This window comes from Takifugu flavidus, chromosome 11 (assembly GCF_003711565.1).
Source record: "Takifugu flavidus isolate HTHZ2018 chromosome 11, ASM371156v2, whole genome shotgun sequence".
Lineage (NCBI taxonomy): Eukaryota > Metazoa > Chordata > Actinopteri > Tetraodontiformes > Tetraodontidae > Takifugu > Takifugu flavidus.
Genome location: NC_079530.1, coordinates 5,347,280 through 5,469,175, shown reverse-complemented (window position 1 = coordinate 5,469,175; position 121,896 = coordinate 5,347,280). Strand labels below are relative to the sequence as shown.

The following is a 121,896-nucleotide window of genomic DNA, read 5'->3' as shown; positions in this document are numbered from 1 at the left end:
CATATTTGTCCAATAACTGCCTGGCCTGTTGCAGCTGTTGGGGCAGAGGCAGAATGAGTCATGTGTTATCCATTTAAGTCCAATTTCTCCCATGCAAATTCCTGACATGTGTGACTCTATGGAGCCTTGGGTTGAAATTGTATTTTTGAAACAAAGACACAATCAAGGCCAGAGCTGCGCGACCCCCCCCCCCCCCCCCCCAGCCACCTGCTTCATCCATGACCCATGGACGGGTCGAATTTATGAGGCGCTTCTGTAATCTCCGATATGAAATTAAGCGAAGGAGTAAATGCTCATCTCCTCAAAAAATGTCTTTTTTAAGTATGACTGCATCCAGTGAATTGTGGTAGTTACGTGAAAATATTTGTCATCCCTAAAAATAAACTGAAACACAGGCGCAGAAAGATGGCGGCTAAGTTTAATAACGCCTCCTCGCTCCCTCCCTCTCTCCACTGCGCTCTCCTTGTTGAATAATGCGCCTGCCTTTGTTGTGCATCCACATAAATGGCAGATTGACTAATAAATGTGTGACTTTCAGGCTTCCAATACTGGAAGTCGTGGTGTTAAGCGCCCCCTGCTGGGATTTAACAGACATGACATATAATGGGGCCAACTGTATTTTACAGGAGATTAACTTTCAATAAAACCCAGTTTAGAAGCCAGTCGTGTAGATGTTTTAATATTCTGCTCTCCCTATCTTTAACATGGTCTTTTTAATGGGTTTAATACACTGTTGTGTAGCCTAAATAAAATTAAACCTACATTTCTAGCCTGCTGCAGGATCTTTACAAGCATTCAGAACAGCAGTTTGAGACATTTTCTTTTTAAATCACCCTGTGATGAGTCGACACCGGCATTTCAAACACAGATGTGGCAGATTACAGCTTCATTCTAATGCTTATTTTACACTCTTCATGTTTTCCTCTTAGCACTGAACTGTTCCATCATCAGCACCTTCATCATTATTACTGGACCTTGAACACACACCCATCTGAGGGTCAGATAAAGAAGATGGTCATGCCGTCTGAGTCAGCAGAGGTCTGTTTCTCTCCCTCGGTGTGTGACTGACTCTTGGGATTATTAAATTACTGCAGGCAAAATAAGATATAAATTTGGTTGGTCTTTTAGAACTTGTGAAAAGAGAAAAAAAACACAAATTGTGGCTGTTGCTTTTTTAAATGAACCAACAATCCTTCCTAGTGTAAAACAGTTTATTTTCCTTAATGCAGCCAGACATCCTGTCTCTTTCTAAGATTTTTATGCTGACTGGTACTATTGTGATATCATGTGATGTAATCCGGAGGATAAAGATGGAATTGGAACAAAGGCAGGAAAATGCTGTCTTCTCTCCAAGGTTACGGGACTTTCCTACTGTTTCCTCTATCCTGTGCTAGCTGGCCAAATTGGTCCTGAATAAAAATCCTGTCAGCAGGCAGCCAAGTGGGGTGAAATGAGGGGCGTCTGTGTGTCTTAGTGTGTGAGCGTACGTGCGTGGCAGATTTGCCTGACATGTAATTCTCCTCCATGCTGAGATAATGTGTGCTTAGACCTCATGTTTGCCGTTCGATGTCAGGAAACCTCTGAACCACTGATGATTGTGACTCTGCTGTTAAGCATAAAAGAATATTTGATTGTGCTCCTGACAGCAAACATCGTATTTGTTTCAACGGCCTGTTAAATATAAACCTTATCCATCATTCTCAGGACACAATGACTGACTCCATGAAGTGCTGGAATACATCCATGCGGGCGAAAGCCAAGATGAATAATGTTATCTTATCTCCCCGATCTACTGAAAAAACAAAATAAAGATTTTATTTTTGCTCAAACAGAACGCAATAACAGGTTAATAATAGCTAGCCATGCCATAGAAAAAAAAGAAAAGGGCCCCTTCCTTTAACCAAGCTACTGGCCTAAACACAAATACATACAAATATTCAAGATTGGGATTAATATGATTTATAAATTACCCTCTAACACAAAGTCGTTATCCATGCCAAGTTGACTATTCTAGATGGATTTTAGGGTTAGGGTTGAGTGACTATAATTTTGTGTTTCACTGTGTGGATTTGTTATGCTGTATGCATAACGATTTTTGTAGTTTCATTTAATACAGAAACATGAATGAAGTCACACTTTCTGTAATAGAACAGTAAAAACTTCTCTGTTGTAATAACCAGCTGGGGTGATGCTGCCCCCTGCTGTCCAGACAGGGTAGTGATCTTTCATTGCTAATAGCTTAGTAGTGTGTGTGTGTGTGTGTGTTTGTGTGTGTGTGTGTGTGTGTGTGTGTGTGTGTGTGTGTGTGTGTGTGTGTGTGTGTCGGCACCGTTGTCATCGTTGATCCCTGCCAGGTAAACCCGACAGACATGGCTTTGGGGTGGAGCTTAAAGTTTGGGGACTGAGTTGGAACAAAGTCAGCCTGTTTTCATCCTGCAGGCTGCAGACAGAGGGATCCTCTTCAGACATGCAGCAGTCCAGGGTGACCGATCTGTTCAAGTTGATCCGAGCGATCATCGTCAGAGCTCTGTTCATCCTGGTGGCTCTAACCGGCGTATGGAGGGTGACATGGGTGAAGAAAGACCTCACTTACTGGTTCCTGACATTACTCCTGCTGCCGCTCGTCCTCGAAATGATAATAACGCTGAGGAACCGCAAAGGGAAAGATTACAAATGGTAACTAACTTTCATGCATTCGTCAGAAATGTGTGATTATTGTGTGTGGTGATATATATTAAATCAGAGTCCTGGGCTACTAACAACAGCACTGAGAGGTTTGTGGTTAAGCTTTGGTCATCTTCCAAACATTCCCTCCATCTCTTTGCTTTGGTTTCATCCAGATTCAGCAATAACCCGCAGAGACAGGAGACTTCTTCATATTTCACTGAAATTCATCACAGACTTTCTTGCATGTGTTCATTTCTTGGTCGGGTTACATGATATGACCAAATAATTATTGAGCTTGGAAATATTGCTGTTTTCCTCTTTTTTTGAGACATTAGTGTTAAGGTGGAGTTGGTTGTGTTGCAGGTTTTCCCCTGCTATCTTTCTCTTCATGGTCAGTATCATTCCCTCCATATGGGTTCTGGAGCTCCACCAGCAGAACAAAGACAGCGAACCGCTGGTATCAACATGAGTGACATGATTAATTCAAGGTCTTTTAAAGCTATAAAACTTTCCAAATAACCTTGATTAACAAAAAAAATGAACCTGTTGTAGTGCAAAAGGCTGGATTCCTTGGAAAACATCCGCCTGCTGGTTGATCAGAACATCACAGCGACCAACCAGACGTATCCCGACTACCTGAAAGTAAGAATGCCAGGTTCTTCTTTCTTTAGCACTAATGAAAGCAGCCAGAAACCTGAGCCAACCCCCACCTCCACCAGCCTTGTCGGCCCAACGAGACAAACTTGAAGTACTCGACAGGCCTTAGTGTGAATCCTCTCTCATTTTCATTTAAATTGACTCATCTTTTATTTCGGGTTCACCATCAGCCATTCTGAAGCTCCAGGAAGTCACTCAGCTGCTCGCACACTGTGGTTGGGACCCTGATGTCAACCAGGGGCCTTAAGCTCCTGTGAATATCTCCTAAAATGCTGAACGTCTCCTTATTTTATCCTCAGATAACTAACAGATATTATTGTGTCTGCTCAGGTTCCTTCAGGTTCACCAGTTTCCAAAAACCTGCATCCTCAGTGTGACTTCCTTGGTGTGTTTCATCCTCCTCCATCAAAAATCAACCGATAAAAGATAAAAGATTTAAAAGATTTAGAAAATTTGGTTTCAATGTTTCCTGCTAGAACTCAGCAGAAAGAGCAGGAAGATTCGGATTGCGTGTATTGGGCCGATGCACAGACAGAATTTATGGAATTATCAAGAAAGAAAAGTGTCTGACGTCTGTTATTGTCGATATCAGCAGCTACAATATCATGAGTAGGGTGGTTGGGATAATTTACACAACCTAAACAGATTCTGGCAACCGAGCCGAGTCTTAAACTACACGCAGCCAGTTTCTGCTGATCAAACTCATGCTGGGAATAGTTGGCAGTGGGAAAAGACACAAATCTATACTCAGCAAAATAGCATGATACCAAAATCTGGACAAGATTTAGACCCAAAATGACTGTAAAAACAGAGAAATAGGTGTCTCTTCTTCTCTTCCCAGATTGTAAACAAGATGTTAACATCTGTCTGTTCCAACGACTGGATCCTCGCTCTTCATCAGATCCTCCTCATTCTGCTGATTGTGGGAAAGTGGCTTCTTCCCCTGGGAGGCGGAGTCACACGGGACGAGCTCTCGCAGCTTCTGCTCATTTTCGTGGGCACCGCGGCAGATATCCTGGAATTTACCAGCGAGACGCTGTCGGACATCAAGTGGAGGTTTTGCGGTTGTCCGTCCTGTTCGAACATAAATCTGAAACATTTCTTCTAAAACCAATTTTTATTTTCCATGCCCTGCCCAGGGAGAGTAGTCCTCAGCTGGTTCACATCATCCTGGCTGTATGGACTTGGAGCATGCTTCAATTCCCGCTGCATCTGGCCGGTCAGTGTGCTGAACTCAGATCTGTTCTGCTCATGAAGCCTTTGCAGCTGCGTCCAAACTGTCTTTAAAACAAGTTCAGACAAATACTTCAGCTTTTTTTTTCTTCTTCAAATTCCAAGGCAGAGGAAGGAATTTTATCAGCAATGGGTCATTGTCCCTCTTGTCAGATCTGAGCTTGTGTAGAAGGACGGGAAGGGTGTAGTTTGGGAGGAAATCCAGCCACACATGTGCTTCACATCAATATCGTGCAGCTAATGAGTGCGTCAGTCATCCGTTTGGCTGTTAAGAATAAAGCTTGTAAGGCTTAACTTGGGGCTTACTGAAGCTTCAGAAAGTAAATTAAATCTAAGAGTGCAACTCTAAAAGAACACTATGGGATGAAGAAGGAACTTTTAAAAGAAGTCATTGCTTACTGTCTGAGATTATAAATGCTGTGTTCTGCTGAGTGTGTTCAGTTTGCGATTTCTCACCATATCAAAGGTTGTGGCTTCTATCCGATACGAGGCAGAGGGCCAACTGGGCCTTTTTAAAAACAGAAGCCACCCAGCAGCCACATTTTCTCACCATTACTGGTGACCTGTGAAATTAATTTAATGCACAGATGCTGTTTTCCTTAGTACGAATCAAAGAAATGTTAGTTACAGGTTTCCTGCACTGCCTTGACTGATATTTTACATTTGTCCTCATTTTTTTCCCAGTGGTGAACTCTAAGCCTGGGAGGGAAGCTGAGGAGGGGCTGCAGGATGAATCCCTATGGCATAAACACAGCACGGACATATGGAGCATTGTGGAGGTCCTGTTTATTCAGGACGGGCCTTTCCTGGTGGTCAGACTCACTGTCATGACCTACTACGAAGTCTTCCACCAGATGCTGGTTTTCTTTGCAATCAAGAACTTCCTGGTGATCATACTGAACCTGTACAGGTTGTTTGTTTTATGCCAGGACTTCAGACTCTCCAGAGGCAGGACTGTCCATAGCGGTGCTGATCTATGAGTCCGACGGGTCGACTGGAGTGAAAAACAGTTATCAGGGAGCAAAATGGAGCCACTGCAAAACCGAATTATTTTATTCCCACTATATTGTCTTTAGCAATGGCGAATAATTAATTCTTATAGGAGAAGAAAACTGAAGATGAAAGCCGTTAAGTTTATGTCCCACACTTCACTGAGCTTCAACCTCCCTCCTCACCTCATTTCATTCATTGATTCATTTCATTCTCACTGGTGATTTAGCTCAAAGTTGAAACATAATTCAGTTCTGACATGGCCCAAACCTGCTGAGCAAAGACAGAAAATCACACACGTTTGCAAAAAAAAAAGCTGTTCAAATATTTGCATCTGCAGGAACCGAAGGCCTGCTGCTGCTGTGGTGGATGGAGGGGCGGGGAGGACAGGAAGATACGGATTATATAAATAAGGCAGAGGTTGGGCATGCGTGAACACGAGAGGAAGTCAGAGGCAGTATTTTATCTGTTATAGTCAAAAGCACTAAAGCTAAACTACAAACACTAGACAAGTGAGCTGACGTCTGAATGGGAAACAAACCTGGAAGCAAAAAGCTAGAATGCTCCTCAAAAGTTTTAAGGAGCAGCAGATTTGACATGAGACCCCGCTGGTGGCAAAACAGAAGTGAGAGTGGGTTACGCACAGTTATTCGGCTCAGTTTGTTGCACTCTTTGGAACTGCAGAATAATAACCTTCCCTGGAATATGTGAGGCCTTATGTTGTATGTTCTTTTTTTTTACACCTTAAATTCATGTGTTATCACCCTACACCCCCATACAGTTTACATCAAAGCTGAACATCTTAATTTTCCAGTTTACTGTGTAGTTATCACGCAATTGAGACCTGTTGTGATATCAGCTCAATTAAACTGTTACAATAAAAATAAAGGTGTAGTCTGACTGTGTCGAGCTTTCTGCCTTAAATGCAAGGAAACATGTTTCATCTGCTATTTCTGCCACATGCGGAATGGTGATGCCTGTTCCTCCGTGGTTGATGTCTGCTGTTGCTTCTCTTATTTTCTGTTCTTCCTGCAGCAACAGTCCAGCTGCCTCCACTAAAGCACTCGGCCAGGTCATCCAACCGCTAAATTTGACTGTGAAGACTTTAAACTTCACTGTGAATCCAAGCAGCCGTAAAACAGTTAATGGATTAAAAACATTCCTCAAACTCCCACATTTACTCGGTTTAATGAGTTTTCAGACCACAAAGTGATTTTCTGGTGACATCATCTGAGAATAAATCAGTGACAGACTACTGGCTCCATGCTGGTTTTGCTCAATGTGTTGCGTCAGATTTGTATTTTGTTCAGATACAGAATTTACAGCTGTGAACGTGTGCGAGAACCTCATTGTTTAAACACAGCAGAAGTTGTTTCACAACCTTCTTCTTCAGAAAAGTAATTTTGAGCTACGCCACACCACCTTATAATGTCTCAAAACTCACATGACAAGCTCCAACAAGCAGTACCATGGTTTTAGAGATAAACAATACCAAGTGATGACTGTTTTTTCTTTTTGGGTCATTGTTCACCTTCAAATGTAGACCGGCAAAAAACTTTATTAGAAAATAATAATAAATAAATAAACTGAAAACAGATCGTATACAGGTTGTAATAAATAACATAAGTACATCATTTTTTAGGATTTTCTCCACCTGTGACAAAGACCTATGTTAGAACCTGAGCTATAACATCCACACATAAAAAATGATTATCAACGGTGTAATGACTTTGTATTGATTTTCCTACACCGCCATCTTGTGGCCAAAGTCGGTACTGCGTCTCTAAAATTCCAGAGCTGAGTTAGAATCCTTCCTCTCTCAGAAAATATTCCACACCAACCTGTTGTAGTCCCAAACCACCCTGAAATGACCTGACTGACCCTAGAGACCACTCGGGAGAGCCGGAACGGCTGTGCGTACTCCCTGCTCCGCAGTTGCAGGTCGTGGGTGAAATGTGACACGGGGAGGGCTGGGCTTGACTCCGCTGGAACAGTCACAGAAGCCCTGCCCTTCAAGTCAAGAAACAGGTTCCATTACTCACTTCGGTGGGAATTTCTTTACAATCTGTTACCCAAAAGCACCACACCCGCGGATACTGCCTTTGCGCCAAGACGCAGAAGACGAACACACCCGTGTGCACCGCACCGCGCGTCCCTGCACTCCCTCCGCCGTGTCCCGGTCCACAAACTCCGGTCGTCGGTCATGTTTCGCTGCGGGATAGCCTACCCCCGCTGCAGGTGGATCCTGCCCCTGCTGCTGCTCTTCGCCATTATTTTTGACATAATCGCCATCGCCGCCACCTCCGGATGGGTCGAGGACGAGGACGCGAAGACCCACTACGCCAATATGTGGGACGAGTACCGAGGCAGGGACGGTGCGTGGGAGCAGTCGTCCCTCATGCAGTATGGTAAGTCTGCCAAACAGGAGCCCCACAAGGGCCAAAGCGGTTCACACACTCGCTGCTCGGCTGGGTGAAAAATTCTACATTCGACTCGACCTTTAGAGGAGCCCTTGGTGGCAGGAAGGAGGCCTGCAGCTCTGCACGGCTGAACTTTGCTCCTCACGGCCTCATTCTGCGTGTCCGACCAGGGAAAACAGGGGGCGGGCTCCCCTTCCCTCAGATGTTCTGGCTCGGGTGGAAGGTGTTTAATGTCCTTCCCCATTAGATCAATATTTGGAGCAAAGAGAGACTCAGAACTGTAACCTGTACGTTCAGGGTTTTTTTTTAAACTTAATTACCATGCGCAGCAGGTAATTAATTTGGTCTTTTTAAGACCAGGTAAAGTAGATCTGAGTCCCGTGGCAGATTCAGGAGCTTTGAGCAGAAGTAGAATTTAAAATCGTGGTTATTTATAGTAAGTTATTTATACAGATAAAACGACTTAAACAGATAAAACCTCTTATTAAACAGACACACCTGAAGAACTGATACCAGATGAAAACGCAACACACACACACACACACACACTCTCTCTCTCTGTGTCTCTCTCTCTCTCACCAACAATGGCAGAATTGTTGCTGCTATCAGACTTTCTGGACTTTGCCAAGCGTTACCGTGGTAACGCTGCTGTTGTCTGGACTTCCTCAATGTTGCCTTTGCTCTCAGCAGGACGTCTTTATTCTGCTTGCTTTTATTTTGGGGAGCCTGAATAGCTTGGAGAATATTCTCGAAGTAATGGCTGAACTGGCGTGACTTATGCGCGCCGTTGTTTCCAGGAATTGGTCTCTGAACTACAGGAGTGCCCCTTAAAAAAGACTGCTCAAATTAGGTTTGAACGCTCTGTTCATTTATTTATGCACTCATGTTTGAATTGAGTCCAACCACAAAAGAGCTGCAGCAATCTTACAAAATTGATATAAATGTACGTTCTGGTTTCTCCATTAACTTAAACAATTGTTTTATTATACTACTGACTCATTTCCTGTTTTTACTGCTGAAATGCCCCCACAGTTGTAGAGCCAAAGCTTTTCCTCTCTGTCAGGCTTGTATTTAAACAATAACACGCTGCCGAGAGCTGCTGGGGAAAAGTCTCTGGACGGTCTTTGCCAGTCGGGTGTCAGGCTGAGCCTGCTGCCTGCGTGAAGCCTTTCTTCAGAGGACCTTGATGAGTATCCTCCCTGGCGGGAAGGCGGGCGGGTCTGAGTGCAGAATAACACATTCGTCATTGGAGTTTTGGGCCGGGAGGTGGAAGCAGCAGAGTCGTTTAGGTCTGTGCATGTTGCCACATACCTACAGGGTTTTATAATAAACCTTAAAGCCCGACACTCCCTGTAGCTCATTATAATACCTCAGCTCCATCATCTCCATTCATAGATCACATTTGACGCTTCAGGAACGTAAAAGAGACCAAAAATATATTCTAGCGGATAAAAAGTCTGGTAAATTGCTGCAGGTGTGTGTGGAATACAGAGTTCATTTAGGTTAGCGGGTAAAACTGGTTTCACTCTTTAAGGTGTGACTCTTGGGCGAGGTTATTTCCTCTAATTAACCTGCCTCTCCTTTCTTCTGCAGCCTGGGCCAAAGCCGTCGCCGCTCTGATGATCATCGGCCTCCTCGTCCTCATCGTCGCCTTCATCATCTCCTGCGTGGCGCTCTGCTGCTCGCTCAACATCCCCCTCCTGCCCTTCGTGGGGGTGCTGTTGATCGTTGTCGGTGAGATGACCCCACGAACAAAAATTCTTGTCCTTGGAGAACGCGCGTGTGATTGCCTTGTGGAATTTCCTGTCCTGATGTGAGAGAGGACATATTACAGCATGTGTAGAGTTATTTAGGTCAATTCCTGTCAGTTAAGGGTGATAGAAGTGGTTCTTCTGGCTCAACTGAAGCTTCAGGGGAAAAAAAACCCTCCTGGTTTTTGAGCTCTACACCTGTAGACCTGCATTCTGAAGACAAAACCTGAGGTCAGAGGTGACTTTTCGGAGAAACAATGAAATGAGAAAATGAATGTTAATTTATTCATTTTCCAGCTTTATTGAAGAGCTTAGCTTCAGCATTTTAAAGCAATTAGCCAATAGAGTTGTTTAAAACAGAATAAGGATGTACTGTTTACAAAAGTTCAATTAAATTATGAACTGTCTCAGTCTAAAAGTCGAGAAACAAATTAAGCATGATGGTAAAGACTGTTTCATAAAACACACAGAGGATAAATATGGAAACATCCTGTTTTGGGCAAGTGTGCATTCTCTTGTTAGAATGAGTGGGAGTCAAAGTCTCTGAGGTCAGGAAGAGAAGCAACACAAGGCGTAAACGCAGTTTTCCAGTGGAAATCACAAAGCGTTTAAGTCAGAACGACGGATATTAAAACACTTGCGTGAACTCCAAGAGAGCTGCCAAATAGGTCGATAACTTCAGGTGCAAAAGGGAAAATGACTAAACGTGAACAAAAGTGAAAAGTTGGGTCGCTGGTGGGGGGAAGGGCGAAGAATTTGGTGTGATATTGCCATGGGAACGCCTTGTTTAGTCTGATTATCTGCCTGACTCACCCTCAGAGCATGAGAACATGCTGAGCCATGTGCACACAAACAAAGCCTTTCTATGACAGGTGAGACAGTCACACAGAGGTTTGACGTGAGAGACAAGCTCCCCGGGGCCCTGAGGGTGCCACAGCACCACTGTTGCCCCAGAAACAACCAGGCTTCCCCCCTAATCTGATCCAGGTCTCTCTTTCTGGCCGTCTAGTCCCTCACCGAGTATAGTGTTCTCTTTTGTTCTTCTCATAATGTGTATAATTTTAGTCAAATTGCACGAATGTTAAAATGTCGTAACGACGAGTGGTTACCATGGTAACACACCTAACAGGCATCAGTTGACGCTACGTCCGAACTTTCCGTTTCTCTGGTAAAATCCACCTGGCGGGGTTGTTCTCTGGAGGCTCCATCAGCAGTACGACCTTGTTGCTCTTCTCTCCGCAGTGGTCCTTCAGGTCATCGCCCTCATCATCTACCCCGTCAAGTTCAACGAGCTGATCTTCGAGGGCAACTATTACTACACCTGGGCGTACGGCTTCGGCTGGGGTGCCACCATCCTCTGCATCGGCTGCGCCATCCTCTTCTGCTGCCTGCCGCGCTACGAGGACGAGCTGACCGGCCTGGCCAAGACCAAATACATCTACTCCTCGGCCTAAAGGCCGAACCTGGACACACGCCCCATCGTGGTGTTTCCTCTCTCCCACCAGTCAGATCTGCAGAAAAGTTCAATTTCCTTCATCCTCCACCAACTGGTTCTGGAGCGGGAAGGAGACTCCATGTTTATTAATGCACAAACCTCTTTTTTTTGGTCAGTAACATTACGTTTTAAAGGTATTCTTCCACCCAAGTGCACTTAACCGAGTTAATTGCTGATATTTGAGCTGTTCTAAAATCTTGTCTGAGGAGCAAATCAGAGGAAAACAAAGCAGAGGATGGCAGAAGGTCTTCAGTCTTCACCTGTTGCCACTTTCTGAAGGTGTGGACCCAGAGCATGAATGTAAACTATTGAGTTAAAGAGTTGTATTGTTTTTATTAAACTTCAAGTTACAAATTTCAGATTTATTCCACTGGGGGTGTAAGGGTGGGGGTGTGCTTTTCGTATTGAACACTACAATATTTCCATGTTTGATTTTTGCAGTAGTTGCTCTATGATTAAGTCCAGTCTTGCATTTTACATTTTAACTTCCCTCTTTTCTAATAGCGCTGAATGCTACAGATATGCAAACTGGGAAAATGCAGCATTCATAGATAGATATGTTCTGCATTTCATGGGTTTTTTTGCATCTAAAGTAAGCACATTCCAAAAGTTCCAAGATTTGTGTAAAGGTTTAAAGGGTGTGTAAAGGGTTTTTTTTATCTGAAAAATCCTCCATCTGGACACTCAAGAGTAATAAAGCTTTTGAGGCTTTGATGCTAGTCTGGCTAGCTTTCTGCTAAACTTATTTGCACGCTATCCCGGCACCCCTTGTGTAGAACTTGTGCCTTAGCGTCTTCGCTGTGTTGTGGAGTGTTTCATCAGTGCGGTTTGATAGGCTGGCATATAATCAGCCTGTGTTGAAACATGAGTTAAAGTCAAGCCCAAACACAACTGCTGCGAGTTCAAAGATCATCTGACAATATGGGACTAAGCTGCACCACATACAGTAGGTCTGGTTAGTGTGAATCCACATCCTGCTGTAGCCTCAACTGATTCTGTGTTAGTCGGTGTATTCTTATGCAATAAAGAGTTAAATTTTCAAAGCCTGTTTCTTGAACTGCAGGAATTCGTTCTCACACTGGGACCAGTCAAATCATGATCCAGCCTGCCTCTGGACACAACACAAACATGCCAAAGTGCAGTTACACACAGGGCAGGGTGAGATTACAACAACCGAGCTGGTGAATCAGGAATTATGACCAACACACCTAGGAGCCCAACCCAGGATGGGCCTTTAGACTCTGCTCGGCATTTTTTTGACAGTTTCTTTTAGTCTTGTGGAAAGAGAGTGATGACGGAATGACATGAAAGTGAAGGAGAGGTGCAGCGACGATGGACAGGGCTGAGTGTTTGGCTATTTATACAGGCACGTTTTAGCATTTCACTAATAACAGTTATTTTGAAGAAAATAAATGTTTCAATAGAATTTAAAATATAAATCTGTCAATAGAGAAAAATATTTTAAATGTCAAATTTTCAGAATAGACATAAATGTTAGTGACGTGAATGTTTACCTGACAGTTTGTTGTTTTTTTTAACTTTTGCATCACAAATATGCTTAATGAGGTCATGTCTGTGTAAATTCTCAGTCATCCAGGTCATTGTATCCAAGGTAGTTTTCTCTGTCAACTGGACTGGGTTTCTTCTCTTGAAGACGTTTCGCCTTCTATCCAGAAGGCTTCTTCAGTTCTGAAATCGCTGGGGAGAGAGCTTGAAAATATAGCCCCTGTGGACCATTAGGATGCTAATGATCTGGGTGGTCACCTGAGAGTCGTTAGCAGGGTCGTTGGTCGGGTCGTTCACCTAGTTTCTGTTGAGGTGTCTCCCCTTTGTCTGCTGGATCACATGGTGATGAGTCACTGGGTCTCCTGGAATGGTGTGAATGTTTGTTTTGCTGTTGGAAGGAGTGGAGGACTGTGTTGTGCCATTCTTCTGTGGAGAGGTTGTTTGGTTTCCCCAATGTACAGTTCCTTGCATTTCTCCTGGCACTGTACAGCATACACAACATTACTTTGTTTGGGTCTTGGTGTCTTGTCCTTTGGGTGTACCAGCCTCTGTCTGAGAGTGTTGCTGGGTTTGAAATGAACCGGTATGTCGTGTTTCTGGAGGATCCTCCTAAACTTCTCCGAGACTCCGGACAGGTAGGGGATGGAAACGCTGCGGCGTTTGTTTCTCTCCTCCTCTCCTTTGCTGGGGTCTGGCTTTCTTTTAATGAGGTCACCACAACTGCAGTTCACACTAGTGACCTCTAGAGGTCATTGCCGATCAGCAAATCAGGGCCTGTGCGCCTCCCACGTGGTTTACTCTGCAGGTGAAGGTCAGATATGTGACAGGGAATTTAGAGGAATGCGAAGAAGGCTTTTGTCAAGCAGATTTGTTGGGGGTGGGTTTCACTCTGCCTCTGAGGTGGTTTCCACGCAATAAAGAAGTTCTAGAAGAGAACTGCGTAGGTCTTTTGGGAGTTTCGCGCCAGTGCTCTCACACCTCATACCAGCAGGGCCATGATGGAACAGTAGAGGTTCAGAAGTCACTGTGAGGGAATGGCCACCCTGTCAGAACACAAGGGCCAAATGACTGTGGAGGACATACGGAGTCATGTCTTACCATAAATTCTAGGCAGGAAATAGTATATTAGCACAGCCCCTGATTGTCCCATTTTAGCTGCACTGTTGCTTTTTTTGCAGTGGGTTTGGATCAGTGATGCTTATTTAAGAGCTTGAGAATGTATGTGTCTAAGATTATTGAGTCATTTTGTTTCAGGGACCGTCCTTTTTGAATTTAAGCTGATTTTCTGGTCATATTTATATGATTGGTAGAGAAAATGATGAGAGAGCATGGCAAAGTCTCAACAACCTCAATGAATCCACTGAGTGAGTCACGACCGGAGAATCCTCCTGAATTCAGGTGCCAAGCGTTAAAATGAATAATGTTTGAAATGAACCACATTTAAAGTAAACTAACGATACACAAACACGTGCAATATATGTGATCTAAACATGAAATATATGATTCTGCAAACCAGCAGCTGTAGCTGTTTTATATGGCTAAAAACAACAGCTTTGATAACATTGCATAAATGAACATTTGATCATATTGACCCCGATGGACAAAAAGAGTGGCTCTCTGTCTTTTGGGGTTTTCCGTGTTATCTTTGGTCTAAATCGCTTCTGCAAATGGCCAAAATTGATCTTCCCATACTGTGACTCAGCCAACATGTGACCCAATAATAATAAACATGTAAAACCTCCAGACGGTTAGATCACCAACATTACGAAGGCAGAGTGGAGGACCTGGAATGCTGACAAAAACTTGATCTACAGCCCAAAATACACGCTATTGATAATGATAATCAAATATCAAAGTTCAATCAACATATTGGTTTTCCAAAGTGTCGTCTGTTGCTTTAGTTTGGGTGAAACATCAAGATTCACAGGTGAAACTGGTGTTGAGGTTCCACTTCCCTATTATTTCTGCTCACTCTGTGAATGAACATAAGACCACAGAACATCATGACAGGGGGGTATTTTGTCTGTTGCACATCTGTGTTGTAGGAAAGAATGACTGTAACAAAGGGCACTGCCACAATGACAAGATTTCCATCATGCTGCAAATGTCAGAAACAGATGCAGGCAGACAGTCAGTATCCAGACCAGGATAGTTCTTTATTATCCCCAGAGGGGAGTTGTTGCCAGCGCTTTTCCTTTGTTTTCCCGGCTCCTATGCTCCGGCTGGACTCCTGCATGATGACTATTTATTTCTAAGCAAATAGAGAATGACGCGACCTGTCTGTCTTCCTCCGTGACGTTTCTTTGTGCACAGTAGGAGGGATGTGCTGCTCTTCATCGACTCAGACAGATGGTGGGTCCCTCTAGCGGTGGAAATCAGAACTGCCGAGAGAGAGAGAGAGAGAGAGAGGAAAATGGGTGGACGGAAAGTCCCCGTGTGGAAATTCCCTCGCTTGTGCTTTTTGTTTTTTTTAAAGAAACTATCTCTTGTGGACGTGTGCGTACTCTTTTGAAATCTTTCGCAGACAGGCTCCTAAAGAGATCTGGTGCTGGAGGAAAGAGAAGGTTGAATGGCGCCGAGGACTGCTGCGGTGAAGCTAAGTGAAGTGGCTCAGAGAGGACTAGCCTGAGCATCCGGGAGGGCTTTGTTTTTACCCCGACACATTACACAGGTAAGCCGCCCTCCTGACGCCCTGTGCGGACAACATTTCTCACCCGGGGAGGCGAAAGGCCACATTCGGGCCTCGAGAAGCGTGCGGTCGTGTTTCTGGGGACATGGAGGAAGCTTGGAGCCTGCTCACGACAGTGGCTTTGACAGCCATTGTTTACAAAGACGTCACCCCGAAGCGGATAACGGAGCGTTTAAAGCAAAATGTCGCGTCGGCGGCGCGACGCTGTAGCGGCAGCGGCTGCTAATGACGCGATTCAAGGCTACATTGTTTGATAGGTAGTTGTCATCGGAATTACGTAAGCCTTTAACGTAAGCAAAGTCTCCTGTTATTGTGTTAGCGTGTGTGTGAGTGCGCGCGCGTGTGTATGCGCGTGTGTAGCCAGCCAGCCTAGACCGCAGGATCCACCGCTGTGCAGCTGTTTGTCAGTCCAAAGTCTGCAAGTGGTGCCGTCACACCAAACAGCCGGGAACGATCGGTGTGAAGGTGCTCGCACACCCGGGTGTCTGCTGGCCACTGCCGCCTGTCAGGAACTAGCCGCTTAGCATGGCCTAGCCGGCTGTTGCACCTGCTGCAGCAATAAAATGACTAAAAAGCCGCAAACTCTGTCCGCTTCCACGGGTAGGCAGCTTAAAGTTGGCTGAAGTTAAAATAGCGAAAAGTCCAACGATTTTTTTAAACGTCCTGATAACTTGGAAATGTGGCAAGTTTTAATAGAAAGTTTCCATCAAATTTCCAATCTAGTCTTTTGCAATCCTTTAACCGGAAAATAGAAGCTGTATTGTCTCTCTGCTTTGGTTAGTCAGAATCCCTGATAAAAAAAAAAAAAAAGAGCCCCAGTCTTCACCGTGGTGACCTGTGCTTTGGGTAATTTCCCACTGAAACTGTAAACCAGTCCAGTCAAGTCCTAGATGATGATGGCGGAGGCTGTCTAAGTTTCCTACCAGTTTGCAATTATTGTCAACCTTATTACGTAATTACATGCAATAACATATGACCCCATTTCTCCCCACAGTCTCCACATTGTTCCATCACCAACAGTTGGTGCTTCCTCCTCCTCCTTCTCCTCCTCCTCATTCCTCTTCCTGCCCTCCTTCCAAACACCTGGCCACCCATCCGCCATGTCGCAGGGTCAGAACTTCCTGCCCAAATTCCTGTTTGTCTCCAACCTTCTGAAGGCCGTGAAGATCCGGCAACGTGTGCCCAACGATGTGGTGAAGCCGGCCAACGGCAGCGGCCTGATACACCACCTGCGGGGGATGCACCGGTACACGCTGGAGATGATCGCCATGAACCACTTCCCGCAGGCCTTCCGGGAGGTGGTGCAGGCGGCTATCCTGGACAGAGCCATGCAGGCCACGTTGGAGCAGGAGAAGAAGCTAAACTGGTGCCGGGAGGTGAAGAAAATGGTGCCTCTGCGTACAAATGGTGAGACTGTGCTGGTATTTTCAGGTTTGGAATGATTTAAAAGAGGTTCTGATGTGCTCCTGCAGGCACGACTTCTTTTTTTTTTTAGCTGTGTCAAACTGCACCTTAGTTCTAAACCAGTGCAAATCTGCACTGTCTCCATTGTTTTTAAACCGAATATTATCAAATGTAGGCGAGCCTTGCAGAAGCGATGAGAACCACTTCTATCTCGATTTCAGGAAGTGACCTCCGTGGGACAAGGCCGGGGAACTATTCTGCTGTAGTTTCATTTTCGCAATCAGCCGCGGCGTGCCGTTACTGCCTGAGTTATTTGACATGTAGATTCTGAGATGTCATTACTCACAGGTGGGATTACTGTAAGGCCCAATGGCTTTGCTGTTCAGTCCGTTACAATGTCAGCTTTCCTGTTATGAGAAGATTGTAAGATGAGACCTGCTACCTCTTACGGGAATTTCTCTGCTGTCATCTTGTCCGTGCTATTTACTCTTGCTGGTGTTTCAGACCCCACTCTTTCCATATTAGGGTTTGTCCCAGTGGTATTGCGTAGGTGTGCCCAGTCACTCAGGATGACTTTAAGTTCAACACCACACCCTGATGAAGCCTGATGAAGCCTGAGGTCCAAAGAAATGCTCCAGAATTAACTGCGAATCTTTATACATAAACAAGTCTTTTAAACCAGTTTTATAACCGAAACATTTGCTTCTTCTTTTTGACTTGGGAAGCTGACGGTTATATGTGTGGAATTGCTTATGAACCTCATCCTAATTTTAGTGTTTACTGGAAGCTTACAGAACTCTGGTTGCGTTCTGTGTGTGTCTTTATTGTTTCATGTCAGTACTGAAACCTGTGGCTGGTTATGTATTTTGTATGACTCCTGCTGGAAGGACATGAGAGGTATTTCCTGTGCTATGAGGGTGACGTCACAGAGACAGAATTGATAGCGTCTACATCCAAAGGACCCAGACGTGACTTTGAGCAGAGGATGGCGACACACACACGTGCACATGCACACTCACACACGCGCGCGCGCATACGCACACAGTGGGCTAGCCGACTGCTGCTGAGTCACTGGAGCTCAGCAGACAGAGAGACGGAACGTGAGGAAGCAAAAGTCCGTCAGCGAGGGTCCAGTGACATTAAACAAATTGTAGCAATAACATCTTTTATTGATTGACCACTAAACCAGCCAACCCTGACAGAAGCTGTGTATGACATCATCTTCCCTCTGACTGAGGTCACTGACGTTTGGGTTTTTACTGGATGTTCACCCAGTGAAAAGTCTCGTCTGCCCCTTTAATGTCTGGGACGAACGAGGGTGGATGATGTAGGACAAAACCTCTGAATTTCAGTGGAAACCACAACATTGGTGCCTAGTGTTGCCTGGACAGGATTAACTTTGATCCCACGCTATGGTGTTTTCAGGAAGTGCCCCAGCTCGCCACGCAGGAAGTGCCTATATCTAGACGGATGGACTCAGTAGATTGTCTTTCAGGCCAGTTCAGGGTCAGCAGGCTGGGCGCATGTGTGCAGAAGTGGAACTTATTGTTTGTTCCTCCTCTTGGCGAGCGTGTTCTGCCGCTTATGTGTTTGTTCAGACGCACGTGCAACAACTGCCAGCTGCTTTGAAAGTGATTTTCTTTCTCTTCCCAATTACAGTTGAGTCAAAATAATCCCGCATTACATTTTGCAGCTGTTTTAGAAATCCGATCACGTTTGTCCTCCAGCACTAAGCTGGTTTATTTCAGCGAGCGGCCGTAGTTTTAAGATTTTGGATTACGGCACAGGACACATTGCAACAGAAGTTGATGGTTTACCTGCTCAGTAAACATTGGAGGACAGGTGGCAAAGGTAGACTGAATCTAAATGGTCCATAAAAGACTCATTGCTTCCAGTGGTGAGAATGATAACATTCTGTCCTTTCCAGGCCACGCCCCTGTGGAAAGTCCAAGACCATTTGAAGAGCATTGATGAGTTAGGATCATAGGAGGGGAATACACACACACACGCACACTCACACACACTCAAAGGAAGAAGTAAGCTCAGGGAAATTCCTGCCTTGAGTGTGGCAACAGTGTGTTTCATCGCCGTTTACACTGACAAATACGTGCTCTCCTCTTTCACAATAAGAAAAAGACCCAGTATTGCCAGAGGAGACAAAATCAAATTCCAAATCATCTTGAGCAGTTATTGAAATTCTTGGAATGACAGGCAATTATCTGCAATTTTCCCCAGCCAGATCTACATTAAAAGTCTCTGATAAGTGCTCCAGTTATCCTGGGGGGTATTTATCTCAGGACAGTTGGCGAGATTCGAGCTGATCCGTGTGCATTCTTTCCAACACGTGAGGATCATGTAATAATCCAGACAGCAGATAGTGTGACAGCGACCTGATGGCCTGGAAATCCCCAACCTTTATTTTGCTCTTGTTCGCTCTCTACTGAATTTGCAGTGTGAGTGTGGATCCTGTGGTTGTGTAACTTTTGAGCCTGTAGTTTTAATCCCATCTTCTTTTCTTTTTGTGCCTCCAGGAGATGGGAACTGTTTGCTTCATGCCACCTCTCAATACATGCTGGGCGTTCAGGACACGGACCTCGTGCTTCGGAAAACCCTTCACGGTGTTTTGAAAGAGACTGACACCGGCGTCTTCAGAGCCCGCTTCCAGGCCGAGCTGATCCAGTCTCAGGAGTTCACCCAGACCGGACTGCGCTACACTACCATGGTATCCAGATTACACTTGGTCCACTGCAGAAATGTGTCCTACAGCTTTGTCCTGTGTCTTTTGACCGTCAATGTGATTGTTAGCATACTAAATTTTTGTTTATATCCTGATTTATTTTCCCGGTGTGCATATGCGGTTGTCCCAGAACTGGGAAGAGGAGTGGGACAAGATCGTAAAGATGGCCTCTCCAGTTTCCAGCAGCAATGGCCTCCAGTTTGACTCTCTGGAGGACATTCACATCTTCATCCTCTCCAACATTCTTCGCAGACCCATCATTGTCATTGCAGGTATTCTATGCATCAAACACTAAACCCGTGTTGTCTAAATGTGTCTGAGTGGATTTATCTGCTTTGCTAAATGAATTAAATGCAGCAGGAATGAGTAGAAACTGCAACATTTGAGTGTTTGAATTGGAGAATTTAAACTCATTAATCGTGATTAAACTATATTCCTCCTTAAGCTAAGTTTTCTTATTTTAATTCGGAAATTTCTTTTTGACCGTCCTTCAGACCAGGTTGTCAGGAGTATGAAATCTGGCTCCTCCATCTCTCCTCTGAATGTGGGCGGGATTTATCTGCCACTCCACTGGCCGCCCACAGAATGCTACAAATACCCGATAGTGCTCGGCTATGACTCCCAGCACTTCGCACCCCTCATCACTGTCAAAGACAGCGGTCCAGGTATGAGTTGTAAAACCCTTTTTCTAGTTTTGATTAGCCACACTATCCTCTATTCTCACAGTTCCCAGTTTTCTGAAACATCAACTGTGACAGAAATATAATCCCAAAGTCAAATCTCTGTCACACCTGCCCGTGAAACCAGATTTTATTGGATGTGAGAACTACTGAATTTTATTCCAGAGATACGAGCGGTGCCACTGATCAACCCGGGACGAGGGGGCTTCGAGGAGCTCAAAGTTCACTTCCTCATGGAGAAGGAGCAGCAGCAGAAAGAGAGGCTTCTCAGCGACTATCTGATCCTGATTGAAATCCCCGTCATCGGCCTGGGCTACGACACAATACAGATCATCAATGCCGCTCGGTAACAGCAGATTCCTGAGCTTTTCCAAAGGGAAATGTTTTTACCCAGATGCGGACTTGGATTAAGAACTATCTTTTATGTTTTTGTTCCAAGGCTAGATGAGGGAAACCTGCCCGAGGACATGAACCTGATGGAGGACTACCTGCAGCTCGTCAACCACGAGTTCCAGCGCTGGCAGGAGGACAAGGAGCAGGCGTGGGCGGCCCAGCCGCAGCGCCCGCCACCCTTCTCCGTCTCCCAGCTCTCTCTCATCGAGATACGCTGCGCCACGCCCCGTTGCACCTTTTACGTTTCCGTGGATACTCAGCCTCATTGCCACGAATGCTTCGAGAAGCGTCAGGCCACTACAGGCGGAGGAACGCGAGTGGAAGGGGTGGTGCAGACCAGGGGAGGAGGTGTACAAGGTGGGGTTGGTGTGATCGGGGGGTCAGAGACTGAGGTGACTTCACGGGTAGTCCGAAGCAGCAGCCCCACTTCATCCGGAAGAGGGGTGGTGCTGTCCAGTCCACGCTCGGCCCCACCCACCGCTCCCAGCCTTAGCTTATACAGCGAAACACATGCCATGAAGTGCAAGACACCCGGCTGCCTCTTCACCCTTAGCGTGGAACACGATGGACTTTGTGAGCGCTGTTTCAACTCCAGGCAGAATCACGCACCCCCTGGAGCTGGAACAACTGCTACGGGACTCCCGGGTCCCAATGGGGGCCCGATCGCACCCCATCCGGGCCAGGGCTCTGGCTGGACCCAATGGGGTGGTCGTGAACCAGAAACGGAGCGTTGCAGCATGTGCCGACAGGAGGCGTTTAGAATATTTAATGGTTTGTGTCCCCCCTGCATGCAGAGACAGCAGGCCCCAGAAAGGGGGGAGCCAGAGCAGAACAACCACAGGACTGAGCCATCATCTTCAGCTTGGTCCCAGGCCAGGGACACCGAGCGGCCATGCCTCACCCTAACGCCGGGGCACACCTCGGCATGGCAAACACCTTTGGCCCGCCCCTGTAAAAGATCTGGCTGCCAGTTCTTTGGAACACCTGAGAAATTGGGTTTCTGCACTATTTGCTACGTAGACTATCAGACGAACCACCGTAAGTCTGCTGGAACGCTTCGGCCTTATTTACTATATATTGGTGGCTTGAAAGCGGTTGGGTTTCTTTACACCGTCTTCTGACCCAGTGGCAGACTGTTCACGCTGGCCTTTGTATGTTCCAGACCTGACTCCTCCCCCTGCACCAATCCAGAACCGCCACGGTTTGGAGGCAGGCTTCCAGAATGCCTCACGATGTCGTGGTCCTGGCTGTGGTGCCATTGGCAAGGCGATGTTGGAGGGCTACTGTGACAAGTGCTATGTCAAAGAGCAAAGTGCGAGGCTTAACCAGGTGGCACATCGCTCGACACACTCCCCTCCTCTGGTCGTGGTAGGTCGTCCTATTCACCTATTTAGCTTCTATTTGAGAAAGTTCTCAGTTTTGTTTTGTTTTTCTAGCTATACTTTGCTGCTCAGGCAGTCACCAACGTGCTAACATGTCTCTTTTTTGTCTTCTTTCCACCTGTTCCTGTGCACTCGAAGCGTGACCGAGCAGTCAAACCCAGATCTTCGCAGCAATCCCAGACGCAGAACCAGACCCAGTGCTGGCGGAGCGGCTGCAGTAACGTGTCCCCAGGTTGCACAGACCTCTGTCCGGAGTGTCACACGCGTGGCCAGGGCAGGGAGGTGGGCAGGCGGGCGCAGGCGCCCAAGGAAAAGTCCAAGCAGCGGTGCCGGACGCAGGGCTGCGACCACTATGCCAACCAAGAGAAACAGGGCTACTGCAACGAGTGCGACCACTTCAAACAGATTTATCGCGGCTGACCACACGCAAGACAACACGGAGGAAACAACGTTAGAGCCGTCACCCAGCTGCGGGCGCCACATGCCAGTCAATGCACCTCTGAGACTAACTGACCAACTAACTTTCTAGTTAGTGACTAACTAGTAACCTTATGGCCTGAATCAAACCCCCCATGTAGAATGTGAAGACGGAGTGTGTGTATGTGGGGGGTTAGGGTGGGGTGTGAGAATGTGTGCGTGGGTGTTTGTGTGTGTGTGTGTGTGTGTGTTCACAGTAGACATGGCCTCCAGAATACCTCTTTGTGCAATTATTATCACCTGATGCGCTCGTGCGCACATTGAGAGGTTTGGCTCCATGTCAGAGCGCTGACGAGCTCTTGTGTACAATATGTATTTAGAGGTACGTGGTGAAACGTGCCGGACAAAATGATTGTATGTCGACATAACAAGAAGCATCTGACATTGCTTTCTAGACCACAGCCAAGGATTTTTACCCGTGTCTGTCTGACTGTCTGTCTTAACCAATCTGCGTATCTGTCTGCCTGTCTGTCCAGCATTCGCTCCGGGAGGTGAGGTGTGTTGGGAAAACCCAGTGAGAGGTTTTGTGGAAGTACAAAGCAGAAGTGAGACAGCCCTTCCAAAGCAAGCAGAGTGCTGGATATGCGATAACCTGCATTCCTTCACTGGTTAATGTAGTTCTCTAAAACACTTATACGTGTTCCTGAAATAGACCAGAACCATCGCATCAACATCCTAAAATGATTAATGATTTGCACCCCCCCCCCCCCATCGTTTAGTGACTATTTTTATGCTTTTTGAAATCCTTACTGAAATCCTTACTGACTTACAGATATGGGCAGTGCAGGACAGACGGGGCGGGCCCCTGCTGGTTTGGGTGCTACATGTATAGAAACACAAGCCTCTCCATTGTAGCCGACATGCTGGCAGCATCAGCGGACAGAAAGCAGAGAAGACAGTTCTCTTTCTATTCCTCCTGTCCTTCCTCTTATCTCCCTCCTTCTACTCCAAAACAGATCAGTTGCCTTGGACATTTCTTTGCTGTTTACTGACCACTTAAGCACCTAAAAACATAACGCACGTACACATGCACGTAGAAATGCAGTTGCCGGTTTTCTAGTTCTGTCAGAAGCGGTTTTAGAGCGAACAAACACCAAATGAACTTTGGAGACTGCCAGCAATTGTTAATTTTCCTTTATTAGTTGACATATAGATAGAGTTTCATGTCAAAATTAAAAATTTCCCAGAACCCAAAGATGTACAGTGGCCACATGTGGCACTAAAAAGTAAACAAAAACAGCAAGAAAATGAGCTTTTGATTAGTCGCAGTTCCAATCAAGCGGAAGAAGCGTCCCACACATGCAGTCCTCACAAGTGCGTGCGTGCAAACACAGTTCTGTGAGGATTTGAGCACCCTGTCCAGGTCAGCTTTGCTCCACCATCCTGGGATGTGCCAGATCTCCACAGAGCGCTCCCTTTGCCTTCTTTGGTTAACCTTGTTTATCTGAATGTCTTTTGTGCTGCTGCCGCTGCTGCTGTGGCAGCGGTGCAGTTTTGGGGCTGATCCTTCTGAGTTTTGCCTTTAAGTAAAATCTTATGGACCAGAGGGGCCTGATCGCTGATCCAGGATCTGCGCTCCCACCTATGATATGCTTTTTGTGAATATGGATCTGGGTCCTTATTGTAGGACCCTCCAAACCAATGCCTCATCTTCAACACACACACACACACAATGCACACTGTCTGTGCACCTGGGATACACAAAACTGACATTCCTTTTGTTGTTTTGAAAGTTTTGAAATGTATTTTGATATATTTCGTTTCATTTCTGCCAAAAGAAATACATTGTGCCATCAATCAGCAGTTGCTGTTACCTCCTTAAAAGTGGCCAGCCTGAATCATCAGAACCAGACTGGACCGCCGCAGATGTCGCTGTGAAACCACAAACACGAGCCTCTGAAACCCCAGTAGGTTTGCTTGATGTGAGCAGATGTCCATCTGTGGCTCCAGTTAGAAAAGCCTAGACAGAACAGCTCCTGGTCTGCCTTTTTCATCCTACTGTTTCTAAAGCCGTCAGGCCGCCCCACGTGTTAACAGCCTGTGCGTAGATCTTTGTGTGCTTTAACCACCTCTAGACAAACCTTAATCAATTCAAGGCCAATTAGCAGTTGCCTCACCAGGGCCCTCTTTGAAGTGTCTGGGGGCGCTGAGTTTGACTGGGAGGAGATCACCTAAGTTGCACGAATGGTCTGAGCTGCTGAGGCATTTAGGAATGGTACTCCGACCTGTTAAGGGACATTCCAACAGTAGGAAGAGCAACTGCCGAAGAGCAGAAGGTGTAACAAACATGCAAACTGTGTGGAAGTGTCTCTGTGTGACCTTTTCGACAGTAGAATATTGTACAAAGAAAAAAAAAGCCTGGTTTTCTTTGTTAAGTATTTATTCATATCAAGATATCTGTATTGTGTGATTCAATAATAATTTATATGTCGTCCTGAAATTAACTATTTTTATTAAGAAATCTTAAAACAGTCTAATGTGGTTTTTCTTTCCTGTTTATTTTTTGTTGCCACAAATTCCCACTTCACATAACTGGGTAACCTCATTGCTTTTTTGCAGTTTGTCCTGAGCCTACAGTATATTAGCAAATTAACACCTTCATGAGTGGGAAACTCACAGCCAGGAGGAGTAGATCCTGCAGTGGGAGGGGGAGTTCAGGGTAAGGGGAATGGCAATAACAAAAAGGGGCTGTAATATTTTTACAGTTGAAAACAGATGACATTTAACCAGCATGGGGCTGCAGAGTTCACAACCCCACAGACCACAGTCACCTCAGTCGGCTGCGGTTTCCTGGAAATACCCCAGCGCCCAACACTCCCTGATTAAAATGTTCTGATGACCTCATCCAAAAAGTATTTTTGTCACTACAGGGGAATTAGTAAATTATGCAGAGCCAAAATAACAGTCCCCAAGTCCATTAAAATCTTTAACGACGCTGCCAGTGTGGGAGGCGACACAGCGACGTCTGGTGGCAAGAAACAGTACAACGCAACAAAAATGTTTGACCATCATCTGAACACAAAAATAATGTTATTTTCTTTAGAGTAGTAACTAAAAGCCAAAAGATGTAAGTATGTATGAGACATCTTGAAAAGCTGAAAAATGAGTTCAAAATTGTTTATAGGCCACACAAACAGAAACTGCAGAAACATTGTGTTTGAGCTGTTGGTAACTGCAAATTTGGATGCAATTTGCATGAGTGGAGCGGCTAAACTGAGCTGTCTCTAAAAATAAACATCAATATCAGGCATGTTCAGCAGGAAGCTGGTGTGCAGCAGAAAAAGTTGCATCCATGCTCTGACATCTTTAACATGGCAGAAGCGTCCTTCCACGTGCAAATATGTCTTTTGGAAACTTCTCTGAGATTGTGAGCGTTGCTGTGAGATTAAAACTATCCTCTTCTTACTGGCATACGTTTTTATTTTCACAACTCGCCTACTGGACAGTGGCACGTCAAGTCTTAACATCCGCCTCGAATAATGGATTTCAGTGTTTTGGACTCTGTGTTCATATACATACCATCATTACAAGAACTATAAAGCCAAAGAACTATATGGATAATTTCACAAACAAATAGCAAAAGATTAACTGCCACGCCAAAAGATGCCGTCTGATATAAAGTTTAACGCAGTAAAATAAATAAATAAATTGTTTTTCCAGTTCACCAGTCTGACCACTAGATGTCAGACGCGAGTTCCCGTGAGTGGGAGCAATGGCTTTTTTGAGGAAAAGACACATTTAAACATATGACTAAAGGTAAACGCTGTAGGAATGTATCATAGTCTACTTTTAAATGAAAAGAAATATACTTTTTTTGATTGTGAGTTTGACAATGACTGAATCACAGTGATTTCATTTTATTCATCTACTCTGTGACATTATCTGTAGCTACAAGAGGTTTCAGTCACATCTAGGAGTTCTATGTTCTGAGCCCCTCCACCTTGTCCAACATCCAGGGATCAAAAAGATTAGGCATGTGATTATGCAGTGATCAAAGTGATCACAGTGCAGTGAGATTTGATCCAATGCAACCCTATATTTCAACTATGTGACATGATTTTGCAACCACACAACAGGTTATCTTTAAAAAAGATCCCCACAAATCTGAATTCAACCACGAGTTTGCCCTTTGACCTCCCAAAAATGTCCCCACTTTGCTAGTAGAATGAGTATTTTAATCGATATGCAGCAAGTAGCACACACATGATCAGGCATGAATGAGGGCTGATGGGCCACAGCCAGGGGCACACTTACACAATTTCTGTGAAGTTGTCTGCTTATTTAATTATTCTGTACTGATTTCAGCACCATTTGTTTATTGTTTTGCTATGATCTTCACTCTAACTATTTTGACGGTTTAAGTGGCGCATTGATGTTGCTGTTTTAGGTTTAGTAAAAAATAGTTGCATCCATGCTCTGACATTTTTAACATGGCAGAAACATCCTTCCACACGCAATATAATATGTTGTAGCTGCTCCCAAAGCTTTTCTCCTGATCGGAATTAAACCAAGCTAGAACTAATGTTTGATGATGTTTTATCTTCAAACACCATGAAAACCTGAAATGAAATATCACAATTTAACATCATTATATCTTCCCTACAAATGAGTATTTTGGCCAATATCTCTTTCTTGTCACAGTTGGCAAACTTAAATTACAAGCAAGAATAATGTGCACAAAAAATGTACCACTCATACTGTGTGGGCCTTCTGACTGAATTATTAGGAGCTGCTTTTCCACTCACACATCTTCGCCCTGAGCACCGCAGCTATGAAAGACACCTTTTCCCAGCATTAATTCCATGACTACATCTGTCTATTCAATGCTGCCAACTGATATGACCAGTAGGAGGGTCATTATTACCCCAACTTAAAATACACCTGAAGAACTTACAATTTACATTTTTAACTCATTATATCTGAAATAACATTAAAAAAATGTATGGAACAAGAAATTGGCACATTTTTTAGTGACAGAAACTTCTCTGAGCTTGTCAGCGTTGCTGTAGGATTAAAACTATCCTCTTCATACTAACATGAATTTTTAGTATGGACTTCGATCACAACTCATCTGCTGGACAGTGGCAGAGAGAACACGTCAAGACTCAGCGTTTTGGACTCTGTGTTCATATACAGAACTCCATTACAAGCACTAAATAGCCAAATCCAAAAAACTACATGGATACTAACAGATAATTTCACAAACAAAAATCAAGAGAATTTAACGCAGGCATTGATAAATTGTTTTACAGTTCATCGATTTGACCACTAGGGGTCAGACGTAAGTTCCCGTGAACGGGACCAATGACTTATTTGAGGAATACACATTTACAATGACTAAAGGTAAACGCTGCAGTAATCATCATAGTCTAATTTAAAATGAAAATAAATATTCTGTTTGTTGGAGTTGTGAGAGTTTCAGCACAATGCCATCAATTTTAAATAAGTCAAAATAATTTGGTATCACCTCAGGCTTATATTGACTGAAGAAAGTGTGTGATGTGTTTTTATGACTTCAGCTGAATGAGTATTACAGCTAACAGGTGCTGAGCAGAGCCCCCCACATGGTAAAAGGAACTGGTTTTACTCTCTTACTATGTATCTTTGAAATATGTATTTGTGCTATGAAATAACGATGGTGCACTTCTGCACACATCAAACTGCAAATGTTTATTCCTTAGAGTATTGATATACATCCATCTTAAGTTCAATCAGTTCATGTTCTAAAGAAACAGAGATGATTGGAAACCTAATAAGAAAATATGGAAAGGAAAGAATAAAAATTAGACATCTTGTCAAATAAGTTGGAAAGACATTGTGGTTACAACACATCAGCCCACCTATTACTATAGATTACTATAGATGACAGAGAGATGGAAAGAGCCAAACAAGTACATTTCCATCAGTGCAATGATTACTATAGGTGCTTTACATTAATTTGGCCACTGCAGCCTAGCTGATGGTTGGTTAGTTTGAGCACACCATATCTGACAATGCTCTTTAGTAACCAAATAATTTTCCTCTTCTACTTAACCTTTGCTTCATATTGTAATCACTGTTACTCAGTTTGTACATAAGAAGGCTTGTTTTGGAAGATTTGCTCACCTCCTCTTCCCACTGTCTTTCCATCTCTGTGGGACAGGAAGTGGAAAGACTGGGCTCAGAGCTGGTTGGCTGCAGGCAGCAGCTGGAGGCGGTCCAAAAGGACGTGAGCCAATGGCAGGCCAAAGCCATGAGCCTAGCAGAACAGCTGGCAAGTGCCCAGCACCAACTGCACCTCACCAGGTAGTAGCTAATCCTATTATACATGCCACCACAGTCCCCCACACACACAAACACACTCTCACATACATACACACATTGCTCCCCTCTGCCCAGCTTCTGCCCAGCTCAGTCCAGTCCAGTTCAGACCAGTACACCAACTGTACCACACCAGGTAACAGCTAATCCTATTACACAAACCACACACATAAACACACATGCACGCTGCTGTGGTCCTGGTACCAACTGGACCTCACCGGGTCACCTTTAATCCTGTTATGCATGCCACAACATAATGCAGCTCACAGCCTCATGCATACATATATAGAAACACACGGCCCAGCCACAGTTCCAGCACAGCCAAAATAGTGCCCAAGACACACACACACACACACACACACACACTCAGTCATTTGACAGCTTGGCCATGGGGCCACCTACCATGGCCTGGCCCTGAACCCCTCCTCACGCTGACTTGCCTTTAATCACTCTCTTTCTCTTTTTCTGCATTTTTATTTCCGTTTTTTAATTTGTCGTTCCTTCTGGTAATTTTTTCCCCACCATCTCTACATGAAATCATGTCATCATTTTATTCCCTATTTCATTTCCTTCCCCTCTGTATATCCTTTTCTTCCCTTACTGGTATTCCTTCGCATTTTCTTCTCCGATCGCTGCTGGTTCCCACCACGCCTGCCCCGGCTGCAGCCGTGCCAGCTGCCCGAGGCACTCTCTCACCCCTGCTGCCCACAGTCGCGGTGTCTGGGATGGGCACAGATGTGGCGGCGGCAGCCTGCGGTGGCAAAGCTGCAAGAGGCAAATTTGTTTAATATATGTGTATTTGTGTTAACTGCAGCTGCTGGTTTATCACTTGTTTAAACATGTGAATATGAAGCGGTGAGTGGATGATGTAATGTATAAATATATAGAACTGCATACATATTAATATAAACAATTACTTTGACCTGTACGCATGAAGCCACTGGCCAGAACCATTTTACTGCTGGGTGTGTAAGCATGATGGATTTCATAGTTTTATCAGTGCAGCCACGCATGCTAGTTGTTTGACAGCTGTTGACTTGGCCGGACACATAGCTCTTCAAATTAAGATTTAAGCCATTAGTAGTAAAATTCACTTCTGATGCTGATTTAATGATATCTCTTCCCCTCACTAGTACAAGAAAGGAAAACTCCCATCCAGAATAAGTAAGATAGATTCAGTCACAGTTATTAATTATTAAAAATGAATAAACAATGTGCTCATGTCAAGATGAAATATTCACAACTCAATGGCTGCTTTTACTTACAGAAAATACCTATATAAAATTTCTTAAGACAATAACCTTGACCAAGGTGAGAGCAGCACTTTTTTTGAGAACAATAACGCAAACATTTACAAAGGGACTTCAATGAAATTTTGTGGAAATATTGATCCTGGGACAATGAGCAGATGGTTACATTTTGTTGATGATCAAGTCACAATATGTGGGGAGATGACCTACTTGAGATCTCGAGACATTTTATTTCTAGTTCGGTATAATCTTTTGGCATCTGTGTTTGTATTTAAAGTCATAATTTGTGTTATAGTTTTGAGGTTTAACAGAACCCGAGAGCAGGCCAGGACACGGTGGTAAGAGGGTCAAAGGGTTTTATTTACAGGGGGGGACAACACGAGGAAGACAAAGGCAGTCCTCCAGGACTGCAGAGAGAATTCAGGAACAGAGGCAGACCTCCAGGACTGCAGAGAACTCCAAACCAGAAGCAGTCGTCCAGGACTGCAGAGAGAACTCGGAACCAGAGGCAAACCCACCACACTCTGGCAATGAAAACCAAACCAACACATGACAAGAGAAACTGAACCAACACTCTGGCACTGATAGGCAGACGCACCCACCTCAAGTAGGCGGCCGGATGTAAAGTGCGCCTGCCTGCAGTGCCAGCTGCCGCCAATTGAACTCAATACCGCCCCCTGCAGGACAAAGCAGGCACAACCCTGAACCCCCACAATTTGATTTTTTTTAAAGTTGCTTATCATGCATGGATCAGATACAGATGAATGCACCCACTCACCACTACCTGCCATTCACTTTTGAGTTCACTTTTGATAATGTTCCAAACTAAAATAAAGCTGGAGCAGTCATCAGTATCCCCTCATCCTCCCTGCCCTCAGCTCTTTCCCTCTCTGGATTTCTGGGTTCATGGAGATGTGGATGCTCATTCATGGTGCCTTCTGAGTGAAGCTCTTTGTAGCTGTAGAGGCCGGGTTTGTTTAACTGCTTTTTTCATTTGAACAGAAAGAGTGTGAGAGTCACAGGCTGGAAGGCGTTTGTATGACCAGCCTGGAAAACAGCTCTTTGATTCTCCCTTTGCAACTTGCCGGCTCCTTTCTTTCATTCTGTTCTCCTCCCATGGCCCAAATGATCACAGTGCGGTTTCAAAAACAGGGACATGAGGCACACCGACAGCCTCTGTTTGATTTCTGATAGCCTCTCCTTCCTTCTGATTAACACGTACTTACCCATGGCACACACACACAGTGTTTATACAACTGCATGCCTGCAAACACACAGATACATTAGTCGTCTCCACATGCCTGTACACACAGGCACAGCATACACACATGCACAGATGCGTGCGCGCATTCCGGGGGTCCCACGGCGGCTGGTGCGCTGCGCTGTGCTCCAGGATTGGATCATCAGCCAGCTGTGAGTCAAACAGCCCGGGATCTGTCCTAATCCCCGCCACTCTGTTCTCACACACGCACACTTGACAGCTCCTCTGCATGTGTGTGTGTGTGCGTGTGTATCCTTCATGTGTGTCAGTCGGTGTTGCTAATGTTACGTGTTGATACCTTTGGGCTACACCTGTGGGTGCAGTTTGATATGTGTGTCTCAGTGTGACAGCGGCGTTTTTGTGTCTTCGTGCTTGTGTGTTTGTCTGGTCGGCGGCCATTTTGTTGGATAGCAGATGGCACTATGGTTGGCAGGGGAGGGGCTGCTTAGCACAACTGGACAGTATGCTTAGCACAATCAGACAGTTACAGATAGGGCAGCTGGGAGGGCTGTTGCCCAGCCATGTGCATGCGTTTGTTTGTGTGTATGTGTGTACTGTGATGTTGACAGCGGTGGGCCCATTGGCACGGTGACGAGACCTTGCCACCTTCTTCCTCCCTCCTCTCTGCTGGAGTGCCCTCTCTGACATCCTGCCTTCTCACCTCTTTCACTTACACACTTACTGTCTCTCTTGCTCCCTGTGACACTTGGTAATCGCTCTTTTATCCTTCACACACATACTTTTTTATTTTGCCACTCCGTTTGCTGTCTCCCATGGATCTGTTGTTTTAAATTAACTACTTATCTTGTAGTAATTTAGCTGAAATGACTGCTAATGAAACAGAGGTGCATTCATTTAAACTAAACCTATGAGCTACATTTTATTTTGCCTCTATTTCTGATGGATGTCACTATAAACTCTTTGAGTTCTTTGTCCCTTTGTACAGAGATGAAGACACTGGGTTACGTCCCACCTTCCTGCCGAAAAATCTGGTCAGAATCTTAAATAATGAGTTGCACATTATCACAGTATGCTTTCTCCTATATTTGCTGTAAACATAGAACCTGGAGCAGCAGTGCAGAAGATATTTAGACTCTACTTTATAAATCTTCTTGTTACCATCACATCTGCCTTTATCTGCATCTGATTGGCCAGATATAACGACCGCCAAGGCAGCACAGGCAGTAGGGTAATGTGTAATATTTGTTATGTTAAATGTGCATGTTAATATTGTGAAAATGATAGATTTGTTAACTATTTACAAATAATTGCTTCAGTAGAAACAATGGTAGAGCTACTGTGTTTGCTTAAAATGTGGCCAGTAAAAGAAAAAATTGCTCATATGAGGTACCGGGATCATGAGACCTGTAATCTCTCCATCACGGTGCTGTGAACGGATAAAATAGACAGATCGCTGATGAGAGACCTCAGGCAAGATGGAGGCAAATCTGTCAGCTACAACTGTTGTCACCTCAGCCAAGTGTGCCCTGGGAAACTGGCCTACATACAAACACTACTGCTGGAGGACAGGCTATGCACGGCGGAGCACCAGCCACTACCATACTAGTTCTTTACATACCATGCATATATAAATTTACCATTCATTTTACTGAATTGTTTTGGAATTTTTTTTAAGTGCCAGAAATATTCTGGAAAACAAAAAGGGAAGGATTTGCAGCTTCGCATCGGTTTTAATTTTAGCGCACAGATTTTTTTTGTCATGTTTGGCAAGCAAGTGTGGGTGTGCGTGTGTGTATTAGTGTGTGATCATCTGGTCAACTTTGTGGCTTCACATCTCCCTGCTGTGAGCGTGGCACCATCAGTGCCTACTGCCCAGTAGGCACAGCTTTTATCCAACATGACAGAACCTCCCTCTGCTCTTGCTTCTCCATCCTTTCTCTTTTACCTCTGTCATCCTCTTTTACCCCTTTCTTTTAATCATTTCATCCCCTTCATTTCTATTCTTTATGTTGCTCTTTGCTCTCTTTCTTTCTTGCCTTCAGTCCCTCTGTTTCACTCTGTCATCCGTTGTGGCTGCTGCACTGCCAACATCCCCTGGTAGGTAGGAGGTTATTGCCCCATCAGCAGATTGTGCTGGGAGATGATCACAAAGATGGGAACTAAACTTACTGCGGGAGAAGGAGAAGAACAGCTGAGTGCAGATATTTGTGAAAATAACACAAAAAGAGTTGATGGGGGAGGACGGTAACAGATGACTTTACAGGGTTTCTCTAAAGAGACGGCACTTGCTTCTTCTGATAGTTGTCCCCCGATCTGATAAACAGGTAGAAGCCACGTAGGTGTTTGAATGACTTCAGGTTCATCTCAGGTGTGAACTGAATTCTAGCGCAGATTAATTATTCTACTCACACCATGAGACGACACTGCATATGATATAAACTAGAGTTTGCACACATGTACAAGTTATGCTGCCTTTTAGAATATAAAATCCTTACTTATAATCTCGATCTGTGTCATTACAATAGTAATTTATGTCACATCAAGCTAGAAATAAATAATTTCCTGCCTCATCTGAAATGGATCCAACCCCCAGCCCTGCCACATATGGTATACTTAGCTATGTCTGCAGGGTTGAGGTTTGACACCCGTGTTGAAGCCTGGGATTCTGGATTGGGTCAGAATGGGGATGTGTTGTACGGATGCCATGTGGTTATTATTAAAAAATAGCAGTTGTCTGTGCAGCCAGTTTTCTCAGCGTTAAAGCAGTGGGTGCCATCGTATCTGCTTTGTGGGTGGATAGAGATGACGGGGGTCTCTCAGCTGCTAATTACTTCAATGTGGACAACATCATTTTAATTTCTGTAAAGGAATGGATGCCATTGATGCAAAATTTGATTTTGTGTGGATTGTTTTCATTTGCAGGTGCATGCAGTCCCTTCCTCCATCTATAGGAGGATGAATGCAGCTGTACAGTGTGGATGTTAGAATATGATAAACACCATCAGTATGCTTGACAGTAATGTAGCAGGTAAAACATTTAAACATGAATAGTTCACCATTGACCTTGGTGGCAGTCAGGGGGCTTCAGCACTCCTTGAAAAAGAAAAGAGGCTTGGGCCACCCACTGTAAACAAAGTTGACTCGCTGACAGATGGATTGAATGACGGAGAGGCTAACTGAGCCAGGAACGGCCCTGGCAGCGTCGCGCTGAGAGAGAGAGAGAGAGAGAGAGAGAGGGAGGGGAGGAGAGAGAAAGAGAAAGAGAGATGAAGGTGGGGGGGTTGGGAGAAGAGGTGGCCAACAGGAGAGGAGGTGTGAACAGTTGCAGGGCTGCTGAAGGAAGAACCAGCAGATGGAGAGAGACACAGCCAGTTTAGATACAGGAAAAGAGGGTGGGAGGGAAAACAGGAGGGAGGAGTGACGGGTGGAAACAGCAGAAAAAGAATCAGAGATTAGAAGGTTGTGGATGCTTAGATGACAAAAAGTAAGATGGGCTGGGCGTGGAACTAGCGACTTCTGCAGTGTCGGCTGCTGATTTCATGAAGGAGAGATGAAGGGATGAATAGAGGGGTCTCACATCAAAAGAGAATTGTGCCTCAAAAATGTGTTAAAGTACATTAAATTGAGGTGTGTGTGTGTTGTCTGAATCAGTTGATAATTGAGATGTTTTGTAGATGCAGCGCCATCGACTGGTGCTGTGGAAAAATGTTCAATATTTCTTGTCCTTCCGTTCTTTACCAGCATCGTCGGTGTTTTAGATTCTACTTTTGTTGATGTGATGAACATCACAGGGTTGTAAAGTCGAGTACTCGATTTTTCCATTGTTTTGTTACCTTTCCCTGTTTATTTAGTGATTGCTTGTCTGTTCTGATGCATGATGTGACAAGTTTTTATTTGTGCAAATATCTTGATGATGTTATTTTATTGAGAGAGGGAATAGTCTCCTTTTTACTCCTTCCAAACAACAGTCACTGGTGTCTGGTGTTGGTAAAGATCTCTAATTCTTCCAAATCCTCCAATTTGTGCTGGTTCTCTGATAAACCGCAGCATTTGGTGGTTCTGGCGTGGGATGTTGTCTGCACCGTAGGGTGCTGCAAAGTCTTTGCTTGATCAGGCCCTGGCACCCCACATGTAATGGGCAACAGCTTGAATAGTGCCCACTTAGGCAGGCAGTGCAGACTGGACCCACTCATCTTCTGCTGCTCCAGCCAGCCAGCCAGCCAGCCACTGCTGTTGCCACCTCCCACTTACCCAGCAGCCACTGTACCTGGCTGCAGCCCCACAGCCATTCCAGCCCTACCTTAGGCCCCTGGCCCATGCAGTCATACTTATCAAGCTGTCCTGGAGTGTGTCAGGCCAGGCATAGACAAAGAGGCCCAAATATCTGCTTGCTGAACATTTATTCTGTTGCCTCCTCGGCCCCAACAACAGTTCCTGCCACAGGCAACAACCCAGAGCCCAATGGCCAATCCACCGGAAGGCAGATTTTTGCCCAATGTCTTGCTCCAGCCCACATATTCAGCCTCTGTTCTCACTTTCAGCCCTCCAGAAACATCTTTTTGCAGTTTTTTTCCTCCATCAGGAGCCTTCTTGATTTGGAGATGTTTCTTAGCTGCTTTTCCATTCTAGAGGGATCTGCCTGTCCCTGCTTAAAGCCTTTCCCCACAAAAGTTCTCCTGTTCTGCTCTTTTGTTAAGACTTTGTTTCACCTTTGTTATGTTGTACTTTTTGGGAAAAATGTTGGATTTTAGGTCAGCAAGACTAAAGGCAGTAAAGATGCCAATTTTTTCTTTTTAGAAGTCATTTTCTGTTGACTGCTATTCTTCTTTTTACTGCTACTCTATTGCTGACTCCTGGAACTTTTTGGCGGCCTGTCTGATGCTAATTGGTGAGTAAACAGGTCTGGTGTGAGCCCCCCCCAACTGCACACAAATACATACACACAGAGGCATACACAAATACACGCGGCCCCCTGGAACCTCTTGCAGGACCAAATGGCTGGCAACGCCTGCCCGCCATCTCCCGCTGAGCCCTGGTGTGCGCTTTGGTGGCTCAGGCTGCTGTTCAAGCCCAGCGGGGGTTCATTCACTCACACATACACACACGCTCACACACATGGATAAAGACGCACAGTCTCCTTGTGTCCCCTGCACACCCGCCACCCGCTTTCACACCCCAGACAGCAGGACAGCAGGAGAACACACACACACACACACACACGAAGGAACAGACAGACGCGGTCACTTTAGAGATGCAGGCCAAACGCTGTAGGGGAGAAAAGTTTTCACTTAAACTGGAGAATTCTCTCTTCATTAGCGCCTTTGGACTTCAGGAAGAGTTCTGTTTATTTGTTCCTTTTCTTTTTTCCTTCTCGCCTTTGTAGTTTTTCTTTCCTTTCCTTCTTTGTCTCTTCCTCTGTTGTTTGGGTACAGTTAGACTTAACTGAGTCAGAAAGTTTTGGCTCAGACGCAACTGCACCAATGCAGCATTTCCAGCGCTCAGGGAGACGCTCCTTAGTCCAGATCTTACCTGTGCAATTTCAATATGCCGATGAATGGAAGCTGAATTTTAAAGTGGTTTTTACCAAACACATTGTTGTGGTTTGCAGTAGTGTTAAGCTGTTATTTATAGTTGAACCTTTGTTAGGTGCAGGCTCTTAAATAAAGTGACAATGTGTTATCCACTGTTGTAGACAGCTGCAGCATCAGTCAGAGGTTATAAACTGATTGGTGCTTCACTCTTCCACTTCCTGCCACTTGTTTTTCTGCACATAAACTGTTAATTGTGATGTAATTTATGTGATCAAACTTCTCACTGAATCCACTAACTTTTTGAGTCCCTTGTACAGTGTTTATTGTGGAAACTGACAGTAATGTGTTGTCCCAGGAGTCTTTGTATGTCTCATTTAACTAATATAGATCAAGCACGTTTTTCATAGCTACCCAGCACCGTCCAGCTCCGTCCTCTCGCTGTGCCACCTCGCTACCCACTAACACAGCATGGTAAACAGGGTGGACATGAAACACAAATCATTTGTGCTGGAGTGACCTCAGACAAGTATGAAAGAGCACCGAAGAGGCCTTTAGATGAGGAGGAGAGAGGAAGAGAGCAGAGGGAAGGTGATGGGAGCAGAGCACAGAGACCCTGCACTGAGCTTCTGTCTGTCTGCACAGCAGAGCTGCTGCTGCTAGCACATCTGTTGCACCATCTGGATCACCCTTCACGTCCACACCATCGCCCCGTTTATACCCAGTCCCCCTCCCATCTCCTGTCTTCTTATTTACCTGTGGTTCCCTTTAACAACCCAGGAGCCTGCTGGTACGCAGAACAAAGATTGAGTGTATAGAGAGAGGAATAGATAGAGGGAGGGAAGCGGGGAGGGGGGGCGAACAAAGGGTTTGTTTCTGGCACATGTCGGCAGCACACATGTTGTCTAAAGAGAGCTGACATCAGAGCACAGCAGGAAGCTGTGGATGGGGAGAGGATGGAGGGGTGGTTGTTCTTTAGTAGCTCGCATCACTTCCTCTCTCTTGCATCCCAACAGACGAGCTGGATAATTAGCTTTCTTGCTCTCCAAATCCTGCCTCTCTGTCCGTCCGTTTCTCCTTCCATCCATCCATCCCCTTCTCTCTTCCTTTCTGCTCCGTCCCACCTTTTTTTCATGCTTCTTTTTTGAGTTAATGTGTACAGAACAGCCTCTAGATGATATCAGATATTTGCGCCCCCCTCCCTTTTGTGCTTCTTCTCTCCATCGCTCCCTCCCTTGTTTTTTTCTCTGTTTGGTTCCAGTGCCAGTTCTGCTGTGTTTCAGTGTCCCATGGTTCTTTTTGGCCTACACATGGCCAGACGCATTCAAAGCCTGTTCAGTTAATTAGCATTCTTCATGCAACTTTTCCAGAACTGACCAAACTTTGTTGACTGTATGTGTGTGTGTGCATGCACGAGTGTGTGCATGCACGAGTGTGTGCATTTGATGTGGTTTTCTGCTCTGTAGTGTCCACGTGTCCTTGGCATCACATAAAACTGCGATCTGGAGGCTGTATTGTGTTTAGTAAAAAAGTGAAGTCACTTTAGTGAAACTGCGTACAGACAGAAGAGTCAGAACTAAACAATATTACTATTGGCCCTGCAAGGCGACATCTGATGCATGTCTGCACCTGCTCCAGTCATGCTGACATTTTTGCAAGAACCAGATAAACTGAGAGAAATAGTAAAAGTGGAGAGTCTGATTTTGCTAACCACAGGAAGATCTTTCAGCCTGGCTCTTCCTTATCCTTTTCCTGTAATTTTCATTCTACTGAAAGACAAAAAAAAGTGTGAGCTACTTTTCAAAGACTGTGAGTCCTTGGTGTTTTTGGTTTCTGCCGACTGTGACAGAATTCAGGAGCAGGTGGATCATTCCCTCCATCCAAGCGACAGCTATTGTTATTTTGAAAGAGCAGACATATGTTGGAGAGTGGAACGTGGATCAATTCAAAGGAATGATGAAAGCCCAGTGTTGGATTGTTCAGAAAGAGGCCCCCATGAATGGATGAAAACGTGGCAGAAAGGGTGGAAAAGGAGAAAGAAAGTACTTTCAAATGAATCCCATCTCCTCTTCTGTGTTTTTTCTGCCTTATTTCAAACTTTAGATTTTCCCTCTGTGTATCTTTTTGCTCTGTCTGTTGTGTCAACTGTTCTGTGTATTTCCACCAAAGCAATTTTGGGAATACAGTGATCCCTCGTTTATCGCGGGAGTTGCGTTCCAAAAATAACACGCGAAAAGTGAAATCCGTGAAGTAGTCAGCTTTATTTTTTTATTTTATTTTACAATGCAGTACTGAACTATAGAATGAAACCAAAAATCAAAACCTGTTTTAAAGCCCAAAATTTGTTTAAAACAATAATTTTAATCTAGTAATACAAGGTTGGAAACATTGTCACTCGCGTATTTCCCAGTCCCAGCTGTGCCTCTTCGTCCTGACTCCGCTCCGCTGGAGCGTCTGTTTCTACTGAAGGCGCAGGAGTCTTTCTCCGAGAGAAGAACATTGTTATGGGTAGTTGTTGGCGCTCTTTCTTTTTCTGAGCAAGAGATTTTTATAAACGGATATGCCACCTTCGATTATATTTGAGAACTGCAATGAACGACTCGCAAAAAAAATCTGTGAAGCAGCGAAGCCGTGAAAGATGAAACGCGATATAGCGAGGGATCACTGTATAGTCAAAGAGGCAAAGGGATCTGGCGGCTGCTGCTGCAGGGTTTGTTACAGTAGTTTTTAATTGTCGTCTGGAACGTAGGTGATTTCTGTGAAATGTGAGACTGTTTGGATGATCTGCTCTTGGAAAGGTACTGTATGTCTATAGTATATGCCATTAATGAAGAACAATGGCATAGAGTTCTCAATATGTGTGTTTTTCCTCCGAGCATATTAGGAAATCCTGGGTTACTGGGTTTAATTAAACACCTATATGCCATTAGCAAAGTGATCGCTCAAATACAATAGAATCATGTTTCATCCACATCAACAAATGCTAACGAGGTATTTTTAGCACATTTGACTATATAGCTAAACAAATTGTTTCACTTATGCTGTTAAAGTAGTCTTTCATTTGATTACTGGTTCTTACGGTGCAGCCAGCATCGCTGGAAACATCCTGACTGTGTATAAATGCATCCATCATTGCTAACAGGAACTAATGCCTTGATCGATTGCAGCTACAGAGGCAGAAAGTCTGCTGGCCAACCAGAATTCCCTGATCAGGAAGCTGAAGAAGGCGTGCTGCACATTATTTTCCAAACTGGAAGAGCTGACAGGAAAGAGCAGGTCAGCGTCGAGTTTTCTCCTTTTCATTCCGCTGTCTCCTGAAGATTTGTGGGCACACAGAAAGTTTTTCTTTTGCAATATCTGAGTTGTTTATTCCATCAGTTCAGAAAGCGTCATCCACCCAAGCTGTTGGGACAGATCACGTCAACACTCTGCATACTGCCTCCCAGTCTGACCTGTTTTCTTGTTAACCTGATGCTACAGTAGTCACAGCAGGCCTGCACAGCTCTCCATCTGGGGTGTGTGTGTGTGTGTGTGTGACAGAGAGAGGGACCCTGGGTCCAGTGTCCTGTCAGCTGTTGGAGCTGTGCTGCACATTAGTCACATGACAGCCCCCAATCTGGTCTTGCCAGACTGCATTGGCTTCACCAACCACAGGAGATGTACACAGTGTACTCACACCACAGTAGCCATTGTTTCAACAAAAAACATACAAAAAACAGCACATTGTTGATTATCCAAAGGATTTCCCACTGTCACAAAGCCTCATACCTTTGTGTATGGATGCATGATTGTGTGTGAGGTAGCTCAATAACATGGCGACGTTGGTCTGTTCTCCACCTCAGGCAGTTGAGCTCCTGGAGTCAAAGCCCATTGTAGCGGTTAAAGTCCTGCTGGACGGCTTCAGTCAGGCTGTGAGACAGTTGCAGCCAGATCAGCAAAAACGCTGTGGACGGAGTGTTGTGAGACAAAGCTTCTCAACGGAACCATGCCGCTTGTTGATCAGCAGGGCAGAGAGTAGTTTCGCTCACGTGTTACTTTTCCTTAACTTTTCTGTGAGTTTCCTGTCTGGAGTCTCCTGTCAGTTACAGCAACAGAAATTAGACGGTATTGGTAATAAAGGACTTACTGGGATGTTTTGGGCCTCTGCGTTATGGTTGAGTTTAACTGTGGACAGTATTGAAAGTTTAATTGACCTTGTAATATGATGTTGACTGAACTTGGCACGAAATTCAGCTTAAGATTTTGTTCTTCACCAGCTAAACTGGTTTGTGTGTTAAACAGGAGTAAGCTGCAGCAGCTGCACCTGGAGAAGCAGCACCTGGAGGAGACGGTTAAGAGTCTGAGAGCTCGCTGCTCTGACATGGAGGACCAGTGCGTCCAGCATGGTCTTTTGCAGCAGCGCATGAAGGCCAGGTATGTACATGATTCACCCAATAGCACTGTTTGTTTGCGTGTTAGCAAACGAACTCGAAATGTTATGAAGAGATTTGAATCAAATCTTACTGTTATGTAACAGACACACGCATGCACTATGGGTATAAGTCCTAATATGTAGGGAAATGAGCTGTTTGGCGGAGGTTTGTGCTGTCAAGAGTGCTTTTTTATGTTATTGCACAAAGGTGAATATTTAAAAGATTATTAGGAATACCAATCCTTGTTTTGCGGGGGCAAAGTTCAAATGTTCTCATATCAGCAAAGCTTTGTTTGGTTGTCTTCTTGACCATACTTCCCCTCCCAAGAACCAGACAGAAGGTCAGAGGTTTAAACTGCAGGCTCTATTTCATCACTAAGATCTGTGTAGGAGAAAATAAAGTTGGCAAATAAACATTCTGTGCTATTAGCTGAATCTTTGATTTTCAAATGTTTCTGCTTTTATTAGTCATTGTTGATGTTGGGCTGAATGTGGGTGAATGTTCCACTCAGAAGAAGGTTGAGACCAGGGTCTCCAAGAGACTCAGCTTAAGATATTGCTCGATGTAATGGAAATATTGAATTATACACCCTATATTTGGCTTAAACTCCTTTGTGTGTGTGTGTGTGTGTGTGTGAGAGAGAGAGAGAGAGAGAGAGATGCGGGGGTCTCACCAAGTGTGGAGCCCAGTTGGAGTGCGTCTCTGCAGGGGGCCTGGCATACAGCCTGGTTCTTCACATGCAGGCGAGTGTGTATGTGGGTGTTGTGTCCCCAAACTGCAGGATTTATACCCCAGTGCCACCCACCTCCCCCCCGCCCCACAGCAACCAGGCTTCCTCTCACACGCACTGGCTCACCTTTTCCTCCCGCTCGCTCCTCACTACTACATATTGTCTCCCACCCACTGTCGTTAACCTGCCGACAGCCAGACGATGCCAAAAAGAACCAAGTTTAGTGAGTCACAGCTGTGTGTCTGACTTTTTGTGCGTTTTATAGAAAGAAAAACAATCCCAAGTTATGGAAGAGTGTGAAGTATGAATATTCTGTATGTTTGTGGGCATATGTTACGCAGGAATTTGTGGACGTGTGTGTGTGTGTGTGTGGGGGATTCTATTGCATGTTCTCAGGAGGTTTAGTAGAGCAGGAATCTGGCTGCCAAAAGTGGATTGGCTGGGAAGTTGGCACCTACAGTAACTTCTCTCTTCTCCCAACTGCACCATGATAATCACTCTTGGCATTTATTGAGTTTTATTTTCTGCTTTGACTAACTGGGTTGATGAATCCTCCTGATATTTTAGAAGTCTCTGGAGTTCAGTCGTACAGGAGGTCATGTTTGGAGCGCCCGACGAGCCGTTTGACCACATTTCCCACTTTAGCAGAAGGCAAAGATCATTTTGTAAAAGCATGTTTGTATTAATGTTGATGCATGAAGACATAAATGCTGCCATGAATGCTTCTTTAAGAGGTTTGGAGACACACAATATCTGTGTCCATACGTAGCATATAAGTGAGTTGGTTCCTGCAGGGCCTAAAGACTTGGTAGGACCCCTGCGGTGTCGCGCGGAGTTTAAGGTGTACGTGTTAACAAGCTGGTGCAAGTGGTTCCTCTATCCAGCGCCCCGTCCCTCCCCACAGTCTCTCCATCGGCGTGCAATCTGTGCTGCGAAGAGCGGCAACAGCGCACCACGCACAAAACATTTGGAAAATCAGCTTGATTTATTTTTACACGGGCGAGCTGAATGCCAAACTACACAGGGGTTTTTAGCACACAATGTTTTTCTCCACCATTAATTTTTTATTTCAGGTTTTTTCCTGGAAATTAAAGGATGGAACAGAGCGGAGAGGTGCTGGAGCGAGTTTATCTATTAATGATGATTATTATATGTGTTCAGAACATTTTAGCTTCAGGGTTACACATTTCATTTAATGCAAACATTTATCCTACACAAATTCTCCATATTTTTGTGAATTATTTTTTTTCTATGTTGACAATTAATCCAGTAACACTCATTAAAAACAGTAACATTTTTGCCATAATACCTAATGCAGATTTCCTAATCTAAATCTAGTTTGATAGCTGTGAAAATCAATGAATTAATTCTCATAATGATGAACCTTGTGGACACTTGTGACATTTCATTTTGGTTACCGTGACCATTCTCTGCAGGGTTTATGTTTCTCTTTACTTTTCTGCGATAGATTTTTCATTTTATTGAAGTTGCTGTGAAGCTGCTTTTTTTTTTTATTGTTGGATTTTATGTCATATTTTCTCTGGGATCATGAAAAAGACATCTATATTTATCTCTTGTTTATTGGTAAAGGGAAGAAATCCCACCAGAAGTCAGATCTGTTCGTTTGAGGATGCGTGCTGTGAAGGAAATACAGAAAGTTTGTGTTTATTCTTCAGAACTGCAGTTTGAAGCTTTTTCTCAGTCATCTCCATTTCATTCAACCTTTCTGCCCCGTCCACCCTCCTTCTCCTCCTTTACTTGCTTTATCCTTCCTAACTCCTCTCCTCTTTTACTCCTCCTCCTCCCCTCTACAATCTGCACAGAACACCACGCAACCTTTTCTCACCTCACAGCTGTTCGCAGGCTGTTTCACCAATTATCACTATGCATCTATACACTGAGGTCACACACACACACAGCATAACACCACCGCTTGCTTAACCACACATCGTGACAGCAGAGCGTTTGTCAGCGGCGTGTGTGTATGTGAGCACACAGTTGACTGCGTAACCCTTTAAGCGGAGCAGCAACATATACGCAGATGTGCCTGCAGATCCACAGGCGTCAGCGGGCCATATGGCCCCCATGAAGAAAGATGGTGCGTGCTTCTGGAGAACAGGGACAGAATGGAGCGAAGGATTGAGAGGTGGAGGGCCATGTGTGGTATGAGCTGTGCAAGCAGTTGTTGAAGTATGTGCGCCTGTGGACGTGTGTGTGTGTGTGTGCGCACGTTTGCACCAGAGGCTCCAGGAGATTGGTTAATGGAACAAATGGTCGCGGCGGGCTGGGGAAGAATGAACAGGCTTGCTGCTACCGCGGGCGTACAGCGAGCCGCGGGCGAGGGCTGTTTCATCTGGGCTCCTGCCACACACACACACACACACACGCCCTCTGTTAAACCCTTCTCTGTCCTCCCCCCTACTCTGAAACACACAGTGTGCTGCCATGCCCCCGAAGCAAAAGGACGCAACGCACAAAACTTTTCATTTGCAAATTAAGTTGGCAGAGTCTGTGCAGGAGGGCGGCAGCTTTAATTTGTCTCATCTCTTGTGTCTGTGTGTGTTTTGCTCTGTATATGTGTTTGTGTGTGTGTGTGAGTGTGTGTTTGTGTGTGTGATTTGCAAGGAAATGAGGAAGAAGACATAAAAAGAAAGCCGAGTGTGTGACAGCATTTACTCGCCGTAGCAGCTCTCTTTATTCACCCTTTATTAGATGCATTTATTTTTGTCTTCATGCCATTTTCCAGTTAAACACAGTTTCCTTCCAAGGAAAAAAAACAACATTTGTATTAAGTAAATAAATTAATCTCATTCCTATTTTACACTTCACAGCATGTCACGGACAGAGAAACTTTAGTCCACATTAAATTCTTTTCATTTCTCTGTCACGTCTGTCCGTCTTCTTCTGTTGTCACCTCCTGGTGGCGCTGTCATCATCCACCCTTCGCCTTCCTCTTCCTCTCTTCTTCATCCTCTCTATCTTGAATTTGCCCAGCTGGCTTCTGTAGCTGGGAGCGACTGCGGGGCGGCCCGCTGTAGGAGCATTGTCAAACGGTGGCTTTACAACTCCGTCACACACACACACGCGCGCGCGCGCACGTGCAAACGCACACACAGGCGCACAGATTTGCAGCTCAGATGTCAGGCTGTAGCCAGAGGCTTGCAAGCTGGAGCGTTAAATGTGCAAAGCGTCACATCTAAAGCCCCAGTCAGTGATACTCACTAACGCTACTTCATAAAAGTGCAACGAGGAATCGAGCGCACGAACACCTGCCCCTTCCTCAGAACGCGTTAAAAGTAGAAAACGCGCGCAGGATACACACAGGACGTAAAGAATCAAGGCAGCCCCACAGCTAACCAACAGTCAGACTCTGAACGGCTGCCTGCAGCGGCGCTCAATCCTCTGTTAACGCGGCGATGCAGCGAAACGTCTGTTAGAAGTTTAATTCTCTAACTTTCATTTAAAGTTGAAGATTCTCTCGAGCAACACTGCTGCTGTCGCTGCTCGCTGGTTAAAAAATAACCTTTAACACCTTTTATGTTAATGTAGTTATTTATGAGCCCCTCCAGACAGCACAAACCTAAATTTAAATACAAAATGACTTCAAAAAGAGATGATCCAAATTAAATATGAATATCATTTTTTATAACTTAAAATCAGACACAGGCACCCCTGTAACTGCCTCTCAGTGCATTTAAAAAAGGCGCTGAAATTAGGCTTGAATAAATGTGCACGTACATTTTACAACAGTGGTGAGATCGGTGAATTTATGAAAAACATTAAAATTATCTTAAACGCCTTATTCTCCTGTGCATCACTTAAACAATTAAAACATTTAAAATAGCTGTAATGCATGAAGTCAAATATCTCTTGTATATATTATTGTTTAATTGAGGGGAAAAAGTGAAAACATGGAAGGTTCCTGTCAGTCAAATGTTGGACTTGGCAGGTAACAAATTAAATAAATACGGCGAACGAAAATGGATGTCAAACGGAACACATGTCGACCTCGTCCCGATCAAAACACACAGCGTCACCGTGGACGGTCCCATGTCAAATGTGCACATTAGCAAGAGCAACAACTGGCATGGCAGGTTGGTGGAGGGAGTGAGGCGCCGCCCGCAGGCACACGCTTTCAGGAGTGCAGTGGTGAGCCGGCCAAGACTTAGCTCAGCACTGGGGTGTGAGGGTGGCAATGGTGGGCCCCGGATTGGGCGAAATATGGTTGTGTGTGTGTGTGTGTGCGTGTGGGGCAGCTGTACCCTTTGCGCCCCTGGCAGTGTTGCTGTAACCAGGCAAGCCAAGGCCGTCTGCCTGCATTCTTCACCCCCGAGGCCCCCTGCCTGCGACACACAGGCACAGACACACGCAGATAGTCAGATTATCTATTTAATGAACTTTTTAAGGTATAAATGACTTTCTTTTTTTGTCTCGAAGGCAATGTTGCCTTCAAAACTACAGTTTCTGATCAGGTTGCCTTCTTGATGTTCCCAACAGGGAATAATTAACTTCCATTAAAATAATCCATCTTATTTTTGTCTGGTAGACAGTGACAATGGCAGACACGTTTGCTTGGGCATCTTCACAAAAGCCTTCTGCCTTTTCTTTTTCCGTCCCTCTGATATGATGTTAGCGCTTCCCCCTTGGACTGAGCCTTTAGGAAAGTCGCTCCCACCTGTAAATAAATATGCAAACACAGAAAAACATTCACACTCTAGCTTTGGGCTACAACCCATGTAAACCACAGAGAGGGAAGTGTTTGTGTGTTGTAATTAATCTCCTTTCTAGCGGCAGTTGATGCCGAGTGGCGGTTGGAGGTGCAGAGTTTGTTATCAGGGCTGTCGGGGGAAATTACTGCCTCCCAGTAAAACTTGCTTCAGAGCAAAATACCTGTTTTCTGCTGTACAGCAACTAATCTGGAGGTTCTTTTCAGGTGTTCTGGGATGTTTAAGGGTGTTAAAATATGAATATTTCAGCAGACGCATCTGGTGCAGTTGGGCATCATATCCAGCAGGGGGCGACCTTTCATCAGCTCGGCAGATTGGCCCGCTTTCTTTGAACCCCCCCCCCCCCCCCCCCCCAAACACCCCAGCGTCCTCATGAGTGAAGCACAGAGGTGACGGCTGCTGATTCTAGTCTCTCTCGTTCTTCACCCACCACCAAACTCACTCGTTCATGTTTCCTCATCCGTCCATGAATGCGTCCCAGCTTACGTCTCAGGCCAAAGTGAAGCGTGTGTGTGTGTGTGTGTGTGTGTGTGTGTGATTGTCAGTGTGGGGTAGTGCAAGGGCACTAAGCTGTATTAAGCCCTAATTAATGAGTGTGCCCATTGATGGGGGCCAGTTATTGGATTTAGCTGCTGGAAGTAGCACTGTCTTAATCACACACACACAGTTGAAGCAAGAGCTGTATGTAGAGACAGATCATTTGTGTTTAGAAGGCCAGAGGTGGCTGATCGTGTGTGTCTCTCTGTCAGAGTTGCAGCCTTATTTGCTACATCACATCTCTCTTCAGCTTCTAACCTGCAGCTGCTTCGACGTCGCAGGCCACGACCCGACCATCTGACTCCCTGGCAGCCTGTGCCACTCGCCGACCGCCATGTAACACTCCCTCATGCTTCGGGCTCCTGTAATTCAGCCCAGTTCCACAGTTGTTTTGTACACTTTAATAGGGTGTTCTACGCTTTAAAGAGTTTAAAAATCTTCTTAGAAGTCTCACAAATACTCCATCACTTTGGAAATGTCATGTCTGTGTCTGTAGAGACTTTAAGAAGCTGATCGATGGTAGATTGATGGTAAAGGTGGTGGAACTCTTCTGAGAGGAACCTGGAGGACGAAAGCCTGCAGTGGAGGACAGGACAGAGAGGACAGTAATGAGGGAGAGCAGATTGGGAGGGAGTGTTGAGATGTTCTCCTCCTCCGTCTGTTAGACACACAGGCGGCACTATCACTGCCAACATGACCAGCAGGGCAGGGGCATCTGTCCCCCCCCCAAGCTACCCCTCTCTATCTCCTTCACCTCCCCAAGAGTCACAGCTCTCTTCATCCCCCTTTTCTTTATCAGTCGCTCTGACTGTTTTCTGAACCTGTCGGAACGGCGACGGAAGCGTTTCACATCAGGCTCAGGATTTTAAAGCATTGTTGCTTTTTTATCTCACACTTCAGAAGCGACGCCTCCTTTTGACGGGTGGGAACATTAGCTTCTCTAAGATATGAACCGCTGTTGACCCGCTTTGATTGGAAAGTGACACTTGTTCAAAGCTACGAACGCTGTTGAAAGGGAAGAAGTTTGTTAAGTTGACAGCAACTTGTGTGTTACATGTGGCCCAGATTCACCCTGAACTCAGAGGTTCAGCAGAAATTGTACTTTCTGTCTAAGTTTTTAAGTATTTTTCAAAAGATTCCGGGAACTGACCTGATCATGAGTCCATCCTGCTGTCTTCACACCAGCGTTGATGGCTGGATCAGTGGCGACAGACCGTGTGGTTCTGGTTCTTCCAATATTTACAACATTTGGTTGTGTTAAACCCCCTCACACACTCTTGGTCAACACTCATCTGTGTGTGTTCTGCAGACTGCAGCAGTTGGACCATCACTGTCGGAGCAGCGCCCAGCAGGTGTGTGAGCTGCTGGCCAAACAGAGCCAGCTGATGCAGGAGAGGAAGATGCTTTCCGAGGAGCTGAGGAACCAACACACGGAGGTACCTCGCAGGTCCAGAGCTGCAGCAGCACATCTGACAGATCACAGAAATGATCTGTTCTTGTCTTTCTGTCCCTGTAGGTTCCAAACGTAGCCCACACTCTGTCCTCGTGAGCCACTTCCTCCTCAATGCAGTCTTGGAGTTTTCTGTTGCGCTCCACAGCTCCAACTCAGGGTGACTTTGTGTTTACATAATAGATTTTTACATTAGACTCTTTTGGATCAACTACAATGTTTTTCTGTATTCATGTAAATGACAAAAAATATATAAATTTGTATAAAAAATGATAGATCAAACACTGGAAGATGATGAAATCTTGTCTTCTTTCTTTAACTTTCAAACTGCAAAATGTTGAAAACTAATTAAGAATTGCATTTGAAAACTCCTTGACCCCAGAATTTAAAGGGCTCAAATGGTCCCCCTCCAGAACCAGCCTCACTGTTGCCCTCTGGTGGCTGACTGCAGAAGCCAATCAGCCCCTCCTCTCGTGTTACCCGTTACAACTGAGAACCAGATGAACCGACCGTTTCGTGAGTAGGGGCAGTGAAAGGAAAGACAGCTACACGTTTGCAGCAGATTGACGGTGCTTTATTGAAGCTGTTTGTAAGAAGGAAAATAATGTGCATCCCTATCATATACATTTCATGTGTAAAAATACTAAGGATGTACAGTGTAAAAAACAGCCTCATGTTGATGGTAATTTGTTGTTTTCACATCCTTGTGGCCTCAGTGGCCAGCAGCACCACTTCCTCACTGCACAAGGGACAGAAAAGAATGGCCGTTGGAACAATCTGCCCAGTTTAACGGGAGAGAAAACGGGGAACGTGGCTCCGCTCTGCAAACAGTTTTCTACAAATGTCGCGTCACTGTAAAGCTGCAGTAGATGGACGTTAAACTTAAACCACACATGGTAACAGTTGTACATATTAGCCACTTGTTTTTTCTTTTTTTGTTTGCTGTTTGTGAATAAATGCATCTCATGCTTGTTCATGTTACTGCTCATGAGGACAGTAGATGAGCGCCGGGGAGGGGAGAGGAGGAGGAATGAGCGCGGCATTTTAGCAGCACCGCCGTCCCCTCAACAAGGAGGCCAGATCAGTGCAGAGCAGGTCTGTGAACACGGCGCCGCCCTGCCATAGACTTACACGTGGCTTCAGCTGAGGCCACAAGTAAAGCTGTGAGGAGGTTTTTGAGCCTTTTTCTGGTGGAAACACTCAGGTGAGGTTACAGCCACACGTCAACTGATTCAGAGGAGAAACCAAACAGATCAGGATCAATGAGCTCCGTTTAGAGGAGTTTAAAGAATTTCCGACCTTCAGCATCAGCCTCTTGTGAAGAGTTTTAGTGGGAAAAAAAGCAAAACTCTTTAAAGCTCTCCAGGGGAAGGAACCGGCCACTTCAGTGGAATTGACTGAGTTTTTCCCCAAACTGCTTTAGGCTCTGACTAATTTTCTGAAAACCTCCAAAAGGGTGACCCACAGCCTCCTCTGCAGTGGCTGACTGGGCTCTGGTGAGTGGGACACCATCGAGGCCTGGCCAACTCCAAACATCAGAGCAGCGTAAAGCTTGTATGTAGAAGAGGAGATGTACTTTAAAAAAAAATCTTCAGTTTAGTCAAAGCATACAGAAGCTTAAAAAAACCCTCAACGTTGCTTCCAAGCAGGCTGAGTCAGATTCCTCAGAATCATAAAAAGTGATGGACGCGGAGGTGCCAAAGCTTCAAAGTAGGATTTTATGAACTCTTGGTTTCTGATGATTTTGGCGGTAAGCATGTACAACCCGAACCCCTCAGTCACTTGCAAACCTTGGTCAAATCAAAGCTGAAATCTTTCCAGAGACTTGCAGAGTTTGTTTTTTTGCCTGCGGATGGTGCCAGCTGGGAGCGACCGGACCGTTTTGGCCGTGCCAGACAGGCTCCGTCGATCACAGAGGCGTATTTTTCATGAGAGTTCTGAGTGCCGCTGACACGGGACTGGTTGTGCGGACAGAGGAGCGCCACAGCATGCAGGCCAGTGCCATTTGGTTTTTTTCAATTTCTGCCCTAAAGCGCCTTTGCTAGCTAATAGCAAATTAATGAATGTGCAAGAGTAACGCATATGGAGCAGCAGGAAAACAGGTAAAATGTGGAATATAAGAGATATCTTTTCTTTTTTTAAAAAAAAGAGGCATTTATTCTTCCAACAAAGACTGAAAACTTAAACTGCAAAGTGAAACACACACCCTCTTAGTGCTAAAAATAAAATAAAAGAAGGGACATCAAATAAATTAAATTTTTAAAAAAAATTCAAGTTATCAATCTGTGATAATAATTAAAAACATTCAAATAAATATACTGGAATAGAGTTCTCTATGTACATCCCCTTAAACTGTCCCCCAGTTACTGAAGGTGACGACCGTGGACATTTCACTTAAACGCTGTCGCTAATCTCAAACAATTTTGGACACGATTTGTGCTAAACCATAAGGCTAGCGGCATTTAAAGACAAAACTGAACGTTGGGATGTGACCAAACAAAAGATGAGAAGCGCCAAACGACAGCAGGCAGACCAGGGATCGCCCTAATTGAACTGACCTGAATCCAAACAACTGACCGACCTTACAGACTCTTCCAGTCACCTCCCATCAACGCCAGGAAGCACACTTCAACCTTTTCCAGACGCTTTCTGCTCCACTTCCACATCACCCCTGAACTCTAAGGTCTTCCATCATTCGTCCCGTCACCTCTTGGCTGTCGCATTATGGTCACAAATCAACAACACGCAACAAAACACACAAAAAGATCATTCTAATAAAGAACGAAGCAGGAAAGCTTTCTGCTCTCCCTCCTACATTCTTCAGCCATTTCTTAAGATGCTTTTCCCTCTCAAGAAAATCATATATATCCTAGAATAATGTAATAGAAAAAGTTAAATAGAAACCTGATGAGTAGAACAATAAATAAAACATGTATATTATAACCATAGCTGTGTTTGGTGTAAACCAACTACTTTTTTTGCGTACCTCCTTGTAGATCTCTCATAAGAAAATCAGCTGTGACTAATGTATAATAAATATTTCACCGCTCATCCTTCTCGTCACAATGCCTTCCTGTCTAATACGGTGAATTCTGCTGCAGGTTCCTTTTCCTGCATGAGGTACAGCCGTGTGGTTCTGGACAATGTGTGTTAAAGCTCTTCATCATCAACATAAAGTACCATCGGTTTCATTTTTTTCCCTTTTAGGGGCGCAAGAGAATTAAACTCAGCAGGAGTTTGGAAGTAAATGAGTTAATAAAACTTTTGTGGTGGGAAGGGGACATTCAAATGAGCCGCGCTCCTCTCAGTTTCACCTCTGCGCTGGTGGATATCATCCGTCGCCTCACATTGAATTTTGGGTAATGTAGTTCCCTTTGGGGCTGCTGTGATTTGAGGTGCGTTCTTTAAAACCCATGATTGACATCGATTCCCGACACACACGCACGCACGCACACACATCCTCTCATCTTAATCTACACGGTCGGTGTGTACAGTATATAGCAGCACATGAGTAGCAGCAGCAACTTCCGCTCTCCAGCCATACAGGTAGAAACACAGAAGGTTAATGAGTTGCTGGCGCTTGTTTTGTCATCTGCAGCATTAAGCTAGTCATGTAGCACCGGGTTTTAGTGGGAGCTGTAGGAGCGAAGCAGTAATACCTGCAGAAGTTGTGGTTGTTGGAATAGCAGCAAGAACATTGAATTGCTCTGAGCAAACCTGAGACAAATCCTCCTTTATGTCCAGAAGTGTGCAGGATTCTATTAAATGCCAGGCAGCCTCAGTGAGCCCCAGAATTGTTCTATTGAAAGGATGTGAAATCGGACAAGAGTGTCTCATTATGTCTGTAAAAGCCTGAGATAAATATGGTCACGGCAGTTTGAGTTTAAGTTACTTCGAAACCACGCACGCACCCCGAGGAAACGAGGAAAAACCCTAAAACGCATCAGCTGACGCCAGAACTCCATCAACACTGAGTTGGTTTAAAGGAACGAAACACGTCAAAACACAGCAGGCTGGCGACGCTCCCGTCTTTAAAGGGGTCAGGATAGAACTGATGTGGAACCAGAAAATGGGTTTGAATAACCAAAGGCTGACCAGAGAGGTGAAAGAAGGAGGAGCTAAACGGCAAAACCCTTCAAGTCACGGCCATTCTGGGTCAGTCCAGACTGCTTCCTCAGCGCCGACGACCTCGGGGAGCAGTTTGCTCGATGGCGTCACTGCGATGGACAGTTCATTCCCGGCCACTGGCAGAGTAGGAGAATTGTGGGAAGTGCGGTCTTCTCTCGTTGTCGAGACAGTCCATCCCGTCCTCGTCAACTGCGGATCAACGTGAGACGGGTGATGAGTGATGGTTACACGTGTGTGTGTGTTGAGGTGCAGGTTTAAACACACTTAATCTGACGCAAACTCTGCGCGACCTACAAAACGAGCGGAACATCACATTCGCTCCGAGGAACGCGCTGGTTCCGCTCATGAATAATTTAGCGCCGGGGTCCTGATTTTGAACGTCTGTGTGCGGCGGCCTGAGGAACCACCCCGAAACACTCCAATAAACAGACTTTTGAGTGCTCCTGCTCAAGCAGAAATATCCCATCTGACATTTTCTGCCAGGATGAAAACAACCTACATTGTGTCTTGGGTTGGATTTGAAAGGTTGAAGCACGCTCACATTTCTCCGGAGGAGTGATGGTGATGGTCTGGGCCGTGAACTCCTCGTCAAAGTATCTGGTGTCTGTCTCCGACGTCACCTGAGGCTTGAAGGGAGGAACCAACTGAGGAGGAGACCAGAAGAACCTCAAAACAAGACCTCCCTGCAGTCTTTGAGCCATCTTATTGTGTCTCACGCTACCTTTTTATCGTAGACGTCCTGCCAGTCGATACCCGAGAAAAAACTGTGCCTCATTATTTCTTTAGCGTCGTCTGGTCCTCCACCAAGGCTGAACAAACGGGAGAAGGTTGGTATCACTTGCAAAAGTTTGCTGCTTTTGTCATCGCTGCCATTTTGCCACGTACCGTTTGTTGGGGTCTTTGATGAGCAGGCCGGACAGCAGCGACTTGGCGTCAGAGGACAGCGTGCGCGGGAACTTGATGTCCTCCATGAGTATGAGTTCAAACAGCTTCTCGTGGTCCTGGTTGTAGAATGGCAGGCGTCCACACATCATCTCGTACGTCACCACACCCAGACCCCACCAGTCCACCGCCCGGCCGTAGTCATTGTCCTCCAGGACCTGCGGAGAGAAATGAAGAATTCCCAAAATAAAAACAGTCATTGAAACGTCCAGAACTAATGGACATAATGAACATTTGCAGAGGTACACATCATGGGATGGCAGGTCTTCAGAGGCCTCACAGTAGCAGAGCCCACCAGATGCCCTTCCTGGGTCCTACCAGCTTTCCCTATCTAATGGATCCTCTCTTGGCAGGAACAGAGAGAGAAAAGTCCAGGATGTGGGTCAGAGCCGGAGTCTGGGCCACCTTCCTGCCCGCTCTCCTTCCTCCTGTCTTCCTTTTGCCTCTAATCATGTCTTGCCTCACTCTTGTTCCTTCTCTCTCATCCTCTCCTGTGCCAGTTCCTTCACCCTTGGAGGAGCGAAGACGTGGAGAGAGGCGGTAGAGAAAGGTGTTCCAGGAGCTTTTAGAGACTTTTAAAGTGATCACAAATGTGGATGAACGTGGCGCACACACACCCACACCCACACCCACACACACACACACACACACACACACACACACACACACACACACACACACACAGAGGCCTGGACAGCAGCCAGAATAGCATATGTTGTTCATCTCACTTATAAAACATCTCACTAACTGATGATACTGGAGCAGGCAGAGCAGATACGAGCGCATCAACGGTTATTTAAGCAAAACAATTAAAGGCTAATGTGGATTAATCGAATACTGTTGGCACCAGTCAGTGTGTTTACTGATGTAAATATACAAAATTTAGGAAAACAGGCCTCAAACCCACAGTTATGCTGTTAAAGTACTGTAAATTACAGAATAATCACAACAGATTTGTCTTTCCCTGATGTTACAACCCTAATTTTAAAAAGCCGACACCGTTCGCCAGCTGAGAGAGATGATGAAGAGAATACAGGTTTAGAGCGCTGCCTTTCACACACTGGTATGCATCAAGTGTGTATGTGTGTGTGAAGAAGACAGGTAAAAAGAACTTCTTAAACTAAAGACACGAGGGGCTAGTCCAGTCCCGGTTCCCATCGAAACCACCATGTTGCAGCTCAGGAGGGGGGGGGCATGGCAGACTGGATGGGATTAACTGGGGCAGGATGGGTGCACATGGCCCTTGGCGGTACCCAGATCCCAGGCAGGAACCGAGGGACGGTCTCTCTCTCTCGCACACACACGCACGCACGCACGCACACACACACATACACACACACACACACACACACACACACACACACGTTGACCTTCCTCCTTAGTGGCATTTTTCCGTTTATAGTGTCACCATGTTTTAGTAAAAGCTGACAGTGCTGCTAATGCTAAAATGATGAATAACAAAGCCAAACATATACAACATGCAAACAAACACCAACACAACACACAAATATGTGGTAACAACCCAAATCTTCTCTTCAACACTTCGGGTCTGAGAAAGAAGGGAGAAAACACGTGTTGTCTCTGATCTGCTTCCATCTCTTTACACCGACCAAACACTGCTCATTGTTCCTTCATCACACCTTTTTTTATTTGCTTCTCTCTTTAAGACGTGAAAAAAAAATCACTTCCATCCACTGTTTTCTGGGTCGGTGTGGCTGTCGCGGCTCACTCGTGCAGCAGCTTCTTTCGCTGCTCGTCAGCTCTGATGGCAAACACGGGGATGCCTCCATGTCTCTCCTGTAACCCTGAAATTTTTCCTCTCCCTTCTCATCTTCCTCTGTCTTCACCCCCACCACCCCCCTTTTCTGTTTTTAATCCTGGCTACTTTGCATCTCTGTAACTTGGCTCAGAGCGGACTGTGTTATTTTTACATGCGGGCGGGCGAGCGAGCGAGCAGAGCGCGCGGGCGGGCGGGCGGGCGGGCGGGTGAATGGCGGCGGCGGTGGTGTAGATTTCCAGGTTTTTTGTGAGCACCTTCCTCCAACCTCGCCCATCTGCCGCCATCTGCCTTTCTTTAGCCCGCACTTTCTACTGCAATCACACGCGCGCAAACGCGCACGCAGAAATGTGCACAGAAGCACATCTTGTCAAAAATAACTAGCAGCCTACCAATCAGCTTTTGGCACCCAAAGGAAGACACTTAAAAAACACAAACTGCTGCGCCAAATTGTCCTCCATACTTTTCAAGTATGTTGTGTGGTATGTTGTGTGGTACACCCCCATCTCACCCCCACCCCCCACCCCCCACCCCCCATCGCCTGGTCTGAACCACCCACGGTTCCGCCACACTGCTGCCAGTTGATTTACCGGCCCTGGAGGGAGGCAGTGCTGATGGTTGGACAGAGGATGGCTGCAAATGTTAATTCAAGAATGTTCTTCTGTACAGGAGAGCGAGAGAGAGAGAGGGAGAGATGGAAAGAGACAGAGAGAAAGAGGGAGACCGAGACAGAGAGAGGGAGAGATGGAAAGAGACAGAGAGAGAGAGACAGGCAGAGAGAGAGAGAATCCCAACATTACGGAGCATCTTTCACCAAAAAAATGTGAAAACGAATCAAAGGTGGATGCAGAATACTATAGTCTGTAGGATGAGAGGACCTTGGATCAGAACACGTGGATGATAGATTAAAGATAGATTATTGTATTTGCTACTCTTTAGTGCCTATAATTTGAATATAATGTGGCTTCTCTCCCTGGTGGTGCATTTCTTCTAGTAGTAACAGAAATGGTGACATTTTCCTCATATTGTTGTTGGACAAACGAGACCACCAAGGTTACTCTGCTGCTGCCCTCGCTGTCGCGTGAAAAAACAAAGCAACAAGGGAGACGGAGGCCTAAAAAAAGTGTAAAAAAAAAAAAAAAAAAAGCAGAATGTGCTGATTGTGAATCACTGCAATATTGGAAGAAAATAAAGGAGAAGAACAACAGAAAAAGCAAGGTTACCTCTGGTGCCAGGTATTCTGGGGTGCCACAGAAGGTCTTCATGGTGGCGGCGTCGGTGATGCCCTCCTTGCACAGGCCAAAGTCTGTGATTTTCATGTGTCCGTCTTTGTCCAGCATCAGATTCTCCAACTGAAAGCAGCGAAAGAAAGAGTGGGTTGATGCCTGTCAGGGCTGGAAGGGAGTCAACATCACAATCGACTTCTTCTGTGGTAGAGCTGAGAGGTGATTAACGCAAACGTGAGGCGGAGGAGGGAATGGAGTTGCGGGCCTGAAGCCACTCAACATTTGAATTTTAATGGCCAGAGTGGTTTGGTGATCTGACCCTCTGGGTGGCGCTGGGGTCCAGGCTGACCCACAGATGCTCAGATGGAGCCGTCTACCTCTGTGGCATCGGCATCAGCACCAGGGTTAGACCCCCCCCCCCACACACACACACACACAATTTCTGTTTCTCATGTTTACCTTCAGGTCCCGGTACACAATTTTGGCTGAATGCAAGTAGTCGAGAGCAGAAACGATTTCGGCGCCGTAGAAGCGTGTGCGTTCCTCTGAGAACACGCGCTCTCTGGACAAATGGAAAAACAGCTGCGGGAGAAATGAGGATGAGAGGGGAAGAGAGAGAGGGAGGTAGAGGTAGAGGGGGGAGACAGCAGGGACGGCACAGCAATAATTACTGATTTATTGGAGGAAATTAGCACAACACAAACTGGCTGCTCGCACCATATTGAGATGATAGATAATGGAGGAGAGGGTGAGCGGGGCCGGGCGAGCGAGAGGGGCTCGCGTGGAGAGGGGCTCGCATGGGGGCCCTCGGAGGAGGGTGGGCGGGCGGAGGCGCTCGGCAGCTGGCGCCTCATCTCGCCGCGCACAAACTCGCATTCCTCTTCCACACAACCCTCCGGGCCGGGCTGACACGGCGCTGGCGCCGAGTTTGGCAACGGGGGCCAAATCAAGGGTTTAATCAATACACTAGTCTAGTTAAAGACAGGCCGACCACTACAGCCTCAGGTGCCAACACACACTCTTACACAGACACACACACGCACACACACACATCCCAGCAGCACTCATTACTGGACTAACTGGTCTCACCCCCTGAGCCTTCGTCTTCGTTTGCTTCGTTCAGAACCCCACATCTCTTTGTTTCTGGCGCACAACATGTTTTCATACATTTACCACTTCAACTTGTTTTTTTTCCCCCAGGTGCCCCCTCCTCCTGCCCCTCATCAGCTGTCAATTCATCACTGTCGTGCAGTTACACATGTGGCACCGAAACCACAGCCTGCTGTGGCGGCCCAGCAGAGGCACAAATTACACGGGAGGCCAAGGGCCACGCATCGACGCATTAATTGTTCAGGGAGGTTTGCATATGGCCGCTGGAGTAACACACTCACACACCACCCTGCTCAAATGCTGTGTGTGGTGTAAGATACGGCAACACGACAGGTGGGCCTTCATCAGTGTACTGGCAGCTGCGTCTGTGGCAGGTTTGTAATGGGTTCTCTGTGTGTGTGAGAGAGAGAGAGTGTGTGTGTGTGTGTGTGTGTGAGAGAGAGAGAAACATTTGGGCACAATTTCTCCACCGAGGTAAAAATTAGCCGTGTGTGTTCATCGAAATATTACCCTGTTTAGTGGCGTTTGCTGTTGTTTTCTCTTCCTGTGCGTATGTGTGTGCACGTGTTTGTGTGTGTGTTCTTTCTACATGTTAAGAACCGAAATACTCATTCTAATAGCAAAGTGAGCACATTTTAGCTGGTCCTAAAAGCAAGACCTGGTTTTAAGGTTGAAGTTAAAGCTGGGTTTAGGTCAGGGTTAGTTGTGATGGCCAGGGTTAGGAGCTGGGTAGTGCATGTGTATTTAAACTCCTCACAAAGTTAGAAGTACAAGTGCATGTGTGCGCGTGTGTGCTCAGGCCTGGCAATGGCTGAACTGCTTGACTGGGAGGGGAGCAGGTGATAGTTCCACTCAGGGAATGAACCAAGATTGCGAAAAACGGGCCGATTAAAAACCCGAGAAGTGAAGAAGAGGGAATCCAAACTCATTTAGTCTCCGACTGTCATCCTGGCTGAATCTGCCCCATCGGTGTGGTTATAAATATGCACGTGTGGGAGAGGGGTGGAAAATAAAAGGAAGCCAAGAAGGCGAGCAAGAGGCCAGTTGGTTGGAAAAGTAACTGTTGGAGAACAACTGAACAATCAGGAACTTTCACAGCTTCTAATGAGTGTTTCCCTCCATTAAATAAAACAAACATCTACTGTTCATCAGCGTGAGACCTTTAATGATTTAGACCATCATATTTAAATATGTACACTCAGAAGAGTATTTAGAGCTGTGGTTTAATACAAATGTACCATGTGTTTGTGAGCGTGTGCATCTGTCAGGCTCTTACCTCTCCTCCATTCACATACTCCATGACAAAACACAGGCGGTCTTTCGTCTGGAATGAATACTTCAGTGACTGAAATGAAAACAGCAAAGGTTAAAAACAAGAGCTGATGCGTGTTCTGGTGTGTGTGTCTGATGCAGTTTTCTCATCAGCGCAACAGGAAAAGTACGGAGTGTGATGCCCCACTTGTGGGTTCCAGCGTCAACAGCAGGAACGACTGTTGTTCCTCCGTAGCTTCATACTTTTGTGTCTGTATTTGCTTATTCAAAGCACCAACGTCTGAATGTTTTCTTAGGCTGCTCAACAAAAGAACAGTTGGCCTGGGCCTCTTTGTGGCTGCAGGTGTGACAGCGGTAAACTCAGACACGTTCTGTAATTGCTGTGAACAGCCATGTGTGTGAGTGTGTGTGTTGAAAATAACCTGCAGCTAATGTGTGTGTGTTTGTCAAAGATGAGAGTGTAAAGCTAACAGATGCAGGTTGCTATTATGGAACAATTTGGTGTCTAACTCGTAATTAGCCTCCAGAGACATTGTATGTATGGGATCAATATGGTGCGTGTGGGCCCATGTGACACGGACTCGGCTGTCATTTGCACATGCACCACGCAGGCTTGGCGTGCGCAGCCTGAGGTACGTACGGTGAGGAAGGGGTGTCTGGTGTTCTTCAGAACTCTGCTCTCCGTGAGCGTGTGAGCAACTTCGTCCTGCACAGAGAGAAGGAACTAAATCCCAACTCAGTAGAAACATCACAGAGCGACAGGCTAAGCAGAAACACCCACCTTGGCTATGATGACTTCTTTTTTAAGAATTTTCATGGCGTAGTATTTGCCACTGGCCTTCTCTCGGACAAGAATCACCTTCCCAAAGGTTCCCTTTCCCAGAAGCTTCAGGTAGTCAAAGTCGCTCATTGTCTAGAAGAGAAAAGCAGAAATTTAGAACCGGCCACTGAAATCATCTTATTGTATCTGAATATATTATCAAGACACAAGAGTAATTTCTTTACATGGCAACTGGAATAATGGATGAATTTAGATGCAGGGGATCTCAAAGCCAGTCATAGCGGGCCAGTTGATCTGCAACACCCCTGCTTTAGAGCAATGATGCGTTCGTGTGGATCTGTGCGTGCTGCGTTACCTTGCGTTTGTGGTGCGTGGTGGAGATGTCCATCTCCTCCTCCACCATGTTGTCAATGTTGGAGGTGGGGCTGCACTGGATCCTTTCTTCCTCCTGCCTCTGAAGCTTGTCAGCCACCATCTGGATAGCCTCCGTCCACTCATCTCTGAGCACAAATTTAAGCAGCTTTACCGTCTGACCAGCGGTAAATTTCACCTCCAGCCCACAATCTTACACATGGAAGATAATTAGATTGACAAATTGCCTTTAATGGAGACATTGGAGAGGACTTCAACTGTATATTACATGATGCTGGCTAACTCTCCAGCTTTAGCCTTATTTAAAATCCATAAAGGGATTTAGTCTGTGCAGATTTTTACGATTGGATGGCTGCTGCATTTATCTAACCAGGCCTTCAATGTGCTTAAGTAATTTCAATTAACATGAACACCTATTTGTTCATCAGAGACAAAACATGGACAACTGGAGACTCAACCAAATGAGCGATGATTATGAAGCAGAACTAATGCCCACTGGTCCATGTGTGAGCATGTGTGCGTGTGTGTGTGTGTTAGAGACAGCCCATGCATCAATGGGAACGCTGCGTTGTTGTTTGCTAACACTGTTCCTCCCCATTGACTTTCCATTACCACTGTTGTTCAACATCTGCTGGGAGAGAATCTGAGCTTGATTTCACATGAGCTCATCTGTAGCAGGAGGCCAACCATGCGTCACTGTGCACAGGCACGATAAATGTATATAACGATGAAAAATACAGCTTTTACACAGTGTGCTAACATTCTGGGAGCACCAAGCTGGCCTGAACCGAGCAGTGTTTTCATCCATGTTCACTCAGTTTGCGGAAAACTGCCAGGAACCCAAACTGAGGTGAATCAAAGACGATATTCAAATAGTCGGAAATCCTCAGGATTTCCATATAAACATGTCACGCTTTGCGGGTGAGCACTTTCAAATATACTTACCCAGCCTAAGCAGCCAGATCAGAATAATGAGACCGGTCTGACTCCCAGATGATCACCCCTGTGTCTTTTGTTTTATTTTGAGTTAAAAGCCCATATGTTGCCTTCAGGGATCTGGAAAAACATCCGGTTTGAACCTAAACATCACAGAGTGTGCACGCACGTGCGTACGCGCATTTTTTGGATCCGAATGCCTTTCTACCGCAAAGACTTTGAGCGTACCCTACACACCGAAACAAGGGCAAACTTCTCCAGCTACACACGCGACGGTGGAGCAGCCGCGTTTGTGAGTGTAGCTGCTTAAAAAGCAACGGGAACTCACTCAAGGTCAGACAGCAGATAAACACTCTCTCTCTCCATTAGAGAGGGGCTTCTTTGCTAATGAGAGATAATGGGGCTGCCTACATTCAGGCAGCACGCCAGCGTGCACCACCCTCTCTGTTCACGGCTGGGGCTGCAGCAACTGGAGTCCCGCCAGTACCGATGCAGTACAAACACAAACTTCTCTCCAAACATCTGAACTTCAATGCATCTGGAATTTCCAGCTGATGATTTACAGCCAATTTGCATCCTTAAACCGATAATAAACAGAAACGTGCAACTTTCACAATAACGCTGAAATTTGGTTTTGCTCATATTCGTCTTCAACTTTCACGAAGCAACATGTAACACAAAGTTGGATGGACAGCTGCAACACACACAGAAAATAAAATGCACACACACAAACTCAAAGGATGCACAGAAGCATCTGTGGTCTTCTGGGCAAAGCTGTTCATTTTCTGGAGATAAACACCTCAGCTCCTCAGAAAGGAACCGAGCAGCTGGAGAATTTATGCCAACGCTACTTGAAAGGTCTCCTTTCTACTCTGTCTCTCTCACCCTCTCTCTTCTTTACACACACACACACACACACACACACACACACGCAAGCACACACACACACACACGTGTGCACACACACACACACACGTGTGCACACACACACTTTTATCTACATTTATTTTGCATGGTTTCTTTTTTATGTTAAAAAAAGGGAAATAAAGTGAAACATCTTCAGTCACAGCAGGAAAGTCTGGGAAAACTGCTGGTTTTCAGGTAACTTTCTATTCATTGATGATGTGAGGAAACTGCAGCCTTTTCCTGACATCTTCATCAGAGTGGGGGGTGTGAAGCGGACTGACCTTTCATCAGGTGAGTCCACGTGGAAGGTCCTCTCTATGACAGTGGTCCACTGGAGGCAGCGGATGATGAAGGTGTTTGGCTTCGGCCTCTCTGTCTTCATCAGCTGACATTCTGAAAGAGCAGCGGGAGCTTCAGCGGTGCTTTTTTACACTGCTGGATCTTTCACACACAATTACACATTTCCTGTTTCTGTGGGAAGTGTTGAACAAGTCCGGCACCTTCAGAGATCTACAGAGGCAGAAACAGGGCCGAGGCAGCCAGACTGTAGGGAGGACTGCATCCTCAAGTCCCCCAGCAGGTTCTCTCTGGTTTTGGGGAACATAACAGTGCAGCCTCAGCTTCTTCTGTTCTACATACATCACTCTCCACCCCTGCTGTCACTCACTCCTCTCCTCTCCTCTCCTCTCCTCACCTCCCACCTTCGCCATTCTCTTTGGTTGTGTTCCGTTTGTGCCGCCATTCTGACTAAATATAGACAGGAAGGTTAATGAGACACACCCGGGGTTTGGATGTAAAGCTACTATATCCAAAGTGAGCACGGCCCTGCTGCGCTGAGAGAAAAGAGGTCATGCTGGGGGCCGACACCAAACACGCTCCCAGCCCCGCGTGCACACAGGGATACGGACACAGACACACACACACAGAAGGATGCAACTGAAGTTGGAACATTTGCTGAAATTAGGTTGTTTTGTCACAGCAGGCAATTGTGAAATGTGTGTGTGTGTACAACAAAAGTGGTCAGATGGAACAGAGCTAGTACAGGCCTGTTTCCTGCAGAGGGACTCATGCATACATGTACACACCCTCACTCTCTCACTCACACACACACACACACACACACACACACACACACACACACACACACACCACCTGGCCTCCCAGCTTTGGGCAGCAGATGTGTGACGCCAGCACCGAGCCAAGCAGCCAGGGCCGGATGTATGGCCTGGCTGGTCCCCCTCACAAACTATTTCCCATCTTCGTCTCCTCCTCCCTGTCTGTTCTGCTCTCCTCTCCCTCATACATCATCCACAAACATCCTCCCCGACCGAATCATCCCACCGTCTCCACCCTCTCTGTTTCCCCATTTTCAGTCTTCTCTTCCTCTGTCCCCCTTTCGGATCGGCTCCCATCGCTCACCCTCCACATTTGTCCTCCCTTCTTATCTCCTGCTCTGTCCTTCATTTGCTATTCTTCATCATTTTCCAGATTGTACTATTTGTCATTGTTTATTTTTAGTTTCATCCTCAGCATGAACTTTTCCTTGCGTCCCGTCCTGTCATCTCCCGACAATCTTCTCTGCATACTTACATACAAATGCCTGTTGTTTAAAGCAGAAATGTATCTTATGTTTTTATTTTTGTCTCAGTTTTCCTATTTTTAATGATTGTAATGCAAACTGAAGCAACTCTTTACAGTAAGAATGTTTATAATCTAATTTGACCCCAGATCTGCCTCCACACTGCATTTGAATGTCTGAAGAGTCGACTAAAGTGAACATTAGAGAAAAAGTCTTGCAGCTAATAGAAATGTGTTAATCTGTCGGATTATGGTAATCCAGGGTGATCACCAGGTTTATTCCCAGGCTCAAACATGTGGATCTCTTGTATGAACAAATTAAGGTGAAGTGTCAAAGACTGAGAGACAATCAAATGAATGTTGTTAACGCATTAGCTGGGTAATTATGCACGTCAAGGACACTGTGGCGCTCGTTAAGCAGGTGTGGACAGATGAGTTACTGATGAATTGTTAATTAGAGCCCTGACTGAGTTCTGGGAGGACGGACTGGGAAAGAGCTCCCAAGCATTCGGCATCTCGTCCCCACCGGCCAACAAAAGATAAATCCATCGCCGCTGAAATTTTAACAGCATAATCTGTGTTGGGTGTGGGTGTGTGTGTGTGTGTGTGTTATGTCAGGTGACATACTTGCTACGGAGAAGTTGTTTAGAGGGTAGGGCAGATCTGCGTCCTGAGGTTTCTCTTTGTAGCCGATGAAAGAGCCGTCTGTCTTCAACAGGAAGTATCGTGGCCGCCAGTTCTTTATGTATTCACCTAAAGAAGAAGATTTCAGATGACTGGATGCATAAATATGTGGGTTTTGTTTTGTTTTTTTAATTATACCATTGAAAACTGAACAGAGAGATGAAATATCCTCTACTGGCAATAAAAAAAATTTAATTTATGCTCTTTTAAATTTCCCTCTACAGATGAGAGCCTTTCTGCTCAACCCTTATCTGTTCTGTCTCTCTCCCTCTCTCACACACAAACACACACACACGGGCAGTATCTCTATCACTCCCACAGTAGATGCCAGAATCGGATTATCATGTAAAAAAAATGACAAAAACATGTTTACAGCACAACAACTAAACCGCTCATGCCAGAAACATCATCTGGCTGATACGCAGCCAGGTGTCGAGGTCACGACCTTACACACACACACAGACCTGTATTAACTCACAGTTCAAGCTCAACCTGGTCACTAGTGAAAGGCAAATGGGATGAGAAAAGATGAGATGACACTATCCGACATGACAGGGGATGAGATTACACGTGGAGAATAACCCATCTAAGACGATAACGACAAATAACAACATCTGCTGAGCAGCTGGTGGCGCGGCATTTCCCAACCGGCTGGCACTGAGGTGGTGCCGCAGCTTTATCGGATGACCCGCTGCAGGATTACATGACACCACAGAGGCGGATAACACTTAGTTAAGAATGGGAAGTGCACGCGTGGCAAAATTTACACGCTACCAGTTGGAGAAGGATGGAACGTTTGCACATATTAGATTACATGAAAAGGAGCATAAATGTGGCAAATTATAAGTAGATTGCTATTCAAAACACAATAAAACATAACACACATATTCCTGGAATCACACGTCAGTACAGTAAATTAGTACTGGATCTGGTCACCTTCCTTAAAACACGGGAAGAAGAAACCATGAGTGTGAGTGAGTGTGTGTGAGTGTGTGTCCCATTGGTGACATTCATTTAAAGCGGAAGTGACAGCAGGCTGCACTCGTTAACACGTCGCAGGAAAAACACCTGCTCTGCCGGAGGGACCGTGTGACTGCAAGGCCTGATGGTATCTCTGTTTGGTTCTGGTTTGGGAGGTGTGTGCAGGCAGCTCCACGGAGGCCCAGAGACAAACGCAGACACACACATGGGTAAATAAAAGTAGGACTGCTACGTCGCACCTCTCTCTCCTCTTTAGTTTTTTCCACAACTCTCAAATCTCTACGCTCCATCTCCCGTCGTTGCAAACAAAGCATCTTCATTGGATTCTTGCCGACTGTAGTAGGAGGTGATGTGGGAGGATGGACGGGGGAGGCAAAGGGGCGCAGCAAAGATTGGCAAAGTCCTCAGAGGACTCACACTGTCGATCCCCGGGTTTTACGGGTCATTTTGTTGGGAGAAACAGTTGGGTTTGCTGACAGCGCACATGAGGACAAACAGAAAGTTAAACTGGTAGAACTACCACAAACTGGCACCGGCGGTGGGTGTGCTGGTCCAAGTCCAGTCATTTCTCTGAGTCATTTTCTAGATGAAGTGTCCAACCAATAGAAGCCTGTAGTTGGCCGCTTCATCCCTCAGCTGTCCAGAGTGAAATCGTTTAAGTTATCCTTCTGGCCAGGCCGACACCAAACGTGTGTGTGTGTGTGTCTACAGGGGCGGGGAAGGGGGCAGCCAGGGGTGGCACAGACGGCGAGAGAGGAGATGGACAGTTGTCCACACACAGGCATGTGCACACCAGCACACACACACACACACACAAACTAACAAGATTGAGTTTTGACCATTCCAAATTTCAGAATGATCCAATGGTGTTCTGTCAAGCTATCCCGTGTTGGCCCGGCCTGTAATGAGTCCAGCGAGCTCTCCCACTCTGGACAGCTTGTCTAGGGAGCCACATGTCTCTGGTTTGGACTGCTGGAGAAAACAGAACAGCCGGTCTCCTTCCCACACCATCTCTCAGACTCCTCACTTCACTTTCATTTACTTTTTCCTGCACAACTTTCTTTTTTCCCTCAAGGCCAATTAGTAAATAATACATTTGCAGAACTTCACAAGCTTCTGCTCTCCAGGAGGATATTATTGATACCAGACAATGACAAGGCTCTTTAAAACCTTCTGCATTAAAAGGGAGGAACGGTTGTCCTTAGAGTTCTCCTCTGTTCCTAGTCATTAGATATCTTAATTTAACAATGGGTGTCTTTCTAAATTCTTTGTAAAAAGCTCGGTATTTACACAAAAACTTACTTCTACTTGAGATAGAAACATTAGTGAATGAAGAGGCTGCAAACTTTTACTTGCCGTGCGCATTTTTTTGAGCTCTGCAAATTGAGAAACGTTTGAAACTTTTGAAGTTTCTTTGAAAATTTCCACAAATCTACTTGGCGCTTTCTTAGTTCCAGCTTGTGGATTTAGAATGGAGAGGCAGAGACGTATCAGCTGTGGCTGCACCGGTTCCAGCCTCTCTGATTGGACAATTACAACGATGCGCCGACTAAAAGTCACTCAATTAGTAGGCTGATTAACAACTCGAGGATGGGAGAGGGAAACGAGCCGGGAGCGATGGAACCGAAGACAGGTACAAATGGTGAGGCTGAACCTCAGCCAGGTAGGAATGAGAAGCCGCAAACTTTATCGCTTCCCGTCGCTCCTTCAGGACGCCGCCGCATCATTGCTCACCCGTTTCGCCTGATTGTCACATTACAGCAGAGACGGGGGCCGACGAAAAGCAGGGAAAAACCTTGATGACAGTTAAATAAATAAGTCAGCAAGCATGTGAGCTCACCAGCCATTTGTTAATCAACCCAAACAGGGATTTAATCTAATGCTTTGGCCGAGGCTGGTGCTGATATGCAGATGGCGCAGAGACGGGGCCGTCTGACTGGCACTCCGAGGGCTGGATGTAGGTGGGCGGGGGGCGGATGGGGAGGAAGTTGTGCTGCGTTCCAGCACATTCACAGCAGCTCACCAGCAGGCGAAGGACAGCGCAGCCACGGCAACACACACTCTCACACACACACACACACACACACACTCTCTCTCACACACACACACACACACACACCAGTCCAACAACTCTATAGGATGTCTGTGTAGATTCTCAATCATCCAGGTCATAGTTATCCAAGGTAGTTTTCTGCGTCAACTGGACTGTTTTTCTCCTCCTTTGAAGAGAAGAAGAAAAACAGTCCAGTTGACACAGAAAACTACCTTGGATAACTCTATAGGATCAGGCTGCACGTGCCTCTTGGGTCAGTCTCTTGGAGTTTCTCTGTCGGTCACTTAAAAACACAATTAAAGACGTTATTTTTGCGTGTATTTCAGTGTTCATTTGGCTGTTTGTGTGACCCAGACCTGCAGTTCTAAGTCCAGCATGCTCAGACATCTTAAGCAGAATCCAGGCTCATCAAAGCCAATCCACTTAAAGTGAATTAGTCTCATGACCACATTAGCACTGTGCTGGTGCTAGTTTGTGTGCTTTAAGTATAAGCTGCATATCTGACATAACGACACACTGAGTTTGGCATTTGTGCAACCTGTAAAAGTTCAAAAGGCAGCTTTGATACTGGTGGTGCAGACAGGCATGTGAAGGTCTCTGCAGCGAGAGCACAGCAGCCTGACTGGGTGAAAACCCATGGGGATGTGGCCACCCCTCAGGGGACATTTATGGTTTCATTCACCCAGCTGCACACAGCCACATTTTCCTGGTGGACTGTGCTAGATGTGCAACACTGCACACACACACTGGCCTGGTGTCACCCTGCTCCCTCAGCTGGTATGTAAGTCACAGGCACATAAAAAAATGACCCACCGACACAGCATGAGAGAGGTATTGTGCCACAGAATTGTCAGAGAGCCCCACATAAATTCCACTTTCCCCACACATTCATCAGGGTTTGCGCACATCTCGTGCAGTACCAAAAAACAACAGTAGATGGCGATGGCGCCCTGGTGCATGGCACAGAAACACACACAATCAGTTTTGATTGATTGATCGAACTCTCTCCAGTCCAATGCGACTGTCTTAACTCATTACACAAACTGATTTATCTGCTTCTTTACATAATTGGTACTATCAAGTCAACTACAGTTCTTTCATTTTTTTATTTTTCCATCTGTGAACAAAATAACTTGAAAACGAACAAAGGGATTTTAATGAAATGTGGGAAGTGTTCCAGAAGGTCTTTGACCTTCCAAAGATCAAAGTCAAGGGGCTGTGACTATAAAGCATCCGATTACGTTATGTCACTGTGTACTGTATATATACTGTGTATACACTGTATATTCTACACTACAGGTGTCAGTCGTGTCAAATATGGGGAAATGAGCTGCTAGGCGGAGATTTGTGCTTTCTGAGTGCTTTTCTGGATAAAACAAAATCAAAATCAAATATTTCAAGTTGTAAAGGTGAGAGGTCACAACACTAAGATCAGCCCTGCCCATGGTGGTGTTTGTGTACGCCGTCAGACTCTGCACAGATTGATGTGGTTTCTTTTTGAGACAGATTTGTTTTCACTTATTTACAATGAATGGAAATAATTTATCACCTGAGCTCAACAACAACTGCTGAAATATTATGCCCAGTACCTTAATGCCAAAACAACTCCGGTATAATTGGCAACATGCTTCTTTATTAACGAATTAATCAGCTGCAGGATGCTATTCACTTTCCAGACGTTATAAATAATGATCTCCATATGTTATTAAAGAGGAGTTACTGTGGGCGGTGATGTCAGAGTTCTGCCTATTCAGGAGATTCATAGGCATAAAATTCAATATTTCATTGCACTTAAGACTAATCTGCATCCTTATTGTTGAGTGCTGTTCACTCTCTATAGGAGCTACAAAAATAGATTATTAATTAGAATAAATAAAAAAGAAAATAGGGAGAAAGTTCCTGTAAATATGTTAAACCACCCGTCAATACCAGCATGCTGCGTTGCTTGTGTTCAGGATTCAGTGTAACCAATGAGATTACAGCAACCACACAGCCAGTAAACAGGCTGATCGCACCACACTGACTGTTGGTATGTTGTCTTCCCTTATCTTCTCCTACAGATTCTTTTATTCCTTTCTCATCAAAAATAAAAATTCAATGGTGTTCATCACCAAAGACGCCAAGACAAAAACGCCGCCACCAAGAAACTGATGACTCAGACCAGTTTACTGGCTGGTCACCAGCCTTACAGTTCTGTCCTGCTAGATGGAAAGTGCCTGTCACGGTTCATGCATGATGTATGCGTATGTTCCTCTCCTTTTTATCTCCTGTCTCCCCTTCTACTCCTCCTTTACTCATCTCTCCATCAGCAGGAGGGTCCTCCCCACAAGGGTCCCACTCAAGGTTTCTTCCTGTTCAAAGGTACTTTTTCCTGAAGCTTTTACTTGTACAGAAGCCAGATCCCTCTGGAAAGCACCTGTGTGTGTGTGTGTGTGTGTGTGTGTGTGTGTGTGTGTGTGTGTGTGTGTGTGTAAATGAGTTGCCCCTGGTCTTCTGACCCATTGTCATAATTTTTACAACAGCTTGTTTGTGTCTCCCATACAGTTGCATTAAATAAATCCTACACACACAAACATGCACACACACGCACGCGCGCACACACACAAATGAAGGCAACAGCCCAGCAAGCAAGAAAAAACAAGTGCCACATCCCAACTACTGTCAAGTACCCCAGCCCACCTGTACAACCACACTCAAACACATGCTCTGTGTGTGTGTGTGGCGGTCACACACATACACACACACCAAGCCAGCAGTGCTTTGTTCTAAATTTTAGAATCTAAAAGATCCATTCATGTGTTGCACTGAAGGCCTGACACTAAGTGCTCTCCAGCTCACTAACTGCTGCTCTCTTCTCTCCCCTCGGTCTGCTCCTACACCTGCCCAAGAGCTCCAGCAACTGTCCAACTGTTCAATGACATTTTGAGACCAACCTTCCGTCAAGCTGGAGATCACCTGGTCTGTCCAGACAGATGAGGTTCTGGGCTTCGAATGGATGGTTCAAAAGAGGAGTGGCTGGAGCTAACTTGATGAATTACTTTACGTCAACTACTTTGATGAACTACGACTGTTTTACCACCGGTTTGTCCAAGAGACTGTGACAGTGTGTCCACCTCAGCTGGCCTGAACCACATCATTCTGAAGAGATCCACATGGACAAAAGTAAACATTTACTATTGCATGCTTGCTATATATCTATACAGTTTATACATATATAAAAAAAAACATGAATGGACCATTGTTTTCCCGCTGATGGGGGTGTTTGGTGTGGGCGATGGAGCACAAAGACCATTAAAATATTCCGATTTTTCTGGTTTTCACCCTCACAGAAGTTTCACTCGAGTCACTTCCTGCCAAAAGGCCCAAATGTAAATATTTCATCTGTGTAGAAATGTGTGGATTGATATCTGACAGCTGTTCCTCCTGTTGTCTCCCCTTTCAGCAGCAACAAGCACCTCCATCTCTCCCGCATGTGTTCTTTGCCTTTTAATCCATCCACTGATACACAAAACTCATGAAAGCAGATGGCAACTCAACGACTTTACCTCTTTAAGTTGCTTAGAAAACACACGCACACACACACACACACACACACGCACGCACGCACGTGCGCGCGCACACACACACACAAAATCACACACACTGCTTTTTTGCTGTCCTGTGTTTTGGTTGCCAACTTCCAGTCAAAAGTCTTGATTTAGTTGTTTCTGTGTGTGTTTCTGTGTGTGTTTCTGTGTGTGTGTGTGTGTGTTTTTACCTTGGGATATCGGGCATGAGTTTAATGAGAGCCTGGTGATGTGCAGGTCTGAGCCAGTTGACCATATGGGGGACATTTAGCCCTCTCAGAACACAGAGCCAAGCTTTGCTGACATGATTACCACTGCCTTCCACTTCTCTACACTCACGTCAGACTGGGAATTTTGTCATGGACAGCTCATTAACGACTGGAGATTGGCAACGAGGAGGCTGGGGAAAGATGAAACCTTCCCTCAGACTTAACAAACTTAAGTTGTGAACGTAAGAGACACGCCAAAAAAAGGAGGCATCCGTCTATAGGTTGGAGTCTATGTGTGTATTTGAGTGCAGGTATTTCCGCAGGGCTCACACGTCTTTGTGGCTCATGGGCTCAAGTGAGTATCTTAACTAATCCAGTCAGAGACAGATTACAGGTTGGAGGCTATAAATAGAGCGACTGTCCCTTTAACCTGGCTACTGCGACATCAGCATGCAGCTCCGCAATAAATCAGCAGCCTAATCTCTATAAGTTGACTAGAGATCACCGAAATAGCTTCCATACCTGGAGGTTTTTATTGGAACTCAGCTAAGATTAATTTATCATGCACGCTCACCTTGTCTGTATGCTGACCACCAGTCGAGATGTGTGTTATGGCCCCAGACCTTTACTCCAGCTATCACCAGGACTCTCTACCTGCTCACATTCTCTTCCTCACATCACTCCTTCCAGTGCTGCATCCTCTTTTATTTGCTGTTTGCCATTTTACATGTAATCCGATTAGAAAAGGGGTCTAAATTTAAGACCAGCATGGTTTTTTAACGTCATACCGCGGTTCCAATGAAGTATCCTAGAGCGAACCCACAGACTTCAGCCTCCTTTGCAGCTTTCCCCTTATTATAATTTCTCTACAGGAAAAGCTGAGAATCAATATTTTATAGGAGAGGCAATATGAGATCAAATGGTCATACTCTGGGGCCCTTCTCCTGCCAGCCAACACGCACACGAGCCGCTGGTGTAGGCACTAATCCGCTGGCCGAACCAACCCCCACTCTGACCTGCCTCTTCTAATCATCCCAAAGCCTGTTCCAAGCAGCCGACAACCTCAAGATGTACGGCTGCACATTAGCCCCTGTCTAAATGAGCAATCCGATGCTGAAATGGCTCAATTTCACAATAGAGGCACACATTCAAATGTTAATTGCTGCTCGTTTGAGGAGGACGAATTGTGAAGTTGTCAATCAGAATGTTTTAAGAAGTCTGTGTAAATTCTCAGTCATCCAGGTCATTGTATCCAAGGTAGTTTTCTCTGTCAACTGGACTGGGTTTCTTCTCTTGAAGACGTTTCGCCTTCTATCCAGAAGGCTTCTTCAGAAGAAGCCTTGAAGGCGAAACGTCTTCAAGAGAAGAAACCCAGTCCAGTTGACAGAGAAAACTACCTTGGAATGTTTTAAGAACAAATACGTTGTGCAACAAGTGGAGTCCAACATAAAACGTGATACTCCTGAGTGAGGTGAATATTTCAGATCAAGCCAGTAACAATCGGGCTGTGATCAAGAGTTTGAGGTGAGCGTTTCAATTATTCAGAGATAAAAACGGACTCCGTTAACCTCTCCTTCCTTCTCATCTGCCGCCGTTTCTCCAGTAGTTTGGCCTCTCCAGTGGTTCAATGATTCATTCATTTTTATTTATCAAAGCCCGTCTGACCCACTCTGCTACCGTCACCTAACTATTACGTGCAATAATCTCTTTATGGTGGAACCATGACAAAGATGGATTTTCTGGTTATTGTATGGAACACGGAGTGATACGAGACGCTTCCTGTTTTGAAGTGAAACTTTTTAGAGGTTATGAAACTGTCTCTCAGACTAAAAGGTGGGGAAAGTAACTAAAACCACGGCAAATTTATGACCTTCTGCTTTTCAGTGGTCAGTCCCTAGGCCTTTAACCCCACCTGCCATCTCTTCAAGCTCCTTTGGGAGAACACCTCCACAGCTGGGAAATGTAATCCCTCCAGCATGTTCTGGGTCTGCCTCAGGGTGTCCTCTTGACTGGACATGCTCAACACCCCACCTCAGAGATGTGTAAGAGAGACATCCTGACCAATCACCTGACCCATTCCAGCCAGCTGCTCAGGACATGGAGGATCAGCATCTCAGCTCCGAGTCTTTCTCATATGTCTGAGCTCCATCTCAGGCCTCCATCTCAGGCTAAATCCAGCCACCCTCAGGAGGAAACTCACTCCCACCACCTCATTCTTTTCCATGAGCAGCTCATGTGTTGCTGCCTGTTTGCACCTCTGCAAAGCTGCCCCTCTTCTTTCATTCAATTCTTACCCCGTTTTGCCCCTTTTGCTAGAAACCCCGAGATGCTTGAACTCCTTCACTCCACGGAGTATCCCTTCATCCTGCCCTTTTTCCCAGGAATGCACGAATGGAGTCGCCGTCACAGGTGAAGGAAACGCTACAAAGCTGCCGATTGTGAGGCGGATGTCACTGAAGGTTAAAAGGGTAAAAACGGAAACCAAACATTCATCTGCACGAAATCTGTATGTCCGCCTATATGTGTTTTCATGGCAGCCGGGGTTTTTTATTCATCACATCTGACTGAACTGACCAGCACATCCGGCATCAGCTAAGGGCGGTGTGTTATATATGGAACAGCATAAGCTAAGGTGGCTTTGGGACAGAGTTTAATTACTTTAACGCTTCATTTGACTGAAATCAAACGGGTCACACTCTGCTGTCTGTCGCTCTCATTTGTAAAGTACCAGCTATCGGCAGTCTCAACTGGGAAGTTTATCGGCCCCTGATGTATGCTGGCCATATCTGCATCTGTCTGTTTTTCCTGTGCTGTTTATCTGTAAGCTCTTCTCTGTAGTCCGTCTGTTTGCACTGTGCTGTCGGTCTTTCTGACTGCCTGGCTGACTGCCATTCACTGCAGCGTGGAGTGAGTCATTCCCAGGACAATGGAGACAGTTTGTAAAGCCACATTGGAGCGTACACTTCCTCCGGATATGCAAGAGGATGCCATTCATAACAAAGCCTACTCTGTCTGCATGTCTACTGCGCTGTGTGAGCGCGCATGGCTGCAAAAATCAGAGGATAAAGAGGTAGAAAGAAATGAAAGGAGATACGTGGGCAGAGACAGAGGGGGACTCGCAATAAAAGGTGAGTGTTGTGTTGACAAGCTGTACAGCAGAGGGAGGACAGAGGAGAATGGAGGAGGAGGAGAGTAGAAGGGCATCACAGTAGACAGTGGCAGCAGCAGCGGCAGTGGTGGCTGGTGATTGATATCAGAGATCTGGCACTGCCACCTGATCCAGCCAGCCAGTCAGCCAGCCAGCCTCCAGCGCTGAACTCACTGAACCAAGATGGCTGCTCTCCCTGCACCCACTGAACTCCACAGCAGACTCACCTATATGCTACAGCACACAGCTCTGCAGCATATGGTAAATGTGAACCACACAGAAAAGAGGAGTGAGGTATATGAAGCCAGAGTCCAGAGCTATTCAGTATATATTTCTTATTTTCATCCTCTGATGGGCGTAAAAGCATCTGACCTGTATGGTCAGTAACCAGGGCTGACAGTGGTGGCCTCGCTGGGTGAGAACTGACTTTACTGAGGAGACTTACAAGAGCATTACCAAAAATTACAGAGGTTAATAATTCCATATCTCCATTTCACATTAAAATACAAATCCCTTATCCCAACTAATATAAAAAAAACAGATTAAATCTCTTTAATATGGTGACGTATAATAAGGATCCTTCTCAGTGTGAAGCCGAGTAGGTTTGGCCACACCAGCCATTTACATTAGAAGTCACTGATCAAGTTGTCCTCCTCTGACATATATCTGGTCATTTCTACCATTAGTAAATCTAATTAATGATAAGTACAGACCAGGTCGGCACCAGTCGACCTGTGAACAAAATCTATACTGTTGCTTACACTGCTAATGCACACGCAAGCTAATGGTAGGACCCAGGGAAACTCACTTAACATCCTTCCAGCAGCTCAAATCTCCCAACATCTGGAATTCAGTGATTTACTATTGCACATTTCCATGCACACATCTTCTATTAGCTGTCACTTACTCCTAATCAGTGCTGGTCACACCAACAGACAATTCAGAGCCTCCAGTCAACCTAGTTGGACCTGAGAGGAACCAGATTACCGGGACAAATTCCACGCAGCCATGAAGAGAACATTTAATATATCCTAAATGTTAAATATTACAGGTTACCTTCCAGTTAAAGTTCTCTTCCTGTGGCAAATAAGGGATGTACCTGACCACTGAACTGCTTCACTGGAAAGAGGAAGGAAATCATTGCCACAGTTGTCAACAAGTGAGTACTGAGAGCTCTGGTCATGTGAGGACATACCGCAGTCTGAATTCTGCACCAACAACTTAATGAGAATTTAGGCAATAATTAACAAATATTATGCCAAATTTGTATGTCTACCACCGTTTTTTTTTTGTTTTATGTGTTACGGGAATAATGATGAATAATGATTGACACCATGACTGCTGTCCAACTCACTAGTCTCTGAATGAATAGGAGCACGAGTATAATATTGAGTTTTTGCATGTCTGAAGTTTTACTACCTTTTTTGCTCTCTCTCGTTTCAATAAAATCTAATGATGTGACTAAACTTTTCCAGTCTTTGCTGATTGCGACCATTACAGTGAGTCAGCACACAAACACAGACATACCGTAGCATATAATGCAGACAGACACTCATATTCCTGATACAAATAAACGCAGCCCGCACACGCACACACTCCTTAAACTCTATTTCTATTTCTCCCACACAACGATGAAGGCTGGCAGAGCTGCATCGTGACTGGGGGGGATGTGTTCCTATTTATATGCAAAGAAACCTGTCTGAAGAGGACTGTGGCACACACTGATGAAGACTAACCCCTTCAGCAAAAACAGCACCTACTCAATAGAGACATACTCTAAATATGTGTGTTAGCCTACATTACCCACAAGCCTGTGCTGTCTGTTATGCATCTGTGTCACTTCCTGTTCAACAGTTAGTGTTACACATTCCCAGATTCCATCACATAGTCAGGGCCATGATGCTCATTGGCCTAAAAGCCTGGAAATCCCCTTGTTCTATCCCAGAGGCTCTGTTCCATGTACACTGACATTCCCGTACAGACCCACTTCAGCCTGAAACATCCAGCATCAGCAGACATGAGACTCCTTTAAACCCTGACTTTATGGTAGATGTTAGAGCCTAATGCCCCAAAGAGCTTCAGAGTGAATCCATGAGTTGGCACATAAATACTCAATATCACTGTCGTAAAACAGCTTTTATACCTGTTGCACAAAACAAGGTCAGAAGGAGTAACCGAGAAAAGGGAACTGGTGTTTTCTAGAAACTCGTCGACAGTTAGTGTTTTTTCCTGTGAACAGGATGTTGTCAGTACACCCTCCACCCAAAAGCAACCTCTCAACCCCATGACATGTGACTCTGAGTGACCATTCAGGACGTTTCCAAGAACATAATGAACAACTGTATTAATAAATATCCCTGTGAGTCATAACTAACTTGTTTTTACAGATTGACTGAAAAATATGTGCCCGTGTAATTGCAGGCATGGTAAACACACACACACACACACACACACATACACACACACACGCTTTTTAAACATACCCTAAATGAATGTTATACTGGCCGAGCAGATATAAATACAAGCTTATAATAAACAGACACATTCCTGTAATGCAGAACACACACACGCCCACGATAATCAGACATTCATGTGATCACACACAAGCACACGCGCGTGCGCGTACATATATATACACACACACACACACACACAGACACTCTCATCCTCCCACCAGCACATGTGGACTGGCAGAGCCAGGCCCTAAGTCTAGACAAGAGGCAGAGAAGAACAGGAGAGCAAGCAGAGCTAACAACAGAGGGGGCTAGAAAAAGAGGTACCGGATGTCTTACCCCGTTTCTGGAGCCATCCCTCTCTAACGATGGTGACATCGCTCATGGTTTCTTCACACCGAGTCTGATGCCGCTACACGCCTGCTCCACAGAGAGAGAGAGGGAGGAGGGGAGGGGAGGAGAGAAGGGAAGGAGAGAAAGAGAGGGAGCGGAGGAGAGGAGGGGGGCCTCCGCGTCACTCTCCCTCCCTTCCTTTCCCGTTCGCTCTCTCGGTCGTGCAGTCTCCCTCTTGGGTGCACACACACACAAGCGCACGGTGCGTGTGTGTTGCTTCCTGTTGCGGCTTATCTGCTTGCCTCCCTCTCCTCTTTGTCGTCTTCTTCTCCCCCTTTCTCCGCTGTCTCCTGCACTCTCGTTCCCTTCTCCAGACCTTCCTCCTCACCAGCAGTGACTCAGCCTGGAAGGAAGTGATAAAAAACAATAATAAAGAGAAAAGAAGCAGTGGAATTATTTGGTAGTGCTGTCCTTTCCCTCTTCACTTCCTCCCCTGAAGCCAGCAATGACACAACACACAGCTCGGTACTGTGAGGACAAAACACAGCCCAGGCTCTCCCGACGTTCAGTTCCTCTTTCTGTCACTGAGGCTCTGTGGGATCAGAGCGATGAATTACTGCAGAGCTCTCAGTGAAACAAAAACTGACTAACTCTGAACACCCTGAAAGAACTCATTCATAGATATTTGCTCTAGTTCTGATCAGCAGGAAGTGCAGCTGACTGTTTTTCTGCATGTTGAATTATTATCTGTCGTAATGTGCGTGTGTGTGGATTTGTGTGTAGGCCGATCAGTCTGTCTTTATGTGGGAGGTGGGAGAGCATCTCAGGACTGTGGAGTAGGGCTTGTCTATAAATAGCTGTGGCAGTGAGGGATGCTCTCACACACTCTTTTTCTCTGCCCAAATCTCTGCACCGCTCTATTTTCTCACTCCTGCGCTCTCTCTCTCTCTCTCTCTCTCTCTCTCTGCATAGCTGCAGCATTCACCCCAGATGCACCCTTACTACACAGTATTACACAATGCGCAGCAGCACTATGCAGCTCGGCTTGAATGGAGAGCGACGCTACGACAGCGAGCCCAGCAATAGAAGCTGGAAATCAGTATTCAACTCAGCTAGTGTCTGCACGGCTCCCAGCACATGGAGGGACTGCAACGTCATAACGGAGCAGAAGAGAAAAGGGCTGCTGCACTCACGATCACAGCCCAGCCGATGCCACCAAGCAATTTCTAAACCTAAGGCAGCACAATAAGCTGGAGATGTTAGACAGGTATAACAAACGAAGGCTGATTTAACTGCATTACACACAGCCTCTCCTGTGTGTCAGTAATGAATTAAAGAGCATTCACATAAATGTTAAAGGAAAACAAAACAAAACCAGCATATCAGAGCTTTAATAACATTAATACACGGACCATAAAGTAATATCACGATGAATGTAATGCAAAAGGCAGTGCACAGCAGTTTCCAGTATGGATCTGGTGTCCATCTCTGTGGAAAAAGGAGTGGACCAGAGGACGTGTAGGCTGATTCAATATTGATACTGGATATTGCTCTGAGAGTTACTCAAATATGAAAGGCTTCAGCCAATGAAAACACTCAGTTTTAATTCACTAGATATAGCCTACTTATCTATCTATCTATCTATCTATCTATCTATCTATCTATCTATCTATCTATCTATCTATCTATCTATGATGTTTCCACATGAAATGGTTTTGAGACAACTGTGCAAATCCATTTGTAATTTAATGTTTAAACATATTGGAACTGCCCCTCCTGAAAATCTGGGGTTTGTTCCAATAGTGGTGCTGGTAACCTTAGGAAGAGTTTTACCGGTTGATAAACTTCTAGACATTAGCTATCACGCTAGCAACAACCAGCAAGGTGCTGAACAGAATTACAGTCCAGAATCTCATGTGAAGAAAAACAGTTTAGTTCATTTTCACGTCACATCACAACACATCTTCAATTTGTTTTGTTGCGGTTTTGAAACCACGGGAAACCAACAGTTCAGACTTCCCGATTACAAGTTCTTGATTTAGGCTAAAGTAAAACTACAGTTTCTACAGTGATGCAGAAATGAGAGGAGAGAGAGAAATCATTGTCATCCTCCAACATTAGCAGCACTTGTTTCAGCCAAAATCGTGACTATTTGTGGGTCACTGCATCAGCCAAACTTTTACGTGTGTAACCCCACGTCTGATGTAAGCAGCGGTGACCCCACACGTCCTTTCTAATGTTCATGCCAGCCTTTGGCTGAACCTCAAGTGCTGTTTCAGCCATGATTTCTGTTCACCATCAGCATCTTACAAACTGCAACCATTTTGCTCTTCCACTAAAGTTTGACATCATTATCTGCCTTTACAACAATATTTGGGGTCAACATTTTGTGTATTATTTTATAAAGAAAGGTCTTTATTCTATCCATGTGGTGAGGTTCATAAGCTGAGGCATCCTCCTCATCTGCCATAAATAAGACAAACTTATTTAATAAACGAAATTAAACTAATTCAAGGTCTAAGAAAATCCTTTATGGTTGGTTCTGGAGGTGCATGTTAACACTGACCTGCTGGAAGCGCCACAGCGGCCTATGTTGGACGTCAGAGCGGGGAGCGCCAGTCAGTCAATCTGACGCATGTTGCACGCAGCGCGGCTCAGGACGCCTTAAACACGATTTTTAAACTCACCTTTACCGGTCAGCGTAAAGCTGCTTATGGGGAGGCTTCATTGTCGAATGCGGACACCTTCCACCGACGCCCGAGAATTAGCACCAAACAATTTGGCAGCCTGTCACCCGCGGGACCGCCCCCACCTTCCACCGAGTCCACAACATAAACACGCATCATCCCACTAGCTTTTTGAAGTCGGCATTACCTGTGGCGGCAGGTGCTTTGGTATTCCCGTACACGCGTCATAAAAACAGCTCGAGGTGATTTCGTCTTCCCTGTCTCGAGCGGCTGACGTACACAGAGATGCGGCACCGCGAGCTGGGCGCGTGAAGCTACATCAAACGGATTTCCGAGAAGCTACAAAGGCTGCCGCTTCCGCAGCCAACGGTTGTTTTGACTTTCAGGAAAAATCGTGACGTCACACAAAAATAAAATGGCAACCCCCCACCTTTCTTCTTCTTTTTAATTCGTGCACGGACGGGAGCGCGCCGAAACGCAGAAGTGGCAGCGCGTCGAACTGTGCACGCAGCTCGGTGTTTGGGTCTCCCCCGCTGGAGCGAGCAGCTCCCTCATCGTCCAGACATCGTGCGTGTCTCCGCCGGTGAGGAGGCCAAGCATCGCGAGAGACCGCGCGGTGTTTGCCAGGCGTCTGGACGGATGAAACGACGGTTCAAATGGGTTCACCCTTCACAATTAAATTAAAAGACAATGAGTTTGTCACATATTGGGTGCATTAATTTATTAATGCATAAATAAATACACAAGAAACTTTTTTTTGCATAGAAGCTACAGTTGGCACATATATTTAATATTGGATGTCTTAATAACCACAGAAGAAGGACGCTGCTCCTACAATGCATTCATATTTTTTCTAAAGGTGCCTCTTAAGCAGACTTGGGCCTTCAGAACCATCTGCTACTCCTTTGTGTTCAAATAAAGACCAGATTTATACAGTTTATGTCTTCAAAACACCAACTCTCACTATACTGATCTGGGGGTTAAAGGTCACATCTTGTGTTTTCTAAAAAGACTCCATTATTGTTTCCTCAGAGCACAGACCTTCCCTCTACATGCACTTTGGCACTTTGTCCTTGAGACTACGGTGATGCAGGAACCTTCTGACCTGATGTGCAAAACCTACCAGTATTACAGAAAAAAAATATTTTAGATTAGATACTAATTGTTCGAGCAGTACATGCTCCAGTCTTATTATGGAAGGAGCTTAGAATTTGTTATTAAAAATTGTATAAAAATCTGAAGAGACTGAAAAGATTCTGCTCTTTATAGGAGTTATTTATTAATGCAAAAGAGAGTGCATTTATTTACTTATTTACAGGGTGGGACTATTTCAAAATGTTTTGTGATCACTTTTGTTCAAAAAGGCTCACAGTTAAAGCTGTAAATATGGTATAAATTTAATATTTATGTAGTATATACATTTTCAGAAACACTATAATGATGTGAATAAAGGCAGCAAAGATTCAATGGGGTGTTTATGATGGCGGAAAAACAATATATTCATATTTTCTCACACTTCTTGGTGCTCTCATTATTCTGTAATCTCAAATCAAATCAAATCAATCTTTATTTATATAGCGTCTTATACAATCAAAATTGTTTCAAGGCGCTTTTCAAGGGCCTAACCCCAGACAAGCAACAGTGGCAAGGAAAAACTCCCCTTTAACAGGAAGAAACCTTGAGCAGGACCAGGCTCATGTAGAGAGACCCTCCTGCTGATGGCCGGCTGGGTAGAGAGAGAGGAGAGGAGAGGAGAGGAGAGGAAGAGGAGAGGAGAGGAGAGGAGAGGAGAGGAGAGAGAGGAGAGGAGAGGAGAGGAGAGGAGAGGAGAGGAGAGGAGAGGAGAGGAGAGGAGAGGAGAGGAGAGGAGAGGAGGGGCACAGAGCACAGAAACACACACAAAAATACTCTATTTATACAGCGGGTCAGCGGGGCCGGAGGTCGTCATGCAGCTCCAAAGGCAGCGATACCTGTAAATGAATAGAGAAGGGAAGGGGGGGGGAGCAGAAAAACTACACAGGAAACAGCATAACTAGTCTGCTTGATGAGGAGGACAGGAGAGGAGAGGAGAGGAGAGGAGAGGAGAGGAGAGGAGAGGAGAGGAGAGGAGAGGAGAGGAGAGGAGAGGAGAGGAGAGGAGAGGAGAGGAGAGGAGAGGAAACCATGAGCCAGTGGGGGGGTGACAGAGGCCTGTCAAGTGATCATGTTTCTGGACCCCGGCAGCCTTGGCCTATAGAAGCATAACTGAGATGTTAACCTAATGATTAGACGACCCCCTAAGTATGATAATTTGTCTGTCTATAATAGTAACTGGAACTACAGAATTAGTAACAATAAGCTTTTTCAAAGAGGTAGGTTTTAAGTCTGATCTTAAAAGTAGGGATGGAGTCAGCCTCCCGTACCTGGACAGGGAGCTGGTTCCATAGCAGGGGGGCCTGGTAGCTAAATGCTCGGCCCCCCATTCTACTCCTAGAAACTCTGGGAACCACAAGTAGACCAGCATTCTGAGAGCGGAGCGGTCTATTGGGCTGATAAGGTGTCACTAGCTCCTCCAGGTAGGATGGAGCTAGGCCTCTGAGGACCTTGTAGGTCAAAAGAAGGGTTTTAAAAATTATTCTAAATTTAACAGGCAGCCAATAAAGAGACGCCATTACAGGAGTTATGTGATCTCTTTTGTCAATACCTCCTAATCCTAATTAGGAGGTACCTAATCTCCTCCTGATTTTGCTTATCGGCAGCTGAGGAGGACTTTCAAATAAATCTGCAGCGTCTTATCAGATCCAGAGACCAGACAGTTGCAACAGCATATGACTGTATCTGTGGTGGAAAGCTGATGAGTTGTGCAGTCTGGATGATTCTTAATCAACTTATTTTATTTTTGTTTCTTCTTGCTGTGACTCTTATTTCTAAATTCCTAAGAATGTGGATTAAGGAAGAATAGGAATGAGTGTACATTCCTCACACTCTTTACAGTAAGTGTGCCAATATTTTAAATCTGACAGAGATTTTGGGATATTCTAACACAACGACCCTCCATCTGTTCTCTTTTTGTGTATCTTTCTTCCTGTCTCCCCAGATGGCATGGTGTGTGTGGCGTGTGTTGCGTGGCTGGGCAGCAGCGGCAGCGGTAGGGGCCCTGGCTGTGCAGACACAGGTGTAGCTCACTAGCATGTCAGATTAGCCATCAGCTGGCTTCTTGCACGCAGCCCTGGGTGGAAAGGGGAGTGTGGGCTGAAACCAGCAGCCAAGGTGTGTGTGTGTGTGTGTGTGTGTGTACATGGGGTGACACAGAGGTAAAGATAAACAGACAGCTTGAAAATAGAAAAGGTAGCACAGGGGAGTCCCTCTGTTGCTGTGACCAGACGTGTCCCTGTGACATACGTGCACACAGACATGACTTCTCCATCCAGTTCACGCAGAAAAGCAGCACAGTGATTCTTCTGCTGACCGGATTTGCAGCATTAGCACAACATGTGTTCTGAAATGTGCATTAATCCATAGGAACAAGACTAAGAACAGCAGCAGTTAACATGATTACCTCTAAACACAGATTGTGGATAAAATCAAGGCTGCCCTCAGCAGCATTGCAGCTACTTTTAATGATCCAAAGAATTCATTTACAATTTCAATGTAATGCAGATGAATATACATGTAAGTAAAATATCATTCACCTCATCATGACAATAAACAGGGGATTTGCATTCATTTTTTAACAAGCATATTGTTGAGAGAATACATTCTGCTGTATATCGTGTCGATTTTTTAATTGTATATATGCTGAGATTAGTAAAGACTTTCTTTTAAATAGAGTTTAATAGAGTTTGACAGCATTTCCTTGTTTGACCTCCATTTTAAAACATTGGGGACTTAAAAAAGATCTCATTTTTTGGATTCTCTGGAGGCATCATTACAGTATTTAGTTTAGCCGGTGTCTGTGTCAGTCAGTCCATCCAGCCAGAATTATTTTCTTTCTTCATAAAAACAAAACAAAACAATGAAAGTGCCTTTTTGGTGTGTTTTTTTCTTATTTTTCAGTTTAAAATTAAATTGATTCAAACATTTTGTAGGTTTGTTCCACATCAATTCCTCTGAATCTCTGTGTGGCCAGAGATTTCTTTGCACACGCGTGCACACACACACACACACAGACACACCTGGCATCCCAATGTCACACCAGAGTCCAGAACGTCTGTCCACACTAAACACCCCCCCACGCACACACACACACACACACAGGCACAAAAGTTACTTCCTGCATTCCTACCCCCAACATTCCCGTGTCTCCTGTCTCTGTCCTCCTGTCAAACACATACCCTTGTGACTCCCTTCACGTCATGCTGCACCCCCCCTCCCACACAAACACACACACACACACACAGCCTAACTCCAGTCCCAGCCTCCCAGCTCCCAAAACCCAGGGAAGCAGCAGCCGTGTGGCCCAGCATGGCACCCCATACCTCTCCATCCTATCCACGGTCCCTTTGAAGTGGCTTTAGGAGAGAGGTCAGCCTCACCCCAGAGACCCCCGCGGAGGTAGGGACAGCTGCGGTCAGACACATCCTGTGCAGGGGACACGTACGTAAGAGAACGGGCACATGTACACACAAGACAGGACAGAGCAGCTGCAGCCACGGTGTTGAAGGTGTGCTGTACAGCCTGGGAGCCAGTCTGGTCCAGCATGGCTCTGCTGTGTTCCACTCTCTTCTGTTCTGGGTCACCTATCGTGCACTGGGGTGTGAAATACAGTCAGCAGAGTACCATGACCATATTGGGTTGTAACATGTTATAATTTAAAGCTGTTTCTGCTGCTGTTGCATGTATGTTGGATGAGTACCCCTCATTTAATCAAGAGGAAGTGGTCCTAAACATTTTTAAATAATCCTATTACAATCATCTTTTGACAAATATGTCCTTTCAAACTGTTAATACGTTAATTATCAGAAACAGCAAGATCTCGTCTCAGAAACATGTTCAACGGGATGGTTTCTGGAACCACGACTTGCTTTGATGGTGAAAGCAGATCTGTCCATGTGCAGTGCCTGCGTTGGCGAGTTGTGTTTCCAATATCTGTGATGGCATATGACTGCAGGATTATTTATGAGTGCCGGCAAAAGCAATTATGTGATTGACTGCTGCTTAGTGACAGCTGCTGCACTCATGGAGGAGTCCTTTCTGCTCTGAGGCCAAGGATCTGGATTTATTCCTGAAGTTCATTCTGTTACGTTTGTCAGTCTTTGTGACAGGTTTGAGAATTAAAGTGGCTGAAGTGACCGAGGAAGGCTTTTGTCGTGTTATCATGTGCATTTTGAATGTTTGTTTCAGAACAAAGAGTCTCAGTCTGAGCAGCCAAATTCAGAAGAACTGATCAGGGAAATACCTAAAAACTGAAAATCCTCAAACAACACTACATAACTAGCTGAAACAGTCGAACAAACAGAGACACCACTTTATATTCAGGTGGAAAATCATGAAAACACAACTTAGCCTTATGTGTCACTTACGTATATCCTCCCAGTTCAACCAGTCTCTACTTATGCAGGAACCCCTCCGGGCCAGTAGAGAGCACTGCGTTCTTCAGGGCTACAGCTGCATTCCTCATTTCCGCCCTACTTTTCTTTAAAATGTAGAAACATCTGGAGGAGAAGACACTTGTGCGTGTTAGTTATTCACATGACATCTGGAGCTGTGGGTGACGTCGGGTTGAGGAAATATTAGGATATTGATGAATTTTTCATGCCAGGAAGACAAGACGATCATCTCTGGGGGGGTGCGGGAAAGATGTGAGTTAAGGCTCCTGTGAGCACTCTTGTGTCAATGTGCATGTGAGTTCCAGAGGAAGTTACAGCACATCTGTCAACATCTGGGTGCACAGACTGTGTTTGCTTTTCCAACAACTGGGTGAGATCAAAAACACACACACTTTAAGCACAGCCAGAGGAAAGAACAACAGTAACACACACACACACACACACACACACACACACACACACTTCAAAACCTTCTGATGGCCCCCAAGAGCCCCCGAAAGCCCTGCCGCTTCCTATTTCTGGTTTGTGCCTGCTTCTGCTTTCTGAGTCTCACGTTGTTTTCATTTTGCATTGTTCACACATAAACACACATTCAGGATTATGCACATACACACTTTGTGAAGCTGTGATTTCATTCCCATCCGGGGGAGGCACACGGAGGGCGTTCAAACTGCTGTGTAACATCTGTGGGGGTGAATTTTTATACAGGAGTTAACGTTCTTTGCCCTTATCTATCAAAGTGTCAAGCTGTCGATGGAAAATTCACACCTGATTTTGTAGTTTTAAAAGAAAATTTTAATCTCTTTTATCAAATATGAACAGACAGAGCTTGTTTTAGGTTTGGGTCAAACATGCTGGGTTCTGTCAGTAACATCTGAGGTACATTAGTGATGAACATTCGACCTCTGAGAAGTTTTCAAAGTTAAATCTGTTTTTATGTGAGATTGTTGACAGACTTGTTTTTTTTTCCTCCCCTCAAATCTGAGAACAGATTTTGAGATATTGCTAAAGCATAAATGCCAACACATGGCTGCTGTAACCCATGAGGGGAGTATATCATCCTGATGTCATCGGAGGGCTTTCATCGCAGGTTTAACCACTAACATCATGGAAAAACTATATCCCAGCAAATGCCATAACAGCGTCCAGTTGTTGTTTACTTGGTCAGTTTGATAGCAGGCTTGAGATCCCACCCAATGGGAGGGAGGGAGGCTGCACCATGTCGCCCCGGTGACAGCTCACCATATGGGGGCCAACACACGTTCCTTAAGCCCTGTGGAGGTCCGCACACATGGACACCACACAACAGAGCCAAAGCGCCCTGGCAGATGCCACCTCTGTGGTTACCATGGTGCCGGGGCGCATGCACACACACACACACACACACACACACACACACACACACACACACACACACTCATGCACGCATGTCAAACTCTACTTCAACATTTTTCTACAGCGATGCTTGCGTATTTGGTTGTAGATTTTTTATCCAACCCAATTTTGCTGAAGTGACCTCACAACGACTAAATGGCGTCACACTGGTGATTGGTTGGTTCACGTCAAGGGACATTTTGGTCTTTGGTCCATCTTCATGTACCTAATATGTTCAAGAGTTGGTGGAATATTTAACAAAGAACACACAAAAATCATAGGGTTCTGTGTAATGTGCAACGTGTTGCTTTTCAGCAACACTGCAGCACAACTGAAGTGCCCACAAATAAAGGTCTATATTATATAAAAATCAGACAAAAGTCTGAGAAGATTAAATTGTAATCTCATTAATTTTTAAAAGTAATCCATTATATATATAATCAATGTAGAGGTTATTAAAGAGACACACCACAACAATCTCTCTATCTTTTTCTCCAGTCTCCTGATTTTTATCTTGCTATTGTATCTGTAATTCCTTTTTAAAAAGTGGGTGTAATTTTATCTCTTTGAAGGACGGATCTCTCATCAAGCCCCGGGGCTCACACAGCCAACATCTGGGCTGTTTGGCAGGCTTGTTGGAGATCCTTCGCAATGCTGCTCCAGATGTAGGCAAGGAAGGCCCAGCACACACAGATGGAGACACACTAGAGCTGTCAAATGCGCGCACACACACACACACACACACACACACACACACACACCACACACACACACACACACACACAGGCGCCTGTGTGAGGAACATCGATACAAACACACACACACTGGCACTGTGTAGGCTGCACACATGAGGGATGATGTGCGTTCATGCATACAGATGCAAACACAAATACAGATGTGGGAATTATAAAACACACACACACACACACACACACACACACAAACACACACTTTAAACCCAGATGGAGGCAGGGCGGCAGCTGATGTGACAGGCAGAGCGGTTGGCACAGGTAACATGTCCTCAACAGCTGGCGCAGGTTAGGCATTCCTGGGAATTGGCGCCACAAGGCAAATGTTCCTGCTGGCGTTGCGTCTAGCAGGCTGGCGCACCGTTACCAGTTCATACACACTGGACACTACTCATGAAAAAATGGAACAGCAGGGGATCTAACAATTGATGTTTGTTATTTCCTGCATAATTTCACATAATGTCAGCTAACTGAAAGGGCGCTCTGTGTGCATGTGTGTGTGTGTTTGAGTGTGTGTATGTGTTCTTGTTTTTCTGTGTGTGGAAGAGTATTAGCCTTTTCACTGCCCAGGGGCTAATTTCCTGCTGCAGCTGTTGGCTACTTCCTCTGACATCTGGACTGAAAAGAGACAGTCAGACAGCAGAGAGACTAAAGTGACACTTTTACTGTCATTACAGCGATGATCTGTGGCGATCGCAGGGCTGTGTGCACGTTCTTGGCTGAGACCTGGCTGTTATGCATCTGCTGAGCCTGTATTTATTTAAAGCTCCGTCCCTATTAGTGTGTCATGCTGCTTTTCTCACACCCTCTTATCGTTTATGTGTGTCCGCGTCCGCGTGGACACGTCCAACAGCTGCAACAACCCGACCATTTCCTCCCTGTTACTGGCAAAAAAAAACAACCTTAAAACTACACACATTTAATTTGGCCCACCCTCATCTGTTATTACAATTGAAATACAAGCATGGCAGCATTGTTCACCTTAACTCTGTTAGTCTGATTTCCTTTGTTGTTGTTTCCTCTCCATTAGTTATTTTGTCTTCACATCCCAAGGCCTCAGATAATTAAATTCACTGAAATTGTGCTGAATGATATTGACGATATAACTGAACGTAACAACACCGTCGTGGTCAACTACAGGGTTCATCTGACTGTTGTTACACAGCTGTGAGTACAATGAGCCTGAACATGATACCGATTCTAAAAACAAAAAACATTTAAAATGGTCAGGAGACATATTTGTCTGTGGGAAGACAACTGGCCAGATGTAGAGTCCCCTCGTCCACCCCCCCCCCCCACACACACACACAGCAAGGAAACGGCCGGCTGGCTGCTGGCTTGGAGGCGCCATTAACCAATTTAGCTTCCAGATGTCCATCATACAACCACAGCCAAGGCTGCGCAGCTCTCTGTGATCTTCACACACGCGGGTGTGAACAGCCTACACACTCATACACACACCGAAACTGCGATGTGCCGATGCAGAGACAAGCATACATAAATGTATAAGAGCAGGGACTCATCATATATGGCACACTTTAGCACATCAGCCCGTCTGTGGCTGCCCATAACACCGACGTTTGATTGACAAGCGGAGAACCTGATAGATGAGACTCACTTTTTGATCATTTCTGAAATGATCATCACCATCTGGAGAAAAGAAAGTTAAACACACAGTTGTTTCTCCTGATGTCTCGTCCCACTGAGACACCGATGCACACATCCAAGTGGATGTTCCACACAAACGTATTTCTAGAAAGACACACACGCTGCTCAAACGGACAGATGCTGCTCCTCTAGAGGCACAGAGACCTGACAGCTGTTCCCCAGTCAGTCAGATGGGGTATCATTGGTAGTTCATGAATATTTTAAACTCAGTCAAAATGGCTGCCTTCCAGACTCCTAACAGCAGCCACGCTGGGCCAGATGAACAGATCATTAAACTATAGGAACCAACCTCCTCCCACGTCACACGAGCGATAATGAGAGAGAGATGTTTATGGTGTTTCAGGTGAAGTGAAACCGTCCTGTTCCTCTTCTGAAACAAAAGTTTCAAACGCAACCACAAAACCCTCATGAAAGCCTGTCTGTGTCGTTGCAGCCTTCATACATATACACCTACTTTCTCTGCTCTACCCTTTAACCCTAAAACATCTGTCTGCCCTCCATCCTCATTCTCAGCAACATCTTCCTCTCTTCCATTCCAGCTGTGATAACAGAGGTGGAGGTGATGCTTCTATTCTGACTTTATTCGTTCTGACTTCCTCGAGGATTTATTAACCATTCAATCTGAGATGTTTTTGGTTATTTATATTCTTTATAGTGAGCTCAATTTTTGAGGTAAATTATTTGTAACTGTTAATTTTGTACATTTTATTTGAATATGCTCGTATTTCTGCATTCATTACAAGCCACGTTAACATCCCAGTCCATGTGTTTGGAAAAAAGTAGATCTCGAGGAGAATGTTAAACGATGATCTGGATGATTTAACAATCCGCTTCGCCCCTGCGAGCTGCTTTTTATGTTCTTTCTTCACCATTTCAGCCCCTGCTGCTCTAAAGTGGAGGAAAACAATTTACAGTGAATGCAAATGAGCTTAAACATCTTGATCCCCAAATTTACCAGTAAATTAAAGGTCAAATTAACAACCAGCTGGCAACAGATGGAACATTATTTTCATGCCCAAAGAAGGAGATAAACTTTTTTTTCCCCAGACACAATAAAATTAATGTGGTTTACATCAATAAAACTAAGCCATAAAATGTGTTTAAAATGTCTTTTAAAGTCATTTATTAAATAAAGAACTTCCCCAAGATGCATTCCATGAGTCCTTTTATGCATCATTTTAAGGGTAAACATGAGGATCATCATGGAATGAGTTGGATTCAAACAGCTGTCTGTGTTCAACACCTTTGAATATTAAAAACCCGTCGACAAGCAAATTATAATTAATGCTGGCAAGCAAGGGGAGAATCTGTGAAGCATACAGTCATAATGTCTCACGGATGGCCAGAGGTGTTCTCTGAATCACTTCTTCTGCCAGATCCGTGGAATGTGTTTTCTTTTTTTCCCCAGATTTTATTTACATAAGAAATCAGCACACACTCTGGGATTTTGGCTTCAGGGCAACTGAATTTTTTTTTTTTTAAATGGTTTAACGCTCATATGAAACAGACATTTCAGGGAACAGCAGAGATTTACAAAATTTATCAAAGTTGAATAAAGAAAAATATATAATTTTTTATCATGTCATTAAAACTGATAGAGCAAACAACGGGTTTTACAGCGACCTCCAGAGTCAGAGGAGCGAAACGCATCCATCGGGCCCAATGTGAGATATTTTAATAAAACAAACCAGTTACAGAGAAAAAAGGTGAAAACTGCTCGACTAACTCGACTCCCCAGAATTTCCAGGGAGAATCCAACCATCAACTCAAGCAAAAAGCAAAGAGCTCTACTCTGCGTAATGGTATTTATGTTGGATATATTTTCCTTCTTCTGCGCTTTGTTGTTCAGCTGCAGTAAGGAAAAAATAGAACCTTAGAACAGATAATTTCAAACATCAGTCTGGTTCTGCTTTTTGGCACGCACACACACACAGACACAGACACAGACACAGACACACACACACACACACACACACACACACACACACACACACACACACACACACACTAGAATGCATTCTGGCATCTGTCAGCAGCAAAACAATGTGTGGATCAGAGAAAAGAACGCATGAGCTGTGGGAGAAGTTTAGAAACCAGGGATCTCTTGAGATATTTACACACACGCACCACAAAAGATCCCAACGCACGGAGGGCTCTGGGAAGAAAAACCTATGCTGCAGCCTATGGAGGTAAGTCGCTGTTTGTGTGCACAAAAACAGCTCATAGCAGTCTACATGCATAAGTGTTGCAAATGAACCTTGGTGTTATGAAAATTTGTCCAAAAATCATAATTCTGGTTGCTGTTTTTTGACTGCCTCTTGTCTGTGAGTCACAATGTATCTTTGTGCATGAACAAGGGGCTCATTGTCATGTGCTGGTAATTGATAGACACATAACAGGGTCATCGTTCATTAGCATTTTAACAATTATAGCTATGACACCGTATCGTGTGAATTCATTGCCATACAGGGACGCAGTTCATCCAGCCATCTATTAGTAACGCCAATTAGTTTACTGGGACAGGTTTAGAGGATGCAAATAGGCCCGAAGTCTCAACTGGCCAAACTTTTTTAATGCCAAAGCTCCAGTGACAGACGTTTGATGGTGTCCCCATGAGGTAAATCTAGAGTATATTTCAGCTTGAGATTGACGTATGGTTCCATTGAGACTTATAATGTAGTACTTTTTTGTTTTTGTGTAGTTAAAGGACTCCATTTCTATATTCTAACAAGAAAACTTATTATATGGAAGTGTCAACAGTTTTCTTTCTACTAAACATGGTGATGACGCTGTGGTGTTGCTGCATGACAACACTGCCCTAAAATTGACACCAGGGATTCAGTAAATATTCATAAACAAACAAACAAATAAATAAAAAAGCAACAGCCATATTATATATAAATATATATAAAAAATAGTATTTGTAACAGGCTTAACAGGCTTTAGCACTGACACTTTAAGTGGCCTCCAACTGCTGCAAAACATCTGGGCCTATTCTTTTCAAGGTGGCGCACCTGCTCCCATCAGCTCCGCCCCTTCCTAGTCTCAACTACATTACCCAGGTTGCACCGCGTCACTCGCCACTCGTCGCTGCGCCAGTCCGCCTCGCTGACTCGCAGAACCAGTCGGTTTGGCCCTGCTTCTTCTCCTCTGCCTTCTCACCGTGCGTGCTGCTGTTGTTGTTGCCTAGTGTCAACCTACGCCGACGAGAGAAGAAGACATATCCCTCCTTCTCCTCTGTCCAAGGGCCGCTTCTAATTTGCTTTTACTTTCCTCCTCGCTGGTACCATTGGCTTCCGCGCCGTGCCAGTCAACTCGCCTCCTTTACCAGCCCGAGTTGAGCAGCAACAGCTCGGAAACATCTGGCCGCCGCAGAGTGCTAGACTCCCCGTCCCTCCGCCTGGTCGCCTCGGCAGTCTGTTATGGAAATTAGTCGAAAGTCAGGCTAGTTTTGTCTTCTGAAGGAACCGGGGGATTCTGGCGGTGGAAGAGGGGAAGACATTGGACCGCGTTGCCTGTAAGTGCTGCTTCTTATACCGGAGTCCGATTAAAGGAGGCTCAGGAAGGAGAGGGTGGGTATGGAGGGGAAAAAGTGGCTAAACCTTCCTTAGCATGACTATGTTGCCTGCACGCACTCATAGTTGCTATGTTAGCCGTTCCTGCGCGCTGTTTTAGCAGCTGTTGTCATAGCACCGGGGCCTTCTGGACAACTGGAAATAGCTCCGTTTTGTCGGTTCTCCGTCCGAGTTCTATTAGCCGAGGTCTGGCTACAGCTAGCTCCGCCTGGGTCGGTCTGTTTCGGTCTCACTCTCCGCTCCCAAATCCAATTTCAGTTCACAGTCGCGCAGCACTTTCTGCCAACACATGAACCCGTTTTTTCTTTTGTCTGCTTCGGATTTAAATCCCCGAACAACACTTGTCTCATTTATTACTAATATATTACTGCCTGTGACTGATGGACGCGCCGGTGTTGAAAATACCGCCTTGCGATGCGCACAAAAATAAAGAAATCGACAACAATAAGTGCAGTTTTAAAGACTTCTAACCTCACAGGTGGGACTTGACTTTAGTGCAGCCCGACTCAACTCTGCTGAAGTTAATTGGAGCCTCTAAACTGGGAGTCCAGCTCCCAAAAGCCAATTAAAGAGCGGACAGATAATTGATTTTATTCAGCTGCCTCTTGGAAAATTACAAAAGTTTACTTTACATTTTCACGGAATCTTTAAAATAGTCAAAGTGCCTCGATTAAAATGTTATAACGAAATAAACCGACACGTTCTGTTAAACAGAAGCTCATTCATCTGTATTTCTCCAACATGTGGCTGTAATAATCTGGACCGAAACAAGTTTCCAGTTTTTGGTGCTCTTTAAAACTTCAGTAAAGTTTTTTTGTGAGATGAAAAAAATAAATAAACAAAAATATTACACACACACAATTTCACCACACTGAAAGTGAATTAAGGCTATTGTAATAAAAGTAATTCCTCCCTTGTGGCTTATTAAAGGCTTGTACAGCTTTTGTTTAGGATTTGCACCCATTAGCGTCTTTATTTATGACTTCTTCCCATTGGCTCCTAAATTCATTTTTGTTCCGATCACTTGTCCAAATGGTCTGAAGCAGGGTGTGTGTGTGTGTGTGTGTGTGGTGTTGGGGGGGGGGGGTGTTTTGGCTGGATGAATGAGTGAGTGAATGAATGAATACAAGACGAGGCAGCAGCGCTGAACCGTAAAGAAGTGGAAAACAATATCAGCTGCATGCGTCTGTCAGTTGCAAATGTGCTGTGTTGGCCTTTGTTTGTGGCTGCTGGAAGGAGACACAGAGGGAAACAGACAGTGTTTGTTTTAATACCACATCATTAGCAAAAAAAGGCTGTTTAAGGTTTAGTCACAAGTTGTTCATTCTCTTAAGTTTTCTTTTTGTTTAGTAGCAGTTGGTCCCCCCCCCCGCCCCCCAAAAAATGGATCATCCAACTGCATTTAATAGTTTCTGGGTTTTGATTCAAGCAAGAGAAAGGGCTGAAAAAAAGAGGGACAAAGTTGTGTGGTGTTGGTGTTGGTAGAATGAAAGAGGAGTCTGGTGGCAGGAGTGTAGAGGAGGCAGCATATGGCTGCAGAAAGAGCACAGCTGGAGGTAGCATCTCCATCTGAGGATGATGTCAGAGCAGCTGACAGGCTGCCATCCACCCCACCTCCTCCTCCACCGCCTCCACCCCTCCCCACTCCTTTATTGTGAGTCTCAGTGGCAGCCTGGGAGAGTTAGAGCTGTGTGTGTGTGCGTGCGTGCGTACGCCTGCTGTGTGTTCGTGTGCGTGTGTGTGTGGCTGACGATCAGCGCCAGTTAGGAGGAGGAGGAGGAGGGAAGTGGTATCTCGTTCCCCCTCCAACATCTCCTCCACTTTGCATCTGTCCTTCGCAGTTTGAGCAGTGTGAGTTTTTTTTGCCTGCCTCCCTCGTCTTCCTCTGTCCTACACACTCGCGATTCAGAGCGAGCAAGCAGAGAAGTGAGAAAGGAAAGCGAGAGAGGCGGCGGTTCTGCTACAGAGGAGTTAATCAAGTTGATGCGTGCTGCTGCAGGTACGGTTCTCTGTGTGTGTGTGTTTGTGTGTGCGTGCGTGCGTGTGAACTGCCCGTCTGAGGGGTAGTTAAATGTAGTTATTGAACACTATAGTTTGTAGTCCAGACGCCTGCGTGCGGGATTTTGTTAGGCTGTGTCGTGTGACAGGTTGTGTCGAGATGCCCTTTAATTGAAAGCGGCAACTATGGCAGATTTTAATTTAAGTTTTCTTGCTGCTCCAACTTTACTTATTATTACCAGGATGTGGTTATAATTTGAAATCCAGTCAATAATACTTTTAATTTAAAATAAAAAGCATTTCAATGGATAAAGCACTTATTAAAAAGCAGGGTTTTTAATCCTTTTTCCTTTAACTCGACTCTAACTGGCCGTAAAATGACTTGAAAGCGTGCGCGTCTGCTCCTCTTGCCGGCTGGAGTCGAGGAGACTAATTTAGAAGTTGCAGATTTGAGCTGCCTGAATTGGCTAGACAGCTGTAATCGCACTCCCTCCTAGTCTTAATCTCTTTATCTGGCTAGCAGCTGCCATATGGCCCCCGTCAGCTGGATCAGATGTGGGTAAGCCTCCCTCCCCGGCTGTCCCAGCCTCTCCCTCTGCCTCTCTCCCTCTCTTACCCCCTCTCCGTTCCTGCCCCTCTGTGTTCGCACCGGCTGGGTCTGGCGGACCAGGTGACGATGGGCTGCTGCCCTCCTGCCCCGGCGCCGATGGCTCCCTCCCTGCCGCCACCGCCGTCTTTATTTTTAGCCATCTTTAAGGATTAGGATTGATGCTGTGACGAGCAGGGCACTTACAGTGATTGTACTGTAAATCTTCTCTTCTAGGTGGCGGTGGGCGGAGGGTGGATGTGGGTGGGGGGTGCTGAAGTAGAAGGCAGTTGCAACTACAGCGCGGATGTGCGGGTTTTTTCTTGAAAGGGTCAGATAGAAAAGAGTGACGGACTCTGTGTGTGTGCGCAGGGAGGAGGTGGCAGAGGGGTTTGGCTGGACAGGAGGGGAGGGAGGTGGGTACTGGGGGGCGGGTAGGAGGTGGTACACCCTTGTCCCTGTAAGCCCCCTCATTAAAAGCAGTCTGAAGGAGCTGGAGAGGGAGAACACACATACACACAATACTCACACACACACACACACGCGCGGACATTCTTGGTTCAGCTTCATTCAGATGAGGTGATTTAGCTGCTGTGGTTAACGCGGCGCAGAGCGGGACACATGTACTTCCTCAGGCAGGACAAATCCACATGGGTAACAGGTGGGATTTCATCTTTTGTCGGCTTCATTTTATCCCGCTTCATTAGTGGTCAGTCAGTCGGATTAAATCTGATTTTAAAGAGCGTCGAAAAAGTTTTTATCCTGACGTCTAATCTAAAGTCGCAGCTTGCGGGTTAACAGGGGACAAGCCGTCTTGTTTTGTGCTATTTCCATTGGTCGGTTTTTCCTGCTGGACTTAACCTGCGGAGGTGGAGGATAGGTAGGCTGCTGCTGACTGTATGTGTGTGTGTGCGTGCGTGTACTGCGTGAGTAAAGATAGTGTGTGAGGCTGAAAGCCGGTTACCTAAAAGGGCTGTGCCAGGCCAGGCCAAAGTGGGTTAATAAAAATAACCAGCGTAGGAGCAGCGACAGTCCAGGAGTGCAGGCAGAGGAGCTGGAGAGAGAAAGAAGAGAGGAGGTGTAAAGAAATCTGTCATTCACCTGAGATTAAAGTTTAATCTCTAATCTGAACTGAAAAATTGGCTCCGGCATTTATTCTTGACAATTTCCGTGTTTAATTTTAAATCCTGTAAATAATCTCAGAATTAAGGGTTTTGTGGCGAACGTATGCGGGAGTGTGAGGACTTAACATGATGTGGTGTCTTTGTATGGGAGCGTAAATGTGTCCGTTATTGAGCTAAAACCATCAGCACTCCCTAAAAGTTAAATAACGCTTTACATAAAAAAATTACGTTGTTGTATTATTCCCTCTTTTTTGCGTATTGGCGTCGCATTCACGTTTTTAATCGGGCTGCCTTCTCCCGATCTTTCTAATGCTCGTCGGTTCCGTTTCAGCGCCTCGTGCCATACGTGTCCTCTGACTTTTGTCTCCTCATCTTCCTTTTCTCCCATTTTTTGTTTTTGTTTAATCTTCCTCCTGTAAGATAATTAAGTAAATCATTAAGTAAATGTTGTTAACTCTGGAATAACAACCCCAGAATCTCCAAATGTACCTGTATTTTTTCCTTCTATTAAAAAATTATCTGTCTGTCTGTCTGTCTGTCTGTCTGTCTGTCTGTCTGTCTGTCTGTCTATCTATCTATCTATCTATCTATCTATCTATCTATCTATCTATCTATCTATCTATCTATCTATCCATCTTAAAATAGAGGTATAATGAGACATGTATCCGATGCCTGCTTTAATTGTGTCTTATCTGTGTGTGCAGGTTATGAGGACGGCAGGATGGAGTTCCCAGACCACAGCAGACATTTACTTCAGTGTCTGAGCGAGCAGCGGCACCAGGGCTTCCTGTGCGACTCCACTGTGCTGGTCGGCGATGCGCAGTTCCGGGCTCACCGCGCCGTGCTGGCCTCCTGCAGCATGTACTTCCACCTCTTCTACAAGGACCAGCTGGACAAGAGGGACGTGGTGCACCTAAATAGTGACATTGTCACGGCCCCGGCCTTCTCCCTGCTCCTAGAGTTCATGTATGAGGGCAAGCTGCAGTTTCAGAACCTTCCCGTGGAGGATGTGCTGGCGGCAGCCAGCTACCTGCACATGTACGACATCGTCAAGGTGTGTAAGAAACGACTTAAGCAGAAAGCTACGGCAGAAGCGGACAGCACGCGCAGAGAGGAAGATGGCGGTTCCAGCTGCTCCGACAAGGCCGACAGTCTTTCAGATGGTTCTACGGGCCGCCCGGCTACAGCCGACCTACTGCACAGTGATGAAGAGGAGGAGGGGAAAGCCGAAGGAGGGCCGCTGTGGATAAGGCTGCCATCTGCTGAGAGACCAGGAACCCCGGCGATGGCGCCCACCAGCCCGGGTCAGGGTGAGGCCGAGATGCAGACTGGGGAAGGGTTAAGGGAAGGAGGGAAGCTGTTGTCCCCAGCCGGCAGCCCCACCAGCTCTACCGGGTCACTCTCTCAGAGGTCTCACTGCTCGGTGAACTCTCGCAGGGGCCACAGGGGCAGGAGGGTGTCCAACGACACGGCCGACTGCGTCCTGGATCTTTCGGTTAAACCGATCGGTGGTAGCAACAGTTCCAACCACCAGCAGTCGTATTTCAGCGGCGCCGCAACACCCGACAGCCTCCAGGGCCCGCTGGCTGTGAGGGTGAAGGTGGAGAAGGGCGTGGCCTCTGACGAGGACGATGAACTGGGGGGTGGGGACTATGCAATGGAGCACAGCGGCATTACGAAGGCAACCGTTCCCAGCGCTAATGGCGGCCTGGCCCACCACGGGGGGGGGGCCCCCTGTCGGCCCAGCGGAGGCTGGGCCTGGAAGCACACCTGTCCGCTTTGAGAGAGGCCTCTCTCGCCTCAGAGCTCGAGCGGGACGAGAAGCCCTCGGCCATGGCGGATGACGAGGACATACTGGGGGGCGAGAACGAGCGCGCCCAGGCGGAGGCGGCCAGCATGGACAGCTCCCTGCTGCCCTACGTCTCCAACATGCTGTCGGCTCCACACACCCAGATCTTCATGTGTCCGCTCTGTAACAAGGTGTTCCCCTCCCCGCACATCCTCCAGCTCCACCTCAGCTCCCACTTCCGGGAGCAGGAGGGCATCCGCTCCAAACCCGCCGGAGACGTCAACGTGCCCACCTGCACCATCTGCAACAAGACCTTCTCGTGCATGTACACGCTGAAGCGCCACGAGAGGACACATTCCGGCGAGAAACCCTACACCTGCACCACTTGTGGCAAGAGCTTCCAGTACTCACACAACCTCAGCCGCCACGCAGTGGTGCACACGCGTGAGAAGCCGCACGCTTGCAAATGGTGCGAGCGGCGCTTCACGCAGTCGGGGGACCTGTACCGACACATCCGCAAGTTTCACTGCGAACTGGTCAACTCCCTGTCGGTGAAGAGCGAACCGCTGGCGCTGCCTAACGTCAGGGACTGGGCCATCGAGGACAGTTCGCAGGAGCTGTGGAAGTAGGGACAAACTGCCGGCTTTGTTTAAGGGAAGGAGCGAGAAGGAAGGGCAGAACGGGGAGGTAAAAGGGAGGTTGCAAACGTTCATATCTGGGGTTCACCTTTTTGTCGCAAAATCTCATTCGATTGCACTTTAATAGCACATGAAAATGTTACTACTGAGTTGCTTTTCTTTACTCTTTGGGGGCAGTTTTGTTCTATTTGATTCTGAGCTCCTTATTTTATTTGGCAACAAGTTCCGTTGGGTGGTTTTCATCACTTCCGAGGACTCTGGTCCCAGTGAGAATGTCCCGCCTCTTCTGAAGAGATTTTACTCCGTTTCATCTCAGACACACTCTGACCGGCGCCGGTCGGGTCAAACACACTGAATTTATTCCTTTTAATACACTAAACGGGTACTGTGATCAAATCCACGCCGCCGCTGCACTACTCTGGCAGAAACAGAAGTCACCCTGACGTGCACGAGTGTGTTCTGACTCTTTTGATTTTCTCTTCTTTCCTTAACGCTGGTTAAAGCTCTTGGGTGTTCTGGTTAAAGCTGACTGACAAACCGATGGCACTCATGCAATGCACAGCCTCCTTTTTATCACTTCCAATCAATCTGAAGTATTTTATAAAAATAAAAAAGACCTTACAAATTATTATTATTATTACTATTGATATTGTTATTATTGTTATGAATAGATTTTTTTAATGTAGCTGGCAGTCTTTAAAACATCTCTTCTTTAAAAGGTATTTAATTTAAAGTTGTTGTATATTGTTCTTCTATAGTTTTAGAACTTTAATCGGCTACAGTTTTTTATTAATAATTATTAATATTATTTTGTTACTTTTTGTAATGGGACCTGCTGTTGTTGCATGATGTCCAAACTTGTATATTTTAAAATAAAATGTGAATTTGCTGTATTACTGTACACATTGTAAGTGATCAAATATTTGAGGATAGGCTTTTTTCTTTGATTTGTGACTCCAGGGTGCGGCTCTGACCTTTATTCTCACCAACATAGGAAAAATGCATGAAAATTTGAGTTTTGTCTTGAACATTTGAGGGTTGTTTTTTTTTTCCATCAGGGGAAAATATTGGAACGTTAAAAACTTTGGGCAGTGAAGACTTAGATCTTTTTCCTAAACCCTACTTCTGGTAGGTCTGGCTCCTAGAAGAATGTTACCGAATGTGTTTCCATTGGATGTTGAAGCGATGTGATGAAGCATTTTACGCCTGTGTCTATATGCACTGATCTCTCTGCTGTGTGTGTGTGTGTGTGTGTGGTGTGTGTGTGTGTGTGGTGTGTGTGTGTGTGTGTGTGTGTGTGGCCTGGTTGCTACCAGTCAAATTAACCTGCTGAAGATCCACCAAGCACTTCCTGCTCTTCCTCAGGCGTTAAAATTTCTCCACTGCTGTACGTTTCTGTTTTCCGTCCTCTCCCGACGGAGCCGGTTCTTAATTAATTCTGCTTGTTGCAGATGTGGATTCTGGTCAAGTGCAGTTATGAGGCTCTTAATACAGACATCAAGAGTTGTGGGGAGAGGGGCTGAAATGGGGGTGTCCTGCTGAAGAGGGGAAGGGTCAGATGTCTTTGCCCCCCCCTCCTCCTCCCCCTCCAAGCGCTGCGACGCGTCCTTACGCTGAGGTGGACGGGAGAGAGAGACGCATGCCTGAATGCACCTTTTTTTTTTTTAGAGACATGAAATCAGATCTGTTTTTTCTGAAAAGATGCCTTTATTAAAAAAAAAATGATGCTATGGAAGTATTTGATACAGGGAAATAGTCATGTATAAATTATCTGAAAATGATGTCTTATTTTTGATGACGTGATTGGAAAGTTTTTTTTTTGTATGTGACATGTTTTTGGGGCTGCATCTGTTTATTTATTTATTTTATTTTTTTCCCCCGAAGCAATGGTCAAGCGTTTATACAATCCAAAATCATACATGGCTGATTTATGGATATTTATGTGCGCGCAGGACGAAGGTGGTCGCGCGCGCCATCCTGTCATCTGCTGGCACCTACAGGCGCCGCCAGTGTGGGTGACGCCGCAGCGGTTTTGCGCTGCGTCGTCTCGTTTCTTCTCATTTCTTCTCACTCCATCCTGCTGTTTTCACGGCTGTATTTATTTTTTTGTTGAGTTCCTCTGGTTGTACTTGACCGCCTTAAACTGCTGTAGTCCAGGCTGTTTTTACTATTAATATTTTATTTTTTAAAAGTGGGAGTTTAGGGTGGGAGCGACATCATCAAACACCCCGACGACCTCATGGAGGCTTTTTTTGACTAAGAAAATTAAACATTCAAACGTCATAGACGGTCTATTTAAAGGCAGATGGCGGGAATCAGTCTTTTCCAAGGACAATCATTGTCTTGCAATTAAAAAAGGAAAAAAAAACTTTCAGATATATTTGCTCCCTGTTAAGGTTTAAAATAAAAAACTTTTTCATGTTCCTTTTTCAGATTTAGTCATTTTTAGCTTTGACAATCATAGTTGGTTGATTTTTTTTTTCTTCTTTGAGGGGAGTAAATCCTAATTGTGTTTAGTTTTGTAAAATTTTTTTGGTGTGCTGTTGTTGACATTTTTAAATTGTGTGCAAATTGCAATAAATTATAAGAATCTTGAAATTCACCACGAGTGTGCGCTTTTGGTTTGTGTCACTTTTCATTCAGTAAATGAAAGGATTTCAGCTGCGTTTAGAGCCGCTCGGGAGGCGACTGGAACGTGCACGAACATGCTTGTGTGTGCATCTCTGGCGGGTCATACCTGGACCCAACGCACAGGCCTCGGTGCCCGCTCAGTGCCCTGTGGTTAGGGTTAGGGCTAGCTCTGCTGGTGGAGGTGTAGGCTGCGCTGCCGCAGCTTGTGGAGATCCAAGATTCTACACACGCGCGCGCGCCCACGCGACCTCCATCCAAAGCTCCTCAACAGCGCTGCAGTAAGGAAATCAGCTTTAGCGAGTGCACTGCTGCTCAGTAAACCTGCTCCTACAGATGTCTGAAAAGCCCCTGCACTTGGAGGCCAAGGAGCGGCGTTCATTAGGCCACAGATGGTCTCCTCAGTAAGCCCTCCTCCCACCCCCCACTCATGAACACACGCGATAAGCTCACTCCTAATCTTTATGACATTGTCTGAGGAATGCCTATTATTAGTTGGTCTAACTTAACGCTGTTTGAAGGAGCCCTTCCCATCACATCCGGTTAATTATTTCACACTTGGCCATTCACGTGGCCGTTCAGTGTGAGTTCAGATGACATTTTCCTTAAAAGTGAGCATCTTTGTGAGCCTGTTTTGAGCGCCTCGCTGCAGTGGAACAGCAGGCGTCATGATAACTGCTGTAGGAAACATCCTTCGGTCATATGGACGGCTCGGAGATCATTAATTGTAGTCTGCGGTGTTGTAAGTGAACATCTGCTTATAGACAACTGCTCGCGCTCTCTGCGCGAGGAGGCTGTGCGAGGTTTGCGGTGAATGTAGGTCATTAATTTGTTTCTGTCCTTTGTTTATTTAAGGAAGGGGGACAAAGGGGCAGCTGCAGAACCATTTGGCTGTGCCCAAGGCAGGCCAGCTCAACATGTTGGGAGGCTGAGCCCAGCTTGGGCTCCTGTCTGGGGCCCGGGCCCCTGCACACTGCTGCTTCGCGTGAGGGAGCAGGCCTCTGCCAAGCTGCCAAGAAGGGCTCCCGTACCAGGAGAGGGTTGGGAGGAAGGGAGGGAGGCAGAAGGAGGACAGGCAGATAAAGGAGAGGACGTCTCATGGGCTCAACCCTTCCTGATGTTTGACTGTTGGGTCACGTTTGTAAAAGTGGTCTCCAAACTAACATCTGCGTATTTGGCTGTATCCACGATGGAGCTCTCAAAATCACATCAACAGGCCGGTTTCTGTAGGAAACTTTATACATTTCAACACCACCACACACATAGGGTGTGCACTTTCATATGTACGGATGTGTGATGATGTTGTTGTTGATATTTTCTGCCTAAATCACGTGGGGAAAAAATACATTATTGTAGCTTCTGTGGCAGGAGGAGCAGCAGTTTGTGGACTTGTTGATTCTCAGATTTAAGAATTGACAGAGGAAGACCAAAAAGCAGGGAAAACTCTGTGTGTGTGTGTGTGTGTGTGTGTGTGTGTGTGTGTGTGTGTGTGTGTGTGTCTGTGTGTGAGGATTGTCTGCATATTTAAAAAAGCCCCTTTGTCAGACCCTCAGCACAGCAGGACAGAAGGCAAGCAACAAGCAGCAAGCAGACAATACAGTGGTACTACACTGGCTGGGTAAAGGGGGAGGAGGTGGATGAGGGAGGCATAAAAGGTTTTTTTTGGAGGGGGGGGTTGTCAGGGGGCACAGTGTCCCAGCAAAGCATCCACTGCACCCTCCTCCACTGGCCAAAAAACAAAAGGCGACGCAGCTCGAACTTGAATATCTGTGTGTCTCTGTGAGAGGGGGCCCCCCAAATGCTACCCCCCCTTCAGCCCCCCCCCCCCCACACACACACACACACACAGTCCATACAGGCACGACCAGTGCGTTCCTGCAAGTGTGCGAAAATCTAAATGATGTGTTGCTTTAGTTATGAGCGTATTTTAATAAAAACTGTGTGTGTGTGTGTGTGTGTGGTGTGTGTGTGTGTGTGTGTGTGTGTGTGTGTGTGTGTGTGTGTGTGTGTGTTTCTCTGCCATAAACACGCACTCACTGTCACGTACAAAGGCCTCCAGCTGGTTTGTCTGTAGGGCTGGTCTACAATAGGATTAAACAGTACTTGTCATCTGTGTGATGTTTGTGTGGAAGCAGCGCAGCCGTGAACTCTGAACATAAGAGAGGCACAAAGAAAAGAAGCAGGGGAAGAAAAAAAGAGGAGGAATCGTGTGAAGAGGAGGATGTCTGGGATGAACAGGTCAAAGCCACAATGAAGTCAGGAGAACCCAAACCCTCCTTGCCTGCGTCTCATACCTCAGACCGAGCTTCTGCCATCCTGTCCCAGCTGTGTGTGTCTGCCAGATAAGGGGCATTACCAGGGTGTGTTCAGGGTGTCGTTGGAAACTGCTGGCAGTGCACACATGTGCACGACTCAGCATTTTATCACCACCGCGTTGACCTGATTGGGGTCACGCAGGGAGGGATTCTTTAGTGCCGCTTAGTCAACCTGGCGGCCTGCTGCTGTGTAGATATTACCAGTGCACGTGCATGCTCGTGTGCGTCTGGCTGCTGAGTTGTTCACATGGACAAATACACAATACTAACACACAGGCAGGATAAGCCAGCAGCAGCCATCCAGCTGTGGAGATAAAGAAGAGTCAAGTTCGTCCTGCCCATCAACCTGAAACACGCCGATCATTCTGGATAATAGCTCTGAGACATGCACGCACACACACACAAGCTCACACCCCTGCGCCTCTGCAGCCACAATCGTGATTTCCACCAGAACTTTGAGGGATTCCACTGAATTAGACGGAGCATATTGAACTATTGTCTCCTGCTGCCAAGGCTGAGTCTGATTTCAGGAAGAGAAAAATAAATTTGCACAATCAGTCAAAACACGGCCGATGCGAAATCCATTTGTCTCTTTGTCATATGCTCGCCGTTTTCCCGACACACAGGAAGACACTGAAAACACTCCTGACAGCAGAGAACGTACATGAGAGGAGTTAACTGGCACACTGGACGCGTGCATGTGTGTGTGTGTGTGTGTGGTGTGTGTGTGTGTTATCACCCTGTGATGCCAACCTCTCCGCTCCCTCCCAGCTCTGGCCAGGCACGACCCATCTGTCACAATACCTCCTTCCATCCCTCCCCCTGCGTACCCATCCTTCGCTGCCATCCCTCCTGTTTCTCCCTCTTTGCCTCCATCACACCATCATCTTCCATCCACCCTCCCGCCCCTTCTCCTACCAGATAAAACCTTCTTCATTGGCCTCTTCTCATCTATGTCTCATTTATCTCCTCATTTTGGGTTAAAAACTAAAACATGTGGCTACTTTAGTTTGTGTAATCCAACAAAAGTCTTCATCCCAACAGTTCATAGTGGAGCCAAGAGCTGTTTTCCATGGAAGTCTCAGCTACTTGAATGTAGGACCCTGCAGGTCCGTGTAGACCCCTAAGGCCCAGTGTTGCTGCTCCATACTGAACCAAACGGATCCAATCTGGGCTACATAGACAGGGGTCCAGCCTAGGGAACTGGCACTGCCTCCGTGTGTGGTTGTGTGTGTGTGTGTAGCATCAGGGGTGTAGCCTGGGGTCTGCTGGCATGACCACGCGTTGGATTATTGAAGGCAGCATGGGACCATCTGTATGATGGCGAGGAAGAAACAGCAACGGAGGAACAGAGCGTAAAAGAAAGAGTTCTTGGTGTCCTTTTTTGGGACGTTTGGCCCACAAATGAAAACACATGAATTGGCCATGTTGTCACATCCAATGCAGAAAATCTGCTGCATTCCAACAACAGCAGGGATGAATAAGACCTGAAACGCTCATCTGGACCTTCCACATTCCTTTAGACAGTTTTCTTTAATTCTGCTGTTGGGGGCATCCCAGCACTGAAAACTACAGGAACTGGTTTGTTTTATTTAGTCTTTTTTCATTCAAGATTTCAGAATCAAAGATTGTGAGCTGATTATGATCATCCATCATTTGGTAAATAAACAGGATCATCATTTAGGAATTCATGTAGATGTTTCTGACTCCAGTCTCTAATAATCAGGACATTTAAACATGAGGATCATGTAGATGAGCTTAAACAGGCTGAGCTCATCAGATTAAAACAGGTTTTTACAGCAAAGGCAGATTTAATGCATGTGACGCTCCTGGAAACTGATGCACAGGGAGGTCGGAGGTCAAGGGCAGTCCGTTATGGTCAAATTAGATACACTTTAATCTCTGGGATTAAGAATAAAAATACGATTCAGGATTAAGATCTAACAATCTAGATCAATGCTGATTTTAATGTCAAAGTTTAACTTACTGCTGGTTTTTATAAGCAGGATTTCAGAACTTGTGAAAATCACTATTACATTTTCTATTTATGTTTTATTGTCCAGCCCATCTACTCCAGATCTGTCATGTCAGTGTTTCTAGGACATCTCTGTGCAGAGGTCACCTGGAAAAGCTTCTTCTTTAAAGAAATATGGAGAAAACTGATGCTGTTCATGCCCTTAAAACCGTTTTCACCCTCAAAACCGAAAATTTCCTAGAACTCTTCTTCTACCACAGAACAGGAAACTCACAGATCAACATAAAACAGCCGTGTGTGTGCATGTGTGTGTGTGTCTTATCAAGAAGGCAGACAGGCTGGCAAGCAGCTGTGGTTGTAAGTCTCGCTGTCTCTCTTTCTCTCTCACACAGACACACACACACACACACACAAAGCTCAAGCTGTTGTTGCTTAACGACTGGGCTGCTCCGGAGCACATCTGCACTCTGCATTATCATTAGCTCTCTCCCACATCCCCAGGATCGCTGACAAAGTGAACAATACCGACAATCACCCCCATCAGCTGCGGCCATATGGGCGCCATCCATAGCTGTAGAGCTGACCCCCCCTCTCAAACACAAGCGACTGGGTGGGTGGAAGGGATGAAGGGTAGAGTTGGTTGTGTTATGGTGTGTTGGGGGGGGGGGGGGGGGGGGGGTGAGCAGCAATTGTGGCAGCATCTGTTTGGCAATGACTTCTACAGTCGGCCTTTTATTTAAAAAAAGATGATTCTGTGAAGTTTCTTTTTGCTGTCATCACAGGAATGTGTGTGTGTTTGTGTATGTGTTGCCACCCCTCATCTATTACTCCTCCCTCCTGATGTACCTCTTGTCCCTCCCCTCGCTGCACAGGTAAACGCTCTTATCACCTCAATCCTGTCCTAATGGGCTGGGAGAAGGAGGAGGCTGGAGAAGGAGAAATGTGGAGGATTCAGCCCAGATGGCACAACAAGGTGCACTCCACCACTCTTTTTCTCCATCCCCAAATCTCTCCCTTCTCTATCTTGTCTCCTCTCCCTCCTGGACTTTGAACCCAGCTGGCGGAGGTGTTTTTTTCTGGAATCAGCACCAGAATCTCTCTCGGCTGCTCTAATTATCTCTCAGCTCCAACTGTATACCTCTAATATCCACACTTTCTCTCTCCGTCTGATGGATCTTAAGCTTCAGTCCTCAGAGGAACTTCACAATGAACGTGTCACCTTGAGATTAAGGCTGGTTGATGCACCATCTCAGCCTATTTGCTGTTGTTCTGACAGTTTATTTATTCTCCTCTTACGTAGCCACTTGCTCCACCTGCTGCGCAGTTCCACCAAACCCAGAAGAAATTATTGAGAAATACTGGGCTAAATCAAAGGGATTCATAAATTCCCTTTTGATTCATGATGATTTACAGCTCTGCTGCAGTCCAGTAGAATAACAGGATGTTGCTGGCAGAAATGTGCAAAATTTTAAAAAAAAAACCTAGATTCATCTAGAAAAAAGCTTTTGAAAGAGTCGTGCAGACTTCAGTTCTTATTGATCCAAAAAAAAACAAAAAACGATGACCTGATTAGCAGATGGATGCTAACACGGCCTTTGTGGAAGCATATAAAGATCAGATTATGGGTGGTTATTCTAATATTCTCTCCTATCTCTGCTGATAACTGCTGCACTAAGAAGGTTTAACTTTTTTGTTAAATATTAACTTTTTTTCAGTTGAAAAGAGAGGTCAGCTTGATTTCAGGCCCCAGACGTAGAAACGTGTCTGCCGAGCTCATGGGGGTATTTGATCACATTAGAGACTTCAGCAGGAAGCTAGCTGTTCCTCAGGATCCGAACAAAGACGCTGATCTTTGAGGAGCCCTTTAGATCAGCTGTTAACTTGGCTTTTCAAGTTAACAGATCATAAGAATCGGGCTGACACTTTTCTGTTAAACACGTCTGCTTTTATCCTGCTGAGGAAAAAAGGGACAAACTGAGCCACAGCCTCTGCCCATACGTGTACATCCTGATAGAGAAAATTTAGTGTTTCAAGTGCCCGCCCCCCCCATCCCCTTCCACACACACACACACACACACACACACACACACACAGACCTGAACAAGCGCCTCCTGGGCAAATATTTAAAGTCAAAACAGGCTGGACCCATAAAAAGCAGAAAGGCGGTGGTGGTGCGGCTACATCTGTCAGGGGGGTGGGGGGGTGGATGAGAGGAGAACCGGGGGTGACGGCAGCTGCTGGAATGAGTCTGGACGCTGCTGTCGCCAACACCTGTCCATACTGGAGACACGCGTCTAACAAATGTCTCTCTGCAGCCGTCAAAGATCACACAGCAGCGACAAATGTGCTGTCATCCATCCCTCTAACCCTCCATCCGTCCCTCTAGCCCTCCATCCATATATCTATCGTCTATCTGGCTGTCTGTATGGGGTTTTTTTTTTCACTGAAAACACACACCTAACCCAGCCCTTTGTAGCCCACCACACCCCTTTCCTCTGGCTGACCCCCATCTGTTGCCTCCCTGGGGAGTGTGTGAGTGTGTGTAAGGAGTAGGAGGTCAGGGGAGGGGTCTGGCGGGCGTTGGCCCCGGCTGCCCATTGATCAACAGCTGCTGGGCTTCTCATGCTGAGCTGGACGGCTGAGAAGGCGACAGCAGCTGGGTCAGGGAGAAGGTAGGAGCTGAGGTCCAGAGGCTGAGATGCCAGGACGGGTCAGGAAGCTCCCCCAAGCTGAGCTCCAGGAGCAGAAACTCAGGCAACAGGCCGTGAGGTTGGTGCCGAAGGTGATCCAGTCCTCAGCCTGCAACCTGCTGTTGCTTCATGTGACGAGTGTGTGAATGTCTCACACACACCCCAGAAACAGTAGCTAAAAATCAATCACAACAAATGTCCGGTCAACAGTTTAATATGGTCACCTAAATAAGAGTGTAATTGCCTGAAAGTGTGTCTGGAGAATCTATTTTTCTATAAACCACCATAAATTAGAGGATTGTTGTGAGTCTATTATGTATTTTTAGAAAACTGGCGTGTGTGTGTGTGTGTGTGTGTCTGAGAGAGAGAGAGAGAGAGAGAGAAACGTGCTGATATAGGAGCCGACAGCTGTTATCGGTGTCGGCCGTCGCACATCTGCTTAGTCGGGGTTGTTTTTATGGAGCTGCCACTGTTCAGTAGGGGTGAGGGGCCGAGAGGAGGGGGAGGTGGGGGAACTGGAGCAGGTGAAGGAGGGAGGGGGAAATAAAAAACAACTTTACAGGCTTTTTACAGCCACGCATTCCACAGAGAGGTTATAGAGTCACAGGTCAGGTGGAGGTTTTCACATGAGGGACACAAGCTGATATAAAGCATCAGAAGAAGCTTGAAGGGTTGAGCAGCTTCTCTGGAGGAAAATGGGTTTTATGTAAAATGGGATTAAAACTGTTTCTCCTCTATTAATGTCAAAAAACAGGAATAAAGACATGAATCCTTCAAAGACTTTAAGTTTGAGTGTGAACCTTTTAAAACTGTCAAAATAGATTTTTTCAAGGGCTAACTTACACTTCCAGTAAGCGTGTTTTTATTCACTTATGAACACGATTCCATAGCTAAATCGCCAACTAAGCCGATCAGTCATGGAAAAATCCAATTTGTTCCCCGACACAGGAGTTTCTCTCTTTAAGAGAATCAGATGATTTCTCCTGTGGAGGACCAAGAACATGTCTGAAGCAGGTCTCACACCAATCTGTGCATCCCCTCTGCATAAAGACTCCTTTGTTTCGTGGACAAAGACAACAAAGGTGGACAGAAAATGAAAGATGTTCAACTAGAGCAAATGTCTTCCGTAATGGGTGCATGTATTTGTGTGTATGAATCTGAACAACTCAGAGGGTGTGTGTGTGTGTGTGTGTGTGTGTCTGAGAGAGAGAGAGAGAGAGAGAGAAACGTGCTGATATAGGAGCCGACAGCTGTTATCGGTGTCGGCCGTCGCACATCTGCTTAGTCGGGGTTGTTTTTATGGAGCTGCCACTGTTCAGTAGGGGTGAGGGGCCGAGAGGAGGGGGAGGTGGGGGAACTGGAGCAGGTGAAGGAGGGAGGGGGAAATAAAAAACAACTTTACAGGCTTTTTACAGCCACGCATTCCACAGAGAGGTTATAGAGTCACAGGTCAGGTGGAGGTTTTCACATGAGGGACACAAGCTGATATAAAGCATCAGAAGAAGCTTGAAGGGTTTAGCAGCTTCTCTGGAGGAAAATGGGTTTTATGTAAAATGGGATTAAAACTGTTTCTCCTCTATTAATGTCAAAAAACAGGAATAAAGACATGAATCCTTCAAAGACTTTAAGTTTGAGTGTGAACCTTTTAAAACTGTCAAAATAGATTTTTTCAAGGGCTAACTTACACTTCCAGTAAGCGTGTTTTTATTCACTTATGAACACGATTCCATAGCTAAATCGCCAACTAAGCCGATCAGTCATGGAAAAATCCAATTTGTTCCCCGACACAGGAGTTTCTCTCTCTAAGAGAATCAGATGATTTCTCCTGTGGAGGACCAAGAACATGTCTGAAGCAGGTCTCACACCAATCTGTGCATCCCCTCTGCATAAAGACTCCTTTGTTTCGTGGACAAAGACAACAAAGGTGGACAGAAAATGAAAGATGTTCAACTAGAGCAAATGTCTTCCGTAATGGGTGCATGTATTTGTGTGTATGAATCTGAACAACTCAGAGGGTGTGTGTGTGTGTGTGTGTGTGTTGACTGCAGGAGAGAACTCATTTGCTTGTCCATTTACTCTGCTTCCCTTCACAGCACAATGCAGCAGCAGCCATTGGACAAAGAGGCCTCACTGTGGGATTCAAATGAAGGAGGGGGCTGGAGGCGGGGGGAACACATAGAAAGGACAGAGGGGCTGCTGGTGGGGTACAGGGGTTTGGTTTGGAGGGTAGAGAAGGTTGAATGAATTGCAAGAAGTGGAGGGGGCAGTAGATGATTAGGGGAAAGAGGAGGGGGGATTGTTGCCCTTCACCAGGCTGCACGTCACCTTCCACTTGTTTTTCAAGCTTCAAGGTTAATTTGTGATGAGTTCACTCTGGACAGCCAGGAAGTGGATGACAGGATGACAGGAAATGAGCACTGGAGGAATTTTGCTGAATTCAGCATTGCGAGTGAGTTTAGCAGATTTTGGAGGTTGTTGGTGGTCTGAGGTGTAGTCAAATTAGAGGGAGGAAGCGCAGCAGAGGCAGGGAAATGAGCTGCAGGTGAGGCTGCGGTTAAAGCCTAGCTACACACACACACACACACACACACGGACATACAGCATCAAAAATAAACACTAAAAGAGGGGCCAGGCACACAGGCTTGCATCTATGGAGCTCTGGATATTTACCTAATTACAGCAGAAATACCAGTGTGGAAATAATCAGCTAACTAAAAGCCATTTAGTCACAAAACACTTTAGACAAATTATTCAATTTATTTGAGAATGCTAGAAATTATGTATATTATTAATGAGTACCGGTACATGTTTGTTAAGATTTGCCATTTTAATTGCTTATGAATTCAAAATAATCATCAAACTACTGTTTTTGGTTTTGTTTTCTGACCATAAAGTCATTTTAGTCCAAGTATATCTCTATTAATTAATGAGCCACCTGAATTTCTGGTTTCAAATTGATTAACATTAATCGATTATTGCCGTTATTGACAAACATATTCAGTTGTCATTTGTGGTCAGTTGGCGCCCTCTAGAGTTCACAACGTGGTGGTGTATATTACATTGGCTCCTCCCGATGTTAAAAAAGTGATTAATTTCTTCCTCAGTCGCGGACAAAACAGGATGAAACGCGTTATTTTTTTTATTTTTATTTTTGCAGACTTAATAAAATAATAAAAATAAGTTAATTTTATATTATTTATTCTTTATGTCTGACAAAATTCACTGAGAAAAAGACTAACTGTCGCTGCATCATCTCTTATATTTGCTGAACTCACAAAAACATTTATTTTCGTGAATCTGTCTTTCTTCATGACACATTGCTTTCAGGCTTAATGAGATTTATCACATCCAATAAAGATTTTTAGAAGACGTTCATCACTTTCCAGAGAACAGACAGTAAAGTGCCTATAGCCCACCTACACCAGGAAACCTTCTTCAACCCTCAACGAGTGATCTCCCAGGGAACCGTTAACAGCATCACGAATACACCTGACTGGACGCCAGGTTGTGCCTGAAGAATTCTAACTGCTGCTAAAGTTGCAGAGGTCAGCGTGGCTGCTGCAGACCCGTTTGGGCTGTCAGATGCTGTTTGGCAACACATCGCCAACAAACAACAACGCTGCCATCGTCTCACAATATGTCATGTGGTAGTGTGTGAGCAGTGCATGATGGATACACACAGAGGACAGATGTGTTTCCACTGCTACAAGTGGATCCAGATTTTCTCAGGTGTTTGATTAGAATGAAAGTAAATGACGCACAAACATTCGTCATTTTTAATTCTGTGTAAAGGTTAAAGGACTGAATGTTAAAAAAAAAAAAAAAAAGAATAAAGAGCAATGACTGTATATGAATTCATATTTACACTTGACTTCTGATGTCACAAAAAGGTCACTGGTTGAAAGAGAAGGCAACATATGAAGACTTTACTTCAAAAGATGAGCTGGATGATGATCAATCACAGATAACACCCATATCAAACATTAAAAGATCCCTTTTCTGCACTGGAATGGGTGGAAATCCCAGCAGAATCAAACGTACTAATACAATCCGATAAACGTGCTTCTTTAACAGATATACAGACTGACACAGAGCAAGAACACAAAGAAAGAAAACAGAGGAACAAAGTGACAGTGATCAATCTGACCAACATCTGTGACCAGCTCAGCCAAACAGATCCTGGGACAACACAAAGATGTCCTCCCTCAGACCCGATGGCAACCTGCTTACTGACCGACCGACTCAACAACAGCGCTACAGTGACAGTAAAAAACTGTTAAAAATCCAGAGGGTGGCAATCATCCCATCGATCAGGCGACAGGAAGTCAGTCCAAAGTGTCTGACAGAGGAGATAAAACTTTAAGAACAGGTCAGCTTTCTGTGTGTGTGTGTGTGTGTGTGTGTGTGTGTGTGTATAGGAGCATCCTCTTTGCCCGTTTTATCTCTCTTCCACTCTAGAACAGCTGGATCATAGACTCCCGAGACTTCCCCACTCCGATCCACTTTACTGAGAAGAGAGAAGCAGTTTGTCAACATCAGAAGCTGTTGTAATCGCCTCGGTAGGTCAAAGAGACGAGGACTAGCACGAATGTGATAAGTGTGGGGCCTCACCAGGAACCCCCAGCTGCTCCTCAATAAAACGGACATAATTCTGGGCGGTCTCGGGCAGATCCTCAAAGCTTCTGGCAGCCGAGGTGTCGCACTTCCACCCCGGAAGCGTCTCATACTCGACCTCCACGCGATGCAAAACCTCCTGATTGGCTGCCCCGGGGGGGAAGAGTAATTTCATCCCGGACTTAGTTACAGTTGATGAACAACCTATTTAGATCTTAAACTAAGGTTGGCTGAGGTGATGCGCTGAGATGATAAGTCAATTTAAACATGAAATTTTGGTCAAGGAAGTAGATCAAAAATAAAAGTCACAACATTTACAGAACACAATAGGTTCTCGCCCACCTGGAAAGTGAGGAATCATCTGGTTGTCAACTTTGTAGGACATTCCCACTTTGATTTCCGAGAACACGTCCAGTATGTCCAGTTTGGTGAGAGCTATACTGGGAGGAGAAAATATTAAAATTAAAGTTAAAATGTGTGACAGGGAGGAGTCATCAGTCACTCAGGAATTGACTCAGATTATTGTCCTGTAATCATTTTTAGTGCAGATGTTCCTTGTGTGACCGCTGCACATGCGCAGAAACGCAGGTGAACTCACGCGGTGAATCCATTAATCATGTGTGCATATTTGATGAGCACCAGGTCCAGCCAACCACAACGCCTCTTCCTGCCTGTGGTCACACCCACCTCCTTCCCTCGAGTCTGCAGAAGCTCACCGACGTCCTGTAGACAACAGAGTCGGGATTCTGGCAGCAATATAGCAACGCATCCACTAGGCGGCGCCCTTTACACATTCTACATTATAACGTGGACTCGAAGACTGAATGTACGTATATAATATTTGAATATTGATGTATAATAGAAATGTGGACCCTTACATTGCTCTGCTCTGTAGGGAAGGCCCCGATGCCGACTCTGGTCGTGTAAGCCTTGACGACCCCGTAAACTGCCCCAACATTCTGTGGAGGCATGCCCAGACCGGTGCACACGCCACCCACTGTGCAATTGGATGAAGTCACAAACGGGTACGTTCCTGAAAGGACAAAACAGGAAAAAACCCAGAATATAAAACACCTGCATTTGTCAGTAAATACCAGTCACACAGGCTCATCTGACCCTGCCCAGGAAGTGGAGGTGAGCAGGTCATTTTTCTAAAAATACTCAAACATAAACAAGTTCAGACACAAAGAAAGCTGCAGTTCTGAACTATCACCTCACTTCTGCTTCTAACTCAATGTGGAGACCAGAAGCTGTAAAACTCAGCAAAACCAATTGATACCATGAGCTGACATGCAAGATTAGTGCCACAAATCCTGCTGCCTGACCGAGTCTCAAGCACCATCAAAACCCTGGCGTGTGTTCCCCAGTTGTGTGGCATGGAATTAAACCCAGGCGGGGCTGTGATGATGACAGAAGACGATTTCTGACCTTTAAACTCAAATGTCACAAATGTCTTTTTCGACGTTGATTGTAGATTTTCTTACAGCAGCTGAAGTCTGGCTTTAGGGCCATTCACCCCTGAGCAAAAGTGAAGGATTGTGGGTTGTCTGATGACATTCACTCAAGGCGTTTCCTCCAGTCAAAGAGACAGTGGCCATTCCAACAGACGCTCAACCGGGACCGTGACAGGAACTCTGTCAACTTCCGTGATTAGAGACAACCTGAACTTTGGAGTTCCCGCTCAGACACGTGAGAATCCACCCACGCCGCGGGGCTCAGACAGTCTGTGGTGCAATCAAAGAGGAAGCAGTCTAGGGTGTGGCAGTGAGTCCATGCTCCAGCAGTGATGCATCCCGTCAGGGTGCTCTTCTGACTCCAGTACCTCCAGACCAGATCGAACTGGACTGGAGTCTTCTGAAAACGTGACCGTCTTACTGGCAGGCGAGAGGCCGCCGTGCTCATGCACAGTCAGGTGGAATTTAAGTGGTTGAACAGTGAGCGTGCACATCAAACTGAGGTGCAGTAGCTTCATTAGAGGTTAGTGAACGTACCGTGATCTCCAGGCTGAGCTCCACGCAGGCTTTTGTAAAGGGCATCACAAAAATTAATACATATGATGGTCTGCGCACAGGTAAGCATGAAGAAGCTAGCCCGCTAATCAAAAACATGCAGGTGCAAAGGTATACGGACCAAAGTCAATGTCCAGGAGGGCTGCATTGGCTCCCTCCACCAGGATCTTCTTAGGAGGACCGTGAAGAGCCTCATACATGAAGTGCACCCCATCCCTCACCATGGGCTCGATCTTCTCTGCAAAGGTCTGAAACCAACACAGAAGACATCACTGCCACAGTTCCTCAGAGTTCCACAGTTCTGCCTCATGTCATCACCTTCAACTTGGCCAGCTCTCCATCCACGTCCATCTCCAGAGTCGGGTACATGGACTTGTACTGCTTGGCCAACACTTTATACCTGGAAGAACAACACCCGAGCAGTAAGTTTTTGTCCTTCCTCTGATATCCTGCTTCAGTGATGCTACAGAAAGGCTGGAGCTAAACGACAATCATTCCTGGAAACCTGAGCCATGATAGAAGAAGCTCCTTTCTGAATGCTGGTGAGCGGCGTAACCTGTGTCTGAGCTTTCAGCCCAACGGTGCCGTGACCATGATAAATACGCCTGTCAGCGAAATCGACACGACCGGTGAGCTCACCGTTCAGAGAACTGACTGAAGTCAGACAGCAGGTCACATATCCTGAGGCCACTGCGGGCTGCTTTTGCCGAGTACACCGGACCAATGCCCTTCTTTGTTGTCCCTAAGCTGGAGCAGGCCAAGAGAGCGGGGGAGGAGAAAGAAAACAGTGTTAAAGAGGTTCCTCGGCAGCTCAGCTGTGTGCAGGTTGATGATCTGAGAGAGGAGCAATCGTGTGTGATGCCACGTGTTCAGCAAAATGGGTTTAAGTGGCAGGAAAAGTGTAAATAACTCAAATTTAGAACATGAGGTGGAGCGCCAGCATGTTGACCACAGCATCAGATGGGAGAGATTGACACGGACAGTTCAGCGGACCGAATCTAAGGGTGGAATTCAAAACAGACTTCTGACGTTGCTTTCACGAGACGTCAGAACATCTCTCACGTAACTGAGCTTGTCTGAAAACATGCTGTTTAACTGGAAATGTTGTGTTTTTTACGGACAATGACGAGAGACAATGACCGCGAAGACTCACAAGCGCTAATCTCTCCCGTTAGATGTTATAAACGACAGCTTTAGAAATGGCTTCATTTCATTACTTGAGTCAGTTGGTTTCCTCCAGCAGATAAACCAACCAACTCATAGCTTCAACCACACCTTAGATCTAGTTCTGACTTATGGTGTTGCTCATGTCCATGGCGTTCCCTCTTCATACAGTAGGGTTAGCCATGGAGTTCCACAAGGTTCTGTACTTGGACCAATCCTTTTCATCTTGTACATGCTTCCCTTAGGGAACATTATTCAGCAGCATGGGATACATTTTTATTGTTATGCTGATGACACTCAGCTTTATTTATCCATGAAACCAGAGGAGACAGAGCAGTTAGTGAAGCTTCAGACCTGTCTTAAAGACATAAAGTCCTGGATGTCTTCAAATTTCCTCCTCCTTAACTCAGGAAAAACTGAGGTCATGGTGTTTGGTCCTGAACCTCTCAGGGATAGATTAGATCACATGATCACTCTAGATGGTATCTCATTAACATCTAGTCTCTCTGTGAGGAATCTAGGAGTAACTTTTGACCAAAATCTCTCCTTCAATTCACACATTAAAATAGTCTCTAGAAGTGCCTTTTTTCACCTGAGGAACATCACAAAGATCAGGAAGCTGCTGACGCGGCATGATGCTGAAAAGTTAGTCCAGTATTTGTTACTTCCAGGCTGGACTATTGTAATTCTTTATTATCAGGGTGTCCAAACAACTCTTTAAGAAGCCTCCAACTGATCCAAAATGCTGCAGCCAGAGTTTTGACAGGTATTGACAAAAGAGATCACATAACTCCTGTAATAGCGTCTCTTCATTGGCTGCCCGTTAAATTTAGAATAATTTTTAAAACCCTTCTTTTGACCGACAAGGTCCTCAGAGGCCTAGCTCCATCCTACCTGGAGGAGCTAGTGATACCTTACCAGCCCAATAGACCGCTCTGCTCTCAGAATGCTGGTCTACTTGTGGTCTCCAGAGTCTCTAGGAGTAGAATGGGGAGCCGAGCATTTAGCTACCAGGCCCCCCTGCTATGGAACCAGCTCCCTGTCCAGGTACGGGAGGCTGACTCCATCCCTACTTTTAAGATTAGGCTTAAAACCTACCTCTTTGAAAAAGCTTATTGTTACTAATTCAGTAGTTCCAGTTACTATCATAGACAGACAAATTATCATACTTAGGGGGTCGTCTAATCATTAGGTTAACATCTTAGCTGTGCTGTTATAGGCCAAGGCTGCCGGGGTCCAGAAACATGATCACCTGACAGGCCTCTGTCACCCCACTGGGTCATGGTTTCCTCTCCTCTCCTCCTCAAGCAGACTAGTTATGCTGATTCTTGTGTAGTTTTTCTGCCCCCCCCCCCTTCTGTATTCATTCACAGGTTTTGCCTTCAGAGCTGCATGACGACCGTTGAGACGTTTCGTAACCTGAAAATTTCGCATGTAGAGACGTTCGTAAGTAGAGGTCCCACTGTAGAATTCCTGATATTGTCTGTAAAAAGCTTTCTTTATTTTGGAAGTGGTCTGTTCTCCATCTCCTGATTGGGCCTTTTCTTTTTCGCAAAGAAATTTTTCAAAGACGTTTGTTTCTTACTCATTTTGCTCGCTTGTGGGTTCAATTTTGGTGTGTAAGACGTAACCGAGAGAATCCGGTCATTCCTCAAAAGGTTTTTCAAAATAAAAGATCGTTGAGGCTCAGCTAATACATTACCGGTAAATGGAAATATTTAATTATTTCTTGTGCGGCCCGGTACCAATCGATCCACGGACCGGTTTGGACAATTATCATTAGAAGTGGTGGAAAAGTAGACATTTAATTAGAATTATAGTTCAACTGACTGATTTGTGTCCGGATTTTACAACATTTGCACTGGAGAGAACACATCGGTTTGCGTGGATGTTTCTATAGCAACTTTTGAACAAGGTTGGTGAAACCAGTCATGCAGAAGCAAACACACCTTGTGCCACAAGCTTAGAGAAAAGCTTAACTGACTGCAAGCCTCTCTTTTGTGTTGCTAGTTAGGACAACACTGACTAGTGTTACGGGGTGAATGAAGAAAATGCCTGAGTTTGGACTCGACTTTCAGCAGAACACCACAAAGGATGCCTGCAGATGCTGGAAATCCAGCAGGTTGTGATATGAACTACTGGAGATTTCTATGATGTACAAACCAGCAGAAACCCAACAGGAACCAGGAGACCTTGCGAGTGCCACACAGAACGACCCAGAGGTGTTATCAAAGTTGAGGGTCTGAGGAGACTACTGTCCCTCACTGTCACTTTTTTGCTCTCTCAAGACAAACACCACACACTCGCTGTGATGCCAAAGTTGCAGAAGCACCATATACCCAAATGAAGCCATATTTCACTGCGATGCATTGAATAAACGTTTCTGTCACCTCCTGGGGGCAGCAATTACACAAACCAGGATATCCTGGACTTAACAGGTTAATGGTTATTGGCTGCTTTTTAAACATAATTGCACATCAACATTCATTTATTCAAGTATCCAGAGTATAAATAAGTGAAACCACAAACATTAAAATCATAAGAATGTAAACAATCCAGCTAACAGACAAGCTGGCTGAGACGTATTGTTGGTGGATGCGTGTCTGAGAGCTGGACGAGTGTGTTTGTGTGCGGTGGACGTTTGAGCAAACAGTTTTCTTACTTCTTGCCTGCTTGTTCTCGTCTCTGCTGTTCCTGAATGCCGTCAACCGCCTGGTGGAAGTCAAACACTGTGGTGGACGGAGAGAGGGGACACACAGCACAGCTCAGAGAAAACAAGGCTCACTCATTCACACTTTCCTTCTGTAGCATCCAGCCATTCACTCATTCACACGTCCCCCCTGAGGGGCCACTCACCAATGTGTGCTCTGTCAGAGATGATCAACCTTTGCTCCCAGCCTTTTAAACCTACAAACATATGTCAGCAGACAATTGGAACCAGGGAACGATTTGGGTTTAAACGAACAGTTCTGAGCTCACCGTTGCCTTTACTCTCATTCTTTGCTGCCTCCTCAAAGAGACCCGGCAGGTGGATCACGACTCCATTACCTGGTGGGTAAACAGGTCAGGTCACAAGTCTGAACGTCTGCCTTCTTCTGCTGAAGGAGTGCCACAATACTTCAAATATTCAATGTTGTCATGCCTCACACAGTATTTAAAGATAAATTTCCTACACGGAACTGCTCAAAACTCAAAACAGCAGGCAGCTTTACACAAATGTAGTATTCTAATTATGATCTTATTACACCTGTAATAACCTTTCATAAACATGAGTAGAGACTCATTAATGCAGCGTGAAGCTGCTCTAGAGGCCACAAAGATCACACGACCTTTCAAACAGCCGCTGAGTAGAAGAGTTCTGTTTGGATTACATTAACTGGAAATGGAACGGTAATTACATAAAAATGACAAACAAAAACACACAAACTGAAAGATCCAAACATAGATTGGGTGTCCACGCTGGAGGCTGTGAGAAGGAAAAACAAAAATAATAAAGGCATTTGTTCTTTTTATAGATCAACATGTATGAGTTGAGTTGCAGCAATAACATGAAATCTTTGCGTGCAGGACAGGACCGTACACCAACAGCTGACCAAGAACAGAACCACCGTATGACACTCGAAGCCAGAACAAAGTAAAATAGTTCTTTCTGGGTGGACGTGATGGAGGCGCGCAGACGGACTGGTGCTCCTCACGGTCGTTAAGGGATTCTGGATCAATCCGCCGTGAAAACAGTGAGGAAATGTGGCCTTTGTGTAACAATTTGAGGCTGCGTTCGCTACCCACCGATGAAGGCGGTGACCTTGGGGTTGATGATGCCGCTGGGAAGGAGGTGAAAGTCGTACTCCACCGAGTCCACCACCACCGTGTGTCCCGCGTTGTTGCCGCCCTGCAGAGGAGAGTCAGGGACACAGACATGACACAGAGAGTTTAGACCTGTCGGCGTTCTGTTAGCGCTCAGGTCTGAGGTAAAAGCCTTCCGCTACGATAGCTCCCTGCCTTTGTCCAGAACGGCTGGACGTGGGTTGTGCACGTTCACAGGCAGATTTGCTGGGCTGTTTTTACAGTCTGAACTTGGATTTTTAATGCCCTACAGGACTGCGGCCGTCCACCTGCGTCATCGCCTCCACCTGAGGCGCTGGTTGAACTTTAAACCTCTCATAACTACAATGTCTTTGAAGCACTTACAAACGGACCTCAGCATGTGCTCCGACCACGCGGGTTATTTCTGGCCATTTCAGTAGCCTGAAGGTGAGGGGGGGAACATCGGGGGGAGTTAACTGGAGTATTTTTAAATACATTTACAATCCATCCCATCCCCCCACAACAAACACGTGTCTGGTGCTCGTGTAGATCTTCATCAGCGGACGCTCACGTCCTGGTTACCAGAGCGACTGACAGAACGGTGACAGAACCCAGGAAGCTGCATCGGATCCCCTTTAAATGCAGACACAAGTTCACCTTAAGATAAAATATCAAAGAGGCTAAACTGAGATGTTTAAATGGTCACACGGGCCAGCTGGTCAAACCTCACACGAATGTGATCTTTTAACATATTTTCTCCATTTCTCTCATGGGGTGTGTTTTCCTGGTAGTCCCCCGGAAACACTTGTGAAGCCAAGCAAGGCTACGAAGATCATTAGACGACTGTAAGGAACACCGAGCGTACTGCTGGCAAAGCTGATTTTATAAAAAGATCACCGAAAGTACTTCAGCACACACACAAGCCCCCCCTCAGAGGCCCCTAATAGGCCCCCCGAGGTTGGCCCATGGACGGTGTCCACCTCCTCTGGTCTTCCAGGTTAAACCAGCATTTCAGCATCAAAAATGAACATCAGAATACCTTCACATCAGAGAAGAAGGAGCCTCAAAGTGTTTGACTTGTTGATTCTAAGGAATCCTCGTATTTCCTGGGTCAGCCGGCAGGAAGCTATATCATGAGAGGTTCCTGAAAGCCTCCCCATATGTCAATATACTCGTCCACAATCCAGATGAATGATAAGTGGTCAGGTGGTTGTAATTTTGAAGAGTAAATTCTAATCAGGTCATTCAGACCTCTAGAGGCATTTCTCTGCCATCCAGACATTAAACAAATATTAAACCTGCAAGACTAACTTTGCAAAGTTAAATTTATAATAAATTAATGCAACTGTGATAGAAGCAGCAGCTCTTGGCGATGTTTACTTTGCTTTTATCATATAAAGCTAGAGCTATATTTGTGGAGGGAGAAGGGATATTATTTAATTATGAAACCATATTAAACAACTTAATGTTATTTCTGCTTCATGTCCCAATCTTCTCTAACCAAACTGCTCGTATATGTTCGTCTGTGTTGTAGGCTCCTGCCGATGTCGGCTGTGTCTCCACACGTTCAGCATGCATTACATAATAGCTGCGTTGCTGAGACGTCTCTGCTCTTGTGTCCAAAATGTCTCCTAATAAAAACATGTGCTGTTGTTTTAAATTCTGCATCCAAGGTTACGCTTGAGCCCTGTGAACATGCAGTGCAAATACACACATATAAACACAACTTTCTTAGTTTTTGACTATAATGGGCAGCCATGATTTTAACAGTTTGTGGACAGTAAAAGCAGACCCAAAACTATTTCATCAGTCAATTAGGAATGTTTGAGACACCTTTTCATTCAGATATTTAGAAGAATCCTGGTACCTCAGGCCAAAACCACAAGTGA

At 45.5% G+C, this 121,896-nt stretch overlaps 6 protein-coding genes and 1 long non-coding RNA gene across 11 annotated transcripts in view; 4 read left to right on the top strand and 3 right to left on the bottom strand.

Moving 5' to 3' along the window:
• Window positions 1-2,406: 2,406 nt before the first annotated feature.
• Window positions 2,407-6,447, top strand: LOC130534219 (transmembrane protein 26-like). 2 transcript variants are annotated; one of them, XM_057048236.1, is made up of 6 exons: window positions 2,407-2,676; window positions 3,031-3,124; window positions 3,220-3,309; window positions 3,655-3,709; window positions 4,166-4,543; window positions 5,242-6,447. In XM_057048236.1, exons 1-6 carry the CDS (start codon window positions 2,468-2,470, stop codon window positions 5,535-5,537), a joined length of 1,122 nt encoding a protein of 373 aa, XP_056904216.1. In that variant the 5' UTR covers window positions 2,407-2,467; the 3' UTR covers window positions 5,538-6,447. The 2 variants fall into 2 exon arrangements, with proteins under 2 accessions (XP_056904216.1, XP_056904217.1); XM_057048237.1 differs by lacking the exon at window positions 3,655-3,709 and having other exon boundaries at window positions 2,420-2,676; window positions 4,166-4,380; window positions 4,464-4,543.
• A 1,110-nt stretch (window positions 6,448-7,557) lies between these two features.
• On the top strand, window positions 7,558-12,256 carry perp (p53 apoptosis effector related to pmp22). The gene is made up of 3 exons (XM_057048238.1): window positions 7,558-7,955; window positions 9,561-9,701; window positions 10,961-12,256. The coding sequence occupies exons 1-3, from the start codon at window positions 7,751-7,753 to the stop codon at window positions 11,170-11,172; spliced, it is 558 nt and encodes a 185-aa protein (XP_056904218.1). The 5' UTR covers window positions 7,558-7,750; the 3' UTR covers window positions 11,173-12,256.
• A 2,855-nt stretch (window positions 12,257-15,111) lies between these two features.
• tnfaip3 (tumor necrosis factor, alpha-induced protein 3) lies at window positions 15,112-48,927 on the top strand. Its single transcript, XM_057048230.1, has 14 exons — window positions 15,112-15,390; window positions 16,403-16,815; window positions 19,344-19,534; window positions 19,680-19,821; window positions 20,044-20,214; window positions 20,395-20,575; window positions 20,669-21,660; window positions 21,785-21,990; window positions 22,143-28,372; window positions 28,624-28,766; window positions 39,949-40,057; window positions 41,063-41,194; window positions 48,497-48,623; window positions 48,704-48,927. Exons 2-9 carry the CDS (start codon window positions 16,509-16,511, stop codon window positions 22,422-22,424), a joined length of 2,472 nt encoding a protein of 823 aa, XP_056904210.1. The 5' UTR covers window positions 15,112-15,390; window positions 16,403-16,508; the 3' UTR covers window positions 22,425-28,372; window positions 28,624-28,766; window positions 39,949-40,057; window positions 41,063-41,194; window positions 48,497-48,623; window positions 48,704-48,927.
• Window positions 48,928-49,189: 262 nt separating this feature from the next.
• Window positions 49,190-80,362, bottom strand: akt3a (v-akt murine thymoma viral oncogene homolog 3a). Of its 4 annotated transcripts, none has more exons than XM_057048232.1 (14): window positions 80,210-80,362; window positions 77,099-77,495; window positions 64,293-64,418; window positions 62,369-62,480; window positions 60,229-60,373; window positions 59,874-60,005; window positions 59,733-59,798; window positions 59,097-59,165; window positions 57,170-57,292; window positions 56,708-56,836; window positions 53,651-53,865; window positions 53,487-53,574; window positions 53,307-53,409; window positions 49,190-52,954 (listed from the first exon to the last, which is right to left on the bottom strand). In XM_057048232.1, the coding sequence occupies exons 2-14, from the start codon at window positions 77,142-77,144 to the stop codon at window positions 52,869-52,871; spliced, it is 1,440 nt and encodes a 479-aa protein (XP_056904212.1). In that variant the 5' UTR covers window positions 77,145-77,495; window positions 80,210-80,362; the 3' UTR covers window positions 49,190-52,868. The 4 variants fall into 4 exon arrangements, with proteins under 4 accessions (XP_056904212.1, XP_056904211.1, XP_056904214.1 ...); XM_057048231.1 differs by lacking the exon at window positions 80,210-80,362 and adding an exon at window positions 79,967-80,203; XM_057048234.1 differs by lacking the exon at window positions 80,210-80,362 and adding an exon at window positions 79,780-79,916.
• Window positions 80,363-83,330: 2,968 nt separating this feature from the next.
• Window positions 83,331-93,142, bottom strand: LOC130533794 (uncharacterized). The gene is made up of 3 exons (XR_008952674.1): window positions 92,157-93,142; window positions 85,281-85,412; window positions 83,331-84,339 (listed from the first exon to the last, which is right to left on the bottom strand). It is a non-coding gene; the product is annotated as an uncharacterized LOC130533794 (long non-coding RNA).
• Window positions 93,143-95,699: 2,557 nt separating this feature from the next.
• On the top strand, window positions 95,700-101,410 carry zbtb18 (zinc finger and BTB domain containing 18). Its single transcript, XM_057047482.1, is given in 3 exon segments — window positions 95,700-95,918; window positions 97,086-98,102; window positions 98,105-101,410. Coding segments are annotated over 3 exon segments (1,752 nt in total). The 5' UTR covers window positions 95,700-95,878; the 3' UTR covers window positions 98,800-101,410.
• A 10,136-nt stretch (window positions 101,411-111,546) lies between these two features.
• adss2 (adenylosuccinate synthase 2) overlaps window positions 111,547-121,896 on the bottom strand; it is an 11,191-nt gene continuing 841 nt past the window's right edge. Inside the window, exons 2-13 of the mRNA XM_057047999.1 lie at window positions 119,990-120,092; window positions 119,183-119,251; window positions 119,060-119,110; window positions 118,866-118,932; window positions 115,679-115,786; window positions 115,358-115,439; window positions 115,161-115,287; window positions 113,909-114,063; window positions 113,629-113,753; window positions 113,373-113,470; window positions 113,028-113,177; window positions 111,547-112,923 (exon numbers count right to left, since the gene is read on the bottom strand). Coding sequence (XP_056903979.1) covers window positions 112,871-112,923; window positions 113,028-113,177; window positions 113,373-113,470; window positions 113,629-113,753; window positions 113,909-114,063; window positions 115,161-115,287; window positions 115,358-115,439; window positions 115,679-115,786; window positions 118,866-118,932; window positions 119,060-119,110; window positions 119,183-119,251; window positions 119,990-120,092 — 1,188 coding nt within the window. The 3' untranslated portion in view covers window positions 111,547-112,870. The remainder of the gene's footprint in view (window positions 112,924-113,027; window positions 113,178-113,372; window positions 113,471-113,628; window positions 113,754-113,908; window positions 114,064-115,160; window positions 115,288-115,357; window positions 115,440-115,678; window positions 115,787-118,865; window positions 118,933-119,059; window positions 119,111-119,182; window positions 119,252-119,989; window positions 120,093-121,896) is intronic.

Excerpts from the sequence above, each read along its gene's own strand:
- akt3a (XM_057048232.1), bottom strand. The coding sequence starts at position 77,144 with ATGAGCGATGTCACCATCGTTAGAGAGGGATGGCTCCAGAAACGGG. Across the intron at positions 64,419-77,098 it reads GGGATGGCTCCAGAAACGGG|GTGAATACATAAAGAACTGG; the intron begins GTAAGACATCCG and ends CTTCTTCTTTAG. Across the intron at positions 62,481-64,292 it reads AAACAACTTCTCCGTAGCAA|AATGTCAGCTGATGAAGACA; the intron begins GTATGTCACCTG and ends CTGCTCTTTCAG.
- tnfaip3 (XM_057048230.1), top strand. The coding sequence starts at position 16,509 with ATGTCGCAGGGTCAGAACTTCCTGCCCAAATTCCTGTTTGTCTCCAAC. Across the intron at positions 19,822-20,043 it reads ACCCATCATTGTCATTGCAG|ACCAGGTTGTCAGGAGTATG; the intron begins GTATTCTATGCA and ends ACCGTCCTTCAG. Across the intron at positions 21,991-22,142 it reads ACTCCCCTCCTCTGGTCGTG|CGTGACCGAGCAGTCAAACC; the intron begins GTAGGTCGTCCT and ends GTGCACTCGAAG.
- perp (XM_057048238.1), top strand. The coding sequence starts at position 7,751 with ATGTTTCGCTGCGGGATAGCCTACCCCCGCTGCAGGTGGATCCTGCCC. Across the intron at positions 7,956-9,560 it reads GTCGTCCCTCATGCAGTATG|CCTGGGCCAAAGCCGTCGCC; the intron begins GTAAGTCTGCCA and ends TTTCTTCTGCAG. Across the intron at positions 9,702-10,960 it reads GGTGCTGTTGATCGTTGTCG|TGGTCCTTCAGGTCATCGCC; the intron begins GTGAGATGACCC and ends TTCTCTCCGCAG.
- LOC130534219 (XM_057048236.1), top strand. The coding sequence starts at position 2,468 with ATGCAGCAGTCCAGGGTGACCGATCTGTTCAAGTTGATCCGAGCGATC. Across the intron at positions 3,310-3,654 it reads CGTATCCCGACTACCTGAAA|GTTCCTTCAGGTTCACCAGT; the intron begins GTAAGAATGCCA and ends GTGTCTGCTCAG. Across the intron at positions 3,710-4,165 it reads TCCTCAGTGTGACTTCCTTG|ATTGTAAACAAGATGTTAAC; the intron begins GTGTGTTTCATC and ends TTCTCTTCCCAG.